At 42.6% G+C, this 144,179-nt stretch overlaps 4 protein-coding genes and 2 long non-coding RNA genes across 7 annotated transcripts in view; 4 read left to right on the top strand and 2 right to left on the bottom strand.

The window, feature by feature from the left end:
• The window catches only part of LOC124265703 (calmodulin-like protein 7), a 4,522-nt gene extending 957 nt beyond the window's left edge, over positions 1–3,565 (bottom strand). Inside the window, exons 1-2 of the mRNA XM_046700510.1 lie at positions 3,334–3,565; positions 876–973 (exon numbers count right to left, since the gene is read on the bottom strand). Of these exons, the coding sequence (XP_046556466.1) occupies positions 876–973; positions 3,334–3,477 (242 nt within the window). The 5' untranslated portion in view covers positions 3,478–3,565. The remainder of the gene's footprint in view (positions 1–875; positions 974–3,333) is intronic.
• Positions 3,566–14,590: 11,025 nt separating this feature from the next.
• LOC124265725 (acidic repeat-containing protein-like) lies at positions 14,591–18,695 on the top strand. The gene is made up of 2 exons (XM_046700545.1): positions 14,591–14,612; positions 18,157–18,695. The coding sequence occupies exons 1-2, from the start codon at positions 14,591–14,593 to the stop codon at positions 18,693–18,695; spliced, it is 561 nt and encodes a 186-aa protein (XP_046556501.1).
• A 27,213-nt stretch (positions 18,696–45,908) lies between these two features.
• LOC124265690 (DNA-directed RNA polymerases I, II, and III subunit RPABC3-like) lies at positions 45,909–98,986 on the top strand. Its single transcript, XM_046700492.1, has 4 exons — positions 45,909–46,039; positions 57,500–57,583; positions 58,486–58,660; positions 97,944–98,986. The coding sequence occupies exons 1-4, from the start codon at positions 45,967–45,969 to the stop codon at positions 98,059–98,061; spliced, it is 450 nt and encodes a 149-aa protein (XP_046556448.1). The 5' UTR covers positions 45,909–45,966; the 3' UTR covers positions 98,062–98,986.
• LOC124265698 lies at positions 95,106–97,227 on the top strand. Its single transcript, XR_006895506.1, has 2 exons — positions 95,106–97,096; positions 97,181–97,227. It is a non-coding gene; the product is annotated as an uncharacterized LOC124265698 (long non-coding RNA).
• Positions 98,987–102,544: 3,558 nt separating the features above from the next.
• Positions 102,545–123,589, bottom strand: LOC124265663 (conserved oligomeric Golgi complex subunit 8-like). 2 transcript variants are annotated; one of them, XM_046700474.1, is made up of 13 exons: positions 123,484–123,589; positions 122,575–122,771; positions 122,183–122,286; positions 119,703–119,874; positions 119,235–119,396; positions 118,829–118,880; positions 116,813–116,976; positions 114,191–114,390; positions 113,111–113,192; positions 112,544–112,728; positions 105,420–105,588; positions 103,159–103,373; positions 102,545–103,125 (listed from the first exon to the last, which is right to left on the bottom strand). In XM_046700474.1, the coding sequence occupies exons 1-13, from the start codon at positions 123,545–123,547 to the stop codon at positions 102,672–102,674; spliced, it is 2,220 nt and encodes a 739-aa protein (XP_046556430.1). In that variant the 5' UTR covers positions 123,548–123,589; the 3' UTR covers positions 102,545–102,671. The 2 variants fall into 2 exon arrangements, with proteins under 2 accessions (XP_046556430.1, XP_046556422.1); XM_046700466.1 differs by having other exon boundaries at positions 102,545–103,373.
• LOC124265681 lies at positions 113,595–135,311 on the top strand. The gene is made up of 4 exons (XR_006895504.1): positions 113,595–113,605; positions 120,149–120,153; positions 129,825–129,831; positions 135,226–135,311. It is a non-coding gene; the product is annotated as an uncharacterized LOC124265681 (long non-coding RNA).
• Positions 135,312–144,179: the final 8,868 nt, after the last annotated feature.

The following is a 144,179-nucleotide window of genomic DNA, read 5'->3' as shown; positions in this document are numbered from 1 at the left end:
TACATCACTGTGTGTGATTACAGTTTTGCATCACTGTGTGTGATAACAGTATTACATCACTGTGTGTGATAACAGTATTACATCACTGTGTTTGATAACAGTATTACATCAGTCTTCGTGATAACAGTATTACATCACTCTGTGTGATAACAGTATTACATCAGTCTTCGTGATAACAGTATTACATCAGTGTGTGTGATACGTATTACATCAGTGTGTGTGATAACAGTATTACATCAGTGTGTGTGATAACAGTATTACATCACTGTGTGTGATAACAGTATTACATCACTGTGTGTGATAACAGTTTACATGACTGTTTTGATAACAGTATTACATCTGTGTGTGTGATAACAGATTACATCACTGTGTGTGATAACAGATTACAGTGTGTGATAACAGTATTACATCAGTGTGTGTGATAATAGTATTACATCACTGTGTGTGATAACAGTATTACATCAGTCTTCGTGATAACAGTATTACATCAGTGTGTGTGATAACAGTATTACATCAGTGTGTGTGATAACAGTATTAAATGACTGTTTGATAACAGTATTACATCACTATGTCTGATAACAGTATTACATCAGTCTTCGTGATAACAGTATTACATCAGTGTGTGTGATAACAGTATTACATCAGTGTGTGATAACAGTATTACATCACTATGTGTGATAACAGTATTAAATGACTGTGTGTGATAACAGTATTACATCACTATGTCTGATAACAGTATTACATCAGTCTTCGTGATAACAGTATTACATCACTGCACGTGATAACAGTTTTGCATCACTGTGTGTGATAACAGTATTACATTTAAATATGACATTATATAGTCACGTGATATAAATGTCATAGTGTATACTTACTCTATCTTATCTTTAGGAACTTTTCCAGTGACAAAATCATTCAGCTCTTGCAGGGACAGTCTCTGGTCATCAGATGTGTCATATGTTGCGAATGTTTGCTGTGGGATAGAGACAAAACTAATCAAGAAACGTCAAACCTATGATTGAAAATAAAAGTCCCTCAGTACTTCGACTGCGGTGTCATCTTGCAATAGTACAACCATACAACACTGTAACAATACAACAATACAACACTGCAACAGTACAACAATACAACACTGCAACAGTACAAGAATACAGCATCTTCATAGCTGTAACCTAGATAGGAGCTTCCCACGACACTTATACTGACGGTTGTTCTTCTCACAGTGGGACCTACCTTCCGAACTAGGCTCTGTACGACCCCTCTCAGCTCCCCAATAGGGAAGTTGCCGTGACAGTCCTTGTCTTTATACCATCGTGCGTATATCACTGACGTGCATGTTATAACCACATAATGCAGTATATCACTCACGTGCATGTTATAACCACATAATGCAATATACCACTCACGTGCATGTTATAACCTAATGGTTCAGTATTTAACCCACGTACATATTATAACCACATAGCTCAGTATATAACCCACGTGCATGTTATAACCGCAAGGTTCAGTATATCACCCACGTGTATGTTATTCCCGCATGGTTCAGTATATAACACACTTGCGTGTTATACCCACATGGTTCGGGATATAACAACGTGTATGTTATAACCACATATTCAGTATATCATCCATGTGTATGTTATAACCACACGGTTAAGTATATCACCCACGTGCATGTTATAACACATGGTTCAGTATATCACCCACGTGCATGTTATAATCACAAGGTTCAGTATATCACCCACGTACATGTTATAACACATGGTTCAGTATATCACCCACGTGCATGTTATAACACATGGTTCAGTATATCACCCACGTGCATGTTATAAACACATGGTTCAGTATATCACCCACGTGCATGTTATAACACATGGTTCAGTATATCACCCACGTGCATGTTATAACACATGGTTCAGTATATCACCCACATGCATGTTATACACACATGGTTCAGTATATCACTATGTCCATGTTATAACCGCATGGTTCAGTATATCACCCACGTGCATGTTATAACACATGGTTCAGTATATCACCCACGTGCATGTTATAACACATGGTTCAGTATATCACCCATGTGCATGTTATAAGCACATGGTTCAGTATATCACTATGTCCATGTTATTACCGCATGGTTCAGTATGCCACCCACGTGCATGTTATAACCACATTCTGCCGTTTGTAACGTGCACTTATAACCACATGGCGCGGTATGTCATCCACATGCATGTTGTAACCACATGGTTCAGTATATATATCTCTCACATGCATGTTATAGTGACATGGTGCGGCATATCACCCACATGATGTTATTCCCACATTGTGCGGTTCGTCACGTGCATGTTATAACCACATGGTTCAGTATATCACCACGTGCATGTTATAACCACATGGTTCAGTATATCACCATTTGCATGGTATAACCACATGGCGCGGTGATGGATTTGTCACCGGTTTGTCAGTGCGAGCCATCTGAGATACCATGTTGCAGTTGTACATGGCTTGCCCACTAACACAGTAATTGCCAACTCCGAGCCTACCCGCCAAAGGACGAACACGAGGCAGAGCAACCAAAAGTACCTTCTTGTTTAATCGGCAATGATTGTTTGATTCAAATATATGTCTTCAAATACCATCTTTGAAGGTGTAGTTTGGTACTGTGGGCGAGCTGGCTAAGGCGCTATGCTAGTGATCAAGCGAATTTGAGGTGTCGGGATCGAGCCCACCTGTGATCGGGTGTAAAAACCTTAGAGTCAGCTTTGTGTGCAGACTCTTTCAGTGTTGTCACAACCCTTAGTGTACAGTACACAACCCTGTGCACTTAAAAGAACCCACGAATCCGTTGGTATATGACCAGATGGTGGCCACATGAATACGTGCAAACACCTAGTTGCGGGTACAGCAACGTGCAGTGAACTTGGACAAAGTACTGTGACTATGTGTCCCAGTCCACCCAGCTGTGAATGGGCACCTCGTAAGGATGAGAAAGCCGCAATAACTCGGTGCACCTAGTGGCTGCAAGAGTCGTATGATCCCTGGGGAGTTGAGATTGATAATACGATGTGCCGTTGAGATTGACATCCAGTGATTGAGGGAAAAATATCAGCGCTTTGAGCATGTACTAGTTGCGTGGATATGTGCGTTATATAAATATCCTATAATAATAGTAATAATAATAATACTGTGCCACGGGGAATATAATAACCACCGACTTTCCATTCTTCAGGCAAGCAGTCTGTACCTCTAACTTATAACATACGCTCTGTTATAAACCTGTTACACAAATTCAGAAAATTCGTTTCCATGGAAATTGCACAGCGAGGAACTTACCGCTATTTCCTCCATGCCGTCGATTTTATCACAGAATTTTTTGAATTCTCCGAACGTGACAGTGTTGTCGTCATTTACATCCATCTTGTCATAGGCCTCGCGCACACACTCCAGAATATTATCCACTGCCTTTTGGTTCGCCATCGTTGTCTGAGTTTGTCCGCGGTACTAAACACGACCCTCTGCTTGCTCGAGCTCGTCCCGAATGCCAGCAGACGCTAGAAATTGAAAGCGAGGCTGAAGGAGAATGAAAGCGAGGTTTATGTCAGGCTGTTTAAGTCCCCGGGTTGTTTCATTGACACGTGATCCGCAGTCTTCCGAGACATCCATCACTGCTGTCAGTCTCACTCGCCTGTCACCACACAAGGCCATAAAAGCACATATATAACTGGGCACATTGAGCACATACACAAGCACATACAAGCAGAACAGCACATGTGAATACAAGCAGAACAGGGGCACATGTGAACACCCACAGAGAGGTGAGAGCATGCGAACATAGACATAGACAGATGGGTACGTGAACACCCACAGAGAGGTGAGAGCATAACATAGACAGATGGGTACGTGTGAACACACAGAGAGGTGAGAGCATAACATAGAGATGGGTGTGCGAACACTTGTGTGTGTGTGTGTGTGTGTGTGTGTGCGTGCGTGTGGATGGATGTATGTATGTGCGTGCGTGCGTGCTTGCACAGAGAGAGGGAGTGTGGGGGAGGGGAGAGTTTCTCTATAGTGTAAAGTATACATGTAACACCCACATACAGAAGGGTAAATGGAAACCTCGAGAGCTTCTCCATAGCAGCTCTGCCCCCAACAACTCCACCCCACACATTTTACAGGGGAGCAACTTTGCCCCCAACAACTCCACCCCACACATTTTACAGGGGAGCAGCTTTGCCCCCAACAACTCCACCTCACACATTTTACAGGGGAGCAACTTTGCCCCCAACAACTCCACCCCACACATTTTACAGGGGAGCAACTTTGCCCCCAACAACTCCACCCCACACATTTTACAGGGGAGCAACTTTGCCCCAACAACTCCACCCCACACATTTTACAGGGGAGCAACTTTGCCCCCAACAACTCCACCCCACACATTTTACAGGGGAGCAACTTTGCCCCCAACAACTCCACCCCACACATTTTACAGGGGAGCACACATTTTACAGGGGAGCAACTTTGCCCCCAACAACTCCACCCCACACATTTTACAGGGGAGCAACTTTGCCCCAACAACTCAACCCACACACCTTTACAGGGGAGCAACTTTTCCCCCAACAACTCCACCCCACACATTTTTACAGGGGAGCAACTTTGCCCCCAACAACTCCACCCCCACACATTTTACAGGGGAGCACACATTTTACAGGGGAGCAACTTTGCCCCCAACAACTCCACCCCACACATTTTACAGGGGAGCAACTTTGCCCCCAACAACTCCACCCCACACATTTTACAGGGGAGCAACTTTGCCCCCAACAACTCTACCCCACACCTTTTACAGGGGAGCAACTTTGCCCCCAACAACTCTACCCCACACATTTTACAGGGGAGCAACTTTGCCCCCAACAACTCTACCCCACACATTTTACAGGGGAGCAACTTTGCCCCCAACAACTCTACCCCACACATTTTACAGGGGAGCAATTTTGCCCACAATGTTAACATTTTGCCCACCGTAATGATACATTACTTATATATAATAAGTATGTATTAATGACCACCTAACTATTCTTATAATTCCCATCTTGTAATGCTTTGTAAATCTGTAAACACTTAAGTTCATGAAATCAACATGTTATACCTTATCCAGCTTTGGTCCTGAGCAGAGTATTAACGTGGGTGAGTAGTGAGGTGAGTAGTAATTGTAACTAGAAAAAGAAATACAAAGCAGCAGAGAAGCTTTGGAGAAGTCTATTTAATGCTTGATCTCTTTTAAAGCTAAATATCCTGAGCAGCGTGAGTACAAAGATGAGTATGAAGGTTGACAGCCGTTTATATTGTGGGCAAAGGTCCTCCCCTGTAAAACATGTGTTGGGTAGAGGTCCTCCCCCGTAAAACATGTGTTGGGTAGAGGTCCTCCCCTGTAAAACATGTGTTGGGTAGAGGTCCTCCCCTGTAAAACATGTGTTGGGTAGAGGTCCTCCCCATGTAAAACATGTGTTGGGTAGAGGTCCTCTCCTGTAAAACATGTGTTGGGTAGAGGTCCTCCCCTGTAAAATATGTGTTGGATAGAGTTCCTGTGGGTAAAATTCCTGGATTTATATTATGCTTTACACATTTGCTAGATGTGCGTGAAACAGACCGTATATTCGCCGCGGCCTTGCTGGGCGCATCGACCCGCCGACCAGCCCAGCCAGTCTGCTGACCAGTGTGTTCATGCTGGGCACGCCCTCGGCATTCCTCGGACCTGCTCGACTTGTTCACATGGGGGCGGGGCCAACCAGACCGTGACGACAACATACCTGTCACTCCCGATGGGCGGGTCAGACAACGGCACATGACATTGTCTGGTCAAGTGAGGCATTGCCAGGACGCAATCCGCTGACTGGAACGGTATTGGGATGATGGCAAGGTTATTGATTGACCATACACCCTGATACAAACTGCCATGTACACTTGCGTAAACCTTTCAAACTGACATGTACACCAGTACAAAGTTTCAAATTTACTTCAAGTATCGCCGCCAAACTCATGTGTAGATCTATAAAAGGCTGCCACATTGACGTGAACGTTAAAACACTGACACACTGACACACTGACATCTATCAAGCTGACAGATAAACTGAAACAGTGCTGGTACAACACAGACTAGAGATACACCCTGATACAGCACTGTCCAGATATACACCCTGATACAACACTGTCTAGAGGTACACCCTGATACAACACTGTCTAGATATACACCCTGATACAACACTGTCTAGATATACACCCTGACACAACACTGTCTGGAGATACACCCTGATACAACACTGTCTGGAGATACACCCTGATACAACACTGTCTGTAGATACACCCTGATACAACACTGTCTGTAGATACACCCTGACACAACACTGTCTAGAGATACACCCTGATACAACACTGTCTAGATATACACCCTGATACAACACTGTCTAGATATACACCCTGACACAACACTGTCTAGAGATACACCATGATACAACACTGTCTAGAGATACACCCTGATACAACACTGTTTAGTGATACACCCTGATACAACACTGTCTGTAGATACACCCTGATACAACACTGTTTAGTGATACACCCTGATACAACATTGTCTAGAGATACACCCTGATACAACACTGTCTAGATATAAACCCTCTTGCAACACTGTTTGTGGATACACCCTGATACAACACTGTTTAGTGATACACCCTGATACAACACTGTCTGTAGATACACCCTGATACAACACTGTCTGTAGATACACCCTGATACAACACTGTCTAGAGATACACCCTGATACAACACTGTCTAGAGATACACCCTGATACAACACTGTTTAGATATACACCCTGATACAACACTGTCTAGATATACACCCTGACACAACACTGTCTAGAGATACACCCTGATACAACACTGTCTAGATATACACCCTGATACAGCACTGTCTAGATATACATCCTGATACAACACTGTCTGTAGATACACCCTGATACAACACTGTCTAGATATACACCCTGATACAACACTGTCTGTAGATACACCCTGATACAACACTGTCTAGAGATACATCCTGATACAACACTGTCTGTAGATACATCCTGATACAACACTGTCTAGAGATACATCCTGATACAACACTGTCTAGAGATACATCCTGATACAACACTGTCTGTAGATACACCCTGATACAACACTGTCTAGATATACATCCTTATACAACACTGTCTGCACTCTCTTCAACTGTGTCAGGTCATCTGTAGAACTGGAACATACCATCAACCGCATACCAGCATACCAGCATACCAGAGATCACCCTAGATACATGTGATAGCCAGGTTTGCGTAGCCCCTGAGAACTACACAGTTTACCCCCTTCTCATCCAGCCCACAACACAAAACGATATACTGATACTTGGCTTAGTCAACTCAACTCTGATATTGTCAAATCTTTATTCTGAAACTTGGTTTGTCAACTCAACTCTGATATTGTCAAATCTTTATTCTGATATTTAGTTTATCAACTCAACTCTGATATTGTCAAATCTTTATTCTGAAATTTGGTTTGTTAACTCAACTCTGATATTGTCAAATCTTTATTCTGATATTTAGTTTATCAACTCAACTCTGATATTGTCAAATCTTTATTCGGAAATTTGGTTTGTCAACTCAACTCTGATATTATCAAATCTTTATTCTGATATTTAGTTTGTCAACTCAACTCTGATATTGTCAAATCTTTATTCTGAAATTTGGTTTGTTAACTCAACTCTGATATTGTCAAATCTTTATTCTGATATTTAGTTTCTCAACTCAACTCTGATATTGTCAAATCTTTATTCTGAAATTTGGTTTGTCAACTCAACTCTGATATTGTCAAATCTTTATTCTGATACTTGGTTTGTCAACTCAACTCTGACATTGTCAAATCTTTATTCTGAAACTTGGTTTGTCAACTCAACTCTGACATTGTCAAATCTTTATTCTGAAACTTGGTTTGTCAACTCAACTCTGACATTGTCAAATCTTTATTCTGATATCTACTTTATCAACTCAACTCTGATATTGTCAAATCTTTATTCTGAAATTTGGTTTGTCAACTCAACTCTGATATTGTCAAATCTTTATTCTGAAACTTGGTTCGTCAACTCAACTCTGATATTGTCAAATCTTTATTCTGATACTTGTCTTTGTCAACCTAACTCAAATATGTGCTATTGTCAAATCTATGTCTATGCTGTATTCTGATACCTGACTGCATCAACTATTAAACTATAAATGACTGCATCAACTATTAAACTATTACCTGACTGCATTAACTGACTGCATCAACTGTTAAACTATTAATGGCTGCATCAACTGTTAAACTATTACCTGACTGCATCAACTGTTAAACTATTAATGACTGCATCAACTGTTAAACTATTAATGGCTGCATCAACTGTTAAACTATTACCTGACTGCATCAACTGTTAAACTATTAATGACTGCATCAACTGTTAAACTATTAATGACTACATCAACTGTTGAACTAATACCTGATTGCATCAACAGTTAAACTATTAATGGCTGCATCAACTGTTAAAACTATTACCTGACTGCATCAACTGTTAAACTATTAATGGCTGCATCAGCTGTTAAACTATTACCTGAATGCATCAACTGTTAAAGTATTACCTGACTGCATCAACTGTTAAAATATTACCTGTCTGCATCAACTGTTAAACTATTACTTGACTGCAGCAACCATTAAACTATTAATGGGTGCATCAACTGTTAAACTATTACCTGACTGCATCAACTGTTAAACTATTACCTGACTGCATCAACTGTTAAACTATTAATGGCTGCATCAACTTTTAAACTATTACCTGACTGCATCAACTGTTAAACTATTACCTGACTGTCTCAACTGTTAAACTATTAATGGCTGCATCAACTGTTAAACTATTACCTGACTGCATAAACAGTTAAACTATTAATGATGGATCAACTGTTAAACTATTACCTGACTGCATCAACTGTTAAACTATTACCTGAATGCATCAACTGTTAAACTATTACCTGACTGCATCAACTGTTAAACTATTACCTGACTGCATCAACTGTTAAACTATTACCTGACTGCATCAACTGTTTAAACTATTACCTGACTGCATCAACTGTTAAACTATTACCTGACTGCATCAACCATTAAACTATTACCTGACTGCATCAACGATTAAACTATTACCTGACTGCATCAACAGTTAAACTATTAATGGCTGCATCAACTGTTAAACTATTACCTGACTGAATCAACTGTTAAAGTATTACCTGACTGCATCAACTGTTAAACTATTAATGGCTGCATCAACTTTTAAACTATTACCTGACTGCATCAACTGTTAAACTATTACCTGACTGCATCAACTGTTAAACTATTACCTGACTGCATCAACTGTTAAACTATTAATGGCTGCATCAACTGTTCAAGTATTACCTGACTGCATCAACTGTTAAACTATTAATGGCTACATCAACTGTTCAAGTATTACCTGACTGCATCAACTGTTAAACTATTAATGGCTGCATCAACTGTTAAACTATTACCTGACTGCATCAACTGTTTAACTATTACCTGACTGCATCAACTGTTAAACGATTACCTGGCAGTATCAACTATTAAACTATTACTGATTGTATCAACCATTAAACTATGACCTGACAGTATCAAATATTAAACTCACTAACCACCCAAGGAGTTTTGAACGTCGAATAACAGCCTGATCGTATCAGACACCTTCAAATGTATGCAGAGGGTCTTTTATCAGAGTATTGACACTGTGTTGGGCATATGTTTAGCCTGAATGAGTTCCATTGTTGGTCCTCTGCAGTGTTAGAGACTTGATGTATTCTATCCTTGGTCTTATAATGTGATAGGGAGCTAGGTAATTCTGCAACTGTTCACTTTCAGTATAAAAATTCAGTTCTCCTGTTCAGTGTTGCATGTCAACAGTCTGTGGAGAACTATGCCTGTAGTCGTTGGTGGTTAATGTGCAATTGATTGGAACATGCTATGATAATCTGATCACGGCTAAGTCTTGGCCTACATACAACTATCCATTGATTGAAAAAGTCCTGCCTCTGTCCGGTACAAGCATGGCAAGACGCCCTAACCTAGCTCGCCCAATCTGCCAATGTGTATACAAAGCTGGTTGTAACCTGGGAAACAAGATTGACTTCGTTTGTTGTGTTCGTGGGAACATCTCAGGTGTATCTGGCCACGGTTCATTGGCTGCAACATACTGCTGTTCCTTGGTCTGCCAGGGCGTGGCACAACGGTGCACGGGGCTAGGTATGACGCCGACAGCAGGATTAACGTCAAAAGTTACAAACCTGTTTTATAAATGTTTTATTACGAGGAAGTGCGGTGTTGTGTCCCAGTCCTGCCCGGTAATAAACACACAGTGTGGTATGTGTCGATATAACTCAACATGCTCTTCACACGAAATCGCGTATCATCTGCGGCATGTAAGGGGGCGAGGAGGCTCGCCCGCCGCAGACAGGAAATCTTCATCTTGTTGATTGTTTCATAATCTGTGTTAGTCTGGTTCTGTGAACATAACAGGTGACTCACAAACCGGCACTCCGTCGTGAAACCAGATCCACGCTGAGATGGCGTGTTATGTACAAATAACTGCAGACGTGATATTCGTGGCCTGTGATACCTTCTGCACACGTGGCCTGCGATATACGCCGTATGCGTTGTCTGGGATATGCGTCATATCCGTGTCCTGTGATGTGTCATATACCTGGCCCGTGATATACGCGGTATACGTGGCAAGTGATATACGTCATATACGTGGCCAGGGATATACACCGTTTACGGGGCCTGTGATATACGTTGTACCTGTGATATTCCATATACGTGGCCAGTGTTGTCCGTAGTACAAGTGGCTTGTCGTATATGTGGTATGTGATACACGTGCTAAACGTGTCCTGTAATGCGTAAATGAGTGAGTATGATTTTACACCGATTTTAACAGTATTCCAGCAATCTCACGGCGGGGAACACCTGAAATGGGCTTCACACACTGTGCCCATGTGGAGAATCGAACCCGGGTCTTCAGAGTAGCGTGCTAACGCTGTACCCATTGGGCTACCCCACCGTTGCGTTCTGTGATGTGTGTGGTATACTTGGCATGTGATATACGTCATATACGTGGCTTATGTTGAACGTTATGTCCTTGGTATACGTGGTATATGATATGCGTCATATCTCTGTGGCCAGGGATATGCATGGCTTGTTATGTATGGTTTGTAGCATGTAACTCCGTACTCCGTGTTACACGTACTCTACATTATACACCGTCTCTATAACGCGCCCGCTGTACAACAAACGCACCGAACGCCGCACTGAATGATTGGTAATTCATGCATGTTTTGTTTACATACAATGACGTCCGAAAAGTGAAAACGACAGATGACCAATGACCAGTGCCAAATGTATGTTACTTGAGTTAATGGTGGTCTTGCTGTCCACCACCATGGTCAGTCCTCGTGCAGTTGGATCACCAGCATCGCGGTCCATCCATCTTCCCATTGATCGCCCCCGCCATGGCGACGAGGCGTCTCACGCACCTGCTCTTTAGAAGCTGTACCATTTCTCACAGCAGAACCAGATCCTCACTTGTTCTATTTTACAATTCATATTTTCTTGTTGCCGCAAGTTAAACTCATTATTCACTGGTTCATTGTCGCCAAGGTCAAGGTCAACACTAATGGTTGCGCTACAGAAATGTTTACCACTGGTTATGTATGGAGGGGCTATAGTTGAGTCAGTCATGTGTTCACGGTTGGGTGAGCTCAGTTTCTAGTTATGTTAAATCCTTCGTTACCTCTGTCTGTACCTGTCATAAGGCAGAAGTTCTGCAGACTTGTGTATGACACATCCCTAGCCCGGGGACAAAACAGGGGGCGGGGTCCCCCTTGGCATTGTTCGAATAAAGACATATTCTAATGTCGACCTACATATTATACCAGCGGTATACCAGCCCGACAACCCCGTGTTCACACAGAAATATACACGGACACCTCAACTTTGATGGGATCATTCCACCCTCCATTGCTTGCCTTATCGCGTATGCACAGGTCATCGGCAAACATCGGAGTTCGTCGAAACTCACCGGAGTTCGACGACAAACATTGTAATTTTCCTGTGAAGCGGGTTACTTTGTATCGTGCTGGGAAATACAGTACACTCCCTACAGTGTACAAGGATTGGCACATGTAGGTTAATTATATATACTCCAAACATTGCTTTCCCAAAACTCTTCCCTCTTATGAACGCACCCAGTGTACTGGCGATATATCCCGTCTTGTGGACAGATACAGTCTAGTGGTGACATTCCCTGTCTAGTAGTAACGTACCCTGTCTAGTGGTGACATACCCTGTCTAGTGGTGACATACCATGTCTATGGTGACATATAATGTCTAGTGGGTGACATATCCTGTCTAGTGGTGACATACCCTGTCTATTGGTGATATACCCTGTCTAGTGGTGATATACCCTGTCTAGTGGTGATATACCCTGTCTAGTGGTAACATACCATGTCTAGTGGTGATATACCCTGTCTAGTGGTGATATACCCTGTCTAGTGGTGACATACCATGTCTAGTGGTGACATACCCTGTCTAGTGGTGACATACCCTGTCTAGTGGTGACATACCCTGTCTAATGGTGATATACCCTGTCTAGTGGTGACATATCCTGTCTAGTGGTGACATACCCTGTCTATTGGTGATATACCCTGTCTAGTGGTGATATACCCTGTCTAGTGGTGATATACCCTGTCTAGTGGTAACATACCCTGTCTAGTGGTGATATACCCTGTCTAGTGGTGATATACCCTGTCTAGTGGTGACATACCATGTCTAGTGGTGACATACCCTCTCTAGTGGTGATATACCCTGTCTAGTGGTAACATACCCTGTCTAGTGGTGACATACCCTGTCTATTGGTGATATACCCTGTCTAGTGGTGATATACCCTGTCTAGTGGTGACATTCCCTGTCTATTGGTGACATACCCTGTCTAATGGTGACATGCCCTGTCTAGTGGTGACATACCCTGTCTAGTGGTGATATACCCTGTCTAGTGGTGACATACCCTGTCTAGTGGTGATATACCCTGTCTAGTGGTGATATACCCTGTCTAGTGGTGACATACCATGTCTAGTGGTGACATACCCTCTCTAGTGGTGACATACCCTGTCTATTGGTGATATACCCTGTCTAGTGGTAACATACCCTGTCTATTGGTGATATACCCTGTCTAGTGATGATATACCCTGTCTAGTGGTGATATACCCTGTCTAGTGGTGACATTCCCTGTCTAGTGGTGATATACCCTGTCTAGTGGTAACATACCCTGTCTATTGGTGATATACCCTGTCTAGTGGTGATATACCCTGTCTAGTGATGATATACCCTGTCTAGTGGTGATATACCCTGTCTATTGGCGACATACCCTGTCTAGTGGTGACATACCCTGTCTAGTGGTAACAGACCCTGTCTAGTGGTGACATACCCTGTCTAGTGGTGACATACCCTGTCTATTGGTGACATACCCTGTCTATTGGTGATATACCCTGTCCAGTGGTGATATACCCTGTCTAGTGGTGATATACCCTGTCTGTTGGTGATATACCCTGTCTAGTGGTGATATACCCTGTCTAGTAATGATATGCCCTGTCTAGTAGTGACATACCCTGTCTAATCGTGACATTCCTTGTCTAGTGGTGATATACCCTGTCTAGTGATGATATACCCTGTCTAATGGTGACATACCCTGTCTAATGGTGACATACCCTATCTAGTGGTGACATACCCTGCGTAGTGGTGACATAACCTGTCTACTGGTGACATACCCTGTCAAGTGGTGACATATCCTGTCTAGTGGGGATGTTCACTGTCTTATGGTGACATACCCTGTCTAGTGGTGACATATCCTGTCTAGTGGGGATGTTCCCTGCCTAATGGTGACATATCCTGTCTATTGGTGACATACCCTGTCTAGTTGGGAGACTGTCAGTGTAATGCTGACATACCCTGTCTTGTGCGGTCACTGTCAGTCTAATGCTGACATACCCTGTCTTGTGCGGTGACTGTCAGTCTAATGGTGATATACCCTGTCTTGTGCGGTCACTGTCAGTCTAATCCTGACATACCCTGTCCAGTTGGGAGACTGTCAGTCTAATGCTTACATACCCTGTCTTGTGCGGTCACTGTCAGTCTAATGGTGACATACCCTGTCTAGTTGGGATACTGTCAGTCTAATGCTGACATACCCTGTCTAGTGGGGTCACTGTCAGTCTATTGCCGACATACCCTGTCTAGTGGGGAGACTGTCAGTTTGATGCTTATCTACTCCGCCTCGTAAGGGAATTCTCCGTCTAGTGGTGACATGTTCAGTCTGGAGGAAAGAATATGGTGAAAAGACTGGGCCTCCTCTCTGATAACATTCACACCAGATGTAGACAGCCTTATAGACACACACAATACTCCCTTATCGCTGTTTTGTTTCTGTGTGCTTATGAGTCAGAGTTGCTTCTCAGGTTGGCAAAATTAAGAAATGGCAATTTGGCCTAGAAGTTTCACTTCAAAATAAGAAAATGTTATTCAGCCAAATGCTGTTCGTGAAGCTGAAGATACATGGATGGTCTTGTTTACAGACATTCAAATAGCCAGTTCTCTTCCACTGATCTAGACGTCTCAACTTGAAATATGGACGTCGAGGTGGCCGTCACATCTGTTTCATGCATAGATCTATACATAAAGATTCAGAGTAACGAAACACTCTCCACAAAGTTGTACCACGAGACGGATGAATTTGACTCTCCAGTACACAACATTCACTTTATATCGAGCAATATTCCCTTTACGTCCAGCAATATTCTCTTTTTGTCAAGCAATATTCCCTTTACGTCCAGCAATATTCACTTTACGTCCAGCAATATTCTCTTTTTGTCCAGCAATATTCTCTTTATGTCCAGCAATTTCCCTTTATGTCCAGCAATATTCACTTTATGTCCAGCAATATTCTCTTTTTGTCCAGCAATATTCTCTTTATGTCCAGCAATTTCCCTTTATGTCCAGCAATATTCACTTTATGTCCAGCAATTTCCCTTTACGTCCAGCAATATTCTCTTTATGTCCAGCAATTTCCCTTTATGTCCAGCAATATTCACTTTACGTCCAGCAATATTCACTTTATGTCCAGCAATATTCTCTTTTTGTCCAGCAATTTCCCTTTATGTCCAGCAATATTCACTTTATGTCCAGCAATTTCCCTTTATGTCCAGCAATATTCACTTTTTGTCCAGCAATATTCCCTTTATGTCCAGCAATATTCACTTTATGTCCAGCAATTTCCCTTTATGTCCAGCAATATTCACTTTATGTCCAGCAATATTCACTTTATGTCCAGCAATATTCTCTTTTTGTCCAGCAATTTCCCTTTATGTCCAGCAATATTCACTTTATGTCCAGCAATTTCCCTTTATGTCAAGCAATATTCCCTTTATATCCAGCAAATATTCACTTTATGTCCAGCAATATTCACTTTATGTCCAGCAATTTCCCTTTATGTCCAGCAATATTCACTTTATGTCCAGCAATATTCACTTTATGTCCAGCAATTTCCCTTTATGTCCAGCAATATTCACTTTATGTCCAGCAATATTCACTTTATGTCCAGCAATATTCACTTTATATCGAGCAATATTCCCTTTACATCCAGCAATATTCTCTTTTTGTCCAGCAATTTCCCTTTATGTCCAGCAATATTCACTTTATGTCCAGCAATTTCCCTTTATGTCCAGCAATATTCACTTTATGTCCAGCAATATTCACTTTATGTCCAGCAATATTCACTTTATGTCCAGCAATATTCCCTTTATATCCAGCAATATTCACTTTATGTCCAGCAATTTCCTTTATGTCCAGCAATATTCACTTTATGTCCAGCAATATTCACTTTATGTCCAGCAATTTCCCTTTATGTCCAGCAATATTCACTTTATGTCCAGCAATATGTCCAGCTTTCATGTCCAGCCAAATATTCCCTTTATATCCAGCAATATTCACTTTATGTCCAGCAATATTCACTTTATGTCCAGCAATATTCACTTTATGTCCAGCAATATTCCCTTTATATCCAGCAAATATTCACTTTATGTCCAGCAATATTCACTTTATGTCCAGCAATATTCACTTTATGTCCAGCAATATTCCCTTTATATCCAGCAATATTCCCTTTATATCCAGCAAATATTCACTTTATGTCCAGCAATATTCACTTTATGTCCAACAATATTACTTTTATGTCCAGCAATATTCCATTTATGTCCAGCAACATTCACTTTATGTCCAGCAACATTCACTTTATGTCCAGCAATATTCACTTTATGTCCAGCAACATTCACTTTATGTCCAGCAATATTCACTTTATGTCCAGCAATATTCACTTTATGTCCAGCAATATTCCCTTTACATCCAGCAATATTCTCTTTTTGTCCAGCAATTTCCCTTTATGTCCAGCAATATTCACTTTATGTCCAGCAATTTCCTTTATGTCCAGCAATATTCACTTTATGTCCAGCAATATTCACTTTATGTCCAGCAATATTCACTTTTATGTCCAGCAATATTCCCTTTATATCCAGCAAATATTCACTTTATGTCCAGCAATATTCACTTTATGTCCAGCAATTTCCCTTTATGTCCAGCAATATTCACTTTATGTCCAGCAATATTCACTTTATGTCCAGCAATATTCACTTTATGTCCAGCAATTTCCCTTTATGTCCAGCAATATTCACTTTATGTCTAGCAATATTCCCTTTATGTCCAGCAATATTCCCTTTATATCCAGCAAATATTCACTTTATGTCCAGCAATATTCACTTTATGTCCAGCAATATTCACTTTATGTCCAGCAATATTCCCTTTATATCCAGCAAATATTCACTTTATGTCCAGCAATATTCACTTTATGTCCAGCAATATTCACTTTATGTCCAGCAATATTCCCATTATATCCAGCAATATTCCCTTTATATCCAGCAAATATTCACTTTATGTCCAGCAATATTCACTTTATGTCCAACAATATTACTTTTATGTCCAGCAATATTCCACTTATGTCGAGCGATATTCACTTTATGTCCAGCAACATTCACTTTATGTCCAGCAATATTCACTTTATGTCCAGCAACATTCACTTTATGTCCAGCAATATTCACTTTATGTCCAGCAATATTCTCGAGGTTCTATTTTATGGTGCTTACATTTCATAATTCTTGAGGTACAATCTTACCAGCAAGATTCCAGTGACGGTCATACGTAACACCTCTGGCACTCAACAAACAACACGAGGCGTGGTGACGTACAAAGAATTATAGCTTTTGTTGTAGTAGTACAACAATGTAGGGCGAACAGTTTACACAGAGGCTGACATTTTTCATGAACATAATCTGTTTAACTGGTCATACTTTTACACATACCACTCTTACCCAGACGTTCTTCAATCAAGGTTACAACATTCAGGGCCACGGCAAATCTTTCAAAACGTTTCTTGGTAAGCATGTGGAGGGTTTGATGCATCAGTGACATAAATGATCAGCTGACATACATGTATAATGCTACTGTCTATTTTGAACGTTTTAGTATATGACGGTTGTCACGGGCTAGGTAATATATGCTCATCGTTTCACGAACAACTAGCGTCATCACCATTTCAGTCATCCATGATCAATCTCTGCATTTGACAGATACTCCCCGGACAGGAGGAAGCTTTAGTTGCTTTGATTCCACGACTACTTCCGACGAAATATGTTGAGCCTTAAAATGCTCTTTTTTCTTGATAATGGGCATCGCCATGACAGCTTTTATCAATTTTATTATTAGTTATGATCTCTAGAGATATTTTTAAATGCGGTCATACATCTACAACGATCGAGGAAACGTGATATTGACATTGATGGAGGACATTGACTTGAACCTTCACAGAATGACATTGACCAGCTGTTACACCTCCAAGACTGGGATGGCGTTCCCCATATAGTGTTGATCACGATGATGTAGTGTCTTTATCTTCAGCTGATGATGTAGCAACAGAAGATGACGTCAACGATGATGTAGTGTCTGTATCTTCAGCTGATGATGTAACAACAGAAAATGACGTCGACGATGATGTAGTGCCTGTATCTTCAGCTGATGATGTAACATCAGAAGATGACGTCCACGATGATGTAGTGTCTGTATCTTCAGCTGATGATGTAACAACAGAAGATGACGTCCACGATGAGGTAGTGGCTGTTTCTTCAGCTGATGATGCAACAACAGAAGATGACGTCCACGATGATATCGTGCCTGTATCTTCAGCTGATGATGCAACAACAGAAGATGACGTCCACGATGATGTCGTGCCTGTATCTTCAGCTGATGATGCAACAACAGAAGATGACGTCCACGATGATGTAGTGCCTGTATCTTCAGCTGATGATGTAACAACAGAAGATGACGTCCACGATGATGTAGTGCCTGTATCTTCAGCTGATGATGTAACAACAGAAGATGACGTCCACGATGATGTAGTGCCTGTAACGAGTGAACAAGCACATATGGTAAAGGAATGACACAAGCACGGTACATGGCCACAGTTCACATCTAATCATGATTAGGACTGGGTCTTATCAATTACTGGGAAGGGACATTAAAGATGTTTAGTGAGGGACAATATAGACGACGAAGGAACATTTTTCACGAGAAGGAAGGGCCTTTATAGACGATTAGGAAGGGATGATATAGACGATTAGAAAGGGCCATTATGGACGATTAGAACAGGACATTATAGACGATTAAGAAGGGACATTATTGACGATAAGGAAGGGACATTATAGACGATTAGGAAGGGTCATTATAGACGATTAGGAAGGGCCATTATTGACGATAAGGAAGGGACATTATAGACGATTAGAAAAGGACATTATAGACGATTAAGAAGGGACATTATTTACGATAAAGAAGGGACATTATAGACGATTAGAAAGGGTCATTATAGACGATTAAGAAGGGACATTATTGACGATAAGGAAGGGACATTATAGACGATTAGGAAGGGCCATTATTGACGATAAGGAAGGGACATTATAGACGATAGGAAGGGCCATTATTGACGATAAGGAAGGGCCATTATAGACGATTAGGAAGGGCCATTATTGACGATAAGGAAGGGACATTATAGACGATTAGAAAGGGTCATTATAGACGATTAGGAAGGGCCATTATTGACGATAAGTAAGGGCCATTATTGACGATTAGGAAGGGCCATTATTGACGATAAGGAAGGGACATTATAGACGATTAAGAAGGGACATTATAGACGATTAAGAAGGGCCATTATTGACGATTAGGAAGGGCCATTATTGACGATAAGGAAGGGCCATTATAGACGATTAAGAAGGGCCATTATTGACGATAAGGAAGGAACATTATAGACGATTAAGAAGGGCATTATTGACGATTAGGAAGGGACATTATAGACGATTATGAAGGGCCATTATAGACGATTAAGAAGGGCCATTATTGACGATAAGGAAGGGCCATTATAGACGATTAGGAAGGGACATTATAGACGATTAAGAAGGGCCATTATTGACGATAAGGAAGGAACATTATAGACGATTAGGAAGGGACATTATAGACGATTAGGAAGGGACATTATAGACGATTGGGAAGGGACATTATAGACGATTAAGAAGGGACATTATTGACGATAAGGAAGGGACATTATAGACGATTAGGAAGGGACATTATAGACGATTAAGAAGGGCCATTATTGACGATTAGGAAGGGACATTATAGACGATTAGGAAGGGACATTATAGACGATTAGGAAGGGACATTATAGACGATTAAGAAGGGACATTATTGACGATAAGGAAGGAACATTATAGACGATTAAGAAGGGCCATTATTGACGATTAGGAAGGGCCATTATAGACGATTAAGAAGGGCCCATACAGACGAATGTGGACAATTTCGTAGTGTGGAAGCATACCTGTGCGCTTGGTAGAAAGAGGCAGGTGTTGAAGACATGTCAACCGCCACAGTATTAAGCAGAGTTGACTACACGTGATGCCTCAGTGCGTGATACAGTCGCACTCAGTTACCTAACCAACAACAATGATCATATATGGAGAGGAGTGGAATAATAGCTGAATGGGCTTAAGTGATTCGCAGAAAGTTTCATAATGTGTAATCATTTTCTGATGTGGAATACGTGAAAAGACAAAATGATTAAAAACTGCATTTGGTTCCACAACAGATCCAAGGATATATATGTTCAGGACACAAGACAAAAAACGCACAATGTATGTTGTGAATATTGCTAATGGAGAGTTAGTGTAGGGACGTGCCTGACATTTCAGCAGATAATGAGGAAAATAGGATTTAATATGTTCAAATGTTTCTTCCTATGGAATGGTGTTTATATATCCGATGTAGTAGCATTACTGACGTAGAGTGCCACGTTATTTCCACATATGGTCATTAATGTATTGCATATAAAACCATGTGTTGCAGAGACACGTGCCACCCTGTCAGTGTAAATGAAACTATCATTGGTATATGTTTTAAATCACCAGGGCTTTTTGAGTCAATTTCACATATCCAGATTTTGATCTGCATGTGTTCAGCAGTAAATGATATGCTTCACCTTTGTCCCTGCCTGATGCCTCTTACAGTCAGACAGTCAGACAGACAGACAGAATACCTCACATAATTTTGCAGGTTTGAATCCTGGCCTTCAAGAAAATAAAAAAATATCCATGAAAGCTATATCTATTAATATGTTATTCCATAACTCAATACTCAATGTCACCATCGCAAAATTATGTGCATACAGGTAGAAAGCTGTTAACAGATATCTGCATCTTGGAAATGCTTGATACTAGACTGTCTTGTGTTAATGGGGTCGGTATGGAGTTAAGACTTGATGGTCTGTGTCAAAGATGGATGGTCTGGTGTCAAAGATTGACGGTCTGGTGTCAAAGATGGACGGTCTGGTGTCAAAGATGGACGGTCTGGTATGGCCTGGTGTCAAAGATGGACGGTCTGGTGTCAAAGATGGACGGTCTGGTGTCAAAGATGGACGGTCTGGTATGGCCTGGTGTCAAAGATGGACGGTCTGGTGTCAAAGATGGGCGGTCTGGTGTCAAAGATGGACGGTCTGTTGTCAAAGATGGACGGTCTGGTGTCAAAGATGGACGGTCTGGTATGGCCTGGTGTCAAAGATTGACGGTCTGGTGTCAAAGATGGGCGGTCTGGTGTCAAAGATGGACGGTCTGGTGTCAAAGATGGACGGTCTGGTATTGTCTGGTGTCAAAGATGGACGGTCTGGTGTCAAAGATGGACGGTCTGGTGTCAAAGATGGATGGTCTGGTATCAAAGATTGATGTCTCGTGTCAAAGATGGATGATTTGGTGTCAAAGATGGGTGGTCTGGTGTCAAAAATGGACGTCTGGTGTCAAAGATGGATGTATGGTGTCAAAGATGGATGTCTGGTGTCAAAGATGGATGATTTGGTGTCAAAGATGGACGTCTGGTGTCACGGTTGGATTAGCTAGTGTTAAGGATGGATGGTGTTGGGTCAAGACTGGGTGGTCTGTTGCCAGATGGTCTCCTGTTACCGGTGATGTGGCGTCTATAGCAGATGATCTGACGTCAAGGATGGTAGGTCTGGTGTCCAGTTGGTGATCTGGTGTGCTGTAGGTGATGGTCTGGCGTACATGCTCGTTGACCTCAGTTATGTTCCTTCTGACCAGTCACGTGGGGCAGAACGCACTCGTGACCCCTGAAACCATGAACCCAGTGAAGCCTGGCGAGATGTAATCGGCCACATACCTCAGCCTTGTCGAGGCTGTAGTTAGTTGATCGTTTATTGATCATTCACACTACATTATACCGAGGTACATTTCCCACCATTATCCCACAGTAATTGTGTGCTGTGCCGTGACTGAGGGCTTCGAGGCATGGTGAGATGCTCTGATGTCTCATGGGAGATGATGTGGGAGATAGTTTGGGATAATATTTTGGCGTCCTAGGGGCGATGGTCGGACATCCTTTGGGTCATCGTTTGGCGCCCTGTGGGTGATTGCCTGGCCTACATGGGGGTGATGGTCTAGCGTCCTGGAGGAGATGGTAAGGCGTCCTGGAGGTCACACGTGTTTAAAGTCATGACCTAGAGCTCTAGGTGTGACAGCCGTTAAGGGGTTCACCTCTGTCCTGAAGCTAATTGTTTTGCATCATGTTGGTGATTGTCTGGCATCAAGAAAGAAGGGGGAGGGAAAGGGGTCTTTGGCATCAAAGGAGCAGTGGTCTGGCGTCTCGGGCGCAATGCTCTGGCGCTATACGGAAAGGCGGTCTGGCCGCACGGGATTTAAAAGTTTGTTTCATTCTGTGAATGAATTTCTGGCGCCCATAGGGGGAGTTCTGGTGACCTGGGTGGAAGGTATATTGTCCTGGGGTTTGGCATCAAGGAGGTGAAAGTCTGGCGTCCAGAAATGTACACAATAAAAGGGAGATGTCACGTGGTTTCTGTAAACCTGAACAAGGTCATGTATTTGATCGACAACTGTATCTCTGAAGGCGGGAGGGGCTAGGGTTAGGGTGAGGGCCTTGTCTTCTCTGATTTCTGTAGGCGGGAGGGGCTAGGATTAGGGTGAGGGCCTTGTCTTGTCTGATTTCTGTAGGCGGGAGGGGCTAGGATTAGGGTGAGGGCCTTGTCTTGTCTGATTTCTGTAGGCGGGATGGGCTAGGGTTAGGGTGAGGGCCTTGTCTTGTCTGATTTCTGTAGGCGGGAGGGGCTAGGATTAGGGTCTTGTCTTGTCTGATGAGTCATGCATGCGTGACGTGTTCCGTCAACCGTGGCCTCCTCAGTCCTGTCTGGCCAGCCACGTGATATAAAATGTACTTGTGACCCCTGTAGCTGTGAACCCGACGAAGCCTGACGAAAACTAATCGGCGACATACCTCAGCCCTGTCGAAGCTGTAGTTAGTTGTTCGCTCATTGATCAATCTCGCTACATTATTCCGAGGTACATTTCCCACCATTATCTGTAATTGTCAGCTGTGCCGTGACTGATGGCTTCAAGGCATGGGGGGGAATGGTTCTGGAGGAGGTGGTTTGGTGTCCTAGATGAGATTGTTTGACGTCGTAAAGGTGATGCTCTGACGTCCTGAGGGTGATGGTCTGACGTCCTGGAGGAGGCGGTTTGGTGTCCTAGATGTGATGGTCTGACGTCCTGGAGGAGGTGGTTTGGTGTCCTAGATGAGATGGTCTGACGTCGTAAAGGTGATGTTCTGACGTCCAGGAGAAGGTGGTTTGGTGTCCTAGATGAGATGGTCTGACGTCGTAAAGGTGATGGTCTGACATCCTGGAGGGGGTGGTTTGGTGTCCTAGATGAGATAGTTTGACGTCGTAAAGGTGATGGTCTGACGTCCCGGAGGAGGTGGTTTGGTGTCCTAGATGAGATGGTCTAACGTCCTGGGGGAGGTTGTTTGGTGTCCTAGATGAGATGGTCTGACGTCCTTAGGGTGATGGTCTGACGTCCTGGAGGAGGTGTTTGGTGTCCTAGATGAGATGGTCGGACGTCCTGGGGGTGATGGTCTGATGTCATGGAGGAGGTTGTTTGGTGTCCTAGATGAGATGGTCTGACGTCGTAAAGACGATGCTCTGACGTCCTGAGGGTGATGGTCTGACGTCCTGAAAGTGATGGTCTGACGTCCTGGGGATGATTGTCTGACGTCCTTGAGTTGATGGTCTGTCGTCCTGGGGACATGGTCTGACGTCCTTGAGGTGATGGTCTGACGTTCTTGGGACATGGTCTGACGTCCTGGGGAGAGTGAGTGAGTGAGTTTAGTTTTACGCCGCACTCACCAATATTCCAGCTATATGGCGGTGGTCTGTAAATAATCGAGTCTGGACCAGACAATCCAGTGATCAACAGCATGAGAGTGATGGTCTGACGTCCTGGGACTGATGGTCTCACGCCCTGGGGGTGATGGTCTGACGTCCTGGGGCTGATGGTCTGAGGTCCTGAGGGTGATGGTCTGACGTCCTGGGGCTGATGGTCTGACGTCCTGAGGGTGATGGTCTGATAGAGCTCTCTACCACCAGAACATGTCACTACAATGTTTGAGCTGGAGGTAGAGCTCTGTACCACCAGAACGTGTCACTACAATGTTTGAGCTGGAGGTAGATGCCTGCAGCACCAGAACATGTCACTACAATGTTTGAGCTGGATGTAGAGCTCTCTACCACCAGAACATGCCACTACAATGTTTGAGCTGGATGTAGAGCTCTCTACCACCAGAACATGTCACTACACTGTTTGAGCTGGAGGTAGAGCTCTGTACCACCAGAACATGCCACTACAATGTTTGAGCTGGAGGTAGAGCTCTGTACCACCAGAACATGTCACTACAATGTTTAAGCTGGAGGTAGAGCTCTGTACCACCAGAACATGTCACTACAATGTTTGAGCTGGAGGTAGAGTTCTGTACCACCAGAACGTGTCACTACAATGTTTGAACTTGAGGTAGAGCTCTGTAACACCAGAACATGTCACTACAATGTTTGAGCTGGAGGTAGAGCTCTGTACCACCAGAACATGTCACTACAATGTTTGAGCTGGATGTAGAGCTCTCTACCACCAGAACGTGTAACTACAATGTTTGAGCTGGAGGTAGATGCCTGCAGCACCAGAACATGTCACTACAATGTTTGAGCTGGATGTAGAGCTCTCTACCACCAGAACATGCCACTACAATGTTTGAGCTGGAGGTAGAGCTCTGTACCACCAGAACATGCCACTACAATGTTTGAGCTGGAGGTAGAGTTCTGTACCACCAGAACATGCCACTACAATGTTTGAGCTGGAGGTAGAGCTCTGTACCACCAGAACATGTCACTACAATGTTTGAGCTGGAGGTAGAGCTCTGTACCACCAGAACATGTCACTACACTGTTTGAGCTGGAGGTAGAGTTCTGTACCACCAGAACATGTCACTACAATGTTTGAACTTGAGGTAGAGCTCTGTAACACCAGAACATGTCACTACAATGTTTGAGCTTGAGGTAGAGCTCTGTACCACTAGAACATGTCACTACAATGTTTGAGCTGGATGTAGAGCTCTGTAACACCAGAACATGTCACTACAATGTTTGAGCTGGAGGTAGAGCTCTGTACCACCAGAACATCTCACTACAATGTTTGAGCTGGAGGTAGAGCTCTCTACCACCAGAACATGTCACTAGAATGTTTACACTGGAGGTAGAGCTCTCTACCACCAGAACGTGTCACTACAATGTTTACACTGGAGGTAGAGTTCTGTACCACCAGAACGTGTCACTACAATGTTTACACTGGAGGTAGAGTTCTGTACCACCAGAACATGTCACTACAATGTTTGAGCTGGATGTAGAGTTCTGTACCACCAGAACATGTCACTACAATGTTTGAGCTGGATGTAGAGTTCTGTACCACCAGAACATGTCACTACAATGTTTGAGCTGGAGGTAGAGTTCTGTACCGCCAGAACATCTCACTACAATGTTTGAGCTTGAGGTAGAGTTCTGTAACACCAGAACATGACACTACAATGTTTAAACTTGAGGTAGAGCTCTGTAACACCTGAACGTGTCACTACAATGTTTACACTGGAGGTAGAGTTCTGTACCACCAGAACATGACATTATTACGTTTGCGATGGAGATTGAGTTCTCTCAAACAAACGGACCGAGAGCAAATTGCCAGTGACTCTCTCGACCGACATGAGTAGTGATGCAATGTGGCTGGGAAGACAGTTTGTGCACTTGCTGACTGGAAATTGATACAAGTCGGCACAGCAAAGCGCTCGCCACATGTGACTAGTGACACAGATGACTAGTCAATCAGGTCGCTCACACTCTTATCACAATGGCGGGAACATGGATGAATCATCGTCCTCGACTAAAACCACCTTTGTGTATTGTGCTCTAGGACATTAGTGAGCGTTGGAGTTCCGGGACACGGATCTGTAGTTCCCCATACCTGACACACCTCTCACACACACCCGTACCCCATCACATGCCACCCCCTCACCCCCCGTCGTGCCAAATGTATTATCAAGGCCAAATGACAGGTGTGTTTATAACAGTCAGTCGTTCCCCGCTGTAGTCCGTCCAGGTCGACGGTTATGCCCAGATGACCCAGGTACTCACTTAATTGGACGGAAAATTTCACATATGTTTCAGATACCTACACTCCCAAATATTTGCTGAGTAAATAGGTGAAGGAATGCGCGAACAATCCCGCCATCCGGGCACTACAAAGTCTGCCCTTGGGCCGCGATATCTGATCAGTTTGATGAATGGTGTAAAGAAAGGTATTCTTCCCGGGGCGTGGTGACGAGCACGTCACGGACCAAGTATGTCCATCAGTGATCTACTCCTGAAACTATGTGATGAGGCAAACTATAAATGTCTGGCGGGAACTTTCCACTGGATGTTTAACTCTCGCTCATGACCCAATCTCTATAATATTGGTATGAGTCAACATCGGAATATAGTGACAGATTCAATTCTATTTTTGAAGACAAAGTAAGGAGCATTTTCTAAACTTGCACTGAACATAAGTGGTGTAGTTCAGTGTTTGACGCATTCTTGAAACTCGGTTGCGTTGTTCAGTGTTTGACAGAGTCTCCTTCAATGTTTGAGTCAGTCTCAAACGTTTTCGTTGTCGTTCGTTGAAGGTCCAGGTTAGAATTGATCGTCAGTAACCCATGCTTGTCGTGAGAGGCGACTAACGGGATCGGGTGGTCAGGCTCACTGACTTGGTTGACACATGTCATCGGTTCCCAATTGCGCAGGTCGATTCTCATGCTGTTAATCCCTGGATTGTGTGGTCACGACTCGATTATTTACAGACCGCCACCATATAGTATATTGCTGAGTGAGGGGTAAAACTAAACTCACTCACTCACTCGTTGTCGTTCAATTTTCCATCTATCGGGAGACAGATTCTCCTTCAACAACTGGCACTGTGAACTCACTCACTCACTCACACATCTCCAACAGTGGATGCATGTATACGAACTGACATCAGCATCACGTGACCTGCTCAGGATTCACCCCACGATGACCTGAAACTTTGTCAATTGTCTCATCTACCAACTCAGCCGGCCGTGTTTCCGGTGATCTTTTACATGATGGAGCAGTTGACATTTCACTAATGTTAGCGCTGCGCCAATCCCCCCACCAACACCCCCACCCCCGTCCATCCCTCCCTTCCTGCTCTACACTTCTCCACTCTCCTCTCCCCCTCCTATATCAGGTACAGTATAGATCACCCTCGCATTACACGGAGACTATCTCGGCACTGGATCACACAAACATTAGTGTCCCACACTTGGCGCGGTGGGCGAGCTGGGTAAGGCGACAGCCTAGTGATCAAGCGAGGTTGAGGTGCCAGGATCGAGCCCACCTGTGATCGGGTGTAAAAACCTTGGTGTCAACTTTGTGTGCAGACTCTTTCAGTGATGTCACAACCCCTAGTGTACAGTACACAACCCTGTGCACTTAAAAGAGCTCGCAAATCCGTTGCTATATGACGTCTAGATGGTGGCCACATGAATACGTGCAAACACCCAGTTGCGGGTACAGCTACGTGCAGTAAACTTGGACAAAGTACTGTGACTTTGTGTTCCAGTCCAAACGGCTGTGAAAGGGTAACTCGTTAGGATGAGAAAGCCACAATAACTCGGTGTCTCTATTGGCTGCAAGAGTTGTATGATCCCTGGGGAGTTGAGATTGATAATACGATGTGCTGTTGAGATTGACATCCAATGATCGAGGTGAAAATACCAGCGCCTTGAGCATGCACTAGTTGCCTGGATATGTGCGCTATATAAACATCCTACAAAACCTCTATCTACTACATCACAACAGAAACACTACAACAAACAGAAGCATCACGCTAACCTACATCACACATAGACACCAAACAACAGTGTGTGAGCGAGTTTGGTTTTACGCCGCTTTTAGCAATATTCCAGCAATATCACAACGGGGGACACCAGAAATGGGTTTCACACATTGTAGCCATGTGGGGAATCGAACCCTGGTCTTCGGCGTGACGAGCGAAAGCTTTAACCACTAGGCTCCCCACCGCCCCTCACACCACACGACACTACATCACACACTACAGAGTGTTTGATCGGGTTCGATTCTTACGCCGATTTCAAGCTTGAAATGGGTGTAAGAATCTAAGTCACTCTATGCAATAAACAAGAAGTTGTTATCCATAAAATGCTTTCTTATAACACAGAAAGTATAAACTTGTCACTTGTAACCTGTCACAGAGTATCTACAATGCAATACATCACACAAGGACGGACTTGCTTTTCCACACAACATAACACAGGGTATATCTACACTACATAACACAGGGTATATCTACACTACATAACACAGGGTATATCTACACTACATAACACAGGGTATATCTACACTACATAACACAGGGTATATCTACACTACATAACACAGGGTATATCTACACTACATAACACAGGGTATATCTACACTACATAACACAGGGTATATCTACACTACATAACACAGGGTATCTATCTACACTACATAACACAGGGGTATATCTACACTACATAACACAGGGTATATCTACACTACATAACACAGGGTATATCTACACTACATAACACAGGGTATATCTACACTACATAACACAGGGTATATCTACTACACAACATAACACAGGGTATATCTATCACACTACATAACACAGGGTATATCTACACTACATAACACACAGGGTATATCTACACTACATAACACAGGGTATATCTACACACAGGGTATATCTACATAACACAGGGTATATCTACACTACATAACACAGGGTATATCTACACTACATAACACAGGGTATATCTACACTACACTACATAACACAGGGTATATCTACACTACATAACACAGGGTATATCTACACACTACATAACACAGGGTATATCTACACTACATAACACAGGGTATATCTACACTACATAACACAGGGTATATCTACACTACATAACACAGGGTATATCTACACTATAACACAGGGGTATATCTACACTACATAACACAGGGTATATCTACACAGGGTATATACACAGGGTAACACAGGGTATATCTACACTACATAACACAGGGTATATCTACACTACATAACACAGGGTATATCTACACTACATAACACAGGGTATATCTACACTACATAACACAGGGTATATCTACACTACATAACACAGGGTATATCTACACTACATAACACAGGGTATATCTACACTACATAACACAGGGTATATCTACACTACATAACACAGGGTATATCTACACTACACTACATATATCTACACACAGGGTATATCTACACTACATAACACAGGGTATATCTACACTACATAACACAGGGTATATCTACACTACACACAACATAACACAGGGTATATCTACACTACATAACACAGGGTATATCTACACTACATAACACACTACATAACACAGGGTATATCTACACTACATAACACAGGGTATATCTACACTACATAACACAGGGTATATCTACACAACATAACACAGGGTATATCTACACTACATAACACAGGGTATATCTACACATATCTACATAACACAGGGTATATCTACACACATAACACAGGGTATATCTACACTACATAACACAGGGTATATCTACACATACATAACACAGGGTATATCTACACTACATAACACAGGGTATATCTACACTACATAACACAGGGTATATCTACACTACATAACACAGGGTATATCTACACTACATAACACAGGGTATATCTACACAACATAACACAGGGTATATCTACACTACATAACACAGGGTATATCTACACTACATAACACAGGGTATATCTACACTACATAACACAGGGTATATCTACACTACATAACACAGGGGGTATATATCATAACACACACAACATAACACAGGGTATATCTACACTACATAACACAGGGTATATCTACACTACATAACACAGGGTATATCTACACTACATAACACAGGGTATATCTACATAACACAGGGTATATCTACACATAACACAGGGTATATCTACACTACATAACACAGGGTATATCTACACTACATAACACAGGGTATATCTACACTACATAACACAGGGTATATCTACACTACATAACACAGGGTATATCTACACTACATAACACAGGGTATATCATACACACAGGGTATATCATAACACAGGGTATATCTACACTACATAACACAGGGTATATCTACACTACATAACACAGGGTATATCTACACTACATAACACAGGGTATATCTACACTACATAACACAGGGTATATCTACACACATACATAACACAGGGTATATCTACACATAACACAGGGTATATCTACACATAACACAGGGTATATCTACACTACATAACACAGGGTATATCTACACTAACATAACACAGGGTATATCACAGGGTATATCATACACAGGGTATATCATAACACAGGGTATATCTACACTACATAACACAGGGTATATCTACACTACATAACACAGGGTATATCTACACTACATAACACAGGGTATATCTACACTACATAACACAGGGTATATCTACACTACATAACACAGGGTATATCTACACTACATAACACAGGGTATATCTACACAACATAACACAGGGTATATCTACACTACACTACAACACAGGGTATATCTACACTACATAACACAGGGTATATCTACTGCACACTACACATACACAGGGTATATCTACACTACATAACACAGGGTATATCTACACAACATAACACAGGGTATATCTACACTACATAACACAGGGTATATCTACACTACATAACACAGGGTATATCTACACTACATAACACAGGGTATATGTATATCTACACTACATAACACAGGGTATATCTACACTACATAACACAGGGTATATCTACACTACATAACACAGGGTATATCTACACTACATAACACAGGGTATATCTACACTACATAACACACAACATAACACAGGGTATATATACACACATAACACAGGGTATATCTACACTACATAACACAGGGTATATCTACACTACATAACACACAGGGTACATAACACAGGGTATATCTACACTACATAACACAGGGTATCTACACTACATAACACAGGGTATCTACACTACATAACACACAGGGTATATCTACACAACATAACACAGGGTATATCTACACTATATCTACACACACAGGGTATATCTACACTACATAACACAGGGTATATCTACACAACATAACACAGGGTATATCTACACTACATAACACAGGGTATATCTACACTACATAACACAGGGTATATCTACACTACATAACACAGGGTATATCTACACTACATAACACAGGGTATATCTACACTACATAACACAGGGTATATCTACACTACATAACACAGTGTATATCTACACTACATAACACAGGGTATATCTACACTACATAACACAGGGTATATCTACACTACATAACACAGGGTATATCTACACTGCATAACACAGGGTATATCTACACTACGTAACACAGGGTATATCTACACTACATAACACAGGTTATATCTACACTACGCAACACAGGGTATATCTACACTACATAACACTGAGGTAATATCTCCACTAATACAGCAGTTAGTTTAGGAAGTGTAGTATGAACGGAAATTATTGAGAATTTTAGGAATATGTTTAATTGGATTTCTAGTATATACAACCTTGACCAGCTATCAAGTGCTTGGTTTCATTCAAGATAGACAACTCCGTTAATCCTTTTTCCTTAGTTTGTGAAGAGTTATCCCCCTTTATTTACTTGCTAGCAGAGGATATTTTCAGTGATCCTCAGTATGGATGATTTAGAGAAGAGGAAGTTGATTTTATAGTATTATAACAAGGACATCAGATCAGCTAAAGTGATTTCAAGTAGAACAGGCATCCCTTTGTCCACTGTTTATCGTGTTTTGAAAAATATTGCAAATGGATATGGCACTGAGCACCAGGGAGGCGCAGGTAGGCCCAGAAAATTGACTGTCGGTGACAGGAGGCGGCTTGGTATTATTATAGGATACTTATATAGGATACTTGTATAGGATACTTGTATAGGATACTTGTATAGGATACTTATATAGGATACTTTATATAGGATACTTATATAGGATACTTGTATAGGATACTTATATAGGATACTTGTATAGGATACTTATATAGGATACTTGTATAGGATACTTGTATAGGATACTTATATAGGATACTTGTATAGGATACTTATATAGGATACTTGTATAGGATACTTATATAGGATACTTGTATAGGATACTTATATAGGATACTTGTATAGGATACTTGTATAGGATACTTATATAGGATACTTATATAGGATACTTATATAGGATACTTGTATAGGATACTTATATAGGATACTTGTATAGGATACTTATATAGGATACTTATATAGGATACTTGTATAGGATACTTATATAGGATACTTGTATAGGATACTTATATAGGATACTTATATAGCGCACATATCCAGTAAACTAGTGCATGCTCAAGGCGCTGATTTTTTTCCCTCGATCATTGGATGTCAATCTCAATGGCACATCGTATCAATCTCAACTCCCTGGGGATCATACAACTTTTGCAGCCACTAGGCGCACACAGTTATTGTGGCTTTCTCATCCTACCGAGGTACCCATTCACAGCTGGGTGGACTGGGACACATAGTCACAGTACTTTGTCCAAGTTTACTGAACGTTGTTGTACCCGCAGCTAGGTGTTTGCTGCACGTATTCATGTGGCCACCATCTGGTCATATACCAACGGATTCGTGGGTTCTTATAAGTGCACAGGGTTGTGTACTGTACACTAGGGGTTGTGACAACACTGAAAGAGTCTGCACACAAAGTTGACTCCAAGGTTTTTACACCCGGTCACAGGTGGGCTCGATCCCGACACCTCAACCTCGCTGGATCACTAGGCTGGCGCCTGAGCCAGCTTGCCCTGACCTAAATCCAATAGAAAATGTTTGGGGACTTATGAAGGAAAGTCTCAATAAGAAAAATCTGACAAATATTGCTGAAATGAAAGAAGAGGTGGTCCGATATTGGGACAGCATGAACCACGACTTTCTAACTTCTTTGATCAGTAGTATGCCCCGCCGCATTGAAGCCTGCATTGCTGCCCATGGTGACGTGACAAAATACTAACTGTTCACCTGTCTTTGAATCTGGAGTTATGTTCTGCTAATATTCACATTTAAGACGTGAGTAATGAGTGGAAAAAAATTAAACAATTACAATCTTAAATTCTCAATAATATATGGTTGTACTGTAGATACCTTGTTGGTACACAGTGTAAATTCAACAACGGTCGACTAAAACCTCCCTCTCCCACAGCGGCGGAAGATGTACTTCGTCTTATCGTGTGTCATCTCTTAAGTTCTTAACGATGTCTCACATCAGACGTGGCTCGGTGCGTGCTACGTTGGTATACCACTGTATATCTGACATTAAATCGCCAAAACCAACAGAATAAATTACGACAGGAAAGGGATACTATTCCACCTCCTAGTACATACATGCATTCCCTGCATAACACTGGCTTGTCACGTAACTTCTTATGCAACAGAAAAAACCCGTAATACATCATACTATAAATGACATAATAAGAATTGCACTGTTCTTTATTGCAATACCAACTGGTCGTGAATAGCAACAGGTATTGACAGGTAGCGCCAGTCATCACGATCTGTCGGTGATTAGGACATGTCGACAGTACCACGTGACCAGTACTAACAAACATTATTGATGAACGTAGCAGCCGGTACACTTGTAGCATGACTCACACAGGTCGAGGCAGAAGTGGAACTACAGTTGCTATCATTAATGAAGCTGTGATACAACAGCGCGTGAAGCGTGATTGCCATGGCGACGGCAACAGCTGTCACGCGCTGGTGCATATCTGAGATGAAGTTAGTACACAGCTGGTCCACGTGAACACAACAACAGGTCGGGTTTACATGGGGCATGGCAGTTGGACGAGGAGGGGCAGACTGTATGACGAGATCTGGAGACAGTATGACGAGATCTGGAGACTGTATGACGAGATATGGAGAATATATTACGAGATATGGAGACTCTATGACGAAATATGGAGACTGTATGACGAGATATGGAGACTGTATAACGAGATATGGAGACTGTATGACGAGATATGGAGACTGTATGACGAGATATGGAGACTGTATGACAAGGTGTGAGAGACTGTATGACAAGGTATAGGAGACTGTATGGCCAGATATGGAGGCTGGATGACGAGATATGGAGACTGTATAACGAGATATGGAGACTGTATGACGAGATATGGAGGCTGGATGACGAGATATGGAGACTGTATAACGAGATATGGAGACTGTATGACGAGATATGGAGACTGTATGACGAGATATGGAGACTGTATGACAAGGTGTGAGAGACTGTATGACAAGGTATAGGAGACTGTATGGCCAGATATGGAGGCTGGATGACGAGATATGGAGACTGTATAACGAGATATGGAGACTGTATGACGAGATATGGAGGCTGGATGACGAGATATGGAGACTGTATAACGAGATATGGAGACTGTATGACGAGATATGGAGACTGTATAACGATATATGGAGGCTGGATGACGAGATATGGAAACTGTATGACGAGATATGGAGACGGTATGGCCAGATATGAAGACTTATGACGTGATATGGAACTGTATGACAAGGTTTGAGAAACTGTATGACAAAGGTATAGGAGACTGCATGACAAGGTATAGGAGACTGCATGACATGGTATAGGAGACTGTACGACATGGTATAGGAGACTGCATGACATGGTATAGGAGACTGCATGACATGGTATAGGAGACTGCATGACATGGTATAGGAGACTGCATGACATGGTATAGGAGACTGTATGACATGGTATAGGAGACTGCATGACATGGTATAGGAGACTGTATAACATGGTATAGGAGACTGCAGGACATGGTATAGGAGACTGCAGGACATGGTATAGGAGACTGCATGACATGGTATAGGAGACTTAAGGACATGGTATAGGAGACTGCATGACATGGTATAGGAGACTGCAGGACATGGTATAGGAGACTGTATTACATGGTATAGGAGACTGTATAACATGGTATAGGAGACTGCAGGACATGGTATAGGAGACTGCATGACATGGTATAGGAGACTGCATGACATGGTATAGCAGACTGCATGACATGGTATAGGAGACTGCAGGACATGGTATAGGAGACTGTATGACATGGTATAGGAGACTGTATGACATGGTATAGGAGACTGCAGGACATGGTATAGGAGACTGCATGACATGGTATAGGAGACTGGATAACATGGTATAGGAGACTGTATAACATGGTATAGGAGACTGCATGACATGGTATAGGAGACTGTATGACATGGTATAGGAGACTGTATAACATGGTATAGGAGACTGCATGACATGGTATAGGAGACTGCATGACATGGTATAGGAGACTGTACGACATGGTATAGGAGACTGTATAACATGGTATAGGAGACTGTATAACATGGTATAGGAGACTGCAGGACATGGTATAGGAGACTGCATGACATGGTATAGGAGACTGGATAACATGGTATAGGAGACTGTATAACATGGTATAGGAGACTGTATGACATGGTATAGGAGACTGCATGACATGGTATAGGAGACTGCATGACATGGTATAGGAGACTGTATGACATGGTATAGGAGACTGTACGACATGGTATAGGAGACTGCATGACATGGTATAGGAGACTGCATGACATGGTATAGGAGACTGCATGACATGGTATAGGAGACTGTACGACATGGTATAGGAGACTGCATGACATGGTACAGGAGACTGCATGACATGGTATAGGAGACTGCATGACATGGTATAGCAGACTGTATAACATGGTATAGGAGACTGTATAACATGGTATAGGAGACTACAGGACATGGTATAGGAGACTGCAGGACATGGTATAAGGAGACTGGATAACATGGTATAGGAGACTGTATAACATGGTATAGGAGACTGCATGACATGGTATAGGAGACTGCATGACATGGTATAGGAGACTGCATGACATGGTATAGCAGACTGCATGACATGGTATAGGAGACTGCATGACATGGTATAGGAGACTGCATGACATGGTATAGGAGACTGTATGACATGGTATAGGAGACTGCAGGACATGGTATAGGAGACTGCATGACATGGTATAGGAGACTGCATGACATGGTATAGGAGACTGTATGACATGGTATAGGAGACTGTACGACATGGTATAGGAGACTGCATGACATGGTATAGGAGACTGCATGACATGGTATAAGAGACTGTACGACATGGTATAGGAGACTGCATGGCAAGGTATAGGAGACTGTATAACTAGATATGGAGACTGTTTGACATAGTATATTAGAGTTATAACATGGTATAGCAGACTGCATGACATGGTATAGCAGACTGCATGACATGGTATAGGAGACTGCATGACATGGTATAGGAGACTGTATGACATGGTATAGGAGACTGCATGACATGGTATAGGAGACTGCATGACATGGTATAGGAGACTGCATGACATGGTATAGGAGACTGTATGACATGGTATAGGAGACTGTACGACATGGTATAGGAGACTGCATGACATGGTATAGGAGACTGCATGACATGGTATAGAAGACTGTACGACATGGTATAGGAGACTGCATGGCAAGGTATAGGAGACTGTATAACTAGATATGGAGACTGTTTGACATAGTATATTAGAGTTATAACATGGTATAGCAGACTGCATGACATGGTATAGCAGACTGCATGACATGGTATAGGAGACTGCATGACATGGTATAGGAGACTGTACGACATGGTATAGGAGACTGTATAACATGGTATAGGAGACTGTATAACATGGTATAGGAGACTGCAGGACATGGTATAGGAGACTGCATGACATGGTATAGGAGACTGGATAACATGGTATAGGAGACTGTATAACATGGTATAGGAGACTGTATGACATGGTATAGGAGACTGCATGACATGGTATAGGAGACTGCATGACATGGTATAGGAGACTGTATGACATGGTATAGGAGACTGTACGACATGGTATAGGAGACTGCATGACATGGTATAGGAGACTGCATGACATGGTATAGGAGACTGCATGACATGGTATAGGAGACTGTACGACATGGTATAGGAGACTGCATGACATGGTACAGGAGACTGCATGACATGGTATAGGAGACTGCATGACATGGTATAGCAGACTGTATAACATGGTATAGGAGACTGTATAACATGGTATAGGAGACTGCAGGACATGGTATAGGAGACTGCAGGACATGGTAAAGGAGACTGGATAACATGGTATAGGAGACTGTATAACATGGTATAGGAGACTGCATGACATGGTATAGGAGACTGCATGACATGGTATAGGAGACTGCATGACATGGTATAGCAGACTGCATGACATGGTATAGGAGACTGCATGACATGGTATAGGAGACTGCATGACATGGTATAGGAGACTGTATGACATGGTATAGGAGACTGCATGACATGGTATAGGAGACTGCATGACATGGTATAGGAGACTGCATGACATGGTATAGGAGACTGTATGACATGGTATAGGAGACTGTACGACATGGTATAGGAGACTGCATGACATGGTATAGGAGACTGCATGACATGGTATAGGAGACTGTACGTCATGGTATAGGAGACTGCATGGCAAGGTATAGGAGACTGTATAACTAGATATGGAGACTGTTTGACATAGTATATTAGAGTTATAACATGGTATAGCAGACTGCATGACATGGTATAGGAGACTGCATGACATGGTATAGGAGACTGCATGACATGGTATAGGAGACTGTATGACATGGTATAGGAGACTGCATGACATGGTATAGGAGACTGCATGACATGGTATAGGAGACTGCATGACATGGTATAGGAGACTGTATGACATGGTATAGGAGACTGTACGACATGGTATAGGAGACTGCATGACATGGTATAGGAGACTGCATGACATGGTATAGGAGACTGTACGACATGGTATAGGAGACTGCATGGCAAGGTATAGGAGACTGTATAACTAGATATGGAGACTGTTTGACATAGTATATTAGAGTTATAACATGGTATAGCAGACTGCATGACATGGTATAGCAGACTGCATGACATGGTATAGGAGACTGCATGACATGGTATAGCAGACTGTATAACTAGATATGGAGCATGTATAACGAGATATGGAGACTGTATGACATAGTATATGAGAGTTATAACATGGTATAGCAGACTGCATGGTATAGGAGGTTGTATGACATAATATAGAAGATTGTATGACATAGTATAGGAGAGGCATGACTAGATATAGGAGATTGTATGACAAGATTTTGGAGACTGTATGACTAGGCGTCTGAGACTGTTTGACCTGAGACTAAATGACAAGAAAACGGGGAACTGTATGACCAAATATCGGAGGCTGCATGAAGAGGTGTGGACAACTGATGTTGAAAATCTGTATAGTTTCAATCGGAGGCTTGTAGTTTAACATACAAATGCATGAACTGAGCTCTGAGAGAAACACGCGCAAACAGGCATGCTGCGAGAGAAGGTTGGTCCACCCACAGGGGCGTACTAGTACTAGTACTATATAGTACTAGGGTAGGGTCTATATACCTATATGTGCTATATAGTACTAGGGTAGGGTCTATATACCTATATGTGCTATATAGTACTAGGGTAGGGTCTATATACCTATATGTGCTATATAGTACTAGGGTAGGGTCTATATACCTATATGTGCTATATAGTACTAGGGTAGGGTCTATATACCTATATGTGCTATATAGTACTAGGGTAGGGTCTATATACCTATATGTGCTATATAGTACTAGGGTAGGGTCTATATACCTATATGTGCTATATAGTACTAGGGTAGGGTCTATATACCTATATGTGCTATATAGTACTAGGGTAGGGTCTATATACCTATATCATATATGTGCTATATAGTACTAGGGTAGGGTCTATATACCTATATGTGCTATATAGTACTAGGGTAGGGTCTATATACCTATATGTGCTATATAGTACTAGGGTAGGGTCTATATACCTCTATGTCTTTCTAACGCTGTTTCTAAGCGTGACACGCCCCTGTGGGTCCACCAACGTCAGAACCAGGATATTGTATGAGCACTTCAAATGGTACTTCAACGGGTCGTGGTATTTGTAGAGTGAAATTGTGGATCCTGAATTTATAAGAAAACTCCTGGCTGATAATAAAGAGACGTCCCCGCCTATTACCGTGTATCATATAATGGCCGCACAGGTCATAACACAGAAGATTATCAGATGATACACATTGTCCAGTGTGAGTTCTAAACATGCCCCCCAGCAAAACCTGCATTCAGGTAATGAAGGAGTTACCTCCCATGGAACAGTAGGTGCTCCTCTGGTGCAACCTTGTGTGCAGGTCTCACAGTGGTGACGGTGTTGGGTGCTGTCAGGGTGGTATAGGACTGTTGGTGTCGGGACGCTGTCGGGGTGGTGTCGTGACAGTGTCTGGGTCCGGCAAACTAAATTTGTAAACTATTTGGCACACTGCTATACAGCGTTTCCTGGGAGAAGTCCCATTCGCTTTCTGGGCTGGTGTAGAGGGCCCTAAGCTGATGATGAGCCTTACCAGCCTGACTGTGCTCTCACCAACGTATGTATACAGTCATCCGGGTCCACGACTCTCGCTACCATATGTATCCAGTCATCCGGGTCCGCCGCTCTCGCCACCATATGTATACAGTCATCCGGGTCCGCCACTCTCACCACCATATGTATCCAGTCATCCGGGTCCGCCGCTCTCGCCACCATATGTATACAGTTATCCGGGTCCGCCACTCTCACCACCATATGTATACAGTTATCCGGGTCCGCCACTCTCACCACCATATGTATACAGTCATCCGGGTCCGCCACTCTCGCCACCATATGTATACAGTTATCCGGGTCCGCCACTCTCACCACCATATGTATACAGTTATCCGGGTCCGCCACTCTCACCACCATATGTATACAGTTATCCGGGTCCGCCACTCTCGCCACCATATGTATACAGTTATCCGGGTCCGCCACTCTCGCCACCATATGTATACAGTCATCTGGGTCCGCTACTCTCGCCACCATATGTATACAGTCATCCGGGTCCGCCACTCTCACCACCATATGTATACAGTTATCCGGGTCCGCCACTCTCGCCACCATATGCATACAGTTATCCGGGTCCGCCACTCTCGCCACCATATGTATACAGTCATCTGGGTCCGCTACTCTCGCCACCATATGTATACAGTCATCCGGGTCCGCCGCTCTCGCCACCATATGTATACAGTCATCCGGGCACCCTCACAAGAAGTCTCATGTCAAACCCTAGATCAACTCACCCTCGCTCTTCCCTCACGGAATTGGTCTTCAGCAACCCATGCTGAGATGCGACTAACGGAATCGGATCTGGTGGTCAGGCTCGCTGACTTGATTGACACATGTCACCATATCCCAATTGCGTAGATCGATGCTCATGCTGTTGATCACTGGATTGTCTGGTCCAGACTCGTTTATTTACAGACCGCCGCCATACTGCTGGAATATTGCTGTGTGCGGCGTTAAACAACAACCCAAACCAAATCCTCCCTCCGTCGTTCACATTATCGATTATAATGGGGGACCGTTATATGATTAACGTGGAGGCGTCACGACAGAATTGTATCGTGCACTTTTGCACACAATTATCTGCGTGTCATCTTCTTGTGAAGTATGTCAAAATTCATCAAGAAAACAAGGCATTGAACTGTTTTCAAATTCAAGGTAAGGATTTTTGACACAATCTCAATCTCAATCTCAGTGTCAGTGTTTATTTTGCTGATGCATCTGTACAGCTGGGCGTTACAGGAATACCTGCCCACCAAGATCTGTCATAAGGAAACGGCACAGGCTAAGTTCTTTCCAGAGGTATCTCCCAGGACGACCACACTTCCAACTACAGGAGTGTTGCCTGAGACTGATGACGTCAGAGCTGAGCCAGCCAGTAGTTGATAGCAGGAGCAACGTTTATGTATACAGTCATCTGTTTCTGCAACTCTCACCACCGTATGTATACAGTCATCCGGGTCCACCACTCTCGCCACCGTATGTATACAGTCATCCGGGTCCGCGACTCTCACCACCGTATGTATACAGTCATCCGGGTCCACCGCTCTCACCACCGTATGTATACAGTCATCCGGGTCCGCCGCTCTCACCACCGTATGTATGCAGTCATCCGGGTCCGCCGCTCTCACCACCGTATGTATGCAGTCATCCGGCCCGCCACTCTCACCACCGTATGTATACAGTCATCCGGGTCCGCCGCTCTCACCACCGTATGTATACAGTCATCCGGGTCCGCCGCTCTCACCACCGTATGTATACAGTCATCCGGGTCCGCCGCTCTCACCACCGTATGTATACAGTCATCCGGGTCCGCCGCTCTCACCACGATATGTATACAGTCATAGGGGTCCGCCACACTCGCCACCATATGTATACAGTCATCAGGGTCCGCCGCTCTCACCACCATATGTATACAGTCATCCGGGTCCGCGACTCTCACCACCGTATGTATACAGTCATCCGGGTCCGCCGCTCTCACCACGATATGTATACAGTCATAGGGGTCCGCCACACTCGCCACCATATGTATACAGTCATCCGGGTCCGCCGCTCTCACCACCATATGTATACAGTCATCCGGGTCCGCGACTCTCACCACCGTATGTATACAGTCATCCGGGTCCGCCACTCTCACCACCGTATGTATGCAGTCATCCGGGTCCGCGACTCTCACCACCGTATGTATACAGTCATCCGGGTCCGCCACTCTCACCAATGATGACCCCACAGGACCCACAGACCACATGACCACATGTGGCCCCACACATGAGACACACGAACAGAAGGACACAGAAGAGAAGGACCAACCCATGACACACACAGGAAATATGGCCACAAGACAGACACAGAAGGACCAACCCAAGGAGAAGGACACAGACAACCCAGACCACATGACAGAGACCACACACGAGAGGAAGGACACATGACCGACCCATGAACAGACCACAAGGACCCCACAGACCCACCACACACAGCACAGACACATGACCACAGGAAGGACCACACAGAGCCACACACACACAACAAGACACCAACACACAGACCACAAGGACCCCACAGGCCCCACACACACAGACCCCATGGCCACAGACCCAACCCACAGACCCCACACACATGACCCCACAGACCACACACCACAGCCCCACAGGCCACAGACACAAGGACCCCACAGACGGACACACACAACCCAAGGACACAGACCCCACAGGAAGACACCATGGGAGACACACACACACAGAGCCCACAGAAGACCCCACACAGACCACACAACCCCACAGACACAGACACACATGACACATGGAGGTGAACACAGACCAAGGACAAGGACCACACACAGAACACAGAAAAGAGGTGTGGTAGATGGACCCAGTGTGTGGTAGCCAATAGACATTCATGAGGTGAAGGACAGAAAAGGTAGTGAATATAGTAGGTAGATGGAGATGGCCACAGAGATGGAATAAGGAGGTATTTAAGGATGGAATGGAAGAAGGACAAGGATGAAGGACAAATGGACAAGAAGATGAAGAGGTGGACACATAGTAGAAAGATTTATCTTAGGTATTTGGCCAGTGGTAGAGGATGAAGGAAGATGAAGGAAAAGAGATGGAATGGAAGATGAAGAGGTAGATGGAATGGAAAAGATGAAGGAATGAAGGGTAGTGGATGGAATGGTGGAAGGAAGATGGAAGGGTAGTGAAGCAGGGTGAAGATGGAGCATGGTGGATGGAAGGGATGGCCAGTGGGAAGGGCCCAACCTATCAGGGCAGGTCCCATTCTAATTCCATCAGATCATTCCACCATGAGGCAGAAGATCACCATGGGCAGGATCATCCCAACGAAGACCCCAAGCCATGAGGCCCACAGAAGACACACCAAGGACCCACAGACCACAGGAGGTGGCCAGGCATAGACACAGGCACAACCCCACACATGGACCACAGGAAACGACCACATGGCCCCACAGACCCCACATCCCCACAAGGACCACAGCCCCACGACCACAGACCCCACACAACCAACAGACCCCACAAGGACACAGACACGACCCCACATGTGGTAGATGGCCACCCCACAGTGGTAGATCCCCACAGCCCCACAGGTAGACAGACCCCACACATGCAGGCAGACACACCACGGAAAGGAACAGGCCAAGAGGACACACACATGGCAGAGCCAACTCCCACAGACCCCACAACGGCCATGGAAGAGGTAGTCTCAGTAGCTTTGGCAACCGATCTCCAAAATTCAGACAGCCAATTCAAATCAATGGCTTTCAGCAAAATTGTTTTCATTTGAATTCAAGACGTAAAGTGATAAATGCATGGACTCATCTGCTTAATCCATTCGGCATACTAGTTAAACGTCAACACATTTAATAATATTAAAGATTATGAAAAGGACGTTTTCGTTAAATTGCATGAATAACTGGATACACTGGTAAAATGTACGTCCCCAAGAGGAATGGATTGCATGAACAAAAGGGTTTCTTTGTTCCTTTACATTCTACTAGACAAAGAAACATATTGGTACCAAAGTTTCTCTCATTATTTGATCATATTTTTAGCAATACTGCAGATTGTCATTCATAGATCTGCCGCCTTATGGCTATATGGCACGCGGTTGGTATAACAGTGACGTATGCTAAAGTCGTATTGGACAACGTTGGAATAAAAGTTCCGAACGTACTGGTATCGTATATTTCAGTAACGTACATTTCTTTCTGTAAACAATTTCCGCATATCTGTTCAAATTTGGTATAGTTTAAACACAAAATGTTGATATCGTGATGACACCATTAATGTTTGTAATTATCATGCAAGTTAGATTTGGATATACATGCATTTTGTTGAAAGAATGAGGACTGGTTTATGCATATACAACTTCTTTATTCTGTATAGGCGACGTTTCGACATAGATTCTAATGTCGTTGTCGATCAGTTGCTTGACAATCACATCAGAATCTATGTCGAAACGTCGCCTATACAGAATAAAGAAGTTGTATATCCATAAACTAGTCCTCATTCTTTCAACAAAATGCATGTAAACAAAGTATATCCAAATCTAACTTGCATGATAATTACAAACATTAATGGTGTCATCACGATATCAACATCGTATTGTATATCCATAAAAATAGTCCTCATTCTTCATCTACCCAACTTCTAGAATACCAATCAAAGAAGTATACTTTGTTTACTTTGATATTATAATAGTCACGTACTTAACATCCCTAACCAGACGCGTTTGACAGACCTAGTTCAAACAGGGAATGGATAGTAACGTGCAAACTTTTAGGATCCGTCAGACAGTTTTTCACAGCTCTTACACATGCATCTACCTCAGAAGAAATGTATCATACTCGTACATATCTTAAACAGTGTCCCAAATCCATTATAAACTAAAGAAAGCTGACACGAATTTTCGTAAATTACAAACTGGCGACAGATAGTTTAGACTTCACAGTAAAGTTATTTAACTACCTGTTTAGTTTCTTTGACAGGCAAATAAAACGTCTATCATAGCAAAATACTACGGTCTCTTTACCGGGTTGTCAGTAATGAAAATTGCCTGTTTAAATCTTTAGTAGGGGTGGTGACATGTTGCAAGAAAGACAGGACAACATGGAGAGCGGCGACACAAATGCGCCCTTTTCTTGAGAATGAGCGTTTTACGTTATGTATGAAAGCACATTGCGCATTTAAACAGTTCGCGCTTTGACCATATCATGGTTAATTACTGCAGTATCTGAAGCCGCATTCACCACTGACACTTACTCTTTAAATGATGTCGATTTACATGTCTGGGAGCATCGATATCGGTACACGTGCTAGCTAGACTTCTGAAAAAAAATAATTGAGAAAGAGCTTTCTTTATTCATTTTCATATTTTTGTGTGATCTGGGTTTGTGACAAGTAGGGATTTGTACGTGATGCTGCACGAGAAGTATATGTATACACAGTGAAGAATAAGCTCATATAAACGAAAATTAATGTGAAGATAATTTCTGGATGTAATTACAAGAGGCATGCATCATTTGAAAACCGTACGTTTTACTTCGTAATAATAACTGTGCAATGAAACCAAATCTGCTTTAAAAAATAAAACTATGTATATGTTCGTTTTTAGATTAGGTATATGGATTATAATTTTAGTGTAAAGAATAACACTGAGATTTTTTAATGTAAAGCCAAGTTTCTACAACATAGCTTAGAGTTATGCCCCTTGTATAAGTCTTTTCGCTCTAGGGCTGAAAAGTGAAATGCAATACTCTTGTTATTTATAAATATAAACATAGATATCCTCCTTTAGCACCAAGAACGATTGTATGAAAGCGTACCTAGATACTGAAAATGATTAAGTAATCTATTCTGATACAATGACAGATCACATCTTTTCAAATCTAACAGACAGCGAAGTATTCATAACATGGCTTTAGAGGCTATCTCCGCGAAATAAACATGGCGGGTGTTTTGTTTGAGGATATTTTTGATGTTAAAGATATTGATCCAGATGGCAAGAAATTTGACAGAGGTGAGTGAAACTTTGTTCCGTGGCCTATGTTTAAAGTATGTAACCGCCCGTCATTTAATGATGGCACTGAGGCAGCTGTCACCATAAACAGACCAGGTCACCTCGCCCTCGGATAGCACCGGCTCCGAGCATGGCCGGACATGTGATTTTGTGTGATGCGCAGTATTTTGTTTTGGACCGCAGCCAAAATGATGACGGTTGATGTTAATGCCGTTTTTAAAGAAATTGTATTGTGACTGTTTAAATGCGACATGTTGCTATGGTGATTTTTATTTATGATCGACCCCGCCTTGCGTGGTCGGCTGCGATCGTACCCGGCACCCGATAGCATGTTATGACATGTCACCAGAAATCGTGAACATTGGACGATCTGTCAAACATTGCTGAAAGCACGCCAGCCCTGCACCAAGCGCGGTCTGTCCCGGCGATGTTCTCTCCCACTTTTACCGCACCAAGTCCACATATGTGGACAGCCACCCCCGGGACAACGATCTCCACCCTAGGGGATGTTCCCAGGGAGGGAGCAGGCGTCGGCTAGGAATATTGAATGGTGAGCTGTCTATATTCGTTTAAATTCAGTGACTTTTTTGTACATACGATACTTAGGACATGTAAGGGCATGTACCTTATCTTCACATTCTTATTTATTAAACTACTTATGCATTTCTGCCTGAAATATACTTTTGCTATTAATGAAAATGTGGAGTCAATAGTAGCTGAGGCATGAACTTTTTTTTGCTGATTTGCAGAAACTTTGATATCAAATAATGAAAAATTCTGACTCAGCTTTTTTTGCTATGTGATTCATAATTAATGACACACAAACAGAAAAGTCGTGAGAACTGATGTACATGATGTAGGAACAGAGTAACTTCTAGGACAGCATCAGAGCTGATATTGTGCAGACCCTGTTGCTAACATGTCATTGTGTGTTGTGTCTGTTTCATTATTGATTCATTTAAACCATCACAAATTTTTATGAGTTCATATTGAGGATCTTAAACCTCAGTTCAATTATGTGGTTTCAAAAAGACACAAAACTGTTGAATAGAAAATCATCTTGCAAGACAGGACATGCTTTACGAAGTTCAGGTCAGGCTACTCACAGATAAATATCTATTCTTATCTGATTCAGCTGTTATTGCTAACTCCTAAGCTTTCTGGTTCATGTTCAGACTGCTGCACTCCTCCACTCCGCTGTTGGGTTTTGTGCCCTTGTGTCGTGTGTTTTATGATGAGTTGGGGGTAGGAATAGTAAGGCAGGTCTCCTACTATGTTGGCAGAGTGGTGGGGTAATGCAAAGACAGTTCAAATTGACCAACTGCCAACCTACAGAGATTTAGGAATAGAACATTTTTTTTCAAAATCATGAAAATGTTCTTATATTTGCAAGATCAGTGTTTTATTTTGTATTGGTTAATCACTATAAGTGGTGAGTTGTTGGTGATGGAATCCAGGTCCGACTAGGTTGTACTAAAGGGTGCAGGTTAGATCACGACTGGGTGGTTGCTAGGGTGCACACGACAACAGTGACCGAGTCAATGACTGTCTACTGAGCGATCAGCTGACACGCTGACCTTAGTTCTGGTGGGACAAATGTCACATGATATACTGCCGCTAGCAGGCGAATAAGGAATTTATGTCACTTGATATATATTGCAGGTAAATAACATACATGGCTTGGTATACTGTGGCTACATGAAATACTGAATCCAAGGGTGCAACACATGTGATATACTTCACAAGCTCATGTTACATGATATACTGCGACCAACTTGCAACTATCAAATTTTATACCACAACCAACATACAACTATCAAATAATATATACTGCAACCAACATGCAACTATCAAATAATATATGCTGCAACCAACATGCAACTATTAAATGATATACACTGCAACCAACATACAACTATCAAATAATATATACCACAACCAACATGCAATTATCTAATAATATATACTGCAACCAACATGCAACTATTAAATGATATACACTGCAACCAACATGCAACAATCAAATGATATACACTGCAACTAATAATATATACCACAACCAACATGCAATTATCTAATAATATCAAATGATATAACCAACATGCAACTATTAAATGATATATACTGCAACCAACATGCAACTATCAAATAATATATACTGCAACCAACATGCAACTATTAAATGATATATACCACAACCAACATGCAATTATCTAATAATATATACTGCAACCAACATGCAACTATTAAATGATATATACTGCAACCAACATGCAACTATTAAATAATATATACCACAACCAACATGCAATTATCTAATAATATATACCACAACCAACATGCAATTATCTAATAATATATACTGCAACCAACATGCAACTATTAAATGATATATACCACAACCAACATGCAATTATCTAATAATATATACTGCAACCAACATGCAACTATTAAATGATATATACTGCAACCAACATGCAACTATTAAATAATATATACCACAACCAACATGCAATTATCTAATAATATATACTGCAACCAACATGCAACTATTAAATGATATATACTACAACCAACATACAACTATTAAATGATATATACTACAACCAACATACAACTATTAAATGATATATACTGCAACCAACATGCAACTATTAAATGATATATACTGCAACCAACATGCAACTATTAAATGATATACACTGCAGCCAACATGCAACTATCACGATATATACCATAACCAACTGTTGATAGTCAAATGATAGATGCTGTAACAAACAAATAGTACTTGCAAAATCTATACTGTAGCAAAAACTGACAGCCACAGACAAGAGTCACAGAACAAAGACTGTAACCAACAAGTGAGGGGTGTCCACTTCTTGGCTCATCTGTGAGGGACATTTGACTGATTTGGAAATTCCTTTTCCATCTCACAACAGTGTCATAGGATGGGCTGTCATCACCATCAACAGATTTCATCTCATCGTGAATTTGTCGTGCAGTGCAAGAACTTAGTTACACTGCGCCTCAATCTTCCCCATACTTGGGGGTACTGGTGTGTATGATCAACTCGCACAAGACTGAATGTAGTGAAGTAGATAGTTCTTGGTCCATTAACTAGATAAGGATCACTGATGTTACAGTAAAAATTGTATCCTGATTGCTCAGTAACTTCTTATTGATGATTGGAACTTTTTGTTACCCCCTCGTACTGTATCAGGGGCGGTGGGGTAGCCTAGTGGTTAAAGTGTTGGCTCGTCACGCCGAAGACCCGGGTTCGAATCCCCACATGGGTACAATGTGAAGCCCATTTCTGGTGTCCCCCGCCGTGATGTTGCTGGAATATTGCTAAAAGCGGCGTAAAACAAAAAAACCCTCAGTTGTACTGTATCACAGACAAGAGTCACACAATAAAAACTGTAACCAACTGACAACAGTCTAAAGATCATTTTGTACGGCGACCTTGCACCATATACTTACTGAAGGCACATTACTGAAATGGCACATTGAAAACAACAACCAACACCCTTAAAGGGGAAGTGTACACGAAAAAGTCATGTTCTTTCTTATGTGAACCAAAATGGAATTTTTTAATTACTTAATATCAGTGTTTGAAAATATACACTAATTTTTCTTACAATGAGTGTATAACCCGCACTATAAGTGCTGAAATGTTATGCCATTATGAGGCCTCAGTTTGCCGAGCTAAACAGGCCAGAGTTACTGCCCTTTGATTATGACGTAATTGGTGCCAGCTGATTTAAACTGGTCTCCTGTCTAGTCCCAAAGCCAAAAGATGTAAATTCTGACATTAATCACGCAAAAACATGGATGTAAAATACGAAAGAAGCATTAGAACTGACCATGTAAGCAGCAAGATAGAAATGATCGTGTGTATTTTCATTCATAACCTCACCTCAATGGAAATATCAAATATGTATAACAATGTTGACGTATGTATGACATCACTATCGGGAAGCGACTTTCTCAAAATGGCGTGCCTATCTTTGTGATGTTTTTGGATATGGTTTCAGCATCAATGTGAAGGTTGAAGAGGACGGACATATATTGTACGATTTAAATGTAGGAATGTACCAAACGTAGAATGCCTTCTCATTCACCGATGGCACGCTAGATGTAGTGCAGATGTACGTTCGAGTTTTGGTGAAAGAAGTTGATTGGAAAGACCACCGACTCAGGTTGAATGTTATACAATTTGGTTAAGTGGTAACACTTTTTGTAAAATGTAACAGCTAGTGTGGAACCAACCACATAGCCAGCTGACGGCCAGGCAACAGGTGGATTAAAACAGTTGCCTGCGCATCGAGACACAAGAACCACACCTATACCTGCACCACGTGAAATGGTTCTAATAAGGTCTAACGACGTCGTTCGTTTATCATATGGGCACCATTGACGTCATTTCCAAGGGACATAAGCCATGGTGTGTTCATTGTGGACATAGAACATTCGGTTAATGTGGAAACTTTGAATTGGTATAACGCAAAAAATAAATTAGTTACTTCTGATATCTGTGTTGTTTTGGCTATAAAACAACTTGACAAACATTTCTTACGATGAAAAAGTGGGAAACAAAAAGGTTAATTTTCGTGTACACTTCCCCTTTAAAACACATGTTTATCATATACGGCATGATACAGGTCCTTATAAATAAAGTTCATATTTATGGAAGTTTAATCATGCTTATATTTTGCTGATGACATCAGAAATACATGCAATCTCTAAAACTAGTAAAAGAATTCCTTCATCTTATGGTTTGGTATGCAGAGATGCCAACCTCTACAATTTTAATCAAAGTCACTACGAATTTTAGCCCCAAAATACGCCAATACGATTGCACTAGAAATTCTATGAATTTTGAAGAAAAATTCATTAAAATTCAGATATAAAGACAAAAACATTTATTTTCGTCGATTAAATACGTTATCGCCAAAGAGAGATGACAAGAAGAAATATAATGCTGATAATTTGGAAATCTGCTGTTGGAGGTATGTGAAATTAAAGCTTCACTCTTGATTAGTGTCATATTATCTTCTCAGAATTCATCCTGATTTTATATATTTAGTTGACTACCAACTTTATGGTCAAAGTTCTAATTTTGATCCTGAAGTGTTGGCATCTCTGGGTAAACGAGATGGGTAAAGTATTTCTACGTAAACCTACAGAGTTACATTCTACCCAGGATCCCTTCAGTGAGCCGAACACCTGGGTTCGATTCTCCACGTGGGGTCAATGTGTGAAGCCGATTTCTTGCGTCCCCCGCCGTGATATTGCTGGGATATTGCTATAAGTGGCGCAAAACTATACTCACTCACTCACTCACTCACTCACTCACTCACTCACTCACTCACTTGCCCTTCAGTGAATTCAGATATGGGCAAGCATTGACAAACCATTTCTCAACTTGGTCAATAAAATTGAGATAAAACATCACCACATATAATGATTTACCATTTAAATTATTTCTCCTATTCTACTAGGCATTGTATCATATGTGGAGATTAAGATTACCCGAACAATCAGCTGTGACAGGTTTCCCCAGATCTACTGGTGATTTGGTTAAAACATACCAGGAAAATACATCTAATGGAACTTAACTTGCAATAGTCGAGAAGCTATTATGAAGCTATTACCTGATCAGCAGTATAGTACCACAATAGTGTTTTAGTTTAATGAATTTATTCAGAATAGTCTGGTGTTTTACTCCTTGGTTCACTAAGGTTGGTTATTGTTTGCCAGTTCTGCAACGGATCCAACATAAGGCGAATATCACGAATACTGAGCAGCTGGTGAGGTGAGGTGAAATTGGGTTTAACGTCGTGCTTGAGAATATTTCACTCATATGACGACGTGCATGCGTGTGTATGTGTATGTGCGGCTGCTTGTACTAGCCCAGACTGAAGCTGGTTTTATAGTGCTAGCCCACTGAGATACCATTCCGCAGTGAAGCATGAATACCCCACTCAGACACATTATACTGACTCCGAGCCGACCAGTCCTTGTTGTACCCATTAATGCCGAGCGCCAGGCAGGGACCAACAAGTACCATATTTTAACTTCTTTGGTATGATGCGGTTGGGGATCGAACCCGTGACCTTCCGCTCTCGGCGGAGCGCTCTCTAACCACTGCACCACGCAGGCGGTCACTGAGCAGCTGGTGTAGTGGTCAGTGAAACAACAAGGCGTATATTTGACATGTTTTCATTGTGCTGACAGTGGTCATTTATTACGAAAATGAACAGTGACTACATTTCTGTCAATTTTTATGTTACCTATTATCCTGCATGGCTAATATATTTCATTTTGCATTTTGTGTCGTTTTGGTAAGTAACACCCAAACTCAATCAAAAACACTCCTTTCTAAAAACATCATGTATATTCGATTCTTGTGATCACCAGTAATGAATAGGGGTGGGCGATAATACCGGTTAACCGGTATATTGCGATTCCATCTTCGCATTACGATATATTGCGGTACACTTTTCGCGAACCGGTTCAGCCGATAAGATCAGTAATTTCAGCAACCATGATCAGTAATTTTCGTGATGTAGTAAAAATACTAATAACATTTGTATTTCCTTGATATTATACATTCATAGTTTTGAGAATGTTTATTTGTCAATAACATCTGAGTCCTGACAGTGTCTAGTGGCATTGTTTCAAAAGTAAAGAAAGGAAAACGGTAATTTCATTACCTTAGTTAACCAATTCAACACCACTGGCCGGAAAACACGAGTCCCCAAACACTGAAAGGCCGGTAAACCAGCCTGGCAGTAGGTGCATATATAATTTTAGGAACCTGCCTAACATATGATTCAGTTATTACATGTATCACTTTTCACAATGTCTAGAAACATTTCAAATGACAATATATTATCGACAGCATTAGAATTATAAACTATTATATTTTATGTTATTGGAAATAACATTCTCGGGTTCATGCTTTGGCAACGGGTCCACATCAAAGTAACAATGTTTCTAGGAAACATTTAAACACATTGAATAAACTAAAGAATGATACAACAACAGGACTCATAAAAGTGGGCAAAGTAAGTCAAGTGACATCTCGGCCTCGTCACCTCAAACGATGTTTAATGCTAAAATATATGCTGGAAGCATTTTTGTCCCAGGTCATAGCCTAGCATGTTACGTCCACTAAGTTCTATAATGTACGTATAGTTATGATGTTGTGCGTGACACGTTCAGAATAGCACGGTTTTACCCAAAACTTGAGTCTATATCTAAACGTTTTCGTTTACGAGGATGGTATCCTTTGCTGTAATTTGTTTGGCTGCCTTAGGTCATGCACATGGTTCTGACCAATCAAGGTCCTTATAGCAAACTATGATTCTGACCAATCAAGGTCCTTATAGCACACTATGATTCTGACCAATCAAGGTCCTTATAGCACACTATGATTCTGACCAATCAAGGTCCTTATAGCAAACTATGATTCTGACCAATCAAGGTCCTTATAGCAAACTATGATTCTGACCAATCAAGGTCCTTATAGCAAACTATGATTCTGACCAATCAATGTCCTTATAGCACACTGTGGGCGAAAAGGCATCATTGGAAACCCATATTTATCAAATAAAATTGCTTCTTACAACTGCGAAAATCTCCTGTTATTCATAAAACCTTCGAAAATGGAGGTATTTTCCGGTTAAGTGTCATGTTACCGAGCGGAAAGCCACTGTTATCGGGAGATAGACCACCATACATAATATTTCAGAAACCTTTTTTATAATAGTTTTCAGATTACGTAAAAATGAAAATATAAAAGAAAAAGGTAAGGGGATATTATGACATGTTACAAATGGAAAAAATCACCGAATTTTTTTCTTCCTTTAATTCATGGTTGACCTGGACTTTATGAATGTGTAAGCTTACAGTGTCATTAAAAAATAACTTATCTAAATTGTAGTTGTATTGTTTGAATAATATGGTACAATATTCATAAATATGGAATGGTGCATGGCATGTAGTAGCAATAATGTTTTACAAGCTGATATTATCCTTGATAAACACAGGCTTCATCTATGATCTCAGAGTCTGGGAACTCGGTGTCGTGGTATTAAAAGTCTCTGGTTGATGGGTGTTGAAAGAGCTTTTACGATATATCGCAATGCATATTGTAATACGCCAACACATATCGCAATATATCGCAATGCATATTGTAATACGCCAACACATATCGCAATATATCACAATGCATATTGTAATACGCCAACACATATCGCAATATATCGCAATGCATATTGTAATACGCCAACACATATCGCAATATATCGCAATGCATATTGTAATACGCCAACACATATCGCAATGCATATTGTAATACGCCAACACATATCGCAATATATCGCAATGCATATTGTAATACGCCAACACATATCGCAATATATCGCAATACATATTGTAATGCGCCAACACATATCGCAATATATCGCAATGCATATTGTAATACGCCAACACATATCGCAATGCATATTGTAATACGCCAACACATATCGCAATATATCGCAATGCATATTGTAATACGCCAACACATATCGCAATGCATATTGTAATACGCCAACAGATATCGCAATATATCGCAATGCATATTGTAATACGCCAACACATATCGCAATGCATATTGTAATACGCCAACACATATCGCAATAATGCATATTGTAATACGCCAACAGATATCGCAATATATCGCAATGCATATTGTAATACGCCAACATATATCGCAATGCATATTGTAATACGCCAACATATATCGCAATGCATATTGTAATACGCCAACACATATCGCAATATATCGCAATGCATATTGTAATACGCCAACACATATCGCAATATATCGCAATGCATATTGTAATACGCCAACACATATCGTAATATATCACAATGCATATTGTAATACGCCAACACATATCGCAATATATCGCAATGCATATTGTAATACGCCAACACATATCGCAATATATCGCAATGCATATTGTAATACGCCAACACATATCGCAATGCATATTGTAATACGCCAACACATATCGCAATATATCGCAATGCATATTGTAATACGCCAACACATATCGCAATATATCGCAATATGAACATTCTGGCAATACCCAACCCTAGTAATGAATTGATTTCATATAGGGATACAATTCACCGAATACACGAGCAAGTCACAACACCCCTATTCTTTACAGATGGAAATATTTGACATTGAGTGAGCGATTGATTGAATTTAGTTTTACGCTGCACTCGGCAATATTTAAACCATATGGTGGCAGTCTGTAAATAATCAAATCTGGACCAGACAATCCAGTGACAAACAGCATGAGCGTCATTCTACACAATTGTGATACAATGACGTGTCAACCAAGTCAGTGAGTCTGTTAGGTACCTCTTATGACAAGCTCGGGTTACTGAAGATCAATTCTACCCCGGATCTTCACGTGTCGAAATATTTGACAAGTCACCCATGAGGGTCACAGGCTCGTGATCACCAAAATGTTATGTTTACATGTAATGGTTCGACTGCAACAAATATTACTTTCTACAAGTCAGAGTATATCATTTGTGATTGATGTATCCATTCTCTGTCAACTCACGTTTGTTTCAAGGTCGTGTTAATCTGATTGTGTTTGTTCGTAATGAGTTAGACTGCCAATAACTTCACAGACGATTTCGCTAAATTTATTGTAAGCAATGTTGATTGAAATTTTGAATGTTATTCATAAAATAGATAAAAAAGATTGTAACATTAATTCTGGTGTAACAGAATGAAGGAACAGGGGAGTTAGATTTAAACATACATGTTGAATCACATGTCCGCCATATGGAATACTTGTGGAGTTTCCTCCCTTGCTTTCATTCACCCGCTACGGCAGAAGTATTTTTTAAGAATTAATGTTACAAAAATTATAAAAATAACGACAGGCAAGAAAAATAATCTCCAAAGGTTTAATGGTAAAATTAGGCAATATGATATTTCTTTTTAATTTCTGCGTAATCTTGTTCCTTCACTCCATTGAACTGGAAGCTGGCAGGGTAATGGAGGTGAAGAACGGTTTGATGTGCCGGGAATGTCGCTTAAAATGTTGAATTAAATATATTTTACGTCAGTAATTATTAGATGTGAGGTTGGAAATCGGAGAGCATAACCCTGTACAAAGAGAAAGACTGGTAATTTTTCTCTCTGTTGCGCTACAGTTTGCCTGTGGTTGGTTCCAGGTTCGGAAGGAGGGAAGGGGGGTGTCACTCCAAAGGCCCGGGTTAGATTCTCCCATATATATCAGTCACATGATATATCCCGTATATATCACACAACAGTCATATGATATATGCCGTATATATCACACAACAGTCGGATGATAAATCCCATATCTACACACAAGTCACATTATATATCCCGTATGTCACACAAGAGTCACATGACATATCCCGTATATATCACATAACATTCACATGATATATGCCCTATATATCACACAGCAGTCACATATATCCTGTATATATCACACAACATTCACAGCATATATCCCATATATATCACACAACATTCACATGATCTATCCCGTATATATCGCACAACTGCCACATGATATATCCCGTATATGTAACACAAGTCACATTATATGTCCCGTATGTATCACAACATTCACATCATGTATCCGTTTATATCACACAACAGTCACATGATATATCCCATATATATCACACAAGTCACATGATATATCCCGTATGTCACACAACAGTAACATAATATATCACACAACAGTAACATAATATATCCCATATATATCACACAAGTCACATGATATATCCTGTATGTATCACACAACATTCACTTGATCTATCCATTTATATCACACAACAGTCACATGATATATCCCTTATTTCACACAACAGTCACATGATCTATCTGTATATATCACACAAGTCGCATGATATATCCCATATATATCCCACAACAGTCACTTGATATATCCTGTATATATCACACAACGGTCACAGCATATATCCCATATATATCACACAACAGTCACATGATATATCCCTAATATCACACAACAGTTACATGATATGTCCCTTATATCACACAACAGTTACATGATATATCCCTTATATCACACTACAGTCACATGATATATCCCTTATATCACACTACATAGTACTCGATGGACTCAAGCAGAGTTGAACAGTCACTTAGTCAAGTCAGTCGTCTGTCCAGTGCAGGCAAAATGTTTTGGTCAAAGAAAGTGAGGTTCCAGCGCTGAGATGGACGGGCTGGTGTTTTGATGGTCTGAAGACTGTGCTGGTTTATGCAAGTTGACTGGAGTAACAATAAGCTGATGCCACACGGGTTTCAGTGGGTATCTTCTCACTACATATCGCTTCTTTGTAGCTGTGTAACCATAGTAACACATCATTTTTCAGTGTCTCGGCTGTTCTGTGAGAGTGAGTCTTTCAAGATGGACCTGATTCTGGATGTGAACACTCAGGTCTACCCCATGGAACTAGGTGAGTACCACTGTGTATTGTATCAGAGTTGGGTTATCTGCGAATGAGTGAGTGAGCCCTGCCCATGTTAGAGTGAATCTCGGGTGACATCTCGTGTGGGTCCTTGGTGTACCAGTTTGTAGCTGAACGCAGTCTCAGAACCATCACACACACTGCCAGCTTACTGACTGATGCTATGTAGCTGAACGCAGTCTCAGAACCATCACACACACTGCCAGCTTACTGACTGATGCTATGTAGCTGAACGCAGTCTCAGGACCATCACACACACTGCCAGCTTACTGTATGTAGCTGAACGCAGTCTCAGAACCATCACACACACTGCCAGCTTACTGACTGATGCTATGTAGCTGAACGCAGTCTCAGAACCATCACACACACTGCCAGCTTACTGACTGATGCTATGTAGCTGAACGCAGTCTCAGAACCATCACACACACTGCCAGCTTACTGACTGATGCTATGTAGCTGAACGCAGTCTCAGAACCATCACACACACTGCCAGCTTACTGACTGATGCTATGTAGCTGAACGCAGTCTCAGAACCATCACACACACTGCCAGCTTACTGACTGATGCTATGTTGTGTTTCCTAGGATACTGATAAATGTTGGGTTACCTGGGAACGGGTGGTCGGGCTTGCTGGCTTTGTTGACACATGTCATCGTATCCCAATTGCGTAGATCGATTCTCATGTTGATCACTGGATTGTCTGGCCCAGACTCGATTATTTACAGACTACCGCCATATAGCTAAAATATTGCAGAGTGAGGTGTAAAATTAAACTCACTCACTCACTCCTAGGTTACGGATTCTTGTAGTTTGTCATTTTCCCAGGTGACTGATTCTTGTCATGTGACTGTTTATTTCATGAATAATGACTTGTTATGTGTCTTCCTCAGGTGACAAGTTTCGCCTGGTGATCGCCACAACGCTCCGGGAGGACGGCTACCCAGAAGATGGAGAGTACAACCCCACACAGCAGGGTCCATCACGTACTGACCAGTTCGAGTACGTCATGTTTGGCAAAGTCTACAGAATCGAGGGGGATGACGGTGGCATGGACTCCTCCAGACTGTAAGTGCTACATTGCTCTTGTTGCCATGGTTCCTTCACCTGTCAGCTGGGTGCTGTTGCATTATAGCATACAATGACCTGTGTGATATATTGCCATGATTTACAGGCATACAATGACCTGTGTGATATATTGCCCTGATTTACAGGCATACCATGACCTGTGTTATATATTGCCATGATTTACAGGCATACCATGACCTGTGTGATATATTGCCCTGATTTACAAGCATACAATGACCTGTGTGATATATTGCCCTGATTTACAAGTCCACATCGACCTGTGTGATATTGCCCTGATTTACAAGTCCACAATGACCTGCGTGATATAGCCCTGATTTACAAGCATACAATGACCTGCATGATATATTGCCCTGATGTACAAGCATACAATGACCTGTGTGATATATTGGCCTTATTTACAAGCATACAATGACCTTCATGATATCACCCTGACTTACAAGCATACCATGACCTGTGTCATATATTGCCCTGATTTACTAGTCCACAATGACCTGTGTGATATATTGCCCTGATTTGCAAGCATACAATGACCTGTGTGATATATTGCCCTGATTTACAAGCATACAATGACCTGTGTGATATATTGGCCTTATTTACAAGCATACAATGACCTTCATGATATCACCCTGACTTACAAGCATACCATGACCTGTGTCATATATTGCCCTGATTTACTAGTCCACAATGACCTGTGTGATATATTGCCCTGATTTACAAGCATACAATGACCTGCATGATATATTGCCCTGATGTACAAGCATACAATGACCTGTGTGATATATTGGCCTTATTTACAAGCATACAATGACCTTCATGATATCACCCTGACTTACAAGCATACCATGACCTGTGTCATATATTGCCCTGATTTACTAGTCCACAATGACCTGTGTGATATATTGCCCTGATTTACAAGCATACAATGACCTGTGTGATATATTGCCCTGATTTACAAGTCCACATCGACCTGTGTGATATTGCCCTGATTTACAAGTCCACAATGACCTGCGTGATATAGCCCTGATTTACAAGCATACAATGACCTGCATGATATATTGCCCTGATGTACAAGCATACAATGACCTGTGTGATATATTGGCCTTATTTACAAGCATACAATGACCTTCATGATATCACCCTGACTTACAAGCATACCATGACCTGTGTCATATATTGCCCTGATTTACTAGTCCACAATGACCTGTGTGATATATTGCCCTGACGTACAAGTCCATAATGACCTGCATGATATTGGCCTGATTTACAAGCATACAATGACCTGTGTGATATATTGCCCTGATTTACAAGCATACAATGACCTACGTGATATTGCCATGATTTACAAGCATACAATGACCTGTGTGATATATTGCCCTGATTTACTAGTCCACAATGACCTGTGTGATATATGCCCTGATTTACAAGTCCACAATGACATGTGTGATATTGCCCCGATGTACAAGTCCACAATGACCTGTGTGATATATTGCCCTGATTTACAAGTCCAAAATGTCCTGCATGATATTGCCCTGATTTACAAGCATACAATGACCTACGTAATATATTGCCAAGATTTACAAGCATACAATGACCTGCGTGATATCACCCTGATTTACAAGCATACAATGACCTGTGTGATATATTGCCCTGGTGTACAAGCATACAATGACCTGCATGATATATTGCTCTGATTTACAAGCATACAATGACCTGTGTGATATATTGCCCTGATTTACAAGTCCACAAAGACCTGTGCAGTATTGCCCTGATTTACAAGCATACAATGACCTACGTGATATATTGCCCTGATTTGCAAGCATACAATGATCTGTGTGATATAGCCCTGTCTTACAAGTACACAATGACCTATGTGATATCGCCTGATTTTATGCCCTGTTTTATAATTTTGTGATCATAGTCTGTGATGTAAGCTTGGGAATTACAATGATCGTAGCCTGTGTTATAAATTTGAGAGTTGTGTTAGGATTGATTGATACAAACTGTGCTGGACTAGATACACACAGAGTTATCTCCCTTGCATTGTGCCCTGACTGACTGCATTGATGAACTAACTGATTGATAGTGAGCATTGTGACACCCTCCCACATGCATCAAGGTATGCATGTTACAACTTGCCCTCCTGTGAACATAGTGTACGACAATGCACTGTTCCATGTTCATCAGACACAGTGCTGGGTGTCACAAGGTCAGTCCACTTGGAGGGGTGTCTGAATGCAAGTCGGGCCACACCCACAGTAAGCCGAGAGTCATGTGGGGACACGTTGGGCTACCTGTACAAGGGAGAATGTACATGTGAATGCCTGGGTAGAATGAATTACAGGCCTTGGGGAGAACGTGCAGCCCGGACTGAATAACTGGAAATATGAGGTTTATATGTGAGTTTATTCACTGTGAGATAGCAGAACCCTTTTATAGCAGAATCCTGTTGTATTAGGGCACCTGTTGATAGCAGAACCGTGGTGTTTGAGGGCACCTTTTTATAGCAGAACATTGTTATATTTGGGCACCTGTTGATAGCAAAACTCTGTTGTATTTCGGAACCTGTTGATAGCAGCACCCTGTTGAATAAGGACAGCTGTTGATAGCAATACACTGCTGTATTGGGGCACCTGTTGATAGCAACACACTGTTGTATTGGGGCACACATTGACAGTAACAACCTGTTGTATTTAGACACCTGCTAATAGCCATACCTTATAGGGGGCTTTGGTGCCACAAGTCTGTTGTTTTGAAGGCACCTATATATAAAACCACCTGTTCTACCATCACCCTGTTGTATACAGGCACCTGTATATATCACCACTATGTTGTATACAGGCAACTGTATATACCACCACCCTGTTGTATACAGGCTCCTGTATATACCACCACCCTGTTTAATACAGGTACCTGTAAATACCACCACTCTGTTGTATACAGGCTCCTGTATATACCACCACCCTGTTTAATACAGGTTCCTGTAAATACCACCACTCTGTTGTATACAGGCTCCTGTATATACCACCACCCTGTTGTATACAGGCTCCTGTAAATACCACCACCCTGTTGTATGCAGGCACCTGTATATACCACCACCCTGCTGTATACAGGCAGCTGTATACGTCACCACCCTGTTGTATACAGGCACCTGTATATACCACCACCCTGTTGTATACAGGCACCCATCTTCTGCATGAACCTTCCGATGCATGGCACGCAATGAGAAAGTGAGGCTGTGTGTTTTGTTTACCGAGAGGGACTCAGCCTGGCACACAGACCATGGCCCCTGCCCCCTGCCCTGACAACCCCCCCACCTCCCTCCCCCACTGCCTTCCCCTGACTGTGTGTGTCAACATCATGGCCACACAGACAGCACGAGCCCCACCACACAACCCAGCCCTGCTGTGGACACCAGTTCTCACCTTTAACCTCCTACCTGTAACCTCCGACCTGACAGACAACATGCTGAAAGTGGCAGAGAAACTAGTGCAATATTGAGATGTTCCGGTGCTTGCATACCTGGAGGACGCGGAGAGGGGAGGCGAGGGACAACTCAAGTAGGTGGCACTTCCAGTCCTTCCTTCTTCACTGTCCAGCATCCGTCTCTCTGAATAATCTCCAGTACCTATAGTGGTGTATATCAGTCTCTAATGCATTTAGTGGTGTATATCAGTCTCTAGTACATATAGTGGTGTATATCAGTCTCTAGTACATATAGTGGTGTATATCAGTCTCCAGTACATATAGTGGTGTATATCAGTCTCTGGTACATATAGTGGTGTATATCAATCTCTAGTACATATAGTGGTGTATATCAGTCTCTAGTACATATAGTGGTGTATATCAATATCTAGTACATATAGCGGTGTATATCAGTCTCTAGTACATATAGTGGTGTATATCAGTCTCTAGTACATATAGTGGTGTATATCAGTCTCTAGTACATATAGCGGTGTATATCAATATCTAGTACATATAGCGGTGTATATCAGTCTCTAGTACATATAGTGGTATATATCAGTCTCTAGTACATATAGCGGTGTATATCAATATCTAGTACATATAGTGATGTATATCAATATCTAGTACATATAGCGGTGTATATCAGTCTCTAGTACATATAGTGGTATATATCAGTCTCTAGTACATATAGTGGTGTATATCAGTCTCTAGTACATATAGTGGTATATATCAGTCTCTAGTACATATAGTGGTGTATATCAGTCTCTAGTACATATAGTGGTGTATATCAGTCTCTAGTACATATAGTGGTGTATATCAGTCTCTAGTACATATAGTGGTGGTGTATATCAATCTCTCCAGTACATATAGTGGTGTATATCAGTAGTACATATAGTGGTGTATATCAGTCTCTAGTACATATAGTGTGGTGTATATCAGTCTCCAGTACATATAGTGGTGTATATCAGTCTCCAGTACATATAGTGGTGTATATCAGTCTCTAGTACATACAGTGGTATATATCAGTCTCTAGTACATATAATGGTGTATATCAATCTCTAGTACATATAGTGGTGTATATCAGTCTCCAGTACATATAGTGGTGTATATCAGTCTCTAGTACATACAGTGGTATATATCAGTCTCCAGTACATATAGTGGTGTATATCAGTCTCCAGTACATATAGTGGTGTATATCAGCCTCTAGTACATACAGTGGTATATATCAGTCTCCAGTACATATAGTGGTGTATATCAGTCTCTAGTACATATAGTGGTGTATATCAGCCTCTAGTACATATAGTGGTATATATCAGTCTCTAGTACATATAATGGTGTATATCAGTCTCTAGTACATATAGTGGTGTATATCAGTCTCTAGTACATATAGTGGTGTATATCAATCTCCAGTACATATAGTGGTGTATATCAGTCTCCAGTACATATAGTGATGTATATCCGTCTCTAGTACATATAGTGCTGTATATCAGTCTCTAGTACATACAGTGGTATATATCAATCTCCAGTACATATAGTGGTGTATATCAATCTCCAGTACATATGGTGATGTATATCAATCTCTAGTACATATAGTGGTGTATATCAGTCTCCAGTACATACAGTGGTATATATCAATCTCCAGTACATATAGTGGTGTATATCAGACTCCAGTACATACAGTGGTATATATCAGTCTCCAGTACATATAGTGGTGTATATCAGTCTCCAGTACATATAGTGGTGTATATCAGTCTCCAGTACATATAGTGATGTATATCAATCTCTAGTACATATAGTGGTGTATATCAGTCTCCAGTACATATAGTGGTGTATATCAGTCTCTAGTACATATATGGTGTATATCAGTCTCTAGTACATATAGTGGTGTATATCAGTCTCTAGTACATATAGTGGTGTATATCAGTCTCCAGTACATATAGTGGTGTATATCAGTCTCTAGTACATATAGTGGTGTATATCAGTCTCCAGTACATATAGTGGTGTATATCAGTCTCTAGTACATATAGTGGTGTATATCAGTCTCTAGTACATATAGTGGTGTATATCAGTCTCTGGTACATATAGTGGTGTATATCAGTCTCTAGTACATATAGTGGTGTATATCAGTCTCTAGTACATATAGTGGTGTATATCAGTCTCTAGTACATATAGTGGTGTATATCAGTCTCCAGTACATATAGTGGTGTATATCAGTCTCTGGTACATATAGTGGTATATATCAGTCTCTAGTACATATAGTGGTGTATATCAGTCTCTAGTACATATAGTGGTGTATATCAGTCTCTAGTACATATAGTGGTGTATATCAGTCTCTAGTACATATAGTGGTGTATATCAGTCTCCAGTACATATAGTGGTGTATATCAGTCTCTAGTACATATAGTGGTGTATATCAGTCTCTAGTACATATAGTGGTGTATATCAGTCTCCAGTACATATAGTGGTGTATATCAGTCTCCAGTACATATAGTGGTGTATATCAGTCTCCAGTACATATAGTGGTGTATATCAATCTCCAGTACATATAGTGGTGTATATCAGTCTCTCCAGTACATATAGTGGTGTATATCAGTCTCTAGTACATATAGTGGTGTATATCAGTCTCTAGTACATAGTACATATAGTGGTGTATATCAGTCTCTAGTACATATAGTGGTGTATATCAGTCTCTAGTACATATAGTGGTATATCAGTCTCTAGTACATATAGTGGTATATATCAGTCTCTGGTACATATAGTGGTGTATATCAGTCTCTAGTACATATAGTGGTGTATATCAGTCTCTAGTACATATAGTGGTGTATATCAGTCTCTGGTACATATAGTGGTGTATATCAGTCTCTGGTACATATAGTGGTGTATATCAGTCTCTAGTACATATAGTGGTGTATATCAGTCTCTAGTACATATAGTGGTGTATATCAGTCTCTAGTACATATAGTGGTGTATATCAGTCTCCAGTACATATAGTGGTGTATATCAGTCTCTAGTACATATAGTGGTGTATATCAGTCTCTAGTACATATAGTGGTATATATCAGTCTCTAGTACATATAGTGGTGTATATCAGTCTCTAGTACATATAGTGGTGTATATCAATCTCTAGTACATATAGTGGTGTATATCAGTCTCCAGTACATATAGTGGTGTATATCAATCTCTAGTACATATAGTGGTGTACATCAGACTCCAGTACATATAGTGGTGTATATCAATCTCCAGTACATATAGTGGTGTATATCAGTCTCCAGTACATATAGTGGTGTATATCAATCTCTAGTACATATAGTGGTGTATATCAGTCTCTAGTACATATAGTGGTGTATATCAGTCTCTAGTACATATAGTGGTGTACATCAGACTCCAGTACATATAGTGGTGTATATCAATCTCCAGTACATATAGTGGTGTATATCAATCTCTAGTACATATAGTGGTGTATATCAGACTCCAGTACATATAGTGGTGTATATCAATCTCTAGTACATATATTGGTGTACATCAGACTCCAGTACATATAGTGGTGTATATCAGTCTCCAGTACATATAGTGGTGTATATCAATCTCCAGTACATATAGTGGTGTATATCAATCTCTAGTACATATAGTGGTGTATATAAATTTCCAGTACATATAGTCGTGTATATCAGTTTCTAGTACATATAGTGGTGTATATCCGTCTCTAGTACATATCCTGCAGTATATCAGTCTCTAGTACATATAGTGGTGTACATCAGACTCCAGTACATATAGTGGTGTATATCAGTCTCCAGTACATATAGTGGTGTATATCAGTCTCCAGTACATATAGTGGTGTATATCAGTCTCTAGTACATATAGTGGTGTACATCAGACTCCAGTACATATAGTGGTGTATATCAGTGCCCAGTACATATAGTGGTGTATATCAGTCTCTAGTACATATAGTGGTATATATCAGTCTCCAGTACATATAGTGGTGTATATCAGTCTCCAGTACATATAGTGGTGTATATCAGTCTCCAGTACATATAGTGGTGTATATCAATCTCTCTCTCTCTGACTCACTCACACACAGTACGTCTAACTATTTTCAAGGACTTTGTTGTTGGCGAGAATTTATCCTTAGTTGTTAGAAGTGGTGATGATTATTTTCACTTGACAAGTTTCTGATTGGTATCTTGCAGAAGTTCTGCAGTTTAGTTGTGACAGGTAAACATTGAGAGACCAGCAACTCCTTTAAGTCTTACATTCCACGTTCCACAAAGAGGATTGTGTTAATCTTGTTGGTCAGCTCTCAGGGAAGGTAATCAGATCAAGTTAATCTGCTTGACTTTGTGTGAGCATGTTATGGGACGTGTGTGTATTGGCAGGCCACTGTCCACGTCGCCCCAGGCGGACGTCCGTCCCCCCCTGGCGCGCGACACCATGAAGTCCTGCATGCACTCTGGACGTGTGGTCAGCTCAACTGGACAAACACTGAGTGACATCCACGTACAGTCCAGCCAGGGCACACCGATCTCCCTGACACAAGGCTGCTAATCCCCACAACACAAACTGACTGACACGCGACAAACTCACCTCTTGTCTTATTATAGGCTCAACTATCTGGAGACCAGATGAATTCTGCCGTTAGTTTATTTTCGCGTGGCCATTGGTGATCAGGCGATGTTGGACGCAGGCATGACGATGAGCGCGTGCCGCAGACTGAAGGCTGCATTCCAGCACAATCTGCGAGTTTGTCAACATAAATTCGTCTCATCAGTGTCAACAACCGCACACGGCATGAGGCAAAATACTCATCTTCGTCACTTGTTCCGTGAAGTCCTGGCACCTCGTGGCGCCACCACACGCTGCTGCTGCGATGGCCGACGACGCTTCTCCCCCGTAGCTGAGAGCATAAATTGCGACAGGCAGCTGTGGCTGGCCAGTTGCTGTGTGAGTGTTCCTGGAGGCACATCGTGAAGGCACATCGTGAAGGCACATCGTCATTCTGATGGTAGTGTGTGTTTTCTCCAGTCAGTGACCACTAACCCTAACCCTGATCAAGGAAGTCTTCTGTGGAATCTTGCTGTTTCCTCATCTGTGATCGAGCAGCCTTCGTCCAGCGTTTAGGGATCTGTTGTTAATACATGTGAGTTGGTGTGCGTCGGACGCTGAGTGAGCACTGATGTGTTGGTGATGTGACATGCAGGTTTAACTGGGGAGGTATACTTGGATGGGATACAATGTTGATGAAGGTTTGTCTCTTAACCCGGGAAGAATAAAAATATAACAGGTATTTATCTGACCTATTGAGGTAATAGGGTTGTTTTGGAGCTTGGAGATATAGGGTTGTGTCTCAGCTTGGGGAATATAGGGGTGTGTTACAGCTATAAGATACAAGGTTGTGTTTCAGCTATAAGATATACAGCTTGTAGGAGATACAAGGGGAATATTGTGTGTTACAGCTATCAGATATAGGGTTGTGTCTCAGCTATCAGATACAAGGTTGTGTTTCAGCTATAAGATATAAGGTTGTGTCTCAGCTTAGGAGATATAGGGTTGTGTCTCAGCTTGGGGAATATAGGGTTGTGTCTCAGTGATCAGATATAGGGTTGTGTCTCAGCTTAGGAGATTTAGGGTTGTGTCTCAGCTAGGATACATAGGGTTGTGTCTCAGCTAGGATACATAGGGTTGTGTCTCAGCTAGGAGATATAACGTTGTATCTCAGGAGATATAACGTTGTGTCTCAGGAGATATAGGGTTGTGTATCAGGAGATATAGGGTTGTGTCACAGCTTAGGAGATATAGGGTTGTGTCTCAGCTTGGAGACATAGGGTTGTGTCTCAGCTAGGAGACATAGGGTTGTGTCTCAGCTTGGAGATATAGGGTTGTGTCTCAGCTTAGGAGATATAGGGTTGTGTCTCAGCTTGGAGATATAGGGTTGTGTCTCAGCTAGGAGATATAGGGTTGTGTCTCAGCTTAGGAGATATAGGGTTGTGTCTCAGCTTAGGAGATATAGGGTTGTGTCTCAGCTTGGAGATATAGGGTTGTGTCCCAGCTAGGAGATATAGGGTTGTGTTACAGCTAGGAGACATAGGGTTGTGTCTCAGCTTGGAGATATAGGGTTGTGTCCCAGCTAGGAGATATAGGGTTGTGTCTCAGCTTGGAGATATAGGGTTGTGTCTCAGCTAGGAGATATAGGGTTGTATATAGGGTCTCAGGGAGATATAACGTTGTGTCTCAGGAGATATAGGGTTGGTTGTGTCTCAGGAGATATAGGGTTGTGTCTCAGCTTGGAGATATAGGGTTGTGTCTCAGCTAGGAGATATAGGGTTGTGTCTCAGCTAGGAGATATAGGGTTGTGTCTCAGCTTGGAGATATAGGGTTGTGTCTCAGCTAGGAGATATAGGGTTGTGTCTCAGCTAGGAGATATAGGGTTGTGTCTCAGCTAGGAGATATAGGGTTGTGTCTCAGCTTAGGAGATATAGGGTTGTGTCTCAGCTTGGAGATATAGATATAGGGGTTGTGTCTCAGCTTGGAGATATAGGGTTGTGTCTCAGCTAGGAGATATAGGGTTGTGTCTCAGCTTGGAGATATAGGGTTGTGTCTCAGCTAGGAGATATAGGGTTGTGTCTCAGCTAGGAGATATAGGGTTGTGTCTCAGCTTGGAGATATAGGGTTGTGTCTCAGCTAGGAGATATAACGTTGTATGTCAGGAGATATAACGTTGTGTCTCAGGAGATATAGGGTTGTGTCTCAGGAGATATAGGGTTGTGTCTCAGCTTGGAGATATAGGGTTGTGTCTCAGCTAGGAGATATAGGGTTGTGTCACAGCTAGGAGATATAGGGTTGTGTCTCAGCTTTGAGATACAGGGTTGTGTCTCAGCTAGGAGATATAGGGTTGTGTCTCAGCTTGGAGATATAGGGTTGTGTCTCAGCTAGGAGATATAGGGTTGTGTCTCAGCTAGGAGATATAGGGTTGTGTCTCAGCTTGGAGATATAGGGTTGTGTCTCAGCTTGGAGATATAGGGTTGTGTCTCAGCTAGGAGATATAGGGTTGTGTCTCAGCTAAAAGATATAGGGTTGTGTCTCAGCTAGGAGATATAGGGTTGTGTCTCAGCTAAGAGATATTGTGTCAGAGCACAGGACACACATGTCTGTTACAAGTCTATCTCGCATAATGGTACAGGCTATGGTGGAAGGTGTTCAGGTAAAGGCTGGAGATGAGGTCAAGCAGCAGCTGTCTGTCTGTGTTGGGGAGGGTACCATGCCGTGTTCACAGTCCAATCATCGTGTGAACACAGCTGGTGGTATCTTCTCTGATACGGAAATGATCTACAATGACTTCTCCCTACTTGGACGTACAATGATCTACAATGACTTCTCCCTACTTGGACGTACAATGGAGGACGACCGTTCATATATAGACTGACAAAGAATTGCAATGATTTCTCCTTGATACATGCAAGGATGTGGAATTACGATGATTTCTCCCTTCATGTTGCCTAGACAGGGAATTGCAATGATTTCTCCCTTGAAGACAAGAATGTATATTGTATTATATACGTGCTGATAGGGACGATAATGAATAGAGCCCTGAACAAGAATATGTATGTTTACCTTTTGTTCTGACCGTCGCTATTGGTAACCGGCAGTAACACAATATTATGTACTTATTCTTGTTTAGTGTTTTAAAGTCCATGCAGACATTAGAAACTTGTTAATGGTTCATTTCCGACCCGACTGTTCAGTACTGCGGTAAGCGGAGGTCGACAAGTACATGTTCATTATTTAAACAATGTGCGTTCAAACCAACACAATTTCTGACCAAATTTGAAATCTTTCAGTCATTCAAATATTTTAAAGTAATTCAGTCTATTCCAAGAATAAATTTATTAAAAATTTAGTTTGAGATCATATATATTTGGCAAATGACTTTATATTCCTGAGAAATAGCACAACATAAACAGGAGGCTGATACGACAGGTGTGCTTTAAATGAAGAAGAAAGTTGAGATATTGTCGGAGGAAGTCATACCCTACCATCCGATGTTGTGTATTTTCCAATTTACTCTGTCGTCGTGGTTACGTGTTTGCCGTGGGATTACGGTGGGTTGTGTGTTTAACGCGGGGAGCACCTCTTGGTCTGGTGAACATGACTTCATTTCAGCCTGAGGAATGAACTTTTGTAAAAGATTTACTTTTAGTGGTTTTCTGTGAGTTTTTCTGGGGTCTGCATGTGCGATGGAGTGTGTGCCTTTAAGCTCCCAGTCTGGACATGTTTACACAGCCGGCTTGGTCTCCGCGGCGGCGGTATTGTAGACTTCAATCAATGGCTTTATCAATACACTTTACTTACACACTGACCCGGTTACATACCTCACTGTAACTCCTCCACCTCACTATAACACTACACCCAAACAATCTCCCTCACTATAACACTGATCTGAACTCCTCAGCCTCAACATAACTCTGTCAAGACTGAACACCCTGTCTCTCACTATAACACTATACCCTGTCAGAACACCATGTGTATCTCTCTATAACACTATATTCAATCAGAACACCTCTACCTCTCTATAACACTATACCCAGTCAGAACACCCTGTACCTCACTATAACACTATATTCAATCAGAACACCTCTACCTCTCTATAACACTATACCCAGTCAGAACACCTTGTACCTCACTATAACACTATACCCAGTCAGAACACCCTGTCCCTCACTATAACACTATACCCAGTCAGAACACCATGTACCTCACTATAACACTATACCCAGTCAGAACACCCTCTACCTCACCATAACACTATACCCAGTCAGAACACCCTGTACCTCACTATAACACTATACCCAGTCAGAACACCCTGTACCTCACTATAACCATATATGCAGTCAGAACACCCTGTACCTCACTATAACACTATACCCAGTCAGAACACCCTCTGGGGCGGTGGGGTAGCCTAATGGTTAAAGCGTTGGCTCGTCACGTCGAAGACCCGGATTCGAATCCCCACATGGGTACAACGTGTGAAGCCCATTTCTGGTGTCCCCCGCCGTGATGTTGCTGGAATATTGCTAAAAGCGGCGTAAAACCAAACTCAGTCAGTCAGTCAGAACACCCTCTACCCCACTATAACTCTATACCCAGTCAGAACACCCTCTACCTCACTATAACACTATACGCAGTCAGAACACCCTCTACCTCTCTGTAACACTATATTCAATCAGAACACTCTCTACCTCACTATAACACTATACCCAGTCAGAACACCCTCTACCTCACTATAACACTATACCCAGTCAGAACACCCTCTACCTCACTATAACACTATACGCAGTCAGAACACCCTCTACCTCTCTGTAACACTATATTCAATCAGAACACCCTCTACCCCTCTGTAACACTATATTCAATCAGAACACCCTCTACCCCTCTGTAACACTATATTCAATCAGAACACCCTCTACCCCTCTGTAACACTATATTCAATCAGAACACCCTCTACCCCTCTGTAACACTATATTCAATCAGAACACCCTCTACCTCTCTGTAACACTATATTCAATCAGAACACCCTCTACCCTCTGTAACACTATATTCAATCAGAACACCCTCTACCCCTCTGTAACACTATATTCAATCAGAACACCCTCTACCTCACTGTAACACTATACCCAGTCAGAACACCCTCTACCCCTCTGTAACGCTATATTCAATCAGAACACCCTCTACCTCACTGTAACACTATACCAAGTCAGAACACCCTCTACCTCTCTGTAACACTATATTCAATCAGAACACCCTCTACCCCTCTGTAACACTATATTCAATCAGAACACCCTCTACCCCTCTGTAACACTATATTCAGTCAGAACACCCTCTACCTCTCTGTAACACTATATTCAATCAGAACACCCTCTACATCTCTGTAACACTATATTCAATCAGAACACCCTCTACCCCTCTGTAACACTATATTCAGTCAGAACACCCTCTACATCTCTGTAACGCTATATTCAATCAGAACACCCTCTACCTCACTGTAACACTATACCAAGTCAGAACACCCTCTACCTCTCTGTAACACTATATTCAATCAGAACACCCTCTACCTCACTGTAACTGTAAAGTCAGAACACCCTCTACCTTCTGTAACACTAGAACAATCAGAACACCCTCTACCCTCTCTGTAACACTATATTCAATCAGAACACCCTCTACCTCTGTGTGTAACACTATATTCAATCAGAACACAATCTACCCCTGTGTAACACTATATTCAATCAGAACACCCTCTACCTCACTGTAACACTATACCAAGTCAGAACACCCTCTACCCCTCTGTAACACTATATTCAATCAGAACACCCTCTACCTCTCTGTAACACTATATTCAATCAGAACACCCTCTACCTCTCTGTAACACTATATTCAATCAGAACACCCTCTACCCCTGTGTAACACTATATTCAATCAGAACACCCTCTACCTCACTGTAACACTATACCAAGTCAGAACACCCTCTACCCCTCTGTAACACTATATTCAATCAGAACACCCTCTACCCCTCTGTAACACTATATTCAATCAGAACACCCTCTACCCCTCTGTAACACTATATTCAATCAGAACACCCTCTACCCCTCTGTAACACTATATTCAATCAGAACACCCTCTACCTCTCTGTAACACTATATTCAATCAGAACACCCTCTACCCCTCTGTAACACTATATTCAATCAGAACACCCTCTACCCCTGTGTAACACTATATTCAATCAGAACACCCTCTACCTCACTGTAACACTATACCCAGTCAGAACACCTACCTATCTATAACTATAATATTCCTGCAATGAGTCTTTGTAACTTCCTCCATGGTTACATCAGTTCCCTAGCAACATGTGCTTGTCAGGAGGCAACAGGGGCTGACTTGGTGCTCACAGTATCAGTCACAGGTTTGTCTTGAATGGATTCCTTTGCTTCCAGATCTGTGTTCTGTAGTGTGGTGTTAAACAAACTCACAAACAAAATGCATTACTTCCCTCCACAAACTAGTGTTTTAGTGTTATATAGAGGTATAAATGGTGTTAAAAGGTGTCTCATAGTGCAATATTACGAGCTATACTGAGTTAGATATATTCTAATAGTGTGATATACGGAGGCACAGTGTTACATTGAGGTATAGCATTAGAGCTAGGTACACTTTGATAGTGTGATATACTAAAGCTTGTAATATAGCACTATATAAGACTATAAATTTATATGCCTCTCTATTACACTATAGCTTGTAATATAGCACTATATAAGACTATAAATTTATATGCCTCTCTATTACACTATAGCTTGTAATATAGCACTATATAAGACTATAAATTTATATGCCTCTCTATTACACTATAGCTTGTAATATAGCACTATATAAGACTATAAATTTACATGCCTTTCTATTACACTATAGCTTGTAATATAGCACTATATAACTATAAATTTACATGCCTTTCTATTAAGATATAAGGCTATAAATTTACATGCCTTTCTATTACACTATAGCTTGTAATATAGCACTATATAAGGCTATAAATTTATATGCCTTTCTATTACACTATAGCTTGTAACATAGCACTATATAAGGCTATAAATTTACATGCCTTTCTATTACACTATAGCTATTACACTATAGCTTGTAATATAGCACTATATAAGACTATAAATTTATCTGCCTCTCTATTACACTATAGCTTGTAACATAGCACTATATAAGACTATAAATTTACATTTATTACACTATAGCCTATGGCACTATATAAGACTATAAATTACATGCCTTTACACTATAGCTTGTAACATAGCACTATATAAGGACTATAAATTTATCTGCCTCTCTATTACACTATAGCTTGTAACATAGCACTATATAAGACTATAAATTTATCTGCCTCTCTATTACACTATAGCTTGTAACATAGCACTATATAAGACTATAAATTTATCTGCCTCTCTATTACACTATAGCTTGTAACATAGCACTATATAAGGCTATAAATTTATCTGCCTCTCTATTACACTATAGCTTGTAACATAGCACTATATAAGACTATAAATTTATCTGCCTCTCTATTACACTATAGCTTGTAACATAGCACTATATAAGACTATAAATTTATCTGCCTTTCTATTACACTATAGCTTGTAACATAGCACTATATAAGACTATAAATTTATCTGCCTCTCTATTACACTATAACACTATGGCTTGTAACTTAGCACTATATATAAAACTATAAATTTATATGCCTCTCTATTACACTATAAGGGGCGGTGGGGTAGCCTAGTGGTTAAAGCGTTCGCTCGTCACGCCGACCCGGATTCGATTCCCCACATGGGTACAATATGTGAAGCCCATTGCTGGTGTCCCCTGCCGTGATATTGCTGCAATATTGCTAAAATCGGCGTAAAACAAAACTCACTCACTCTATTACACTATAAGGGGTGGTGGGGTAGCCTAATGGTTAAAGCGTTGGCTCGTCACGCCGAAGACCCGGGTTCGAATCCCCTCATGGGTTACAATGTGTGAAGCTTATTTCTGGTGTCCCCCGCCGTGATGTTGCTGGAATATTGCTAAAAGCGGCGTAAAACCAAACTTACTCAGTCTGTCAGTATTACACTTTTGCTTGTAACATAGCACTGTATAAGACTATAAATTTATATACCTCTATGTTACACAATATTACACTGAAGAACGCTGTAACACACCATAACACTATGTAACACTCAATAACACTATGTACCTCAATATTATATATGATAATTATATGTTTTATTATAGCTCGTAATATCGCTCTATATAAGACACTTTAACTTTATATGCCTCTTTATAACACCATAACACAATACCTCAGTATAACACCATAACACAATACCTCAGTATAACACCATAATGCGATACCTCAGTATAACACCATAACACAATACCTCAGTGTAACACAATGATTCTCTACAATAGTGGGGCGGTGTGGTAGTACGGTGGTTTAAGCGCTCGCTCATCAGGCCGTAGACTCTACAATACAGTGAGACAAACAGCGGCCCTACAACATGGTCTGTCAAACATAGTTTAAGGTAAACTTGTACAAGTTGTACAGTGGCCTCAATATTCAATGATGCTACGTCAGCAGAAATTGTACGTAACTGACGCCAGAAAGATCTTGCCATTATGACAAAACAGTTTATTGAACTGGAGGACAATGAGTGAGGTGCACACGGCAACTGTGTAACCACAACACATGAACTGTGTACAGTGTATGCTGTACAGGCAACATGCACACAATCAGCCTTTTCCAGGAAGCCACTCCTCTACTTCCATGAAATATAATCAATTGTGAAGATTAGAAATTACACAACATACAGGTCTGTCATGATTAGGAATAGACCAGATTAGACACAAAGCTGGCATATCTGAAACAGCTCATGCAACACAGCTTGTCATCATCAGAAATAGATCTGTTCATGTACTTGACCTTCTATTTAGGTTCTAAGTTCAAACAGGAAAAACTGATTGTACCTGTCTGGCAGCTACCAAGTCACTATGCAATATCAATATCTTAAATTTAGAATACTGACATATCACATTTACTATAGTTTTATATTGTAGATATAAACTGGTAATATATGCACAGGGTGAAATAGTCCTAGGGACACAGGGGTGATATAGAGACACAGGGTGATATAGAGACACAGGGTGAAATAAGGACACAGGGTGATATATAGGGACACAGGGTGATATAGAGACACAGGGTGATATAGGGACACAGGGGTGATATAGGGACACAGGGTGATATAGGGACACCGGGTGATATAGAGACACAGGGTGATATAGAGACACAGGGTGATATAGGGTCACAGGGTGATATAGAGACACAGGGTGATATAGAGACAGGGGTGATATAGGGACACAGGGTGATATAGGGACACAGGGTGATATAGGGACAGGGGGTGATATAGGGACACAGGGTGATATAGGGGCACAGGGTGATATAGAGACAGGGGGTGATATAGGGACACAGGGTGATATAGGGACACAGGGTGATATAGAGACACAGGGTGATATAGGGACACAGGGTGATATAGGGACACGGGGTGATATAGGGACACAGGGTGATATAGGGACACGGGGTGATATAGGGACACAGGGTGATATAGGGACACAGGGTGATATAGAGACAGGGGGTGATATAGGGACACAGGGTGATATAGGGACACAGGGTGATATAGAGACACAGGGTGATATAGGGACACAGGGTGATATAGGGACACAGGGTGATATAGGGACACGGGGTGATAAAGAGACACGGGGTGATATAGGGACACAGGGTGATATAGGGACACAGGGTGATATAGACACAGGGTATATAGGGACACAGGGTGATATAGGGACACAGGGTGATATAGGGACACGGGGTGATATAGGGACACGGGTGATATAGGGACACAGGGTGATATAGGGACACAGGGTGATATAGGGACACAGGGTGATATAGAGACACAGGGTGATATAGAGACACAGGGTGATATAGAGACACAGGGTGATATAGGGTCACAGGGTGATATAGGGACAGGGGTGATATAGGGAAACAGGGTGATATAGGGACACAGGGTGATATAGGGACACAGGGTGATATAGAGACACAGGGTGATATAGGGTCACAGGGTGATATAGAGACACAGGGTGATATAGGGACACAGGGTGATATAGAGACAGGGGGTGATATAGGGACAGGGGGTGATATAGAGACACCGGGTGATATAGGGACAGGGGTGATATAGAGACAGGGGTGATATAGAGACAGGGGTGATATAGGGACACAGGGTGATATAGGGACAGGGGTGATATAGGGACACAGGGTGATATAGGGACACAGGGTGATATAGAGACACGGGTGATATAGAGACAGGGGTGATATAGGGAGACACGGGTGATATAGAGACAGGGGTGATATAGGGACACAGGGTGATATAGGGACACAGGGTGATATAGGGACACAGGGTGATATAGGAACACAGGGTGATATAGGGACAGGGGTGATATAGAGACACCGGGTGATATAGGGACACAGGGTGATATAGAGACACAGGGGTGATATAGGGTCACAGGGTGATATAGAGACACAGGGTGATATAGAGACAGGGGGTGATATAGGGACAGGGGTGATATAGGGACACAGGGTGATATAGAGACACCGGGTGATATAGGGTCACAGGGTGATATAGAGACAGGGGGTGATATAGGGACACAGGTAGATATAGGGACACAGGGTGATATAGGGACACAGGTAGATATAGGGACACAGGGTGATATAGGGACACAGGGTGATATATAGTTGCTGCAGGGACTAAGGTAATATACATGGCCGTCTGTCAGTTGGTATCAGCCGCTCTCCATGTCCATTACAGGCAGTGAAGGCAGGTCCCCCACCCTACTCACCCCACCCTACTCTCCCCCACCATCATCACCAACCACTCACTCAATCCTCTGATAGCTGCATGCACCCGGAATAGAGGAAAGCATCCTCACAGATTTATATATAAACACCATAAACAGTAAGAGCTGGTGTACCGTTAAAATGTTGATTCCTCGCTATACCAACACCCCTCACTATAACACTGTCCTAGGTAACACAGCAACTCGCTTCCTAGTACAAGTACCAGCCTGTCAAGTCACATGACAGCTATTTATAGACACCATGTCACACTCTCACTGTCAATCGGATCGGGAGAGGACTTTGAAGGGGGCTGATGGTTCTCTCGATGCAGGTAAACAGCTTCTCATCTCTTGTTACAGGTGAGAGTCTGCCCCCATTTCACCTGTTTCCACCTGTATTCACCTGTAATCAGACTTGTCAGGGAGGTTACTTTAAATAAGTGTTGGCTGCAGATCACAGGCCAACTTGTCAAGTGATTGACTTCTGGAGTTGTTGTAAGGTTTAATGAGTTGTTTCCGGGTGATGGAGACTATGTGTTGTAGTGGTGGGCAGGTAGTGTAGCATGGTGTCTCTAATGAAGCACACCATCACAATAGATAGAATAGAGGAGATGTCATCAATTAAATATCTTACTGTTCCATGTAGGGCGTACATAAAATGGGTATGAGTAGGGGTACATGTAGTGCTGTACATCTAGGTGGGTACATCCTATCAATTCAGATAATTGATACATCTGTTTGGGTACATGCATCATGGGGGCACATCTGGTGGGGCACGTCTGGTGGGGTACATCTGATTCGTACATATGGTTGGGTAGATGAAGTGGGTAGGCTTGATGGGGGTATGTCTTGTGGCTACATTTGGTAGGGTACATTTAGTGTTTAACATCTAGGTTTATACTTCTAGTGGGGTATGTCTGTGGGTATATCAAGTGGGATGTATCTGGTGGGGTGTATCTATGGGTTTACATCTGGTGGGTATATCTGTGAGTATATCTAGTGGGTATGTCTGTGAGTATATCTAGTGGGGTATATCTGATGGATATATCTAGTGGGTATATCTGTGAGTATATCTAGTGGGTATGTCTGTGAGTATATCTAGTGGGGTATATCTGGTGAATATATCTAGTGGGTTACATCTGGTGAATGTATCTAGTGGGTTACATCTGGTGAATATATCTAGTGGGGTATATCTGGTGAATATATCTAGTGGTGTACATCTGGTGAATATATCTAGTGGTGTACATCTGGTGAATATATCTAGTGGGGTATATCTGGTGAATATATCTAGTGGTGTACATCTGGTGAATATATCTAGTGGTGTACATCTGGTGAATATATCTAGTGGTGTACATCTGGTGAATATATCTAGTGGGGTATATCTGGTGAATATATCTAGTGGTGTACATCTGGTGAATATATCTAGTGGGTTACATCTGGTGAATATATCTAGTGGGTTACATCTGGTGAATATATTTAGTGGGGTATATCTGGTGAATGTATCTAGTGGGTTACATCTAGTGAATGTATCTAGTGGGTTACATCTGGTGAATATATTTAGTGGGGTATATCTGGTGAATATATCTAGTGGGGTATATCTGGTGAATATATCTAGTGGGGTATTTCTGGTGAATATATCTACTGGGGTATATCTGGTGAATATATCTAGTGGGGTATATCTGGTGAATATATCTAGTGGGGTATATCTATTGGGGTATATCTAGTGGGGTTTATCTGGTGAATATATCTAGTGGGGTATATCTGGTGAATTTTGGGGTATATCTAGTGGTGAATATGTCTAGTGGGGTATATCTGGTGAATATATCTAGCGGTGTATATCTAGTGGGGTATATATGGTGGATATATCTACTGGGGTACATCTGAATATATCTAGTGGGGTATATCTGGTGAATATATCTAGTGGGGTATATCTGGTGAATATATCTAGTTGGGTACATCTGGTGAATATATCTAGTGGGGTATATCTGGTGAATTTATCTAGTGGGGTATATCTGGTGAATATATCTAGTGGTGTATATTTAGTGGGGTATATCTGGTGAATATATCTAGTGGGGTATATCTGGTGAATATATCTAGTGGTGTATATCTAGTGGGGCACATCTGGTGGATATATCTAGTGGGGTATATCTGGTGAATATATCTAGTGGGGTATATCTGGTGAATATATCTAGTGGGACATATCTAGTGGGGTATATCTGGTGAATATATCTAGTGGGGTATATCTGGTGGATATATCTAGCGGTGTATATCTAGTGGGGTATATCTGGTGAATATATCTAGTGGGGTATATCTGGTGGATATATCTAGCGGTGTATATCTAGTGGTATATAACTGGTGAATATATCTAGCTGGGTATATCTTGTGAATATATCTAGCTGTGTATATCTAGTGGGGTATATCTGGTGAATATATCTAGCGGTGTATATCTAGTGGGGTATATCTGGTGGATATATCTAGTGGGGTATATCTGGTGAATATATCTAGCGGTGTATATGTAGTGGGGTATATCTGGTGAATATATCTAGTGGGGTATATCTGGTGGATATATCTAGCGGTGTATATCTAGTGGGGTATATCTGGTGAATATATCTAGTGGGCTACATCTGGTGAATATATATAGTGGGGTTTATCGGGTAGGTACCTAGTGGGGTACATCTTGTGAATATATCTAGTGGGGCACATCTGGTGAATATATCTAGTGGGGCACATCTAGCGAATATATCTAGTGGGATATATCTAGGGGGTTTCATCTGCTGAATATATCTAGTGGGGTACATCTGGTGGATATATCTAGTGGGGTACACCTGGTGCATGTTACTAGTGGGTGTATCTATTGGAGCATATCTGGAGGATGTCTTGAGTGAGGTACATTTTGAAACATGGTATACACCTATATATCCACTCATAATGTACAACTGCAAACTTTAACAGCTTTATGCTTTAGAAAGTTGAGAACTTGTATACAAGACACTATATATGCATTCTTCTGAGGGATCATTGTTGCCCAAGACGTGATATTGATTGTTCAACAGCCGCTACAGATTACAAGGAAGCTATTGATGTGGCTGCAGGTGCCCAGAAGAGATTTTATTCCACTTAACTCAGTTTGACGCTCGAGGAATTCATGGCTGATTCCGAGTCCAGTTGATACATGCCACCCAGCTGTGACAGGGAGCTGGTTCACAGAGTAGTGCCTGAAATAAAGCAGGTTCACTAACTGCTGACTCAGCAGGCTTTCTTTACTTCCTTCCTTAACGTACCACCACTGTTGGCTGTTTCTACAGTCCTCAATCCCATAGAACATACTGGGATGAGGCGGAACTACAGCTACAACAGGCCTAGAACCAGCCATTAACTTACCGTACCGCCACTGTTGGCTGTTTCTCCAGTCCTCATTCTCATAGAACATACTGGGATGAGGCGGAACTACAGCTACAACAGGACTAGAACCAGCCATTAACTTACCGTACCGCCACTGTTGGCTGTTTCTCCAGTCCTCATTCTCATAGAACATACTGGGATGAGGCGGAACTACAGCTACAACAGGCCTAGAACCAGCCATTAACTTACCGTACCGCCACTGTTGGCTGTTTCTACATTCCTCAATCCCATAGAACATACTGGGATGAGGTTGAAAAAACACTACAAGAGGACTAGAATTAGCTGTAACTTTAGCTCAATTGGGCTAATCTTTGGTTGACATTTGGAGGTTGATTTTAGCAATCGTATCTACTTGTTGATGCTGTATCAGGAGGGGACAGTAGCCTGGGTTCTGTAATGTGCATCGTGTATGTGGCCACCTGGTGTCTGTGGGCTTGTGTTGCCAAACACCCAGGTTCAGTTTCCTGCTTGGATACAATGTGTGAAGCCCATACAGGAACTAGTGGTGTTCCGTTGATCGAAAATAGGCGAAAATCTATCAAACGAAGGATTAAAAATAATTATCGATTGTAAAAAACTTATTTTTGAATAATCAGAATTTTGTTGTTTTAGTATAACACACTTGAATGAAGTAAACTAACCATTAGATTTGATTAATATTCACCAACAAACATGCACTCAACAGCGTAAAGCAATGCACATTTTAAAATTTTGACCACTTTTATTGTTTAAATCCAATTCCAGTGTCTTTCTTGCATGTGTGCATTTCATTGCATGACAGTATTAGTTATGAAACACATTAATTAGAAAAAACTGGTGAACAATCCTTAAAATTGGTGAATTACATTAAAAATGTATATATTTCGATTATAATCGATAATCATTCAACAGAAATCCTCTGATAATCGATAGTGGATTTGGGTTCCGATTCCCAACACTATCTGGAACATTGTTAAAGTGGCGTGAAGCTGTACTCTATATATATATAATGCTGACAGACTTGTTGAATATGTGGGGTGCAGTGATGTACTTAGTGTATATTTCTACATGGTGTGTGTGTATATATATACTGCTGACGGTTCACACTATCTGGGGTTGTGTTACTCAACTATCTGTATATCAGTTGGCAGTGTGTCAAACAGCAGTCACGGCTTGTCTGATCCACCACCATTGCCCTGGGTATGTCATATGGTGGTTATAACACTGTAGATGGTGTGTGATACAGTGGTTAAATAATGTGTTACTGGTTATAAAATGGGTGGCAGGTGTGTGATACACCTATATATATAGAAAACCGAGAGAGAGGCGAGCTGGTGTCTGATATAGTGGTGATACACATGTTGCTATTGTGTGATTAGGTGGTTATAACACCTGTTGGATGTGTTTATAGTGTTATAGCATGTGTGTTATATAGTGGTTATAACACATGCTGGATGTGTTTGTAGTGGTTATAACATGTCACAAGTGTGATATACGGTGGTTATAACATGATGGATGTTTTGTAGTGGTTATAACATGTATGTGGTTATACAATGGTTATAATGTGGATGTTTTGCAGTGGTTATAACATATTGCAAGTGGTTGCATGCGGTTATAACATGCTGGATGTTTTGTAGTGGTTATAACATGTCACAGGTGTGTTGTCCAGTGGTTATAACACATGTCGGATGTGTTTGTAGTGGTTATAATATGGTGCAAGTGTGATAAACAGTGGTTATAAACACATGCTGCAGGTGTGTAATTCAGTGGCTCTAACACATTTAGGTGTGTTATACAGTGGTTATAACATGGTGCAAGTGTTTTAAACAGTGGTTATAAACACATGCTGCAGGTGTGTAATTCAGTGGCTCTAACACATTTAGGTGTGTTATACAGTGGTTATAACATGGTGCAAGTGTTTTAAACAGTGGTTATAAACACATGCTGCAGGTGTGTAATTCAGTGGCTCTAACACATTTAGGTGTGTTATACAGTGGTTATAACATGGTGCAAGTGTTTTAAACAGTGGTTATAAACACATGCTGCAGGTGTGTAATTCAGTGGCTCTAACACATTTAGGTGTGTTATACAGTGGTTATAACATGGTGTAAGTGTTTTAAATAGTGGTTATAAACACATGCTGCAGGTGTGTAATTCAGTGGCTCCAACACATTTAGGTGTGTTATACAGTGGTTATAACATGGTGCAGGTGTCGATTGAATATGTTATGAACAAATCTGTGCGTGTAGTTTAATGTTTTGACACAAGACAGGAATGTATACCTATAATGTGTACTTAAATGTAAGAGATCTCAAGTGCAGTATTTCAACATTAAACAACCTGTTCATGAATTCTATGACACGCAGCAGAGGTGTCCCTACGACAATATCATAAAAGATATCTGTACATTAGATGTGTTATAACACGTTACGTCTGTGGGTGTACAGATCTGCCCACAGTGTGGAGCAAGTGTACCTTTGGTAACTGGGGTATTAGCTGACTAACTTGAAGTATGTAGGACGTTATACAGGGAGCTGTTCCAACTTGTGCTCTGATTTCCGAGTCAGCACTACGAAGGGCTGTATATAACGACCACCTGACTGGGTAGGGCTTGCCAACATACACTTGCCACATTCTTTAACCAGGAAGGGTACAGGTTGGCGGTCTGCCAAGGCAAGGAAACACCCCTCTTTATCAGCTTGGAATAGTCCATTATCAGGGTAGGGCAAGTCCATGTTGACAGAAAAGGGTGGGAAGGTGGAAATGCTTGCTGAAGCATGAAGATTATGTATTTACATTACCTACTACTGTTTGCACTAGGATGTTACAGAGGGGGGGGGGTGTCACACGACTGAGCTGATTTTCTTCCTGTTGTATTGGGCAATATCTGTGCTCTTGTTACTTTGTGCAGTATTTTTTTATGATGAAGTACAATGCTATGATGTTATCACCTCTTATCGTCTTTCCTACTTCCCAACAACTCATAATGATATCTGATCAGAGGGGAGATGATGGGGGTACATCAGGGAGAAGAGGTCAAGTTGAGGCAGGAGGGGGCAGGTGTGGTCTGGAATCGAGGGGAGGGTGAGACTTAGTACACAGTTGAGTACATATTTGTCATCCAATTCAGAAAAAGCGAGGGTGGTTAAACCAGGGCAGCTTATGACCGTAATCAAAGGGCTGAGTTGGTCAGTGTCTACACAATCACAGGTTTAGGTATTTTAATCTTTATCCACATAGCACGGTTGTTAGGTATCAGGTGTTACGACATTCATTCCCAAAATGTTTGATCTACATGACGTTTGACGTATTGACATGTTTGACATACTGAGAGCATGTTCTCGCAGCATACCAGGTTGATACAGGTTTTATCTGCCAAGTGGCCACGCCCAGATTGTGGTGTCACTGCACAATACAAGCAGGCAGACAGGTGGGACTCTCGGTAGCCTTCATAGTACTTTCTATACAAATAAACCTCCAACAATACGCCATGACTCAGTTGATATGGACTTTGGTTTTTAAGTCACATGACCAGAGTTACCACCTACCAGTGTCGTATATCCCGACCTGCGTAGTGGTGTACGGATATCTCACCCTGGCAGATTAATTGAGTTGTGAGTGTGGGCGAGGTAGGTAGTGTCTGGTTTGTGATCGGGATCACAGTGTGTTCTGCCCAGCACAAGTTCACTCAACATGAACTGTCTCAGTTTATGTGTTTTTCAGCTTTTGTATATCTTAAATGTTTTCTTCATGTTTGTGAATGACTTCACACCACTTTGCCTGTAAATATGTTGTTGATGTACAAGTTGATCACTTTATGCTGGTAGTTTTGTTTTGGTGTTTCTGCTATACTCACTCACTGTCTCACTGTCATGTCATAAATTGCTTGATAACATGTTCCGATTGGTTCTAGAACTGTTTTACATGCACGGGAACGATGTGTTGAAGGTTGCCGTGGGTGGGTGTATGGTATGGGGTGGGTGTATGGTATGGGGTGGGTGTATGGTATGGGGTGGGTGTATGGTATTGGGTGGGTGTATGGGTGGGAAGGAGGGGGCGTGGCACATGTTCTGACTTGTCACTTCACACTTGATCGTCTCACTGACTCGTCTCTGCTGGTGTACCATGTATCAGTGTGTATGAGTGTACCATCTACCAGTGTTCCAGTGTACCATGTATCAGTGTGTATCAGTGTACCATCTACCAGTGTTCCAGTGTACCATCTTGTGTATGTGTCAGTATGTATGACTCTTGCGAGTTTCTAGAACTTCCTTAGGCAAGTGAGTTTGTTCAAAATTGCCTGTGTCCACCCAGCAGTGAACTGGGTACCTGGTATGATACGATGGTAGTCTGAATTTGAACCTTAAACGCCTGACAGGCGACCGGTTGTATTCTCCACAGGAGTGTTCTGTACTCGTTGACCAGGGGTAATATGTCAGCGCTTTGAGCATGCAATGTGCATGGATAATCGTGCAATATAAATGAACTACAATGTATTATTATGCCGTATCAGTGTACCATGTATCAGGGTACTGTCTACCAGTGTATATGTCAATATGCCATTTATCTGTGTACCATGTACCATGTATCAGGGTACTGTCTACCAGTGTATATGGCAATATGCCATTTATCTGTGTACCATGTACCATGTATCAGGGTACTGTCTACCAGTGTATATGTCAATATGCCATTTATCTGTGTACCATGTACCATGTATCAGGGTACTGTCTACCAGTGTATATGTCAATATGCCATTTATCTGTGTACCATGTACCATGTATCAGGGTACTGTCTACCAGTGTATATGTCAATATGCCATTTATCTGTGTACCATGTACCATGTATCAGGGTACTGTCTACCAGTGTATATGTCAATATGCCATTTATCTGTGTACCATGTACCATGTATCAGGGTACTGTCTACCAGTGTATATGTCAATATGCCATTTATCTGTGTACCATGTACCATGTATCAGGGTACTGTCGACAAGGAGAAACATTGTGTGTTGCACCACTGTCCTGTCATGAAAGTTTGCTGTTTTCACCACAAATATTTCCCTATTGAATAAACAAGTGATTTATCTCCGCTTTGCAAAACGAAGTGTGTTGCCATGGCTACCTGGATAAACTAAAGCTGTGTAAAAAGTGTGTTGCTATGGCAACCTGTGTAGGAAAATGTTGTGATTGTGCACATTTGATAAATAAAGAATGACACACGACTGTGTTTTGATATCAATATTATCAACGCAAGCTGATAAAAGTTCTGAGCCGATTCTAGGAAAAGGAAACTTTTACTTTATTGACTGATAAACCGGGTATCAAAGGACAAGAGAATGAGGTTCTGTTTATCATACACAATCATTTGTGTAACATTTTGAAGTAATAATCAGCGATAGCCAGTGTCACGAGTGTATAAAGTATAGTTGACCGGCTTCTGTAGCAGAGACGTTAATGATGTCCACTCGTTGTAATATCATGTTAACCCTTGATGTCACAATGTTGGCTCAGCAATTTTATTGTAGTGATAACGCCAAGGGTGTTTATTTGGGATGATAGCTAACAAATACTAGATACATTATTGTAAGTATCATACTTTGTGAAGTGTTCAAAGGGAGGTAAGTCTGTGTGTTTTAGCCCCTGTCAAAGGGAGGTAAGTCTGTGTGTTGTTAGCCCCTGTCAAAGGGAGGTAAGTCTGTGTTGTGTTAACTCTTCCTCTTCACCTGCATGTGTGTGCTCTGTGTTTTCAATGTGTATTTATCTCTAATACAAGCGTACACAAGCACAAGGGTTAAACAACTGCACTTTAACCACAAATCTATCTTCAAAATTTGAGTATACACTTTAAGGGATTTTGGTAAATGAAATGATCGCTACGGTAACTCTTTAGCAAACCCTTGTGCTTGAAACAGATGATGTTGTTTAACTCGTGTTGTAGATTATGTCATCATTCCATACTTTCTGTCTCTAACATCCGGATTTACTTGGTTCAATGCAGACACCTTGGTTCAGGTTTTTGATGATTTTGAATTAAAAAATAGTGTATTGCTGGAGGAATACGTCACTAAAAGATCAAAATTGTATGTGGCTGAACCATGTACTTATTCAGAGATTGATATTGTCACTTGTTGAACCAGATGTATTTTGGGACCAAAATTACATTTTTAGAATCATAGCGTTTCCAGACCGAAATTATATGTCCTGTAGACCAATTGTTTAGAGACAGAAAGTCTGGATCGGTGAAGTAGCACATTACATTGTCAGCAGTGTTCTTCAGGCCTTCCAGTAAAAAGTCCGAATGTTCCGACCTCGTGAATAACTTGCCGCTTGACTTCTGTACCAGATATGCATTCTACATTTAACATTGCTAGCTTGTAAATGCATCATCTGGTATCTGATGCAAGTGTGCATTGCCATCACCATGGTTACCATTAACCGCTCAACTCAGACTTCATCTTAATTCAGCAAATAACTTGGAAGGACTAATTCATGCCAACATATCGCCATGGTTACCTGTTAATGTTTGGAAATCAAGATGGCTGAAGATGACTCCCTGTAGTTCACCTGCATGTTGACTGACAACGCTAACCTTTGACCTGTGTCTACATCTGCATGTTGTTGTTACCATGGTTACTGAGTCAATAAATGATGTCTGAAGCATGTTGTCTCCTCATTCTTTGTGTATCTCTCACTGTAACCATAGAAACCACCTGTATTTCTCTGTTCCCCATTCTTTCGGGGTTGCATGTTCTGTATCATGAGTAACCATAGCAACCAACTGTAACCATTAACATGATTATCCATGTAAGCCTGACTGTAATCTCTGATCACACTTACAATAAAAAGGTGTGTCTGTGTAAGCCTGCATGTAACCTGAGACACGTGACCTTTCTTCAAACCATAACCTATATGTTGCCATAGCAACCATTAAACAGTGTATCCCTGTAAGCCTGTTTGTAATCTGTGAGGTAAGACCTAGCTTCATACAGTATATTTTAAGTTACCATAGCAACCACAAATTGGTGTAATCAGATTGTAAGCTGTGATGTAACCATTACAGTACATCTAGTCTTGTGGTCATAATGTGATATCACTTCTTTATGAAATAGTGTCAGACAGCGATGTCAGGTTACCATAGCAACATAATTCAATATCCTGTTACATTGAGCATGTCACGGAGCCTCAGCTGATCATTGTGGAGTGAATCAGGGAACTATATACATGATGCGTGTCACCTGAATATATTGCAGGCATTTCACATTGCCTTACCAATGTCAGATATATATAACCTATCAATCAAAAATGATGTGTCACAATACTGATATGAAATATCATATATCACCATATAGATTTCAGCGAACCAATACAAGATGTATATTACATGCAACAAGATGATGCTACAAGATATAGGATATATATCACCATAGCGATACAGGATGTATATCACCATAGCGATACAAGATGTATATCACCATAGCGATACAAGATGTATATCACCATAGCGATGCAGGATGTAGATCACCATAGCGATACAGGATGTATCTCACCATAGCGATACAAGATGTAGATCACAATAACGATACAAGATTTATATCACCATAACGATGCAGGATGTACATCACCATAGCGATACAAGATGTATATCACAATAACGATACAAGATTTATATCACCATAACGATACAGGATGTATATCACCATAGCGATACAGGATGTATATCACCATAACGATACAGGATGTTTATCACCATAACGATACAGGATGTATGTCACCATAAGGATACAGGATGTATGTCATCATAGCGATACAGGATGTATATCACCATAACAATACAAGATGTATATCACCATAGCGATACAGGATGTATATCACCATAGCGATACAGGATGTATATCACCATAACGATACAGGATGTATATCACCATAACGATACAGGATGTATATCACCATAGCGATACAGGATGTATGTCACCATAACGATACAGGATGTATGTCATCATAGCGATACAGGATGTATATCACCCTAACAATACAAGATGTATATCACCATAGCGATACAGGATGTATATCACCATAGCGATACAGGATGTATATCACCATAACGATACAAGATGTATATCACCATAGCGATACAAGATGTATATCACCATAACGATACAGGATGTATATCACCATAACGATACAGGATGTATATCACCATAGCGATACAGGATATATATCACCATAACGATACAGGATGTATATCACCATAACGATACAGGATGTATATCACCATAACGATACAAGATGTATATCACCATAACGATACAGGATGTATATCACCATAGTGATACAGGATGTGTATCACCATAACTATACAGGATGTATATCACCATAGCGATACAAGATGTATATCACCATAGCGATACAAGATGTATATCACCATAGCGATACAAGATGTTTATCACCATAGCGATACAAGATGTATATCACCATAGCGATACAAGATGTTTATCACCATAGCGATACAGGATGTATATCAGCGATACAGGATGTTTATCACCATCACATTGCAAGATATATGTTATCATACATATGCAAGGTTTACATCTCCGTATGAGTTTGTTGAATGCTTCCTATTGCCTGAGATGTGTGATGTTCTGCCCAGAACTTGGTCTGTGGTCTGCTCTGCCACACTGTTGATCAGTTTGGGTCCTGGGAAACACATGATGGTGAATGTAGTAAAGTTACAGATCTTCACAACAAGCGACAGAGTAGCAGATGGGGAGGGGCACCAAAATCCACCCTTTGCTTAAAAAACATCATCATCACCATCATCATCATCATTCAGGTCATATTATTACTTTCATTGTCTTGTGTAGTAGCAGCTTGCTGGTCATGCTTCCTCTTGGGTTAGTGAGTGTCTGTGTGTCTCTTCTAGGCTGTGTGTCTCCTCTAGGCTGTGTGGTCTGTGACAGGCTGTGTGGTCTGTGAGAGGCTGTTTGTGTGTCTGTAAGATTCAGGTGGATTTGCCTGTGTATGTGTCTGCCTGAATGTGTCTGGGTATATGTGAGTGTCTGGGTATATGTGCCTGTGTGAGTGTCTGGTATATGTTTGTGTCTGGGTATATGTGTGTCTGGGTATATGTGTCTGTGTGAGTGTCTGGTATATGTGAGTGTCTGGGTATATGTGAGTGTCTGTGTGAGCTTCTGCCTGAATGTGTGTATGTGTGAATGTCAGGATATATGACGTGTGTGTGAACGTGTCTGGCTAACTGCTGTCTCAGTGTGCCAGCCCCTCACCACGTATCACGCACCATTACACCCTGCCATCACACCACCCTACCCTATCACCTCACCGTGAGACCACCCCACCACCACCACCTTACCCCCACCACCTCACTGTCACACCGTCACACCGTCACCCCACCGCCACCCACCATCACACCACCTTACCCCCACCACCTCACCGTGAGACCACCCCACCACCACCCACCACACCACCACCCACCATCACACCACCTTACCCCCACCACCTCACTGTCACACCATCACCCCACCGCCACCCATCATCACACCACCTTACCCCCACCACCTCACCGTCCACACACCCACCCCACCCACCGCCACCCACCACCAGCTGTACAGCACCTCAGTCAACCAGTCAGCAGCAATCTTAGACAGTGCTAACAGGTATCTGCTGCAACCTACATCTCTCGGTGCTACAGACAGTATGCTTAGTAAGTGACCATACGCTACAGACAATATGCTTAGTAAGTGACCATACGCTACTGACAGTATGCTTAGTAAGTGACCATATGCTACAGACAATATGCTTAGTAAGTGACCATACGCTACTGACAGTATGCTTAGTAAGTGACCATACGCTACAGACAATATGCTTAGTAAGTGACCATATGCTACAGACAGTATGCTTAGTAAGTGACCATACGCTACAGACAATATGCTTAGTAAGTGACCATATGCTACAGACAATATGCTTAGTAAGTGACCATATGCTACAGACAATATGCTTAGTAAGTGACCATATGCTACAGACAATATGCTTAGTAAGTGACCATATGCTACAGACAGTATGCTTAGTAAGTGACCATATGCTACAGACAGTATGCTACAGACAGTAGTACGATACGGTTAGTAAGCTACAGGCAGTATGCTACAGTTAGTATGCTACATGCAGTATGCTACAGTTAGTATGCTACATGCAGTATGCTACAGACCGTAGTGCGATACGGTTAGTAAGCTACAGTTAGTATGCTACAGACCGTAGTACGATACGGTTAGTAAGCTACATGCAGTATGCTACAGGCAGTATCCTACAGACCGTAGTGCGATACGGTTAGTAAGCTACAGGCAGTATGCTACAGTTAGTATGCTACAGACCGTAGTACGATACGGTTAGTAAGCTACATGCAGTATGCTACAGACCGTAGTGCGATACTGTTAGTAAGCTACAGGCAGTATGCTACAGTTAGTAAGCTACAGGCAGTATGCTACAGACAGTACGATACGGTTAGTAAGCTACAGGCAGTATGCTACAGACCATAGTACAATACGGTTAGTAAGCTACAGGCAGTATGCTACAGGCCGTAGTACGATACGGTTAGTAAGCTACAGTTCACTACAGGCAGTATGCTATAGTTTGCTACAGTTAGTATGCTACAGACCGTACACTAATGTTGGTATGCTACAGACAGTATGTGGTCGGTACAGACCCGGGTTCGAATCCCCACATAGTGAAACCAAAGTGTGAAGCCCATTTCTGGTGTCCCCGCCTTGATATTGCTGGAATATTGCTAACAGCGACGTAAAACCTAACTGACAGACAGTACGCTATGTTCATTATGCTACAGACAATATGCTAGGGAACAACCGCTATCGTTAGTACATCAAAGACTGTGTGCTATGATTAGTACACTACAGACCTTGTGCTACAGACAGTTCGCTACAGTATGCTACAGTCAGGAGCACCATGAGATGTCTGTCCAGTACATAAGAAACCTTTGGTTCAGCATTTGTTAACATTTCTGACAAGTGACGAGTCGTTCCAAATTGTAGTGAATGCCTGTGAGCAGTGTTTCCAGTCATGTCTGTAACCATTGCATCATCACATTTGATGTTGGTGCGATTTCCTGGCAGTGTGGTTAGCTGGTTGTCATGGCAACGTACAACCACTATCGACACTTCCGCGTGAACGCACACAAATTTCGGCCCCATTTTTCATCTCATTTTCTGTTTTCATAAATTCACTATTTTTTCCAATTTCACCATCAATGTTTGGTTGCGTTCAGCTGTGGCTTGGGTGTTGAGTGGAGGCACTAACTTTCTCTCACTAACTAAGGTACAGGGCGAGTTGACGCTGACTAACTCTGGTACAGGGCTAGATTACACTAACTAACTCTGGTACAGGGCTAGATGATGCTGACTAACTCGGGAACAGGGCGAAATGACACTGTCTAGCTCTGGTACAGGGCTAGATGACGCTGACTAACTCGGGAACAGGGCGAAATGACACTGACTAGCTCTGGTACAGGGCGAGTTGACGCTGAAGGACTCTGGTACAGGGCTAGATGATGCTGACTAACTCTGGTACAGGGCTAGATGATGCTGACTAACTCTGGTACAGGGCGAGTTGACGCTGAAGAACTCTGGTACAGGGCTAGATGACACTAACTAACTCTGGTACAGGGCTAGATGATGCTGACTAACTCTGGTACAGGGCTAGATGATGCTGACTAACTCTGGTACAGGGCGAGTTGACGCTGAAGAACTCTGGTACAGGGCTAGATTACACTAACTAACTCTGGTACAGGGCTAGATGATGCTGACTAACTCGGGAACAGGGCGAAATGACACTGACTAGCTCTGGTACAGGGCTAGATGACGCTGACTAACTCGGGTACAGGGCTAGATGACGCTGACTAACTGGGGTACAGGGCGAGATGACGCTGACTAACTCGGGTACAGGGCTAGATGACGCTGACTAACTCGGGTACAGGGCTAGATGACGCTGACCAACTGGGGTATAGGGCTAGATGACGCTGACTAACTCGGGTACAGGGCTAGATGACGCTGACTGCCTCGGGAACAGGGCGAAATGACGCTGACTAACTCGGGTACAGGGCAAGATGAAGCTGACTGACTCGGGAACAGGGCTAGATGACGCTGACTAACTGGGGTACAGGGCTAGATGACACTGACTAACTCGGGTACAGGGCAAGATGACGCTGACTAACTCGGGTACAGGGCTAGATGACGCTGACTAACTGGGGTACAGGGCGAGATGACGCTGACTAACTCGGGAACAGGGCGAAATGACACTGATGAACTCGGATACAGGGCTAGATGATGCTGACTAACTCGGGTATAGGGCTAGATGACACTGACGAACTCTGGTACAGGGCTAGATGACACTGACTAACTCGGGTACAGGGCGAGATGACGCTGATGAACTCGGGTACAGGGCTAGATGACGCTGACTAACTCGGGTACAGGGCAAGATGAAGCTGACTGACTCGGGAACAGGGCTAGATGACGCTGACTAACTGGGGTACAGGGCTAGATGACGCTGACTCACTCGGGTACAGGGCAAGATGACGCTGACTAACTCTGGTACAGGGCGAGATGACGCTGACTAACTGGGGTACAGGGCGAGATGACGCTGACTAACTCGGGAACAGGGCGAAATGACACTGATGAACTCGGGTACAGGGCTAGATGATGCTGACTAACTCGGGTATAGGGCTAGATGACACTGACGAACTCTGGTACAGGGCTAGATGACACTGACTAACTCGGGTACAGGGCAAGATGACGCTGACTGACTCGGGAACAGGGCGAAATGACACTGACTATGTCTGGTACAGGGCTAGATGATGCTGACTGACTCGGGTACAGGGCTAGATGATGCTGACTAACTCTGGTACAGGGCAAGATGACGCTGACTGACTCGGGAACAGGGCAAAATGACCCTGACTAACTCGGGTACAGGGCGAAATGACACTGACTAACTTGGGTACAGGGCAAGATAATGCTGACTGACTCGGGAACAGGGCGAAATGACACTTACTAGCTCTGGTACAGAGCTAGATGACCCTGACTAACTTGGGTACAGGGCGAGATGACCCTGACTAACTCGGGTACAGGGCTAGATGACGCTGACTAACTCAGGTATAGGGCTAGATGACACTGATGAACTCTGGTACAGGGCTAGATGATGCTGACTAACTCGGGTATAGGACTAGATGACACTGAGGAACTCTGGTACAGGGCTAGATGATGCTGACTAACTCGGGTATAGGACTAGATGACACTGAGGAACTCTTGTACAGGGCTAGATGACACTGACTAACTCGGGTACAGGGCGAGATGACGCTGATGAACTCGGGTACAGGGCTAGATGATGCTGACTAACTCGGGTATAGGGCTAGATGACACTGATTAACTCTGGTACAGGGCCAGATGACACTGACAAACTCGGGTACAGGGCGAGATGACACCGACTAACTCAGGTACAGGGCGAGATGACGCTGACGAACTTGGGTACAGGTCTTGATGACACTGACTAACTCTGGTACAGGGCTAGATGACGCTGACGAACTCTGGTACAGGGCGAGATGATGCTGACTAACTCTGGTACAGGGCTAGATGACGCTGACGAACTCGGGTACAGGGCTAGATGACACTGACGAACTCTGGTATAGGGCATAGATGACACTGACTAACTCTGGTACAGGGCTAGATGACACTGACGAACTATGATAAAGGGCTAGATGACGCTGACGAACTCTGGTACAGGGCGAGATGATGCTGACTAACTCTGGTACAGGGCTAGATGACACTGACTATCTCTGGTACAGGGCTAGATGACACTGACGAACTCTGGTATAGGGCGAGATGACCCTGACTAACTCTGGTACAGGGCTAGATGACACTGACGAACTCTGGTATAGGGCATAGATGACACTGACTAACTCTGGTACAGGGCTAGATGACACTGACGAACTATGATACAGGGCGGGATGACGCTGACTCACTCTGGTACAGGGCTAGATGACACTGACTAACCATGATACAGAACGCTCTCACTCTGGTACAGGGCTAGATGACACTGACTAACTCTGGTACGGGGCAAGATGACGCTCACTAGCTCTCTAACTCTGGTACAGAGCGAGATGCTGCTTACTCTATAGTTGCTAAGCAACTAGGTTGTCATATATCACAGTGGATATTGGATGTCGTATCAATGTGGGTATTGGATGTCATATATCAGGGTGGGCATTTGATGTCAAATCAGGGTGGGTATTGGATGTCATATATCAGGGTGGATATTTGATGTCATATCAGGGTGGACATTGGATGTCATCAGGGTGGGTATTGGATGTCATATATCAGGGTGGGTATTGGATGTCATATCAGGGTGGATATTGGATGTCATATATCAGGGTGGGCATTGGATGTCATATATCAGGGTGGGCATTGGATGTCATATATCAGGGTGGGTATTGGATGTCATATATCAGGGTGGATATTTGATGTCATATATCAGGGTGGATATTGGATGTCATATATCAGGCTGGGCATTGGATGTCAAATCAGGGTGGGTATTGGATGTCATATATCAGGGTGGATATTGGATGTCATATATCAGGGTGGGTATTGGATGTGATATCAGGGTGGATATTGGATGTCATATATCAGGGTGGGTATTGGATGTCATATATCAGGGTGGGTATTGGATGTGATATCAGGGTGGATATTGGATGTCATATATCAGGGTGGGCATTGGATGTCATATATCAGGGTGGGTATTGGATGTGATATCAGGGTGGATATTGGATGTCATATATCAGGGTGGATATTGGATGTCATATATCAGGGTGGGTATTGGATGTCATATATCAGGGTGGATATTGGATGCCATAAGTCAGGGTGGGTATTGGATGTCATTTATGTCAGGATGGCTATTGGATGTCATATATCAGGGTGGGTATGGGGCACTATCATATAGTCACTATGTTGATTGTTGTAGAGAAGGTTGTGAAGTGCTGACTCTTCAGAATACACCTTCCACCATTACAACACTCAAGTTTCCCCGACAGCCACCCCATACCTCTGTCCTTGTAGACTGGTCTTGAGTTGAGTCTGGTAGACGTCTGTGTTATGCATGTAAACATGAAACAGTGCAGTTCTAAATCTTGAGCTTGAATTCCTAAACATATCTTCATACAGAACACATTGTCAAAATATATTCATACATGCAGCACCTAATCTTTCACAGAGTGATAGTTATCAAAGTTACAACACAGTTACCTTAATTACAACGTAGTTACCATAGTTACAACATAGTTGCCATGGTTACCACACTGTAGTCTTTTAACTGGGAGGGTGTCAGAGTATCATTGCCATGGTTACATCTTGAGATTGGAGGGTAGGACAAAAACCCTACCGGACAAAATCCGATAAGACAAAATGTCTGCACACTGCGGACAAAGTCCGGATTTTGTCCAAAGAAATTTTGTCCCATGGGATTTTGTATGCTTGGGATTTTGTCAGTCCCCCTTGAGATATGTGTGTGGCAACGAGTCACATCAGAAGGTCTGCCACACCTTGTATTGTTTCAGGAGGATCAGTACGAACTAGTTCCACTTGTTGACTTTTGTAAACACAATACAGAGAGAGCTGGGTTGTTTGGTGAAGCCTGGTGCAACTGTCACAGCTAACACTGAGGACTTGTAAAGACAGGCTTGTGATGTCAGACTTGTAAAGACAGGCTTGTGATGTCAGACTTGTAAAGACAGGCTTGTAATGTCAGACTTGTAAAGACAGGCTTGTGAGGTCAGACTTGTAAAGACAGGTTTGTGATGTCAGACTTGTGAAGACAGGCTTGTGATGTCAGACTTGTAAAGACAGGCTTGTGAGGTCAGACTTGTAAAGACAGGCTTATGAGGTCAGACTTGTAAAGACAGGCTTATGAGGTCAGACTTGTAAAGACAGGTTTGTGATGTCAGACTTGTAAAGACAGGCTTATGAGGTCAGACTTGTGAAGACAGGCTTATGAGGTCAGACTTGTAAAGACAGGCTTGTGAGGTCAGACTTGTAAAGACAGGTTTGTGAGGTCAGACTTGTGAAGACAGGCTTATGAGGTCAGACTTGTAAAGACAGGTTTGTGAGGTCAGACTTGTGAAGACAGGCTTGTGAGGTCAGACTTGTAAAGACAGGCTTGTTAGGTTAAACTTGAGTGAGGGCTGAACGAGATCAAAGTCATTGATTGATTTACTGTCTGTCAACATTATACTATCCACACAAGGGACAGTGAGGTGGGGAAGCATGTAGACTACCACAGACACAGGCGTTACATTGTTTATGGTTATGATGATTGACTTATGTTGCATATTGCAGTGCTGACTGACTCTTACTTACTATATTACAGGGATGATTGACTTTAATGTTGTATATTGCAGTGCTCACTGATGGTTACTTCGTGTATTACAGAGATGACTCACTTTAATGTTGTATATTGCAGTGCTCACTGACGGTTACTTCATGTATTACAGGGCTGACTGACTTTAATGTTGTATATTGCACTGTACTGTTGTATATTGCAGTGCTTGACGGTTACTTCATGTATTACAGGGCTGACTGACTTTAATGTTCACTGACGGTTACTTCATATATTACAGGGCTGACTGACTTTAATGTTGTATATTGCGTGCTCACTGTATACTTCATGCAGGGATGATGACTGACTGTTACGTTGTATATTGCAGGGCTGACTGACTGTTACGTTGTATATTGCAGGGCTGACTGACTGTTACGTTGTATATTGCAGGGCTGACTGACTGTTACGTTGTATATTGCAGGGCTGACTGACTGTTACGTTGTATATTGCAGGGCTGACTAACTTTAATGTTGTATATTGCAGGGATTACTGAGTTCAATGTTGTATATTGCAGGGCAGCTTACATCTCCTATGGCGGACTGCTGATGAGACTCAAGGGTGACCCCAACAATCTACACGGGTTTGAAGTTGATTCTCATGTTTATCTCATGATGAAGAAGCTGGCTTTCTGAGGTTGTCACGGCAACAGGTTGTCATTTTTGTGTGTACTCAGCATCTATTGTATTACTGATGTATGAGCGCACAGATGTCAGACTCTGGTTGCCAGGGTCACAGTTGAACTCCAAGGAGGTCAACCCACACAAGGTCACTCAAGACAAGAATCCTTTCATAAGACTGAAGCGCCCAGCATGCAAAGTAAAGTTTTTAGATCCCCTTCTTCAAATCTAGATGTTTGGTAAGTCACTGGAAAGTACATCTCCTGAGAATTATAGAAATCTGACCTTTATGTCAAAGCATATTTTCACTGAGAACTATAAGTTTCAGTGACCCATTGAAGTCCCGATGTATTAGTCAGTGTGGCAGACAGGAGACCTGTCGGTCTCTGTTGGTGATGGGTTTTATTGGGCCCTGTAGGTAGGTCAAGGCACTTCATGAGACATTAGTACGTCCAGTGGCAAACAATGTTTCATACTTTTTTTGAATGGTCTCATGGTTGTCAGTTGACAGTAACGAACCGAAATTCTTGCAGGAATAACAAATTTCCGATCAAACCACCCCACATTAGCCAACTACTATAACTGTCCACAGCTCGCTGTGACAGCCAATCATGCTTGTACACTTGGTCCGATCAATTAAATTGCCCTGCACAATTTGGGACCAGAACTTGTTCTTGAATATACGCTTGTTACCAGACATCTGGTGCCGGAAGTTCAACTGAGAACCAGCTTAGTACTGCAAAAGACTTACAGGCCCTATTTCACTCTGTAAAGAGTATCAAAAATTTTCTAGGGAAAGCAAAATATTTCACTCAAGCCAAACTTCCAGGTTCAGGCTGTGTGGTAACTGGGAGGCGTCCTATGTCTGACCCTGTGTGGTGCTGTGCAATAGATGCTTTCACTGTACATAGTCTCATCACAATAAACATTTTATCATCAACCCGTATATTCTGTATTTCTGTCACATTTGTCCTGCATCCTCTTATTGGCCACCTCCACTGGTCTTTACCTCAAGTATAACAAGTGTATCACTGTATCAACACTGTATCAACACTGACAGCTGAGTGTAACACTGTATCAACACTGACAGCTGAGTATAACACTGTATCAACACTGCCAGCTGAGTATAACACTGTATCAACACTGACAGCTGAGTATAACACTGTATCAACACTGCCAGCTGAGTATAACACTGTATCAACACTGCCAGCTGAGTATAACACTGTATCAACACTGCCAGCTGAGTATAACACTGTATCAACACTGCCAGCTGGGTATAACACTGTATCAACACTGACAGCTGGGTATAACACTGTATCAACACTGACAGCTGAGTATAACACTGTATCAACACTGACAGCTGAGTATAACACTGTATCAACACTGACAGCTGAGTATAACACTGTATCAACACTGACAGCTGAGTATAACACTGTATCAACACTGACAGCTGAGTATAACACTGTATCAACACTGACAGCTGAGTATAACACTGTATCAACACTGACAGCTGAGTATAACACTGTATCAACACTGGCAGCTGAGTATAACACTGTATCAACACTTACAACTTAGTATAACACTGTATCAACACTGGTAGTTGGGTGTAACACTGTATCAACACTGACAGCTGAGTATAACACTGTATCAACACTGACAGCTGGGTGTAACACTGTATCAACACTGGAAGCTGAGTATAACACTGTATCAACACTGGAAGCTGAGTATAACACTGTATCAACACTGACAGCTGAGTATAACACTGTATCAGGACTGACAGCTGAGTATAACACTGTATCAACACTGACAGCTGAGTATAACACTGTATCAACACTGACAGCTGAGTATAACACTGTATCAACACTGACAGCTGAGTATAACACTGTATCAACTAGAGCTGTGTATCGTGGCCTAAGTGGCGAGACGATATATCCCGATACCATTTTAATGAGGCGAGACGATATATCATGAAAGTATTGGCAAGGAACCTGCGAGATGATTATCATCACGATACAATGGTGCCAATACGATACGTATCCCGATACTTTACAATTTCTAAAAACAGAACAGATATGACAGATAAAATGACTGAGACATTATTTGTTATACAGTAGAACTTGTCTCACATTCACACACACACACACACACACACACACACACACACACACACACACACACACACACACACACACACACACGTAAAAAGTAGTTGATCTAATGAAGTTTCAGCATTTAAAGCTCAAGAAAGTACAGTCAAACATATTCAGTTTACCTTGATCTAATGTATATACATTTTAAACTGAAGTGTCCCTTGGGGAGTTGTGTTTCTACACCAATGCTTTCACAAGCAATTCAATGTAATTTATATCATCATTGACAAAACTCTTAAGTCTTTCTAAATTTTATCTTATCTTTGTTCTCTTTCTTAACATCGTTCATAGTTGTTAATAAATGGCGGTATTTGTCAAACAACTATACATATTTCATTTACAGTTCACAGAGTTTGAAAAATGTTCAGTCTTTTACAAATAGAACAGATACAAGCAAATTCTTTTCATCATAATGTGCTGAGTCACTTACATTCAAACTGTTAAGCTTTCTAACTTTGTTTAGTTTTGTTAGTGAACTACGTAAGTAGTATCGGGATATATCGTCTCTTGTGGCGATACATCGATGTATCATGGACCCTCGCGATATAAATATCCTGATATATTGCCTAAATGTGGCTTGTATCGATGCACTCGTATCGCCTAGTTGACGATGCAAACAACGATACTATCGATGAATCGTTACACTAGTATCAACACTGACAGCTGAGTATAACACTGTATCAACACTGACAGCTGGGTATAACACTGTATCAACACTGACAGCTGAGTATAACACTGTATCAACACTAACAGCTGAGTACAACACTGTATCAACACTAACAGCTGAGTATAACACTGTATCAACACTTGACAGCTGAGTATAACACTATCAACACTGACAGCTGTGTATAACACTGTATCAACACTAACAGCTGAGTATAACACTGTATCAACACTGACAGCTGAGTGTAACACCGTATCAACACTGACAGCTGAGTAGAATGTTACCACTTGCAGGATGGATGGAGTAAGAATTTCGTACTTCGCTCATATGATGACATGAGTGTGTAGGTGTGGCTGCATGTACTAGCCCAGACTTGAGGTGGTTTTAAGAGATGCCATGGCACAGTTAAGCATGAATATCCCCCTCAGACACATTATACTGACTCAGAGCCGACCAGTCCCTGTTGTACCCATTGATGCACCAGGCAGGGACCAACACGTACCATATTTTGACGTCTTTTGGTACGATACGGCCAGGGATCGAATCCGCGACCTTCCGCTGTCCGGGCGACGCTCTAACCACTTCACCTGAGAGGCGATCCATAAGAAACAGGAACCAGTATTAAGAATTTGACTATTTAATCAACCAATAGATATGAAAGACCACATAACAATCCCGTTGAAAACACCCTTCTGTCGCCCATCTGAAGAATGTGTTACCATGGTTATACTCAAAATATGTTGTACATATCTGAAACATCATTTCAGCTGTAAAGAGATGATTTGAGGTCGTCTTCAAGACTTCTGCACTTCTAGTGTGTGTGTGTGTGTGTGTGTGTGTGTGTGTGTGTGTGTGCATGCATGCGCGTGTGCATGCGTGTGTGTGAGAGAGAGAGACACCAGTCCTATTCAGACCCATCCTCGATAATCTCCAGGGCATACGCTACAATCAATCTCCACTATACCCTGGACGCATCTATGGCTTGGCCCGATGATTTTATTACCCCCCTTGGCTGACTCCGCATTCTCACAGTAGCCAATCAGCTAAGCCGCCGTTACAACCGAACTTGCCAGTGTCAACAAAGATAGCGGTTGCAGCCGCGAAAGTTTGTTCACAATGCGACTCAGATTTTTGGGGAAATCATACAGACAAATTTACAGGACTGAAACTTAAAAAAATATATGCATGAACACCTTCAACCTCTTTCAGAGTACCTCTGCATCAATTGCGTTGCCAAGTTTAATCGGTTAGATAATTTAAGAAGTGAACGTGAGTTGTGATTGGTCCGCTCAACTTCCCAGCGTAGACACCTGATTGGATAAGAAGCCGGCCAAGGGAGGTAATAAATTCATCGGGCCAAGCCGTAGATGCGTATAGTGGAGAGTGATCGTAATGTATACCCTGGAGATTATCGAGGATGATTCAGACCAAGCCACAGTTGAACAGGATACCAGCTTCATCATGGCATCAATGTGAAGCAACAGGCATGGAGACATCAAGCACCATCTTTAACATGGTTGTAGGACAGGCCTCACAATGACTTTCCGCTCTCTGGTCAGAGGCTCTCATTAGTCTACAATTGTAATCTGATGGCTCATTGTACAGATCAAGTTCAGGATAAACTGACAAGTTTCTTTCTCACCATAGTAACCATGGTTACAGAAAACTACGACAAAACCCTCACTAACCAGGAACAGGAAGTCATTTACCCAAACGTCAATCTACAAAGACACTGCTATCATACGTGTTCTGTTGGTATGTGCTTGAATGTTGAAACATTATATATTTTTGCAGTAACCAAGGTCACACAATCAGTCTTGTTTCTTCACATCTCCAGTTTTCCCCACGGCGGTTGTCCCCCCTTGTAGCACAGTGTCAACTAAACTTGAGGCCAGCTCAGTATCAATACTCGCAGGAGTTCCACTGGTCAGCTGGACTGTATCAAGGTCAATGCTGAAGTCGTTGTCCCCCCATGAATTGGACCATCCATCCCCAGACAAAGCAGCCTCCGTACCAACAGGAGTAGCTGGACTTGCAGCAACTGGATCTTCCGGAACATCAGCAGGAGTTGTCATAGTAGAAAGATCAGAATGTGCTGCACTTCCATCACCACTAGGAACAACAGCTGTTGTATCTGGAGATCTGGGATCAGTCGTTGTACCAGTAGTATCTCTGTATGGAGAATTGGGATCAGTCGTTGGATCAGTAGTATTTGAATCTGGAGATTTGGGAGCAGTTGTTGTACCAGTAGTATTGGTATCTGGAACAGTTGTTTTACTGGTAGTATCTGCGTCTGGCGATTTGGGAGCAGTTGTTGTACCAGTAGTCTCGGTATCTGGAACAGTTGTTGTACTAAGTGTATCTGTATCTGAAGATTTGGGAACCACTAGAGAGGATGGAATGTGAGATGTTGCTATGGAACTTGAGATCTGTGTTGGCGTTTCCTTGACAACAGGTATGAGATGGTTGACCTGTTTCAGTACAGCCTTCAGGTCGACCTGGCCAACACTGCCCTGGAAAAGTGAATGAGTGAAGTGAGTAAATACTGAACACTACCAAGAAAGATCTCCCTAAACATGAACAACACACATGCCAAGAAGATCTCCCTACATATGAACAACACACATGCAAAGTTATAGCTCTTGCCAAGATCTCCCTACATGAACACATGCCAAGATCTTCCCCTACTTTTGACAAATGAACAACACACATGCCAAGAAGATCTCCCTACACATGAACAACACACATGCCAAGAGGATCTCCCTACTTTTGAACAACACACATGCAAAGTTATAGCTCTTTAAATCTCAACAACACACATGCCAAGAAGATCTCCCTACACATGAACAACACACATGCCAAGGTAGAGTTTTTAAACTAAAGCTTTTTTACGAAACTAGCTCAAATGAATGTGTATAGGCCATAACTAGGCTTGCAAATATGGCTGTGAAGGGCATTATGGAAAATTGGATTCGAACCCCTTGAATAATTTCATCACTAGAAGAAACATATAGGAGCTTGGTCCAGTGATGTCTGACATCATCAAAGGATGACCCACAGATGATGCCTGACTAGCAGGAGCTCTGTGACAGGTCAGGACAGAAGCCTACCTAGACTCACTAGTATATGGAGCTCTGTGACAGGTCAGGACAGAAGCCAACCTAGACTCACCAGTATATGGAGCTCTGTGACAGGTCAGGACAGGAGCCTACCTAGACTCACCAGTATATGGAGCTCTGTGACAGGTCATGACAGGAGCCTACCTAGACTCACCAGTATATGGAGCTCTGTGACAGGACAGCCTCAGTTTATGGAGCTCTGTGGACAGGTCAAGAGCCTACCTAGACTCACCAGTATATGGAGCTCTGTGACAGGTCAGGACAGGAGCCTACCTAGACTCACCAGTATATGGAGCTCTGTGACAGGTCAGGACAGGAGCCTACCTAGACTCACCAGTATATGGAGCTCTGTGACAGGTCAGGACAGGAGCCTACCTAGACTCACCAGTTTATGGAGCTCTGTGACAGGTCAGGACAGGAGCCTAGCCTACCTAGACTCACCAGTACCTAGACTCACCAGTTTATGGAGCTCTAGGTCAGGACAGGAGCCTACCTAGACTCTGTGACAGGTCAGGACAGGAGCCTACCTAGACTCACCAGTATATGGAGCTCTGTGACAGGTCAAGGAGCCTACCTCTCACCAGTGGAGCCTCAGGTCAGGACAGGAGCCTCACTCCACCAGGACAGGAGCCTACCTAGACTCACCAGTTTATGGAGCTCTGTGACAGGTCAGGACAGGAGCCTACCTAGACTCACCCAGTATATGGAGCTCTGTGACAGAGCCTACCTCAGGACAGGTCAGGACAGCCTACCTAGACTCACCAGTATATGGAGCTCTGTGACAGGTCAGGACAGGAGCCTACCTAGACTCACCAGTATATGGAGCTCTGTGACAGGTCAGGACAGAAGCCTACCTAGACTCACCAGTATAGCTCTGTGACAGGTCATGACAGGAAGCCTACCTAGAGGAGCTCTGTGACAGGTCAGGACAGGAGCCTACCTAGACTCACCAGTATATGGAGCTCTGTGACAGGTCAGGACAGGAGCCTACCTAGACTCACCAGTATATGGAGCTCTGTGACAGGTCAGGACAGGAGCCTACCTAGACTCACCAGTATATGGAGCTCTGTGACAGGTCAGGACAGAAGCCTACCTAGACTCACCAGTATATGGAGCTCTGTGACAGGTCAGGACAGAAGCCTACCTTGACTCACCAGTATATGGAGCTCTGTGACAGGTCAGGACAGGAGCCTACCTTGACTCACCAGTATATGGAGCTCTGTGACAGGTCAGGACAGGAGCCTACCTAGACTCACCAGTATATGGAGCTCTGTGACAGGTCAGGACAGACACCTTGACTCACCAGCCTACAGACTGACAGAGCCTACCTTGACTCACCAGTATATGGAGCTCTGTGACAGGTCAGGACAGAAGCCTACCTTGACTCACCAGTATATGGAGCTCTGTGACAGACCATGACAGGAGCCTACCTTGACTCACCAGTTTATGGAGCTCTGTGACAGACACACCCAGTGCCTGAGCGAGCTGAGAAGCAGGGAAGAGCACCTGCAGGCACTTGTTGAGGTAGGGCAGGAGGTCCGTGATGTACGTGGCACAGAACTGACCAAACTGCTCACTCTCCTTCAAGTTGAAGGTCGTCTCTTCTGCCCTGGAAACAGAAGCAACACAGGTCAATCCTTCCTCCATGCACACAATGATTTCCTGGCAAACAAGGATAAGCTGGACCAGTACAGAGAACACGTTTACGAGAAGTAGGCGGTGCATGGCAATGGGCAAACCCATTTGGTTTGTGAAAGGTAGAGCAGATTTAGGCTAGTGCACATGCATTGCATGACGATGAAATTGTTTCTATGAGTAGCTGCACACACCTTGCTTTACCCATCGCACTACACTTGATCGCGGACAACCTGGGGCCCCTTCCCTAACAACAGCAAGCGCCACTGGGCAGCACTCATACATCCTAATACGGGTCAATTGTCAGGTCAGTGCTCAACCTATCCTTGTTGGCAAGTAGAATATGTAACACGTAAACAGTGGATGTAAACCTAATTTAACCTCTCTCCCCATCTACTTGTAAATATACCTCTGTGAATACAAACAATATTGATAATCTACCTCCTGCCACTAATCAACAAAGAGGAAAGGAAATAAGTCCAAAATACTCCAACTCAAGGAACTTCAAGGAACTAATTGTTGATTGGCATTCAAGAAGTTGGTGAGTTAATAGTGAGTGAGTGAGTGAGTGGGTATGGTTAAGCAATATTCCAGCAATACCACAGCGGGGAACACCAGAAATAAGCTTCACACATCGTACCCATGAGGGTAGACAGTAGATTTTCTACAATGCCCTGACAATGCTATGATGTCATGAACTTGATGATGTCACAATGCTATGACATCGCTGCACTGCAAGTCTAATGACAGTACCGTGTCATCCTCGTGTCTATTGATATCAATTATACCAACACTCGATAAAAGTAAAAAGATCTTTGGCAAGCCTTGGATATATGTAACTTTATCAACTCGTGTTGATATAATTGATATCAGTAGACAGTTGGGTGAGATTCTCTATTTAACCACTAGGCCTCTGCTTAGTTCATAATAAAGCCCAACACCCACGCAAAACAGTTCATCAGAATCCAGTTGGTTAATAATAAAGCCCAACACCCACGCAAAACAGTTCATCAGAATCCAGTTGGTTAATAATAAAGCCCAACACCCACGCAAAACAGTTCATCAGAATCCAGTTAGTTAATAGCCCAACACCCACGCTAAAACAGTTCATCAGAATCCAGTTGGTTAATAATAAAGCCCAACACCCACGAAAACAGTTCATCAAGAATCCAGTTGAAAGCCCAACACCCATCTTCATCAGAATGTTCAAGTAGAGAGAAGTACGTGTATCTCTATCAGAATGTGGCACGTACGAGAGAAGGACGATCTGTATCAGAGTGTGGCAAGTAGAGAGAAGGATGTATCTGTATCAGAGTGTGGCAAGTGGAGAGAAGGATGTATCTGTATCAGAGTGTGGCAAGTACAGAGAAGGACGTATCTGTATCAGAGTGTGGCAAGTAGAGAGAAGGATATATCTGTATCAGAGTGTGGCAAGTAGAGAGAAGGGCGTATCTGTATCAGAATGGCAAGTAGAGAGAAGGACGTATCTGTATCAGAGTGTGGCAAGTAGAGAGAAGAAGGACGATATCTATATCAGAGTGTGGCAAGTAGAGAGAAGGAGGTATCTGTATCAGAGTGTGGCAAGTAGAGAGAAGGATCGTGATCTGTATCAGAGTGTGGCAAGTAGAGAGAAGGACGTATCTATATCAGAGTGTGGAAAGTAGAGAGAAGGACGTATCTGTATCAGAGTGTGGCAAGTAGAGAGAAGGACGTATCTGTATCAGAGTGTGGCAAGTAGAGAGAAGGACGTATCTATATCAGAGTGTGGCAAAGTAGAGAGAAGGACGTATCTGTATCAGAGTATGGCAAGTAGAGAGAAGGACGTATCTGTATCAGAGTGTGGCAAGTAGAGAGAAGGACGTATCTGTATCAGAGTGTGGCAAGTGGAGAGAAGGACGTATCTGTATCAGAGTGTGGCAAGTAGAGAGAAGGACGTATCTGTATCAGAGTGTGGCAAGTAGAGAGAAGGACGTATCTGTATCAGAGTGTGGCAAGTGGAGAGAAGGAGGTATCTGTATCAGAGTGTGGCAAGTAGAGAGAAGGACGATATCTGTATCAGAGTGTGGCAAGTAGAGAGAAGGACGTATCTGTATCAGAGTGTGGCAAGTAGAGAGAAGGACGTATCTGTATCAGAGTGTGGCAGTTTGGAGAAGGACGATTACTGTATCAGAGCAATATTCCAGCAACATCAGAGTGTGGCAAGGACACCAGAAAATGGGCTTCACAGAGTGTGGCAAGTGGGGATTCAACTGGATCGTATCTGTATCAGAGCGTGGCAAGTAGAGAGAAGGATTATCTGTATCAGATGTGGCAAGTAGAGAAGGACGTATCTGTATCAGAGTGTGGCAAGTGGAGAGAAAAGGATGTATCTGTATCAGAGTGTGGCAAGTAGAGAGAAGGACGATCTGTATCAGAGTGTGGCAAGTAGAGAGAAAGACGATCTGTATCAGAGTGTGGCAAGTGGAGAGAAGGGGACGTATCTGTATCAGAGTGTGGCAAGTGGAGAGAAGGACGATCTGTATCAGAGTGTGGCAAGTAGAGAGAAGGATGTATCTGTATCAGAGTGTATGGCAAGTAGAGAGAAGGACGTATCTGTATCAGAGTGTGGCAAGTAGAGAGAAGGACGTATCTGTATCAGAGTGTGGCAAGTAGAGAGAAGGACGATCTGTATCAGAGTGGCAAGTGGCAAGTAGAGAGAAGGACGTATCTGTATCAGAGTTGTGTAAGTGGAGAGAAGGACGTATCTGTATCAGAGTGTGGCAAGAGGAGAGAAAGGACGTATCTGTATCAGAGTGTGGCAAGTAGAGAAAGGACGTATCTGTATCAGAGTATGGCAAAGTAGGAGAGAAGGAGGAGAGTATCTGTATCAGAATCAGACCTGTAAGTGTGGCAAGTAGAGAGAAGGACGATCTGTATCAGAGTGTGGCAAGTGGAGAGAAGGACGTATCTGTATCAGAGTGTGGCAAGCAGAGAGAAGGACGATCTGTATCAGAGTGTGGCAAGTAGAGAGAAGGACGAAACGTATCTGTATCAGAGTGTGGCAAGTAGAGAGAAGGAGAGAAGTATCTGTATCAGAGTGTGGCAAGTAGAGAAGGACGATATCTGTATCAGAGTGTCGAAAGTAAAGAAGAAGATCTGTATCAGAGCGTGGATCGAGCATCAGTATCTAGTATGTGGCGCGAGAGAGAGGGATGCGATATCTGTATCAGAGTGTGGCAAAGTAAGAGAAGGAAGTATCTGTATCAGAGCAGCAAGTAGAAAGAGAAGGGACGATCGTATCAGAAGGACATCCTGCAAGGAGTGAGCAAGGACGAAGGACGATCTGTATCAGAGTGTGGCAAGTAGAGAGGAAGGACGCATCTGTATCAGAGTGTGGCAAGTAGAGAAGGGCGATATCTGTATCAGAGTGTGGCAAGTGGAAGAGAGAAGGACGATCTGTATCAGAAGATGTAGCAAGTAGCGGAGAAGGACGATATCTGTATCAGAGTGTGTGGCAAGTAGAGAGAAGGGCGATATCTGTATCAGAGTGTGGCAAGTGGAGAGAGAAGGATGTATCTGTATCAGAGTGTGGCAAAGTAGAGAAGGAAGGACGTATCTGTATCAGAGTGTGGCAAGTAGAGAGAAGGACGATCTGTATCAGAGTGTGGCAAAGTACAGAGAAGGACGATATCTGTATCAGAGTGTGGCAAGTAGAGAGAGGAAGGACGATTATCTGCACTGCAGAGGTGTGTAAGTAGAGAGAAGGACGTATCTGTATCAGAGTGTGGCAAGAGAGAGAAGGATGTATCTGTATCAGAGTGTGGCAAGTAGAGAGAAGGACGTATCTGTATCAGAGTGTAGCAGAGTGGCAAGTAGAGGAAGAAATGATCTATCTGTATCAGAGTGTGGCAAGTAGAGAGAAGGACGATCTGTATCAGAGTGTGGCAAGTGGAGAGAAGGACGATCTGTATCAGAGTGTGGCAAGTAGAGAGAAGGACGTATCTGTATCAGAAGAGTGTGGCAAGTAGAGAAGAAGGACGTATCTGTATCAGAGTGTGGCAAGTGGAGAGAAGGAGCGTATCTGTATCAGAGTGTGGCAATGGAGAGTAGAGGGAAGGACGTATCTGTATCAGAGTGTGGCAAGTAGAGAGAAGGACGTATCTGTATCAGAGTGTGGCAAGTGGAGAGAAGGACGTATCTGTATCAGAGTGTGGCAAGTAGAGAGAAGGACGTATCTGTATCAGAGTGTGGCAAGTGGAGAGAAGGACGTATCTGTATCAGAGTGTGGCAAGTGGAGAGAAGGACGATCTGTATCAGAGTGTGGCAAGTAGAGAGAAGGACGTACCTGTATCAGAGTGTGGCAAGTGGAGAGAGAAGGACGTATCTGTATCAGAGTGTGGCAAGTAGAGAGAAGGACGTATCTGTATCAGAGTGTGGCAAGTAGAGAGAAGGACGTATCTGTATCAGAGTGTGGCAAGTAGAGAGAAGGACGTATCTGTATCAGAGTGTGGCAAGTAGAGAGAAGGACGTATCTGTATCAGAGTGTGGCAAGTAGAGAGAAGGACGTATCTGTATCAGAGTGTGGCAAGTAGAGAGAAGGACGTATCTGTATCAGAGTGTGGCAAGTAGAGAAAAAGACGTATCTGTATCAGAGTGTGGCAAGTAGAAGAGAAGGACGATATCTGTATCAGAGTGTGGCAAGTGTAGAGAGAGGAACGTATCTGTATCAGAGTGTGGCAAGTAGAGAGAGGAGGGCGATCTTATCAGAGCAAAAGTAGAGAAAGAAGGACGTATCTGTATCAGAGTGTGGCAAGTGCAGAGAGAAGGACGATCTCTGCATCAGAGTGTGGCAAGTAGAGAGAAGGACGATTCTGTATCAGAGTGTGGCAAGCAGAGAGAAGGACGTATCTGTATCAGAGTGTGGCAAGTAGAGAGGAAGGAGCATCTGTATCAGAGTGTGCAAGTAGAGAGAAGGACGTATCTGTATCAGAGTGTGGCAAGTAGAGAGAAGGATCGATCTGTATCTGTATCAGAGTGTGGCAAGTATCAGAGAGAAGGATCGTAGAATCTGTATCAGAGTGTGGCAAGTAGAGAGAAGGACGTATCTGTATCAGAGTGTGGCAAGTAGAGAGAAGGACGTATCTGTATCAGAGTGTGGCAAGTGTAGAGAGAAGGACGTATCTGTATCAGAGTGTGGCAAGTAGAGAGAAGGACGTATCTGTATCAGAGTGTGGCAAGTAGAGAGAAGGACGTATCTGTATCAGAGTGTGGCAAGTGAGAGAGAAGGACGATATCTGTATCAGAGTGTGGCAAGTAGAGAGAAGGACGATCTGTATCAGAGTGTGGCAAGTAGAGAGAATGGATTCTGTATCAGAGAAGGTGGCACGAGAGAAAGATCTGTATCAGAGAGAGTGTGGCAAGTAGAGAGAAGGACGTATCTATATCAGAGTGTGGCAAGTAGAGAGAAGGACGTATCTGTATCAGAGTGTGGCAAGTAGAGAGAAGGACGTATCTGTATCAGAGTGTGGCAAGTAGAGAGAAGGACGTATCTGTATCAGAGTGTGGCAAGTAGAGAGAAAGGAGGTATCTGTATCAGAGTGTGGCAAGTACAGAGAAGGACGATCTGTATCAGAGTGTGGCAAGTAGAGAGAAGGACGTATCTGTATCAGAGTGTGGCAAGTAGCAGAGAAAGGACGATCTAGTATCTGTATCAGAGTGTGGCAAGTAGAGAAGGACGTATCTGTATCAGAGTGTGGCAAGTAGAGAGAAGGAGGTATCTGTATCAGAGTGTGGCAAGTAGAGAGAAGGACGTATCTGTATCAGAGTGTGGCAAGTAGAGAGAAGGACGTATCTGTATCAGAGTGTGGCAAGTAGAGAGAAGGATGTATCTGTATCAGAGTGTGGCAAGTAGAGAGAAGGACGTATCTGTATCAGAGTGTGGCAAGTAGAGAAAGGACGAGTATCTGTATCAGAGTGTGGCAAGTAGAGAGAAGGACGTATCTGTATCAGAGTGTGGCAAGTAGAGAGAAGGACGTATCTGTATCAGAGTGTGGCAAGTAGAGAGAAGGACGTATCTGTATCAGAGTGTGGCAAGTACAGAGAAGGAGGTATCTATATCAGAGTGTGGCAAGTACAGAGAGAAGGAGGTATCTGTATCAGAGTGTGGCAAGTAGAGAGAAGGAGGTATCTGTATCAGAGTGTGGCAAGTGGAGAGAAGGAGGTATCTGTATCAGAGTGTGGCAAGTACAGAGAAGGACGTATCTGTATCAGAGTGTGGCAAGTAGAGAGAAGGATGTATCTGTATCAGAGTGTGGCAAGTACAGAGAAGGAGGTATCTGTATCAGAGTGTGGCAAGTAGAGAGAAGGATGTATCTGTATTAGAGTGTGGCAAGAAGAGAGAAGGACGTATCTGTATCAGAGTGTGGCAAGTAGAGAGAAGGACGTATCTGTATCAGAGTGTGGCAAGTAGAGAGAAGGACGTATCTGTATCAGAGTGTGGCAAGTAGAGAGAAGGACGTATCTGTATCAGAGTGTGGCAAGTAGAGAGAAGGACGTATCTATATCAGAGTGTGGAAAGTAGAGAGAAGGACGATCGATCTGTATCAGAGTGTGGCAAACACAGAGAAGGACGTATCTGTATCAGAGTGTGGCAAGTAGAGAGAAGGACGTATCTGTATCAGAGTGTGGCAAGTAGAGAGAAGGACGTATCTGTATCAGAGTGTGGCAAGTGCAGAGAAGGACGTATCTGTATCAGAGTGTGGCAAGTAGAGAGAAGGACGTATCTGTATCAGAGTGTGGCAAGTAGAGAGAAGGATGTATCTGTATCAGAGTGTGGCAAGTGCAGAGAAGGACGTATCTGTATCAGAGTGTGGCAAGTAGAGATAAGGACGTATCTTTATCAGAGTATGGCAAGTACAGAGACGGACGTATCTGTATCAGCATGCACTGACCTGAAGAAGGCAAGGATGACCCTGTTGACCTCAAGTAATGACTGCTGGAGACTATCGGCAATTTCACAAGCGAGGTTGACCGGAGCACAGAGTCGGAGGTCATTGAAGGCAGTGAGGACGTGGTTACAGTAGGCAGCCAGTGGGTAGAACTCCAGCAGTACAGTCGGAGGGTAGACAGTGCCCAGCTGGCAACACACAAACAATAATGTCCATGACGAAAGATTTCTGTATTAAGCAACTACTTTCAAGTGAGGCTCAGAGCTTCTGTCTTCTGACAGCTACTGTATTAAAAACCTTTTATCTCTGAACCAGCTTTACTAAACATAAAGGTGTCTGTATACAGATACAAGGAAGTGGTAGCTTAACACAAACACATCATTTATTAAGACATGTCAAAGGGGGGTAACTCTTACACAACATCCAGACTTGGAAATGTTGTAAATGTACTGGTGCTATTTTACAACTGGCCCACTAACTTGGAATACATGTCACAGGGAGGTAACTCCCAACTACATCTGAAGGTCAATGTGTTGGTGTCCACTGACTGCCTGCTGGGGACAAGCGTACCTGTGAACCACTGCTGTAGCTGCTGATGCTGCTGGAGGACGTAACTCCCAACAGGTTGTAGGACTGCATGTTCTCCTCAAACCTGAAACCACAATCATCAACACTGGCCTCCTAAATTCAGGATTCTTTTAACATGCCTAGCACAGATATAATTTACAATTCCAGCTGTATATAATCGAGCCTGGACCAGATAATCAAGTGATCAACATCATGAGAATCAATCTATTGGGTTAACCAAGTCAGCAAGCCTGACCACCTGATCCCATTAGTCTATAAACAAGCAAGGGTTTCTGAAGATCAATTCTAACCCAGATCCTCACAGGTTTCAAACAGGGCTCCAGATAACTTTTGGGGGTGCGAGTGTACTTACACATCATATTGCAAGTGGAGGTGTACTGAGAATTTTGAAGGAGTACTGACATGTTTTTGTGTGAGCGAGTTGGTGATGTGGTTTGTCTGGACGATTCATCGATCACTATTTCCAACCATGTATTTGTATTTGAAGACACGTGAGAAATAACTGAGCGACCGTGTGATGCGCGAAATGTCAGGTCCGACTAGATATAAATAGGAACAGTGTAGTTTTTAGCCAATCGAAAAATAGTGACGCATATCGTTGCATGGCAACGCAAGGGATTCCTACTGTCGGGGCTTCCTCATGTGTAAAATCGTGTTTCGCAAAAGAAACTTGACACGTATTTATCCGAAATAGATTTCCATTTGCACAATACGGACGGAAATTAAATGTTAGACGTACAAAGGTATTTATGTGCGTACACGATACGCTTGAAATCTTATATTATGTCGTACTTAATTGAGTTTGAGGCGTACATTACGCCTGTACGCCCCTTATCTGTAGCCCTGTTCAAAGGTTCAGGACATTTTGTTCCAAATAGAAGCACACAAGAACATCACTGAAAACACAAAACATATAATACTGGACAACAGAGATAATCTCCTACATCCTGTCCATCCAGCTAAAAAGTTTCTTTGGATGAACCATGGAGGCTGAGGTGATTCAACTCTTGTGTTTGCCAGGATATAGCTATGACCAAGACAGGCTATAGGTAATATACCAACCTTGTGTTGGCCTCCTTCAGGCCAGCCTTGAAGTTCAGCAGTGCAGCTCTCTTGAAAATGGGTGGCAAGAGACCACGGAAGTCAGCGCCAACTCGGCTAAAGCTCAGTCCAAAATACATACACTGCCCCAGTAGTGAATCCAGTCTCCCTCCAACCCCACCCCGGAGATCTCTCTCCAGTGTACTCAGAAACTGTGACACCTGTAAGGTATAGTAAACATCAGATGGAGGGAATGTAACACCTTCGCGTCAGTCTCCAGTGTACACAGGACACCTGTAAGGTACAGAAAACATCAGATGGAGGGAATGTAACACCTTCACGTCAGTCTCCAGTGTACACAGGACACCTGTAAGGTAGAGAAAACATCAGATGGAGGGAAAGTAACACCTTCACGTCAGTCTCCAGTGTACACCTGTAAGGTACAGAAAACATCAGATGGAGGGAAAGTAACACCTTCACGTCAGTCTCCAGTGTACACAGGACACCTGTAAGGTACAGTAAACATCAGATGGAGGGAAAGTAACACCTTCACGTCAGTCTCCAGTGTACACAGGACACCTGTAAGGTACAGTAAACATCAGATGGAGGGAAAGTAACACCTTCACGTCAGTCTCCAGTGTACACAGGACACCTGTAAGGTACAGAAAACATCAGATGGAGGGAAAGCCTGGTACACCTGGTCAGTCTCCAGTGTACACAGGACACCTGTAAGGTACAGAAAACATCAGATGGAGGGAAAGCCTGGTACACCTGGTCAGTCTCCAGTGTACACAGGACACCTGTAAGGTACAAAAAACATCAGATGGAGGGAAAGCCTGGTACACCTGGTCAGTCTCCAGTGTACACAGGACACCTGTAAGGTACAGAAAACATCAGATGGAGGGAAAGCCTGGTACACCTGGTCAGTCTCCAGTGTACACAGGACACCTGTAAGGTACAGAAAACATCAGATGGAGGGAAAGCCTGGTACACCTGGTCAGTCTCCAGTGTACACAGGACACCTGTAAGGTACAGTAAACATCAGATGGAGGGAAATCCTGGTACACCTGGTCAGTCTCCAGTGTACACCTGTAAGGTACAGAAAACATCAGATGGAGGGAAAGCCTGGTACGCCTGGTACACCTGGTCAGTCTCTGGTGTACACAGGACACCTGTAAGGTACAGAAAACATCAGATGGAGGGAAAGCCTGGTACACCTGGTCAGTCTCTGGTGTACACAGGACACCTGTAAGGTACAGAAAACATCAGATGGAGGGAAAGCCTGGTACACCTGGTCAGTCTCTGGTGTACACAGGACACCTGTAAGGTACAGAAAACATCAGATGGAGGGAATGCCTGGTACACCTGGTCAGTCTCTGGTGTACACAGGACACCTGTAAGGTACAGAAAACATCAGATGGAGGGAATGCCTGGTACACCTGGTCAGTCTCTGGTGTACACAGGACACCTGTAAGGTACAGAAAACATCAGATGGAGGGCCTGGTACAGCCTCCAGGTACACCTGTAAGGTACAGAAAACATCAGATGGTCAGGTCAGTCCTGGTGTACACAGGACACCTGTTAGGTAAAGAAAACATCAGATGGAGGGAAAGCCTGGTACACCTGGTCAGTCTCCAGTGTACACAGGACACCTGTAAGGTACAGAAAACATCAGATGGAGGGAAATCCTGGTACACCTGGTCAGTCTCCAGTGTACACAGGACACCTGTAAGGTACAGAAAACATCAGATGGAGGGAAAGCCTGGTACACCTGGTCAGTCTCTGGTGTACACAGGACACCTGTAAGGTACAGAAAACATCAGATGGAGGGAAAGCCTGGTACACCTGGTCAGTCTCTGGTGTACACAGGACACCTGTAAGGTACAGAAAACATCAGATGGAGGGAATGCCTGGTACACCTGGTCAGTCTCTGGTGTACACAGGACACCTGTAAGGTACAGAAAACATCAGATGGAGGGAAAGCCTGGTACACCTGGTCAGTCTCCAGTGTACACAGGACACCTGTAAGGTACAGAAAACATCAGATGGAGGGAAAGCCTGGTACACCTGGTCAGTCCTGGTGTACACAGGACACCTGTTAGGTACAGAAAACATCAGATGGAGGGAAAGCCTGGTACACCTGGTCAGTCTCCAGTGTACACAGGACACCTGTAAGGTACAGAAAACATCAGATGGAGGGAAATCCTGGTACACCTGGTCAGTCTCCAGTGTACACAGGACACCTGTAAGGTACAGAAAACATCAGATGGAGGGAAAGCCTGGTACACCTGGTCAGTCTCCAGTGTACACAGGACACCTGTAAGGTACAGAAAACATCAGATGGAGGGAAATCCTGGTACACCTGGTCAGTCTCCAGTGTACACAGGACACCTGTAAGGTACAGAAAACATCAGATGGAGGGAAAGCCTGGTACACCTGGTCAGTCTCCAGTGTACACAGGACACCTGTAAGGTACAGAAAACATCAGATGGCGGGAAATCCTGGTACACCTGGTCAGTCTCCAGTGTACACAGGACACCTGTAAGGTACAGAAAACATCAGATGGAGGGAAAGCCTGGTACACCTGGTCAGTCTCTGGTGTACTCAGTTACTGCTGAAGACACAGAAAACTTCCGGTCTCACCTTCTGTACCACCCAGCCGTGGAAGAGAGCAGCCTCATTGATTGTTTCGTCTCGGGCCGTGGTGAGAAGTGGGTCCTCATCGGAGAATATAGCTCGATACTGTGTGATGATGTCAAACAGGTGTACCCGACTCAGCTCAATGGTCTTGGTGATGTGTGTGTACGCTGAAACAAGCAGCACCGGCTGGGTGTACTGGTGTGTATGTACAAATGTGTATCTGTGTGTGCACAGTTGGGAATATATAGCAGTGTGTGGACGTGTACAGGGTTTTACGGGGCACGTGATTCCTGCGTATTGAACGCAGAAATTTGATGAAGTACCCCCAAACTAAAATCCTGTGCGTCCTTGTGAATGCAATATTAATTTTTGGGGGGAAAGAATTTTCTGAGTTAGTAATGATATCCATTATTAGAATATAAACATTCTGTTCACTATCATTATTCTAATGACTTTGAAAGTAACACATATTATAACATAATCTTTATCAAATGGGAAGCATCCATGATCATTGATTTCATGCAAATTATTGGACTCCCAATTTTGGAAATGGACTCTCAGAATACATAAACCCTGAGTCCCCAGAACTCCCAATTTCGAAGAGCTATGTAAAACCCTGGTGTATCTGAGTGTGTATGTAATGGTGTCTATCTGAGTGTCTGTACAGAAGTGTAGGTGTGTCTGTCTGAGTGTCTGTACAGAAGTGTAGGTGTGTCTGAGTGTCTGTACAGAAGTGTAGGTGTGTCTGTCTGAGTGTTTGTACATAAGTGTAGGTGTGTCTCTCGGAGTGTTTGTACATAAGTGTAGGTGTGTCTGTCTGAGTGTCTGTACATAAGTGTAGGTGTGTCTGTCTGAGTGTCTGTACAAAAGTGTAGGTGTGTCTGTCTGAGTGTCTGTACAGAAGTGTAGGTGTGTCTCTCAGAGTGTTTGTACATAAGTGTAGGTGTGTCTGTCGGAGTGTTTGTACATAAGTGTAGGTGTGTCTCTCGGAGTGTTTGTACATAAGTGTAGGTGTGTCTGAGTGTCTGTACAGAAGTGTAGGTGTGTCTGTCTGAGTGTCTGTACATAAGTGTAGGTGTGTCTGTCTGAGTGTCTGTACATAAGTGTAGGTGTGTCTGTCTGAGTGTTTGTACATAAGTGTAGGTGTGTCTGTCTGGAGTGTCTGTACATAAGTGTAGGTGTGTCTGTCTGTCTGTCTGTAGTGTAAGGTAGTGTCTGTCTGAGTGTCTGTACAGAAGTGTAGGTGTGTCTGTCTGAGTGTCTGTACAGAAGTGTAGGTGTGTCTGTCTGAGTGTCTGTACAGAAGTGTAGGTGTGTCTGTCTGAGTGTCTGTACAGAAGTGTAGGTGTGTCTGTCTGAGTGTCTGTACAGAAGTGTAGGTGTGTCTGTCTGAGTGTCTGTACATAAGTGTAGGTGTGTCTGTCTGAGTGTTTGTACATAAGTGTAGGTGTGTCTCTCGGAGTGTTTGTACATAAGTGTAGGTGTGTCTCTCGGAGTGTTTGTACATAAGTGTAGGTGTGTCTGTCTGAGTGTCTGTACAGAAGTGTATGTGTGTCTGTCTGAGTACCTGTACAGAAGTGTAGGTGTGTCTGTCTGAGTGTCTGTACAGAAGTGTAGGTGTGTCTGAAGTGTAGGTGTGTCTGTCTGTCTGAGTGTCTGTACAGAAGTGTAGGTGTGTCTGTCTGAGTGTCTGTACATAAGTGTAGGTGTGTTTATCTGAATGTTTGTGTATGCATTTAGGTGTGTTTACATCATACATGTGTGTGTTAAAGGCATAGTTGCCAGGACATGTACTTTATTCCTCTTGCTTGAGTGTACACCACTACCACCATGCCGGCTGGCCAGCACAGGGCTCCTCACAGACACCCTCGCGCACACAAAGCTACTCTCACTTCCTCCCCAGTACACCAGCCACCCATACGTATCACATACGTATGTTAACAGGGTGTACATGTCTGTGTAGATGTGTGTAGATGTGTGTATGTGTGTAAGTGTGTACGTGTGTACATGTATACTCACGGTCATCTTTAGGAATGGTGTCTAGGATTCCCTGGAACCAGGAGTCTCGAGCCTGAAACAACGAGGCTGACATCAGAGAGGTCATGTCAGTGTTGACCAGATCACCCTATTGTGTTGTGAAACTCGAGGTAGTTGATCTGTAGATACATTTCAGTTGTGCACTATTTCAGCTACATAAAGGCGGTTTGTAGATAATCACAGGTCACGCGTGGATAATATGAACAATAGAGCAGAATTCAAACTGTCGGGGTCAGATTGAGATCAGGGTGTCGTCAGTGTAGGGGGAGGTTGAAGTCAGGGTGGGGTTAATGTGGGTTGAGGTTGAGATGGGGTAGGGTGAGGTCAGACTGCAGTGACACTGAGGTCAGCGTAGGTCAAGGTTGGGTCATGATCAAGGTTGACTAACCTGAAGGAACTTGATGCGGAGTTCAGCCTCCGTGAAGACGTCCATCCTGCGCAGGAAGCCGATGACGAGAAGACACGCTGGCAGCTGTAGGTTGGTCCGCAGCTGGTGGATCAGCTGGTTCAACATCAGCTGTGTCGAGGTCTTCACCTCCTCCACGATGCTCTGGGGGGACAAGTGGGTTAGACATTGAACTGGTCGGCCATATTTGTGCCAAGGTTGTCGGCGATTATCACCATATGACACAAAAACATCCGAGGCAAAAGTAGTCAAGTTTTCTTACATGGTCATTGATTGGTGTATCTATAAATAGCATCCTATGGCAAAATTCGCTTACAAACACATTCATAACGGCGACCAAGAGAGGCCGTAATACATCCAGCCGACTAGTATGGCTAGTCCGAAGTAAGATTGTGAATTATTTATTTAACACTTGACTGCTCGAGTGAATTGATGAACGGTGCTAATCACCATGATGACTGGGATGGCGGCATGCTTCTTCTCGAGGCGCCGTACATGAGCTGCCAGCTCCAGGGCCTCCTCGTAGTAGCCGTTCCTGACACACGTGTCCATCAACTGGGGCATCTCTAGCACCTCAAGCAGCTGTGTGTGTCGTTGCAAGGTCAGTGTGTTCATTCGCCGACTGAAAGGATAATATGGAAGGATAATATGTAATTTTTATGATAAAATTAATATTTTATACTTATCCTGACTCATACCATGATAAATAACATATTTAGAAACACATTCACGGCAGAATTTGTGCTATATATCCCAAAAAATACTTGAAGTTATAAGCCGCGAAGGGACCCTAAAGTGTCCGCCCAACCGTCCGCTTGGGCGATAGAGGAGAGAGTGAAGAGCAAGGCATGGCGAGGTCACGTGCCGGTTTTGGCAGGAGAAGGGTGGTAATTCAGGGTGAGTGATTGTACGTTCGCTTCAAGGGAATTGAAGGGATTCAAGTTTCCACTTGACTGTTCTGAAGAGAGGATGAGAAAGCAAATAAGCATGAGTCAGGATAAGGAAAAATATTTAAGTTGGATTTTACCGGTATACTGATCCAGGTTCGATTGGTCCTTATTGGAAAAGAATCCGGATATTAATTGGGCCCTGTCGGTACTTTGATCCAGGTGACTGAAGTCGACCAAAGCACATGGCTCATGTCACTGTGTTGATTGACTCTTTTAGAGGTACAAGCGACCAAAAATGGTTGTAAGTAGTCAATGAGTATTATACACATTGACAAACACTTTTGATAGGGTCAGAAAGTGTTAAGTTTAGTATATCTATGTTTAAGTTTTGAAAAGCATCAGTTTTGTCATGTCAATCACATGGATTTGTGTATCATATTTTCGTTACACAGAGAGATAAATTGAAATGCATGTGAGCAGCCAAAAAAATTATTTAGCATTCAAAACTCATCCGGTGGATCTAAAAAATTGTTTGTTTTATTTATACAGCTTGAACCGTGAAGTACAATCCTACGCTGCTACGCTTTGTAAAGTGTGTCTGCAGACAATGTAAAACAATAAAACAAGTTCAAGATAAAGGTCTGTCTACGTTTTAGCCTGGAAAAGTGTCACTGCAGGTTTATCATGTTCAATAGTGGACTGCAAACACACAAACATGATACCAGTGTCACTGCAAGGTCTACATACTCATACACTAAATGTAGCAGAGTGTGGAGTCATCTCATAGATGACATCCTTACTTTGTCAGTGGTCATGTGGACAAGGTGTCTGACACACATCTTTTAAAGGTCACATGCAACGTAAAACACAACTTTGCAGATTCTGATACCTTTCGGTATGGACTTACCGAAACAAATCATCAAAAATGCAAATTCAACTTATAAAGTTGAAACATAACGCGAGGAAAAAACCCCGCGCAAAATCGTAGTTCAAACGATTCACTAACTTTCCCCAGCGCTTGGGGAAATTGAAGTGGTTTCAACAGCTGGGCTGCGCTCATAGCACATGAGCAGTGAAATAGGTTCGCAGGACTTGGAAGCGGGTTGTCCGGTGAATATTCGGTGAAGGCTTTGGTGTGAGCTATTTTTCTAATGTTTTGTTGATATTTCACAGGCACAAGCTTTTTATATATGTTATTACAGTAGATTACCGATTTAACTGTTTATATAATTTCATTTGTCTATTTCACCACATGTTCTTCTTACCGAGTCACTTTCTCAGTTCGATACTTAAAAGCAGTGCTATTATTTAGCGGCGACAGAATTTCTAACTGTGTTATAGATATGTCGTTGTCACAGACAAAACTCAATGTCTGTTTTATTGACACCTATGTGTCTGCCTGCCTGCCTGCTAATGACAATATTCAATACACATTTTCGATCACTGACCACATGCAAATTGAACACCTATCAGGCTATACACCATAAACAAAACGCATTGATTTATGGCCCGAGTTCTGTCTCTGTCACATTATGTAATTAAACAGACAGGCAAGTGTGATACTTGTACACATGACATGTTATGATGTCTGTTGATTGCAAAATGTTATACACAAAAAATGAGCATGTATTTACAAAACCCAACACCTCTATATATACACACACAATGAGCCGTGAGGGCATCTGCAAATGAACCAGCCGTTACACTTGAGTGCACACCCACCCGCTCTGACTGGGTTCGGTATCCCGGCTGCTTTGTTTCTTGGGAAGTAAACCCAAGTACAAAATATTGCACTTTTGATTTGCGATTGTACGCTTATAATTTTGTTTTTATGATTTTTCATAACCAGCAATGTATATTATATGTCATGAATAAGTGATAATTGTGTTTGAATTATCTTTGATATTTTGGTTGCATGTGACCTTTAACATAGTGGTCATGTGGACTAAGACTTTGTATCGGAAGGTACGTGGTTCGAATCCCAGATGCGACCCGGAACTTTAAACAAACCAACATAACTGAGGTGTTAGAGACTTGTACCTGGAGCTGATCTCCTGGGCCTTCTTCACGACATTCTGACATTCGTCAGAGAAGGGAGGTAACTTTGTCAGCAAGTTGTCCACATGCTTCTCTATAATCTGGAACTGAGAGAATAAATCAAATAAATATATATGAAGTACAATGAAGCCAAACATATGTTTACTGAATGTATACCTTTGGCAACATACGTACACAGAACCTCTACTTCAGACAACCATATGTACTATATGTACACTTTAGGCAAATATATCCATCAGCAGACCAACATGGTGGTACGTACATCAGCAGACTAACATGGTGGTACGTACATCAGCAGACTAACATGGTTGTACGTACATCAGCAGACTAACATGGTGGTACGTACATCAGCAGACTAACATGGTGGTACGTACATCTTCAAAGATCTCCTTGGAGCAGTCCGCTGTGTGGATGAAGGTTGTGTAGTTGTGGAAGGCGAGGTCTTGTGTCTCGGACAGGATCTGGGACTTCTCCTCCGCAAGTCTGTCCGGCTCTCGACTGAGACGCTCCACACCACATGAGCTGAGCTCAACCAGATACTGCACGAAGTCTGGGTTGTCTTGCCAACTGTCTGCAACACAAGTCAACACTCAGTGAAGCCTGTTTTATCATGTTTATAGGCAACAATGTGTGTTAAACATGGTTTAATCTTAAACCAGAAAATGTAGATAACCAGGCAATTCTATCATGAAATCACTGCTGTCAGTATAATTGTTCGCCTGTGACAGGGCAGCACATTTAATAACTGAAATAATAGTGGTTAAATAAAACATGTAAGCCTTTACCATTTCATTATCTGATTAAGTTAAACTCAAGTCCGTTAAAATCACAGATCTATTTGTGCAATTATAAATAGATAATGGCTTGATTTTACAAAGGCTCAGGGTTCCTTGTCAGTGGTGTACTAACTGACTATTCTATAATTCAGAGTGCACAATTCTACAATGGATATTGCGTTGGTGCTTGATCTGAAAACGCGGAAAGGAGATAACGTCCCCTTACAATACTCCAAAAACTTTAGGCAAATCGTAGAAGAGGCCTGCTAAAATGTGAATGAAGCTCCACAGCTGCCATGTATGGCTATACCCTGTGCACGTTCGCTGAGAACGTCTGCGGCATTGAAATGACACAATCATCACATCAGACGACAGAGGTTCAAGTTGGGACGCGAATGTACGCACTCAGAAATACTCTCGAGGGGGTAGTTTGTCTTGCAGTCTTTGCAAGTGTGAACTAGTGTTAGGATTCAGTCATGACAACACGACAAAGAGTGACATTGCTACCTGGAAATGCATCCTTGAAAATAGATGTCAGAATGTTTTCGTCTTCCACGTCGAGAGTCGCCATTTTGAAACAGCATACTACTATCTCCACGACTACTTTTGTAGCAAATGTCCATGTTACCTTATTTTGATAAAAAAAAAAAAATCCAAAGCGAATAGATAGTTGAAACTTGATTATGAATCAGATACTATACATATTATACAGTAGTAATGACTGAGAACGTTGGACGAAAAAAGAAAATCTTCCTGTGAGAAATAAGTGAAAATGGTCATGCACAGCACCAGAGACCATATGGTCTCTGACAGCACTCAGCAAGCTATTTTTTTCAGTTCATAATGTTGATAAAGGTAATGTTACAACTGACACAAATCCCGTTATTTTTTAAATCAACATTAAATCAACATTTTGCACTTTCAAAGAGAGCGTTTCCACTCATTATAATGATTCCTCTACCATGTAGGATACCTAAGTGATAATTTTAATATACACCCGGAAAGAAGTTAAGCAACCCCGGTAATTTTAACAAAGTTGTTTCAGCTAACATCAGTATACACACAGAGCGCTGGTAACTGTGCATTATTTGATGTCATGCCTTTTTTAATCAAAAATATAACATGATTTGTGGTGTTTTCCTTAATCAGGATAATATCGAAAAATGTATGATTTAACACCACGCAACGTGACACGCCCTTGAAGAGATGTGGTGTCAGAGGTCAGTTCACAAATTCAGTATCGTGTGTGTCCACCATTGGCGTTGATGCAGGCTTGACAACGACGACGCATAGACGACACTAAGCTTGGGGAATGTCGTACGATATGTCTGAACCAACGTCGTCACGACATGGCTGAAATATTGCCGATGTGACGTTAAATATTAACTCACTCACTGAACCAACGCTTTTCCTAGTTCAGCCTAACGTCAATCACACTCCGGCACAGCGATGACTTAACATAACATCACTGCCACAGGCTAATTTGCATATCACGTGACCGGACTTTTCTCTTGTTTGTAATCAAACGCGCATATTCATAATAAGAAGAGACTGGACTCACGAAAGCTTTTCGGCGCTCTCTTCATAATGTTTTACATTGTTACATATATATTCTTCCACAACTGCGACAGTAAGGTCTATGGCAGTACATATTTAGATACCAAACTGGCTGCATCGTTTGCTCTCCATCAGCTACGAATCGTATTTCTATGTGAAAGGTTTCTTCCTGCGGGATGTGCTAAATGGCAATAACTCATTATTACATCAAAACGTTTTGATTCATAAAGTTTTGTAGCTTCTCTTATTTTTTTTTATTTGTATCAACTGGCCACGAAACTGAACCAAGATAAATTGTTGATATCCATGATTGTTATTATTCAGAGATAACTTGTTATAACCACAATAAATATGTATTATGCACAAATGTGAACGTTCACATGTATTATGGAGCAGCATTAATATAAGCCATTTAGCCTTGTTTGCCAATCCTTTTCTTTCTTCTTGAATAGAATAAAATATGTTTAAACAGCACGTGGAGCCGTACAACCTATGTAAACAAAGGATCGCTACGCAAATCGAAATAGTGTCACATGTTTTAGGATATTTTCTCAATGAAACTAAACCATTCTATCAAAGATGTTTAATTAGTTGTGTACATGTATACTCGTCAAAAATAAAAGAGTTGAGAAATATGTAAATTATATTGAATGGACGTGCAAGATGTGACGAATCGTCACATTTTTCTGGCCTGTGGCAGAGATACTATGCTGGCTTGCCGTAGGAGAGGGGACGTCAATGGCTGGATCTGGGCTTGACGTAAACGTCTCTCCATTTCATCCCAAGCTTGCTCGATAGTAGACTGGTCCGGAGAAACAGCTGGCCAGGGGAGTACCGGAATGTTCTGCTGTCTCAGGAAATCTGTCACAACACGAGCGACATGTGGACGGGCATTACCTTGCTGAAGCGTGATGATGAGATGTGATGCCTCCTGACCGGAACTGTCCGTTGTTTAGTGGTTACAACGCCCGCCCGGAAAGCGGAAGGTCGCAGGTTCGATCCCCGGCCCCGTGGTGTTTCAGAAGGGAGACGGTGATTTCGTAGACTGAACCAGTTCGTAGACGCGGTGAATTCATAGCCCAGACTGGTTCGTAGACGGTGATTTCGTAGACGTGTATTAATAATTGACTAATAGTATATATTAAGTATATTAAGTTTGATTATTACTTAGATTGTGTAGAACGAAGTTGTTATGCTTTGTTTTCAGTGATACGAAACTAAGGGCAGCTAAGGACAAGAAAAGTGTGATTGAAGAGTGAACGAATATTTTCCCGTATCTTGCCTAGACTTGTTTACATGTATTTGTATTTGTATATGTAGGGTTTGTGTTGTATTTTTTGTTTTCAGTGATACGAATATATTGTTACTGTGTGACTTTGTCGGCGGATCAGACAAAATTAGTCTACTCATCATAATTTCCCGACTGTTTTCATTGTTGTGGGTGGATTAACAGGTTTCACTGAGTTGTTGTGAATGTGGATTAACAGGTTTCACTGAGTTGTTGTGAATAATAATTAGGAAGTGGTGAGTTGTTTTGAATGCGAAATACTGTGTGTAGGAGATGTAAGTGTTTTCTTAATAAGTGTTTTCTGCTACTTTTCTGCTGGTCTGCGTAGTTGAATGTTGAATGACGATACTTACCTAATACATATCTTTTAAATTTACACAACTGAATTTACGAACCAGTCTGGTCTACGAATTCACCTACAGCCTTTCAGAACATGTTGTTGCAAATGGTGGTCGTCGAGTGTACCTCAGTGGGGTCCTGTCTTTATGATCTCACGTCACACTTGGTCGTCCTTCAATCCATTGGTTTCCCTGTATGGTTCAAACCAAGCCACTGACAACTGTGTAGCGTACTCTCATTTCCCAACCAGTGGCTGTTTGCTGTCCTAGCATTCACCCGCTTCCATAAACGACAGTCAAGATTCAAGGATCCAGTTTATCGTTTATTGAAGCGGGTGAACGCTAGGACAGCATAGTAAGAACTTTTGTGAAGTATTCAAGGGAGATCCTGGCCAACGGACATCAGTCATCGTCATGGGAGATTCTCAGGGGGATCAACACCAATCTGACCAAGCGGACCCGGGAAAGAGACAAAGGACATTAACGGAAAGGGGACAGGAATATTTTCATTCTTGTTGCACTAGATTTGAAACTAAAATTGATAAGCTGATTGCACGGTTTGAAAAATGCAAAACATGCAGTACAAATCAGGCATTTCATTACAAAAATCAGCATAACACTCCATACCCACCTTTTTCATTCCTTGTCAAATTTATTCATGATATGAGTAAGGTAAAGAATGATCCCAGTTTCATGTATGTCACAAACGTGTCTTCCAGGTCTTCTGTAGCTGACAGTACAAAGGTGTCGACGAGAAAGACTGACGTCTCGCAACAGCCATCCGCTAGCAGACAGGATGAAAGCAATGCAGCCAAGTGCCCTTACCATTCAACGGGACATTCCTTGAATCAGCGTCGTGCATTCAGAAACAGTACGTACGAAGAGCGTAAGGAATTTCTCAAGAACAAAGGTTATTGCTTCAGATGAAGTTCAACCAGTTCTCACATAGCTAAAGGATGTAAGGACAATGTTTCATGTACTTTATGTAACAGCAAGAGACACCCAACATTTTTACACATGGACAAACAGCAGTTGACTTCAACCAGGCAGGCACAGAACTCAACAGATCATGGCGGGGAGGAAAGAAGTTCTTCAGAGGCTATACCATCCCAATGTACACAGGTATGTGGAAACAAACGCGGAGGAAAATCATGTGCAAAGATCATACCTGTCAAGGTTTACTCCAAATCAAGACCAGAACTTTCAGTTAATCTATATACTATGTTTGATGATCAGAGCAACGTATCTTTTGGTAATTCAGAACTCTTTGACAGTCTTTGCTAAAGTGGAAGGAGGTTTCCATACACCATTACATCATGTTCAGGTATTTCTGACTCAAGTGGAAGACGCGCTAGTGATCTTGTGATAGAATCTCTGGATGGCAGCTGTCAGCTTGACATTCCCCATCTCATAGAGTGTAACCAGGTACCCAATGTGCAGGATGAAATTCCTACACCTGAAGTGGCTAAGTACCATATAACCATCTCCGTGACATATCAGATTGTATTGCTCCTCTGGACGCGGACATAACCTGCCGATATTTGATGTTTACCATCCAAAGAAACACGGACAAATCCGAGCAGTGTTTGATTCTCCAGCTACTCTACAAGGAATATCTCTCAACAATGTCCTGCTTCAGGGACCAAATTTAACCAACAGTCTTCTTGGCGTTCTACTTCGTTTCAGGAAAGAATAGGTTGCTTTCATGGCGGACATCGAAAGTATGTTCCATTGCTTTCTTGTGAAAGAAAATCATCGTAATTATCTCCGATTCTTCTGGTTTGAAGAAAATGATCCCACCAAGAACCTGACAGAATAAAGAATGCGAGTACATGTCTTTGGAAATAGTCCATCCCCAGCAGTTGCGACTTACGGTCTTCGGAAGGCAGCCAGAGACGGAGAAGAAACTTTTGGGCAAGACGCAAAACTATTTGTAGAGAGAGACTTTTATGTGGATGATTGATTGAAATCATGTTCATCAACTGAAGAGGCAGTTAGCCTACTCAAACAAACACAGAAATCACTTAGTGAGAATGGTAACTTGAGACTTCACAAGATTGTTTCAAACAGCACTGAATTGATGCAATCATTTCCTTATACAGACTTGTCAAAGGATTTCAAAGATTTAAATCTGTTAGAAGATTCTCTCCCTTTACAGAGAAGCCTTGGTATGCTTTGGAACCTGGGAAGTGATGACTTCACTTTCAAAGTCTCACAAGAGGAGAAGCCTCATACGAGACGTGGTATGTTATCAACTGTTAATAGCATATTTGATCCAATGGGATTTATTGCTCCTGTCTCAGTGCATGGAAAACTACTACTTCGCAATGCAATGGTTGGATAGTCAAGCTGGGATGAACCTCTAGATCAACAACTTGAACAGTTCTCTCCAGCAACTTCAGGACCTTGAGATTCCAAGAATGTTTGTTCCCACCTCCTATGACCTCTCCAGTAGAAAGGAAGTACTGGTTTATTGTGACGCTTCAGAGCAAGCCATAGCAGCAGTTTCGTACCTTCGTGTCACAGATAACACTGGACAGTCACATACAGGTTTCATACACGGGAAAGCTAAAGCAGAAATTTCCTGTCAGATAAACAATCAGGCATTACACTTAATCTCGCGGGTACGTACATGTGGGACAGTGGGTTATCAGATTACTTTAAAGTCTGCTAAACAGACAAAGCTAATGCCCTTTTCCATGATGATGCTGTCAGCCAGTTCGTAAGTCATATACTGGATGCAGCCAAATACATGAAACGACCTGCAGTCAGATGCCAGCTGTTAAGACGCCAGCCTACAAACGACGCGAGGAAGGCGCTTAGGAAATTTAGACTTACACGAAACGACAATAGAAAGAATCACGCAGAAAGTATAAGAGCAAAACAAGAGACCTCCGATTGAAAAAAATTAAGCACTTTCATTCAACATTCTGGTAAATTTTGGAGGGAGAAAAAGAAAGATAAGGGAAACACTTATAAGAATTTTATCATCAGAAGACGAATATGTCCATGTAAAATTAGCCCAGTTTTTAACACATTCGCTGTCGTTAAGAAAGAGTGATTTCTCCTGTCAACTAATTTCACAATGTTATGATGCTTTCCACTATTTACAAAGTCCATACTTTGCCTGTCATTATAACACTATGTATACAATAAACCAGCTTGATCTTGACATGCTCCACCGGGTGTGTTTGGGAGACACAACTTGAACAAAGGTCTTTTAGCCGTCAACCTATTAAGGGGTACTTTACCTGTTTCCAGGTTGGTTAAAACACATAAGTACAAAATGTTATTTTTTTCACATTACTATACTGGACAAAAATAGTTACGGATATATGAAAATTTGGAAATTATGAATAATGATCTATTTATTCATTGACACACTGATAAAATATCAATCATAAAAATACCAATATCCCTAACTTATTTTGTCCAGTATATTTGCAGTGTTAACACTATTATACGCACGCACACACCACGTGTTCCCTGCCCAATCATATCATGTACTAAGTGAAGCTAAACCGTGTAACTCAGAGATTAGACTATAGTTGTTGGCACAGTGTATGACTCATACTGTGTATACAATGAACTGTCATTAAACCAAACAAAACCCTAAATATATAGTTGTAGTATAACAAAATATTGTTGATTAAAATAACTTACAGAAATATAGTTTAATTCATATGGAAATACGAAACAGCTGTGACAGTGTTGTCAGAATGTTTGCAATTAGTGAGATGTTTCATTTTAAATGCATGGCGACTGGGCAATTGTGATGGAAATGATATTAAAACAAGTGACACCCTGGCTGATTTCTAGTTTATTTATAGTTTCAGTTTTGAAGTTAACAGGAAACAGTGATCCGACATGTTCTCCTGTCCACGTGGAGAGGTTGTATTGCCGTCACGGCCACCGTAGGAGGTGACGCTCGGCCACCGTAGGAGGTGACGCTCGGCCACCGTAGGAGGTCACGCTCGGCAACCGAAGGAGGTCACGCTCGGCAACCGTAGGAGGTCACGCTCGGCCACCGTAGGAGGTCACGCTTGTTATTTACACCCTCAGTTCCAACAGTTTTGTCAGTGTGATGCACACGCTAGGGGTCCTTCAACGCTATCTACATTCTTTTACAATAAAATGATATGCTGCAATCCCCATTCCATGGTCTGTGTTGTTACTGGGATGATAGTATGAAGTATTGACACCACAGTTGGAACTGATATACATAAAGGCAAGAATTTATGGATGCAAGCTTTTTTATGTTGAGGAACACGACGTTTCGGAACATATTCTCAGTCCTACGTATCCCAATTGTGTAGATCGATGCTCATGTTGTTGATCACTGGATTGTCTGGTCCAGCCTCGATTATTTACAGCCCGCCGCCACAGCTGCAATATTGTTGAGTGCGGCGTAAAACAACAACCAAACCCATCACTCCTTCATCAGGTGAAGTATGATGGGGTGAGGAAGTAAGGATATACTCTGAAACGTCGTGTCCCTCAAAATAGCGAAGTTGACTTCCATAAATTCTTGCCTTTATAAAATATAAGTATGTTTAAGTTTATCAAATTGTTAAAATGTGAAAACAGTTTTGAAGTATTTAAACGGGCGAAGTGTATTTATCATATCTTAAATGAAAGAAACAAAAATTTGGTGAATCGTTTACACATATTCTCACTCTTGGGCAATAATAATAATAATGATATGATCGTTGTCTATATGCGTAACTCGCCATGATCACCGACTAATATTCAATTGATCTAAACTGTATTGGTCTTTGACCTAATAAAAATCTTGTCTTGTCTTAACAACCCATACACTTCTTCCATTGTGAGATTCAATTTTAATTGTGTCAAGTTTTTTAAGTTGGTTGAGTGTACATAGATTGATTGCTCCTCGTTAACTCCACCGTGGACATCATGAACTTCGTTGTCTCGCGTACGATCTCAGCTGACCAGTGAGGTATGACACGTGTGTGAAAAACCTGGACAAAACAACAACCACGTTAGATGAAAGACGGACACGTGTTTTAACATCCCGCACCCGTGTATATATACTCGGCACATAAAGAAACTGCGCATACAAAAATTTAAAATCTAAATTTATCAAACCTGTGTAGACCCATAAGGATTTAAACTCAGAGATTAGTGACATGTATTCAACATGCATGCACGTGCCACGTTCCGTGACGTCAGTGGGTTCGTCCTTGAGACGTGCAATACGTTGTTGCACGTGCATTCCGGGAAAGAGAAACAGAGCAAATGAATGCCACACAATACTGTCACTTTGGAAAGCTCAACCCCTGCCCTTGCCATCGTTCAAAAAATTAAACGGCTATTGAAACGCATAGCATGCCAAGGCTCACGTCTGCACAACGTCATGAGGCCATTGGGATGTTCCGTGGGGGAATGTCTCAACGACAAGTGGCTGCACATTTCCACTGCCACCGGAACACCATTTCTGCACTGGTGAGACGCTACCAGAACACAAATGACGTAATCGATCGGCCACGTTCTGGACGTCCACGTGTAACAACACCAAGACAGGACAGATGGATAAGGGTGACCCATCTTCGCCACAGGTTTCAGGCTGCAGTGATGACTGCCCGAACCATCCCAGGACTTCGCCGTATCCACCCCAACACAGTTCGACAACGTTTACGTCATCGCGGGATCAGACCACGACGTCCCGCCATACGGCCTATCCTGACACAACGTCATCGACAAGCTCGCCGAATGTGGTGCCGAAATCATGTCCGCAGACCCTTGTTTTGGTGGAGAAATGTTGTTTTTACAGATGAGTCCAGGTTTAACATTTCCCATAGTGATGGACGTCAACGTGCCTATAGACGCGTGGGAGAACGTTATGCACAGGCCTGTGTCTTGGAGAAGAATCGCTTTGGTGGTGGTTCCGTGATGATTTGGGGTGGAATAACAGCACACCAAAGAACTCCTTTGGTGATTGTTCAGGGCAACCTAACTGGTGTGGGCTACAGGGATCAGATTCTTCGACCTGTGGCAATTCCTTTTCTGCAACGTCATGGCCCTGGGTTAACATTCCAACAGGACAATGCCCGCCCTCATACGGCAAGGGTTGCTATGGATTTCTTGCAACACCACAACGTTGACTTACTACCTTGGCCTGCAAATTCACCGGATCTCTCCCTGATAGAGCATGTTTGGGACGAGATGGATCGACGTCTATGCCGTCTTCCTCATCCGCCAGAAAACGTCCATTACCTTGCAACTGAACTTGAGATAATCTGGCGTGACATCCCACAAGCCTTCCTTGCACGTTTGATAGGCTCTATGCGTCGTCGATGCACTGCTGTTCTCAGTGCCGATGGTGGACATACCCGTTATTGAGCTTGTGACATGGTCGTTTGACCCCTGTCCCGCTTGTGGACTCGTGGCGTCATTGTGATTGAATTTTCAATTGAAATTCTCCCGACTTGTTATGGTCTCATGATCCCTCCATTAAAGTTTATATGTACCTTTGACATTGTTATCGTACTTTTCAACTGGGATAATATTTTGACAATGCACAGTTTCTTTATGTGGCTAGTATATATTTCCATACGTTATATAACGTCATACTCGCCCCTCACGGGAATTCGGTTAAACGCTGTGTATTGACACGACAAGGAGGTAACAGGGGATGTGTATGGTGAGGTGGGGTGAGGTGAGGTGAGGTGAGGTGAGGTGAAATTGGGTTTAACGCTGTGTATTGACACGACAAGGAGGTAACGGGATGTGTATGGTGAGGTGGGGTGAGGTGAAATTGGGTTAAACGCTGTGTATTGACACAAGGAGGTAACAGGGGATGTGTATGGTGAGGTGGGGTGAGGTGAGGTGAGGTGAGGTGAGGTGAGGTGAGGTGAAATTGGGTTTAACGCTGTGTATTGACACGACAAGGAGGTAACAGGGGATGTGTATGGTGAGGTGGGGTGAGGTGAGGTGAGGTGAAATTGGGTTAAACGCTGTGTATTGACACGACAAGGAGGTAACAGGGGATGTGTATGGTGAGGTGGGGTGAGGTGAGGTGAGGTGAGGTGGAGGGTGAGGTGAGGTGAGGTGAGGTGAAATTGGGTTTAACGCTGTTTATTGACACGACAAGGAGGTAACAGGGGATGTGTATGGTGAGGTGGGGTGAGGTGAGGTGAGGTGAGGTGAAATTGGGTTAAACGCTGTGTATTGACACGACAAGGAGGTAACAGGGGATGTGTATGGTGAGGTGGGGTGAGGTGAGGTGAGGTGAGGTGAAATTGGGTTTAACGCTGTGTATTGACACGACAAGGAGGTAACAGGGGATGTGTATGGTGAGGTGAGGTGAGGTGAGGTGAGGTGAAATTGGGTTTAACGTCGTACTTGAGAATATTTCGCTCATATGACGACGTGCAAGCGTGTGTATTAGTCTGTCTCACAGTCCCTGAACAACATTATTTTCCCTACTGCCTAACCCCCTCTGCAGTGCTAAAGCCCTAAATAAAGCAAGTCTAGATTTCCTCAGGTTCTGAATCTCTGGTCTCCCTAGGGCTCCTTTTCAATATAAATGATCGTTAGGATGAGAAAGTCACAATAACTCGGTGCGCCTAGTGGCTGCAAGAGTTGTATACTCCCAAGGGAGTTGAGATTGATAATGCGATGTGCCGTTGAGATTGACATCCAGTGATCGAGGGAAAAAATACCAGCGCCTTGAGCATGCACTAGTGCGTGGATATGTGCGCTATATAAATATCCTGTAATAATAATAATAATAATAATAAAATGGGCTTGTTTGTTACTATCCAAATTATATACATTCAGAGACTAAGCCTTAGTCTAGCGTGTGTATGTGCGGCTGCTTGTACTAGCCCAGACTGAAACTAGCTCACTGAGATGACATGCCACAGTGAAGCATGAATACCCCACTCAGACACATTATACTGACTCCGAGTCGACCAGTCCTTGTTGTACCCATTAATACCGGATGTGTATGGTACTAAATGGGAGTAACTGGGTCATGTGATGTGTTTGATAGGCATTCAAGAAGTTGGGTGTCAAATATAAAGCATACAACGTGATGGATGACAACTTATTGTTTATTGCATAGACTTTAGCTGGATACCGATGTAAGAATTTAAATCGAAATGTCGCCCTATGGATTAAACAATAGTTGTCATCCATAACGTTATATTCTTCATCTTTAATTCATATGTTGCTTCCGACATTTTATACAGATATGGTAATTGTCCCATTTACTGTTCATTCCGCCACAGCTGTTAAAAAGATAAACACGACCTTGTGGTGTTGTAGTTGGAAATAATAAATATATACATTTATACGTCTGTTCATCTTGGAATAACAACAGATTGTCACTGTTTATGTTAGTAATTTGTCATTTCACGGCTTTTAGATAAAAAAATATGTTGTTAGGTATATTGTGAAAGGGAAGCTCGCTCACAAAGGGACGTAACTCTAGACGACAGTGATCATATGACAACAATCTTCGACAAAACAGTGACAAATCACTTTTCTCTTTTGCCGCTAGTTCGACTACAGTGGACAGGGATAATTGGTCAGTCCGATATATTTGACCCGCGTCATGTCGCTCGGTAAAACACCCGAACACGAACCGCTGATTGACGACGAGTTCGCACTGAGTTCTTGGGATCGGGAACGTCAAAAGCGGAAACTGAGGTGAGTTGAACCTACTGCGTGAAAACAGCTGACCCCGTTGTTGTGATGTCGGGGTCTGACAAAACTATTTTGGTATTTTATTTGTTTCTTTCAGTTAGATTCTATGTCAGATTGACCGGGTTACTTGAGGGCAAACTTCTGCCTACCACCAGACACCATATAATAATCTATTATATCGATATATGGTCTCTGCTTAAACTTGAACACCTTTAACATTACGAATACATCGTAATACCCTTTGACGTAATTTGTGAAATTTTGTTGTAAAACACGGAAAGAGTTCCTTCCGTTCCCCCAACCCTAAACCTAACCCTAACGTAAATTTTGGACTTTTAGTCATTTTGTGAGTTCTCTAGTAATTGTTGTGTTAAGTTTTGTTAATAATTTTAGTATCCTTGTGTATTCGGTTTTCGGTCATGTAAGGATTGTCGACCAACGTAACATTAAGTGCATAAATAAATCGATAATAAGCAAACCTACCTCGTTTGTTTGTTATTTATTTATGATATTCAAATATCTGACGGATTCACCTCGTGTTTCACCCGCACAGCAGGCCTTCGTAGTTAAGCTACGCTAAAGATCCTGAATGCGAAGTGGCGCTCATCTGTTTTCGCTCACTTCATTGGTTCTCCGTGAAAACAAATCTAATAGCAGTATTAGTGCGCTATGCTGATATTTTTATAATACAAAGTTAATAAACATCCAGTCCAAAAGAATATTTGTAATAGTTCCAATAATAATTATTAGAAACTATGGTTAAGTTAATAATTTCATGTCAAAGTTAATCATGATAAGACTTCGCTAGTTACATCACATGTCCAGGCATATTTCACTCCTCCAGTTCGGCTGACAAGGGCACCAAAAACTCATCAGAAGATCTCACTACACATTACGGAGGTGCACAGCTTGAGGTGGACCCAATGACAGCATGCAGGATGAGTACACTGGGCCCATGACACAGAAATATATTAATTGCAGTTTCGAAAATTAAATGAGTATTTTGGAAAATCGTAATAAGAGATGACCCTATCCAGTTTCCATATATTTTTCGACGGCAACAGCCACGTGGATATGTCATGGGATAATAATATGTCATACTATAAACAAGCGAGACGGCTATACTGAAAAGGTGGAGCTGGCGATATTTTTAGATATAGCATTTTGATTACATGGAAATTTATGCATTAGTAAACTCGGTTCTAAAACGTAACATTTACGTGTGTTTGCAATCATGTACCTTACTAAATTTCACACGAAGCATTTTGTTAGTCAGAGCTGAAGCAGTCGACCTCCTGCTAAAAATAACCTGTCTGGTGACGTAAAATCTCGCTAATAACCGCGAGAAATGAACACGCAAACGGCCGACCGAAAACAGATGTTGAACGAAAACAGATGACTCGAGGATATATTTATAAATATTATTGTGGGATGGGGGAACGGGAGGAACTCTTACCGAAAAGACACTCTCGAACGATACCTTTTCACGTCTTTTGACGACAATGTCTAAATCTGTATCATAGTGTATGGGTCATCCAGTGCGTATAAGCTCCTGTCAGTGACCTGTTATCTCTGCATGCAGTGTCACTGTTTATTATATGGTCTCTGCTTAAACAATGACACAGCATGCAGAGATGACTGTTGACACAGGTAGGTTATAGAAGACAGTAGGGGTGGGTATTGCAGAGAATTTTCATATTGTGATATATTGCAATACGAAAGCATGTTTTGCGATATGTATTGCAATATATTGCATGAAGTATTTTTAAACAAAAATCTACTTATAATCGAGTTACTTCTTGATTTATAGAGCAAAAACACAACAAAATCACTAGGCTTGATTAAGCTTTAATAACAACTGTTAATCATAAATCATTAATAAAAATGTGAATAATATTTGGCACAAATGAAACAAGGACATATCCGAACATTTCCGAGTGTGAAGTTTTCCAAATGCAAGTCAAAATACCGGTTTTCGACCCGCTTTGCAATACGTATCGTTTTCATGTCTGAACCGGTAAATACCGGTAGACCGGTTATATTGCGCAGCCCTAGAAGACAGGTGAGCTATATGAGTCAGGTATAAAATGTGAGACAGATTAGATGTTGTCAGCCTTTTCATCAGGCTTCAGGTAGGCATAATTATCTGAGTATCTGTGACCGGGAGACAGCTGGCGCCACCAAGATAGACATCAATACCAATGCTAATGTAATATAATACCCCCATTCACAGAAGGGGCAGGCATGGCAAGATATGAGGAATGTTTACTGTTTAATATCGTAACACATTTATCAGCCAATGCATTTATTTTTTGTGACAGTTACCATTGTTACTCAAATATATGTTGCCATGGATACATACTTATATTTTGCCTTTTATGGCGTTACTTTTAGCATTTTTGTCATAAAACTGATGTGTTGCAATGTTTTTCTGTGCAGTTTAGAAAATTAATTTCACAAATTTGTGTGGATAACCAACTTCCCAGCTGTTGGGTGATGACATGCTTGATATGGGCGTTTTATTGAGCTTTAGAAAATCTGCTTACTGATTAGGTCATCATGTTTATTGGATATTTGAAACTGCTATCAACGCAGGTTGTCTTGTTTATCAATTATATAGTCCTATTTGATTTTCATTATGTAATCGAGTTCAGATATTCCCATATATAATCATTTTAGCCCCCGGAATTGAGCTGAAACCGTAAACCACATATCGAAAATGTAAGTGGTTTCAAAAATCTACGGCTGGCAATAAACTGCACCCTTGTATTTAGCAATGAAATTATAGTGAACACTCAGCATTGCTTGGCTTAAACCAGAGACCATATAATAGAATAACACACCTTTGTCAACTATCTCACACAACACACCTGTCTTGAATATCTCACCTGTCTCACACAACACACCTGTCTTGAATATCTCACCTGTCTCACACATCACACCTGTCTTGAATATCTTACCTGTCTCACACAATACACCTGTCTTGAACAGCTCACCTGTCTCACACAACACACCTGTCTTGAATATCTTACCTGTCTCACACAACACACCTGTCTTGAATATATCACCTGTCTCACACAATACACTGTCTTGAATATCTTACCTGTCTCACACAATACACCTGTCTTGAATATCTTACCTGTCTCACACAATACACCTGTCTTGAATATCTTACCTGTATCATACAATACACCTGTCTTGAATATCTCACCTGTCTCTCACAATACACCTGTCTTGAATATCTTACCAGTCTCACACAGTACACCTGTCTTGAATATCTCACCTGTCTCACACAATACACTGTCTTGAATTTCTTACCTGTCTCACACAGTACACCTGTCTTGAATATCTTACCTGTCTCACACAATACACCTGTCTTGAATATCTTACCTGTCTCACACAATACACCTGTCTTGAATATATCACCTGTCTCACACAATACACTGTCTTGAATAGCCTACCTGTCTCACACAATACACCTGTCTCTAATATCTCACCCCTCTCACTCAACACACTGTCTTGAATATATCACCTGTTTCGCATAACGCACAGTCTTGAATATATCACCTGTCTCACACAACACACCTGTCTTGAATATCTTACCTGTCTCACACAATACACTGTCTTGAATAGCCTACCTGTCTCACAAAATACACCTGTCTCTAATATCTCACCCCTCTCACTCAACACACTGTCTTGAATATATCACCTGTTTCGCATAACGCACAGTCTTGAATATATCACCTGTCTCACACAACACAACTGTCTTGAATATCTTACCTGTCTCACACAATACACTGTCTTGAATATCTTACCTGTCTCACACAATACACTGTCTTGAATATCTTACCTGTCTCACACAATACACTGTCTTGAATAGCCTACCTGTCTCACACAATACACCTGTCTTGAATATCTCACCTGTCTCACACAATACACTGTCTTGAATATCTTACCTGTCTCACACAACACACCTGTCTTGAACAGCTCACCTGTCTCACACAACACACCTGTCTTGAACAGCTCACCTGTCTCACACAACACACCTGTCTTGAATATCTCACCTGTCTCACAATACACCTGTCTTGAATATCTCACCTGGCTCACACAATACACCTGTCTTGAACAGCTCACCTGTCTCACACAATACACTGTCTTGAATATCTTACCTGTCTCACACATACACCTGTCTTGAATATCTCACCTGGCTCACACAAATACACCTGTCTTGAACAGCTCACCTGTCTCACACAACACACCTGTCTTGAATATCTCACCTGTCTCACAATACACCTGTCTTGAATATCTCACCTGGCTCACACAATACACTGTCTTGTATATCTCACCTGGCTCACACAACACACCTGTCTTGAACAGCTCACCTGTCTCACACAATACACTGTCTTGAACATCTTACCTGTCTCACAATACACTGTCTTGAATATCTCACCTTTCTCACACAACACACCTGTCTTGAATGTCTCACCTGTCTCACACAATACACCTGTCTTGAACAGCTCACCTGTCTCATGTACATTCTAAACACACAGCCATATACCAGACACAGCATATTCGACTCACAGCAGTTGGGCTGTATAATTGCCTGCCTGCCTGCTGAGCTCACAATGTTCTGTGTGTTGCTCCTGGTCAGCTGGCGGAATGTAATCGCTGACACAGGTGGGCAGACCCAGTCAGCTGTGTGGCATATTGCTGCATGTTCAGGTGTTAACTTATCACAACCTGACACACGAGAGATCAGCTAAGCGATTCAGTGCTCATGTGGATGTAGAAACTGACTTTGTTGAATATCTGTAACAATCGATCAGTGAGGTCATGTGCTGATCAGTGCAGTCCCAGATAAAACAGAACCACTTTGTTGTGAGAGACGGACACATACGGAGGACAGTCCAGCAGTGGTCAGTGAGGACCAACATGTACAGGGCACGGAGACAGCACTCCACAGATCCTCTGATATCCCCCGTCCCATCTACTGTGTTTCTGAGGTATGTCCCCATCCCATCTTCTGTGTTTTAGAGGTATGTCCCCCATCCCATCTACTGTGTTTCTGAGGTATGTCCCCCGTCCCATCTACTGTGTTTCTGAGGTATGTCCCCCATCCCATCTACTGTGTTTCTGAGGTATGTCCCCCGTCCCATCTACTGTGTTTCTGAGGTATGTCCCCGTCCCATCTTCTGTGTTTCTGAGGGGTATGTCCCCGTCCATCTTCTGTGTTTCTGAGGTTTGTCCCCGTCCCATCTTCTGTGTTTCTGAGGTATGTTCCCCGTCCCATCTACTGTGTTTCTGAGGTGTATGTCCCCTGTCGTCCATCTTCTGTGTTTCTGAGGTATGTCCCCCATCCCATCTTCTGTGTTTCTGAGATATGTCCCCATCCCATCTTCTGTGTTTCTGAGGTATGTCCCACGTCCCATCTTCTGTGTTTCTGATCATGATGTATGTCCCCTGTCCCATCTTCTGTGTTTCTGAGGTATGTCCCCCGTCCCATCTTCTGTGTTTCTGAGGTATGTCCCCCGTCCCATCTTCTGTGTTTCTGAGGTATGTCCCCGTCCATCTTCTGTGTTTCTGAGGTATGTCCCCCGTTCCATCTCTGTGTTTCTGAGGTATGTCCCCCCCATCCATCTTTGTGTGTTTTGATCATGAGGTATGTCCCCTGTCCCATCTTCTGTGTTTCTGAGGTATGTCCCCGTCCCATCTTCTGTGTTTCTGAGGTATGTCCCCCTGGCCATCTTCTGTGTTTCTGAGATATGTCCCCCCGTCCCATCTTCTGTGTTTCTGGTATCAGGTATGTCCCCTTCCCATCTTCTGTGTTTCTGAGGTATGTCCCCATCCCATCTTCTGTGTTTCTGAGGTATGTCCCCGTCCCCATCCATCTTCTGTGTTTCTGAGGTATGTCCCCATCCCATCTTCTGTGTTTCTGAGGTATGTCCCCGTCCCATCTACTTTCTTTCTGATGTATGTCCCCCGTCCCCCATCCATCTTCTGTGTTTCTGAGGTATGTCCCCCATCCCATCTACTGTGTTTCTGAGGTATGTGCCCCGTCCCATCTTCTGTGTTTCTGAGGTATGTCCCCATGCCATCTACTGTGTTTCTGGGGTATGTCCCCCGTCCATCTTCTGTGTTTCTGAGGTATGTCCCCCATCCCATCTTCTGTGTTTCTGAGGTATGTTCCCCGTCCCATCTTCTGTGTTTCTGAGGTATGTCCCCCGTCCCATCTTCTGTGTTTCTGATCATCAGGTATGTCCCCTGTCCCATCTTCTGTGTTTCTAAGGTATGTCCCCCATCCCATCTTCTGTGTTTCTGAGGTATGTCCCCATCCATCTTCTGTGTTTCTGAGGTATGTCCCCGTCCCATCTTCTGTGTTTCTGAGGTATGTCCCCGTCCCATCTCATCTTCTGTGTTTCTGAGGTATGTCCCCGTCCCATCTTTTCTGTCTTTCTGAGAAATGTCCCCCGTCTCATCTTCTGTGTTTCTGAGGTATGTCCCCCTTCCCATCTTCTGTGTTTCTGATCATCAGGTATGTCCCCTGTCCCATCTTCTGTGTTTCTAAGGTATGTCCCCCATCCCATCTTCTGTGTTTCTGAGGTATGTCCCCCTGTCCCATCTTCTGTGTTTCTGAGGTATGTCCCCCGTCCCATCTTCTGTGTTTCTGAGGTATGTCCCCGTCCCATCTTCTGTGTTTCTGAGGTATGTCCCCGTCCCATCTTCTGTCTTTCTGAGGTATGTCCCCGTCCCATCTTCTGTGTTTCTGGTATGTCCCCATCCATCTTCTGTGTTTCTGAGGTATGTGTCCCCGTCCCATCTTCTGTGTTTCTGAGGTATGTCCCCCGTCCATCTTCTGTGTTTCTGATCATCAGGTATGTCCCCTGTCCCATCTTCTGTGTTTCTAAGGTATGTCCCCCATCCCATCTTCTGTGTTTCTGAGGTATGTTCCCCGTCCCATCTTCTGTGTTTCTGAGGTATGTCCCCCGTCCCATCTTCTGTGTTTCTGATCATCAGGTATGTCCCCTGTCCCATCTTCTGTGTTTCTGAGGTATGTCCCCCATCCCATCTTCTGTGTTTCTGAGGTATGTCCCCATCCCATCTTCTGTGTTTCTGAGGTATGTCCCCGTCCCATCTACTGTGTTTCTGAGGTATGTCCCCCGTCCATCCATCTTCTGTGTTTCTGAGGTATGTCCCCGTCCCATCTTCTGTGTTTCTGAGGTATGTCCCCCCATCCCATCTTCTGTGTTTCTGAGGTATGTCCCCATCCCATCTTCTGTGTTTCTGAGTATGTCCCCGTCCCATCTTCTGTGTTTCTGAGGTATGTCCCCGTCCCATCTTCTGTGTTTCTGAGGTATGTCCCCATCCATCTTCTGTGTTTCTGGTCTGTCCCCTCATCCATCTTTCTGTGTTTCATCAGGTATGTCCCCGTCCCATCTTCTGTGTTTCTGAGGTTATGTCCCCGTCCCCCATCTTCTGTGTTTCTGAGGTATGTCCCCATCCCATCTTCTGTGTTTCTGAGGTATGTCCCCGTCCCATCTTCTGTGTTTCTGAGGTATGTCCCCATCCCATCTTCTGTGTTTCTGAGAAATGTCCCCGTCCCATCTTCTGTGTATGTCCCCGTCCCATCTTCTGTGTTTCTGAGGTGTGTCCCCGTCCATCTTCTGTGTTTCTGAGGTATGTCCCCGTCCATCTTCTGTGTTTCTATCAAGGTATGTCCCCATCCCATCTCTGTGTTTCTGAGGTATGTCTCCACGTCCCATCTTCTGTGTTTCTGAGGTATGTCCCCGTCCCATCTTCTGTGTTTCTGAGGTATGTCCCCGTCCATCTTCTGTGTTTCTGAGTATGTCCCCGTCCATCTTCTCTGTGTGTTTCTGAGGTATGTCCCCATCCATCTTCTGTGTTTCTGGTATGTCCCCGTCCATCTTCTGTGTTTCTGAGGTATGTCCCCGTCCATCTTCTGTGTTTCTCAGGTATGTCCCCTGTCCCATCTTCTGTGTTTCTAAGGTATGTCCCCATCCCATCTTCTGTGTTTCTGAGGATATGTCCCCTGTGAGGTGGTCAGGGTCCCATCTTCTGTGTTTCTGATCATCAGGTATGTCCCCGTCCATCTTCTGTGTTTCTGAGGTATGTCCCCGTCCATCTTCTGTGTTTCTGAGGTATGTCCCCTGATGTCCATCTTCTGTGTTTCTGATCAGATTATGTCCCCATCCCATCTTCTGTGTTTCTGAGGGTATGTCCCCCCGATCCATCTTCTGTGTTTCTGAGTATGTCCCCGTCCATCTTCTGTGTTTCTGAGGTGCATGTCCCCCGTCCATCTTCTGTGTTTCCTGGTATCGTCCCATCTTCTGTGTTTGATCTGAGGTATGTCCCCTGTCCATCTTCTGTGTGTTTCTGAGGTATGTCCCCTGTCCCATCTTCTGTGTTTCTGAGGTGTGTCCCCGTCCATCTTCTGTGTTTCTGAGGTCCCCCTGTCTCCATCTACTGTGTTTCTGAGGTGTGTCCCCGTCCATCTTCTGTGTTTCTGGTCAGTGTCCCCATCCCATTCTGTGTTTCAAGGTATGTTCCCCCGTCCATCTTCTGTGTTTCTGAGGTTATCCCTCCCCATCTTCTCCCCCCGGGTCCCATCTTCTGTGTTTCTGATCCATGAGGTTATGTCCCCTGTCCCCCATCTTCTGTGTTTCTGAGGTATGTCCCCATCCCATCTTCTGTGTTTCTGAGGTATGTCCCCCGTTCCATCTTCTGTGTTTCTGAGGCATGTCCCCATCCCATCTTCTGTGTTTCTGAGGTATGTCCCTGTCCCATCTTCTGTGTTTCCATGAGGTATGTCCCCTCCATCTTCTGTGTTTCTGAGGTATGTCCCCCGTCCATCTTCTGTGTGTTCTGAGGTATGTCCCCCGTCCATCCTTCTGTGTTTCTGAGGTATGTCCCCCGTCCCATCTTCTGTGTTTCTGAGGTGGTGTCCCCCGTCCATCTTCTGTGTTTCTGAGAGGTATGTCCCCGTCCATCTTCTGTGTTTCTGAGGTATGTCCCCCGTCCCATCTTCTGTGTTTCCTGAGGTATGTCCCCCATCTACTGTTTCATCTTCTGTGTTTCTGAGGCATGTCCCTCATCCCCATCTCGTGTCCCCCCCATCCCATCTTCTGTGTTTCTGAGGTATATGTCCCGTCCCATCTTCTGTGTTTCTCAGATATGTCCCCCATCCATCTTCTGTGTTTCTGGTATGTCCCCGTCCATCTTCTGTGTTTCTCGACGAGTATGTCCCCGTCCCATCTTCTGTGTTTCTGAGGTATGTCCCATCCATCTCTCCATCTTCTGTGTTTCTGAAGATATGTCCCCCCCGTCCCATC

Source organism: Haliotis rubra, unplaced genomic scaffold, assembly GCF_003918875.1.
Source record: "Haliotis rubra isolate DU_JTF1 unplaced genomic scaffold, ASM391887v1 Scf1215, whole genome shotgun sequence".
Classification (NCBI taxonomy): domain Eukaryota; kingdom Metazoa; phylum Mollusca; class Gastropoda; order Lepetellida; family Haliotidae; genus Haliotis; species Haliotis rubra.
Note: the sequence above shows the minus strand (reverse complement) of the source record. Positions and strands in the feature narration are given on the sequence as shown.

What these genes read in the sequence shown, in the direction of transcription:
- LOC124265663 (XM_046700466.1), bottom strand. Translation starts at nt 123,547, where the DNA reads ATGGCGACTCTCGACGTGGAAGACGAAAACATTCTGACATCTATTTTC. An exon ending in TCCGCATCAAGTTCCTTCAG is followed by an intron (nt 118,881 to 119,234) that starts GTTAGTCAACCT and finishes TCGTTGTTTCAG; the next exon opens with GCTCGAGACTCCTGGTTCCA. An exon ending in GTCATCCTTGCCTTCTTCAG is followed by an intron (nt 105,589 to 112,543) that starts GTCAGTGCATGC and finishes TTCTGTTTCCAG; the next exon opens with GGCAGAAGAGACGACCTTCA.
- LOC124265690 (XM_046700492.1), top strand. Translation starts at nt 45,967, where the DNA reads ATGGCGGGTGTTTTGTTTGAGGATATTTTTGATGTTAAAGATATTGAT. An exon ending in TGGCAAGAAATTTGACAGAG is followed by an intron (nt 46,040 to 57,499) that starts GTGAGTGAAACT and finishes ATCATTTTTCAG; the next exon opens with TGTCTCGGCTGTTCTGTGAG. An exon ending in GGTCTACCCCATGGAACTAG is followed by an intron (nt 57,584 to 58,485) that starts GTGAGTACCACT and finishes TGTCTTCCTCAG; the next exon opens with GTGACAAGTTTCGCCTGGTG.
- LOC124265725 (XM_046700545.1), top strand. Translation starts at nt 14,591, where the DNA reads ATGAGTCAGAGTTGCTTCTCAG. An exon ending in GAGTCAGAGTTGCTTCTCAG is followed by an intron (nt 14,613 to 18,156) that starts GTTGGCAAAATT and finishes CTTTATCTTCAG; the next exon opens with CTGATGATGTAGCAACAGAA.